This window comes from Carcharodon carcharias, chromosome 1, assembly GCF_017639515.1.
Source record: "Carcharodon carcharias isolate sCarCar2 chromosome 1, sCarCar2.pri, whole genome shotgun sequence".
In the NCBI taxonomy this organism is placed as follows: Eukaryota; Metazoa; Chordata; class Chondrichthyes; order Lamniformes; family Lamnidae; genus Carcharodon; species Carcharodon carcharias.
This window is the reverse complement of record NC_054467.1, coordinates 214,719,998-214,864,176: the sequence shown is the minus strand read 5'-3', so window position 1 is coordinate 214,864,176 and position 144,179 is coordinate 214,719,998. Positions and strand designations below refer to the sequence as shown.

General features: G+C 42.3%; 2 protein-coding genes across 2 annotated transcripts; both read right to left on the bottom strand.

The window, feature by feature from the left end:
* Positions 1-46,593: 46,593 nt before the first annotated feature.
* Positions 46,594-90,857, bottom strand: fech (ferrochelatase). Its single transcript, XM_041197292.1, has 11 exons — positions 90,646-90,857; positions 87,119-87,236; positions 78,408-78,527; positions 74,906-75,054; positions 71,938-72,072; positions 67,551-67,657; positions 65,484-65,582; positions 63,585-63,692; positions 60,602-60,766; positions 55,487-55,546; positions 46,594-52,400 (listed from the first exon to the last, which is right to left on the bottom strand). The coding sequence occupies exons 1-11, from the start codon at positions 90,680-90,682 to the stop codon at positions 52,266-52,268; spliced, it is 1,233 nt and encodes a 410-aa protein (XP_041053226.1). The 5' UTR covers positions 90,683-90,857; the 3' UTR covers positions 46,594-52,265.
* A 7,324-nt stretch (positions 90,858-98,181) lies between these two features.
* On the bottom strand, positions 98,182-134,186 carry nars1 (asparaginyl-tRNA synthetase 1). Its single transcript, XM_041198753.1, has 15 exons — positions 133,994-134,186; positions 126,610-126,692; positions 126,444-126,509; positions 123,427-123,519; positions 119,871-119,960; positions 118,965-119,043; positions 117,364-117,434; positions 116,976-117,062; positions 113,022-113,243; positions 112,119-112,318; positions 110,881-111,016; positions 110,512-110,625; positions 106,487-106,618; positions 104,188-104,319; positions 98,182-98,609 (listed from the first exon to the last, which is right to left on the bottom strand). The coding sequence occupies exons 1-15, from the start codon at positions 134,037-134,039 to the stop codon at positions 98,478-98,480; spliced, it is 1,683 nt and encodes a 560-aa protein (XP_041054687.1). The 5' UTR covers positions 134,040-134,186; the 3' UTR covers positions 98,182-98,477.
* Between the last annotated feature and the right edge of the window lie 9,993 nt (positions 134,187-144,179).

Sequence of the window (144,179 nt, the reverse complement as noted above, 5' to 3'; positions counted from 1 at the left end):
ATTAGAAATGTTACTGGCACTTAGATGGTGATAAGTGTTGTTCTGTGTTTGAACGCAAAGTAACACAGAGCAGCAAGTGAGGGGTGGTGGGATTTGGTGAGCATGTCTCTGTGCCATGTAATTGATAATATGATGGCAGCTGTCTGTTATCTTGATGCTTGGGGTTCATTCCTGAGAAAGTTGAAGGCAGATGGATACCTGAAATCTGCAAAGCACTGAGGTGCCCGGCCTTCCCCTTATGTAACCGACAAGAGCAGAGGTGACTGGGAGCCTGCACACACGCTGTGTTAGGCTCATAAGGCCCCCAATCTCTAGGTTAACTGAGCAGCTGCCCTGTTGCCATATGGAATGTTTATGTTTAGAATGGGTATTAAAAAGGATGTTAAACTTTTAAAATAAATAATTGGATAGTTCTGTCTTTTTTCCCTTTTGGCAATACTGGTTTTCAGGTACTAGTGCTTCCATGCTCCCTGTGCCCTCATACACCAGCGCACACTGATAGCTCTTCACTGGCTGACACCGATAATGTGGTCTTGAAGCTTCTTGGCATATTGTGAGAGATGCACCTAGAGTATGAGCTCTGAAGAAGGTTCATACATACCTTAACTCTATTTCTCTCTCCAGTGATGCTGTCAAACCTGCTGAGTTTTTCCAGCATTTTCTGTTTTTGTTTATGAGTAAACTATACCAATGGTCTAACCTAATGTTATCTGGTGAAGTTAGATCATTCCACACGTAGCTCAGTGCCCAGGCCACATTATCTGCCCCTATATTTAACAACTGCTTAAATGATTTGAAAGGAACTTAAGAATGCAATTGCAACTGGTGATCCAAAACAACCCTTCCCAAGTATCACTGAATTCTAATGCTGGTAATAGTATCAATCTGGTATCTGCACTACCAACAGAATATCATTATATCACTGTCACTGTGGCAGCCACCTCACGGACATCCTCAGTCCATGCTAACTTTGAGCTGTTCAGCTTTCAGTATTCAAATAGGTTTTAACTGAATTTCATGGTTTAATTTTATGTGAAAGTCATAGTGCACGGGATCACAAACAACATTTAAAGCATGTTTTTAAAGACTATGCAAGGGAAAAGGACTATAATTAAAAATTGTGCTAAATTCTACTGCATTACCCTTGTCAGTATTTGAAAAAAAGTGGATGGTCAGAGCAAATTTTGACAGTAACTTTTCTTTCCTCCAGTTGCCTGAATAGGGTTACAATTTTTTGCGTAAACTCACATACTCCTTTAATAGTATTCAAAAAACATACAATGTTCATTGTTGGTTAGATTCTTCTTCTCATGTTTTTATTATTTATTAAGCTTAATGTTTGCGCCTGACACCGTGCAATATCCGTAGCTGTGTAAAACGCGAGTTACAACCTGCTGTATCAGTGTTACGTGTTTCAACTATTGCATAGTTTAAGCTTTTATTGTCGTTGATGTTGACGTATCCGGGCACTTTAAAAACCTTTGCAAGGTTCCCAGTCCTTTCGAGTTTCAGTTGCTTGTTTGTACACTGTTTTCTTGCTGTTTAAACGTATGCCCTCCATCAGGCGCATAGATGTTCTGTCTGCATCATGCTGGAATATGTTTTTTTTTAAATTATGTTTTAAATTTCCGCTATCATCAAATGGTAGTGCTGTAAATTCTGCAATTAATGTCCAATAAACTGCTTTTATTCATTCCAGACTGAATTTGGAGTAGTTTGTTAATGACAGTTACTTTGCTGCCTTGTTCACTGTTCTGCCAGCAAGTATATTTGTATCTTCTCCAACTATCATCCTGTTTCTAATCTTCCTGCCCTCCTCAAGATCCTCAAATTCACTATTGCCCAGCCTCTATGCTTAACTCTACCAGAAGTTTTGAAATCCCTTTAATGTGGCTTTCATCCTGCTTAGGGCTCTGGGTCAATGTCATCATTGGTATTCTCTGTGACTGCAACCATGCCATGTTGTCTGCCCTTGATCTCGTCACAGGGTTTAACACAAGCCTCTCTATTCTTTTCTATTCCCTTGCCTTCATCCCTCTCATTTAATTTAGTTCTTACCTGTCCCATTGTATCCAAGGTATGGCTTAACATGGCGTTTTGTTCCACATGTCCAGTGACAACATTCAGCTCTGCCTCTCCACCTTAACTTCCTGGGCTTCCCCCATTACCTATGGCCCACTGAATATGCCTTCAGATGTAAAGGCCCAATGCCTTGGAATTCCCTCCTTAAACCTCTTCCTCCCCTGCTTTAAGACCATCTTTAAAACACGTTTAAAATAAAAACAGAAAATGCTGGAAATGGACAGCTGGAGCAGACATGATGGGTCAAATGGCCTCCTTCTGTACTGTGCCAATTCTATGATTCTGCTCGGCAGGTTGGGTCATCTGTGGAGAAAAACAGAGTTAATGTTTCAGGTCAATGGCCTTTCTGAACTTATTTCAGATATCCAACATTTGCAGTATTTTGCTTCTGTAAAGCTCACCTGCTCGACCAAGCTTTTAGCCTCCCCAACATTTTCATCTTTGGCTTGATGTCAGTTTTTATTGATCATTCTTCTGTGAAGCACCTTTGGATGTTTTTCTATGTTGAAGGTCCTATATACATGTGAGTTGTTTCTGTCATTGTCACCATTGCCTCATGGTCACCTCCAGAGTACCTCAAGGTTCCATCTCCTGTTGCTCTTTCTTTACAGAGACAATACTCTCACAACAGGCATCAGATTTTGTAAGCATGGCAAAAACAACTTAGCTTTAAGTCTGTGCTGATACCTTCAGTTCCACAACCATCTCAGTTTTGTCAGATTCCATTTGATATCAAATCATTGATTGGCCAGAAATTTCTTTAATTGAAAATGAGAAGAATGAATGCTATCTTACTTGGTTTCCACAAAAGTCTCTGTACTCTTTCCCCATCTCCAGCTGCTCACTCAGGCTGAACCAGATAAATTGCAACCTGATTGTCCTGCTTAATCCTAAACTGAGTTTCAAACACAAATCCAATCTTTTCAAAGACCAGCTGCTGCTACTGCTAATTGTAGATTAATTATGTTTAATCATATGCAGTTGTTGGGCAATCACTGGGGATTCACTTGTGCCCCCATAGATAGGCCTAGCCTAAAACTGTGCTTAGTGGGTTAGGAGGCACATGTTTGGAATGTTTAGAACATAACAACATGAGAAATAGGAGCAGGAGTAGTCCATTCTGCCTCTCAAGTCTACCCCACCATTCAATAAGATCATGGCTGATCTGCCCCAATCCTCAACTCCTCTTTCATGCCAGCTCCTCCTAGCTCTCAACTCCCTAGTATTTCAAAAATCTATCTACCTCCTCTTTAAATACTTTCAGTGATCTAGCCTTCACAACTCTCTGGGGTAGAGAATTCCAAACATTCATTACCCTCTGAGAGAAGAAATTCCTTTGCATCTCAGTTTTAAATGCCTCCTTATTCTGTAACTATGTTCCCTAGTTCGAGATTCCCCCACTACTGGAAACATCTTCTCAACCTCTACCCTGTCAAGCCCCTCAGAATCTTGTATGTTTCAATAAGATCATCCCTTATTTTTCTAAACTCTAATGAATAAAGGCCTAATCTGTTTAGCCGTTCTAGATAAGTCAACCCCTTCATCCCAGGAATCAGCCTAGTGAATCTCTTTTGAACTGCCTCCAATGCCAGTATATCCTTTCTTAAATACGGGGACCAAAATTGTACGAAGTACTTCAGATGCAGCCTCACCAACACCCTGTACAGTTGTAACAAGATTTCCCTATTTTTACACTCCAAACCCCAAGTAATACAGGCCAAAATTCCATTTGCCACCTTGCAAATTTGGTACTTGCTGCACCTGCATTCTAACTCTTCGTGTTTCATGCACAAGAACACCCAGATCCCTTGGTGCTGCTCTTTTTTGGAGTCTCTCACCATTTAAATAATAGTCTGTCTTTTGATTTTCCCTACCAAAGTGCAGCTCTTTTTTTAAATGTGTAAAGATTGGCTCCAGTTCTAACCTTCACCAACAAGCTTTCTGGCATACAACATGGCAAGATATAGGATGGTTGCCTAAATATGAAGGTTGGAAACTAAGAAAAAAAATCACGGTATCACAGAATCTTTACAATGCAGAAGGAGGCCATTCAGCCAATCAAGTCTGCACTGGCTCTCTGAAAGTGCATTCTACCCAATCCCACTCCCCTGCCTTATCCCCGTAACCTTGCACATTCTTTTCAGGTAGCAATCCAATTCCCTTTTGAATACTTTAATTGAACCTGCCTCCATCACCTTTTCAGGAACTTTGTTCCTGACTCAAACCACCTTCTGGGTGAAAAAGTATTTCCTCACCATCACATTTATTCCTTTTGCCAATTACTTTAAATCTGTACCCTCTATTTCTTGATGTTCTCTTGTGTGGGAACAGTTTCTCATTATTTACCCTGTCCATACTCCTCAGGATCTTGAATACCTCTATCAAATCTCCTCTCAGCCTTCTTTTCTCCAAGGAAAACAGACCCAACCTTTCCAATCTATCTTCATAGCTACAGTTCTTTATCCCTGGAATCATTCTTGTGAATGTCCTCTGCACTCTCTCCAATGCCTTCACATCCTTCCTCAAGTATGGCACTCAGAATTGGATGCAGTACTCCAGATAAAACTAAAATATTACTGGCCATTGTATAAAAGATTGAAAAAATTCAATTTTGGGATCCCTGGATCAGTGCTGGCATTTAAATTGCTGGATTGTGCTAAGGTGTCTCATGTGGACAGACTATTCTCACTGCTGTTCAGTTCTTGGAAAAGGAGACTCTATTGGATCAGATATCTGCTGCCTTGACAAAATTCCTGGGAAACAAGCCTATTTCAGCCTTCATGGAACAAATGGAACATTCCATATTTGAACAAAGAATAGTCAACTCAATGACTGCCAGATTTCAAAGTGACCCAGAAGCTTGTCTCAGGCTTCAATAAAAATGAAGGATTAAGGACAGGCATAAAAAGGGTGAAGGCACCTTTAGCAGATCTGACATCCACAGCAAAAGACAAAATTGGAAAAGAATAAGGTGAATGATTCCCAGAAATGCCCAAGGCACAGTTAATAGGTGCTTCAGGTGTAACTCGAATGATCATGATGAGGTGAACTGCCCAACGGGAAGATGCAGGGTCCTCAAACGGACACATGATGAAGAGAATCCTGAGGAACAAGTTGAATATAATGGTGAACCTGAGCAAAGTACACCGGCCACAAGAAGTTTTAGTCCTGTGATGAATGTATTCGTTGCTGACTTAAAAAAGGAGAAATGCATACTTAACTTCCCATCTTTATGTGGCCCAAAAAGCTTGAAACTAATCATTTTTTCTGATGCTGCACATGCTAAACTTCCCGATGGATATTCCAGTGCAGTGAGTTTCATATTTCATATGGGTAAAAATGCTGACTTTTAGCTTGGGATGTTAAGAAAGTAAAAAAAAAGTGCTTAAAAATACCTTGGCCACTGAAACCCTAGCTCTTGTGGTGACAGTGAATATGAGTTTCTATTTGTCACTTTTTAAAGTTAGATTCTATACAATGAGAGTGCTGAAGGTAGTATGCCCATCAAATTTTAAATAGGTAATTGTTCATTGAGGATAATGTACTGTATACTCAATGAAAAATGTAAGTGAATAAAGCTTACAGGCTGACCTCACTGGCTTGGAGGCTGGAGAGAAAGGAAATCTTTAAAATCAAATTGTTGGATGCAAGTCATCAGCTGTCTGACTGTTTTACAGAAAGAAATGGTCTAAGAAGAGGGGTGTCTCACAATGCTTTGTACAGAATATGGGGGTTATTGATTTAATTTGTTTTCCAAATTTGGTCGTACATGTAAACTTTATCATTTATTTAAAGAGAGAGAAGGGAATCCATTCATTGCATATTAATAATATGCTGGTGGTGGGTATAAACTGGGGATCATTTTATCTGCTCATAAATAGACAGAAAGTGAAACTGTGGTTGATGAGTTAGGAGGTTCAAACATGGACAAAAGAGCTGAACTCCTGAGGTGAGGTGAGAGTGACTGCCCTTGATTTCAAGACTGCATTTGACAGAATGTGGCATCAAGGAGCGCCGGCAAAACTGGGGTCAATGTGAATCAGGTGGAAAACTCTCCACTGGTTGAAGTCATATCTAGCACAAAGGAAAATGGTTGTGGTTGTTGGAGGTCAGTCATCTCACCTCCAGGACATTACTACATGAGTTCCTCAGGGTAGTGTCCTTGGCCCAACCATCTTCAGCTGCTTCATCAATGACCTTCCTTCCATCATATGATCAGAAGTGGAGATATTCGCTGATGATTGCACAATGTTCAGCACCATTCACAACTGCTCAGATACTGAAGCAGTCCATGTCCAAATGCAAAAAGATCCGGACAATATCCAGGCTTGGGCTGACAAATGGCAAGTAACATTCACTCCACATGAGTGTCAGCCAATGACCATCTCCAACAAGAGAGAAACTAACCATTGCCCCTTGATGTTCAAAGGCATGACCATTGCTGAGTCCCCCACTATCAACATCCTGGGGTTTCCATTGACCAAAAACTGAACTGGTCTAGCCATATAAATACTGTGGCTACAAGAGCAGGTCAAAGACAAGGAATCGTGCGACGAGTAACTCACACCCTAACTCCACAAAGCTTTCCCCCATCTACAACGCACAAGTCAGGATTGTGTTGGAATACTCCCCATTTTCCTGGATGACTGCATCTCCCACAATACTTAAGCTTGACACTGTCCAGGACAAAGCTGCCTGCTTGATTGGCACCCCATGCACAAACGTTCACTCCCTCAACTACCGATATGCAGTAGCAGCAGTGTACCATCTACAAGATGCACTGCGGGAATTCAGCAAGGCTTCTTAGAGAACACCTTCCAAACCCATGACCACTACCTCCTCAAAGGACAAGGGCAGCAGATAGATGGGAGCACAACCACCTGGAAGTTGACTTGAAAATATTTCGCTGTTCCTTCACTGTCGCTCGGTCAAAATCCTAGAACTCCCTTCCTAACAGCACTGTGGGTGTGCCTACACTACATGGACTGCAGCGGTTCAAGAAGGCAGCTCACCATCACCTTCTCAAGGGCAATTAATGCTGGCCTAGCCAGCGAAGCTCACATCCTGTGAATGAATTTTTAAATATGTTGTATGCTTGTAATGTGTAACTCCAAATAGAAGTTTGTAAAGATTGGCTCTAGTTCTACCCTTCACCAACTACTTTTCTGGTGTATAACACGATATCCACAATATTACTTATCTCCACCCCAACCTCAAACCCCCACCACTGATTCCCTTTTGTTACTTTAAGCCTTTACCAATGATCTTCACAATGATCTCCTGAGTTCTATCTTATCAAATGCGAACTCAACAATCCAGCCCTCAATCCAATTCCCTCTGCCCTCAGTGACCTTCATCTACTTTTTGGAACTGCCTCCCTAAACCTTTTTCTTCATTCATTCATGGGATGTGGGCATCACTGGCTAGACCAGCATTATTACCCATCCATAATTGCCCTTAAGAAGTTGGTTGTGTGCTGCCTTCTTGAACTGCTGCAGTCCATGTAGTAAGGTACACCCACGGTGCTGTTAGGTAGGGCATTCCTGGATTTTGAACCAGTGACAGTGAAGGAATGGCAATATATTTCCAAGTTCAAGATGGTGAGTGGCTTGGAGGGGAACTTCCAGGTGGTGGTATTCCCATGTATCTGCTGCCCTGTCCTTCTAGATATTGGTGGTCGAGGACTTGGAAGGTGCTGGCTAAGGAGCCTTGGTGAGCAGTGCATCTTGTAGATGGTACACACTGCTGCTACTGTTTATTGGTGGTGGATGGAGTGAATGTTTGTGAATGGGCTGCTACTTTGTCCTGGATGGTGTCAAGCTTCTTGATGATTGTTGGAACTGCACTCATGCAGGCAAGTGGGGAGTATTCCATCACACTCCTGACTTGTGCCTTGTAGATGTTGGACAGGCTTTGGGGAGTCAGGGTGTGAGTTACTCGCTGCAGGATTCCTAGCCTCTGACCTGCTTTTGTAGCCACAGCATTTGTATTGCTAGTCCAGTTCACTTTCTGGTCAATAGTAATCCCAAGATGTTGATAATGAGTGAATCAATGATAGTCATGCTTTTGAACATCAACGGGTGATGGTTAGATTCTATCTTGTTGGAGATGGTCATTGCCTGGCACTTATATAGTGCAAAAAATAAAAACAAAAAAACTGCGGATGCTGGAAATCCAAAACAAAAACAGAATTACCTGGAAAAACTCAGCAGGTCTGGCAGCATCGGCGGAGAAGAAAAGAGTTGACGTTTCGAGTCCTCATGACCCTTCGACAGAACTTGAGTTCGAGTCCAGGAAAGAGCTGAAATATAAGCTGGTTTAAGGTGTGTGTGTGGGGGGCGGAGAGATAGAGAGACAGAGAGGTGGAGGGGGTTGGTGTGGTTGTAGCGACAAACAAGCAGTGATAGAAGCAGATCATCAAAAGATGTCAACAACAATAGTACAATAGAACACATAGGTGTTAAAGTTAAAGTTGGTGAAAGCGGGTTTTAGTAAACACCTTGTCAAACACTAGGAGAGAAATGGAAAGCAATGAAGGTGAACAAGGCAACAGAGAAATCCGGAAATCTTGTCGCAGAGAGGAACAGAACTTACGTCAACTCTTTTCTTCTCCGCCGATGCTGCCAGACCTGCTGAGTTTTTCCAGGTAATTCTGTTTTTGTTTTGGATTTCCAGCATCCGCAGTTTTTTTGTTTTTATCTCTGTGTTTAATTGACTGCCACTGCTCTTCAAGAAATGCCTACCTCCTTGAAGAAGTTCTGTTCCTCTCTGCGACAAGATTTCCGGATTTCTCTGTTGCCTTGTTCACCTTCATTGCTTTCCATTTCTCTCCTAGTGTTTGACAAGGTGTTTACTAAAACCCGCTTTCACCAACTTTAACTTTAACACCTATGTGTTCTATTGTACTATTGTTGTTGACATCTTTTGATGATCTGCTTCTATCACTGCTTGTTTGTCGCTACAACCACACCAACCCCCTCCACCTCTCTGTCTCTCTATCTCTCCGCCCCCCACACACACACCTTAAACCAGCTTATATTTCAGCTCTTTCCTGGACTCGAACTCAAGTTCTGTCGAAGGGTCATGAGGACTCGAAACTTCAACTCTTTTCTTCTCCGCCGATGCTGCCAGACCTGCTGAGTTTTTCCAGGTAATTCTGTTTTTGTTTGGATTTCCAGCATCCGCAGTTTTTTTGTTTTTATCTCTGTGTTTAATTGACTGCCACTGCTCTTCAAGAAATGCCTACCTCCTTGAAGAAGTTCTGTTCCTCTCTGCGACAAGATTTCCGGATTTCTCTGTTGCCTTGTTCACCTTCATTGCTTTCCATTTCTCTCCTAGTGTTTGACAAGGTGTTTACTAAAACCCGCTTTCACCAACTTTAACTTTAACACCTATGTGTTCTATTGTACTATTGTTGTTGACATCTTTTGATGATCTGCTTCTATCACTGCTTGTTTGTCGCTACAACCACACCAACCCCCTCCACCTCTCTGTCTCTCTATCTCTCCGCCCCCCACACACACACCTTAAACCAGCTTATATTTCAGCTCTTTCCTGGACTCGAACTCAAGTTCTGTCGAAGGGTCATGAGGACTCGAAACATCAACTCTTTTCTTCTCCGCCGATGCTGCCAGACCTGCTGAGTTTTTCCAGGTAATTCTGTTTTTGTTTTTTTTTGACTTATATAGTGCAAATGTGACTTGCCATTTGTCAGCCCAAATCTGGATATTGTCCAGATCATGCTGCATTTGGACATTCAGTATCTGAGGAGTTGTAAATGGTGCTGAACATTGTGCAATCATTAGCGAACATCCCCACTTCTGACCTTATGATGGAAGGAAGGTCATTGGTGAAGTAGCTGAAGATGGTTGGGTCTTGGACACTACCCTGAGGAACTCCTGTTGTGATGTCCTGGAGCTGAGCTGATTGACCTCCAACAACCACAACCATCTTCCTTTGTGCTAGGTATGACTCCAACCAATGGAGCAATTTCCCTCTGATTCCTATTGACTCCAGTTTTGCTAGGGCTCCTTGATGCCACACTCTGTCAAATGCAGACTTGATGTCAAGGGCAGGCACTGTCACCTCACCTCTAGAGTTCAGCTCTTTTGTCCACGTTTGAACCAAAGCTATAATGATGTTAGGAGCTGAGTGGCCTTGGTGGAACCCAAGCTGGGCATCAGTGAGCAGGTTATTGCTAAGCAAGTGCTGCTTGATAGCACTGTTGATGGCCCCTTCCATTACTTTACTGATGATCAAGAGTAGACTAATGGGGCAGTAATTGAACAGGTTGAATTTGTCCTGCTTTTTGTGTACAGGGCATACTTGGGCAATTTTCCACATTGCCAGGTAGATGCCAGTGTTGGAGCTGTACTGGCATAGTTTTGATAGTGGCATGGCAAGTTCTGGAGCACAAGTCTTCAGTAATATTGCTGAAACATTGTCAGGATCCATAGCCTTTGCAGTATCCAGTGCCTTCAGCTGTTTCGTGATATTGTGTGGAGTGAATCGAATTGGCTGAAGATTGGCAACTGTGATGCTGGGGACCTCTGGAAGAAGCTGAGATGTATCATCCACTCAGCACTTCTGGCTGGAGATTGCTGCAAATGCTTCAGCCTTATCTTTTGCACTGATCTGCTGGGCCCCTCCATCATTGAGGATGCGGATGTTTGAGGAGTTGTTTCATTGTCCACCACCATTCACGATTGGATGTGGCAGTACTGCAGATCTTAGATTTAATTCATTGGTTGTGGAATCGCTTAGCTCTGTCAATCATTTGCTGCTTATGCTGTTTCGCATGCAAGTACTCCTGCATTATAGCTTCAACAAATTGACACCTCATTTTTAGGTATCCCAGGTGCTGCTCCTGGCATGCCCTCCTGCACTCTTCATTGAACCAGTATTGATCCCCTTGGTGGTAATGGTAGAGTGGGGGATATACCAGGCCATGAGGTTACAGATTGTGGTTGAGTACAATTCTGCTGCTGCTGATGGCCCACAGCGCTTCATGGATGCCCAGTCTTGAGCTGCTAGATCTGTTCAAAATCTATCCCATTTATCACAGTGGTAGTGCCACACAACACGATGGAGGGTATCCTCAATGTGAAGATGGGATTTTGTCTCCATAAGGACTGTGTGAGTGTCACTCCTACCAATACTGTCATGGGTGGATGCATCTGCAGATTGTAGCTTCCCTTTTGCCTTTACAACTTTCTCAGGGCAACATTGGATGGGAAATAAATGTGATCTTGCCAGTATTGCCAAAATCCTGTGAACACTTCATTATTAAGAAAACGTCTTCCTATTTTTTTAACAGTTTCTTGGTGAAACGTTATGAGCCTTCTCTTTCCTTTTGGAAAACAGAAAACAGCCGTGAAATGAATCCTTCAAGTGCAGGTGTTTGTCCAGTTGTTTATGTGAATGGATATCAATGGCTACATTTAAAATGCTGAACAGTGAAGGGTATTTTTTTTTCTCTGCTTGATTGTATTGAAGACAGTGACATCACGGTCATAGAAACAATACCATACATGTTTCTAACTGGAGAAATTTCTCTGGAATGTTAATAAGTTGGCATACACACATTACTAGGAACTATTTTTACACCTGCATATCACCTGCAGATTTCCGTGCACACCATCCAGTATTTACTTGTCCAACAGAATTTGCCATCAAACGTTGTTAAAAAAAAATCCAGGCACACAAAATCATTAGCTGTGACATGATATAATTTTTACGCCATAAAAAAGACTGGCATTTATACAGCATTTTCTAGAACCACTAAACATTTCAAAGCTCTTTCCATCCAATGATATACTTTTAAAGTGTAGTCACTGTTGTAGGAAATATGGCGGCAAATATTGCTCAGTAACCTCCCAAAAACAGCAATGTGATAATGACCAGGTCCATTTGTTTTTGTTGAAGACAATTTGCTACCTTCAAAAGAGTTAACTAATTATGAATTTTCAACGTGGGGAGGTTGGGTCCCTTTGAATCAGAAAAAAAAAGTTCTTTTTAAATAAGTAAACTAGGACAAACGCATTTGCAACATCCCTGACTTTACAGAGAAAACAGGAGAAAACAAATAATAGATTAACAACGCCATAGTGATGCGACTTTGTTTCAAAATTCTTTTTTATTTTCTAAGGATCTGAGGAACACTGGCAAGGCTGCATTTATTGCTCATTCTTGGTTGCCCTGAGAAGTATCCACCGCAGTCATTGTGGTGATGGTACACCCACAGTTGTGTTAGTGAAGAATTCCAGGACTCAGACCCGGAACAATGCAATATGTCCAAATGATCTATCAGGATAGGTTCTGACTTTGGAAGTGATGATGTTCCCTTGGATTTGCTGCTGTTATTCTGTGCAGTGGTACAAATTGCAGGGCTGAGAGGTGCTGTCAAAATAAGTTTGGTCAGTGATGAATGAATGTTGTGAATCCCTTTAGTCATATACACTGTAACCACTGTGTACTGGCTGTGAAGAACCTGCATTAAAACCGAATTACAAGTGATGCACAAAATCCCAGCGGGAAAAGATTGTAGTTTCTGGAATTAGTAATAGGACATGGGAAGGTTGATGCTCAAGCACAATTCCTTTCTAATTGGCTTGATTAAGAACTGGCAAATTTGTCAAATAAGCACTCTGGAATATAATGCTATTTTCATTAACAATGATTATGAAATCATCTGCTTCACTAATGACCTTCAGGGGAGGAAATCTGCCATCCTTACCCGTTCTAGTCTACATATGACACAGACCCACAACAATGTGGTTGACTCTTATCTGCCCTCTGAAATGGCCTAGCAAGCTATTCAGAAGTATAAAACCACTAGAGAAAAGCTGAACGAGAATAAAAAAGGATGACCACCTGACATCGACTTGGGCACTAGAAATGATAAAGACACATTCAGCCCAGTCAAACCCGTAAAGTCTTCCTCACTAAGATCTAAGGGGGCGTTCCAAAATGGGGGAAGCTGTTCCACAGACTAGTCAAGCAACAGCATGACATAGTCACACCCACTTAATTATACCTTACAGCCAGATTACAGCCAGACTCCTTCATCACTGTCCCTGGGATGTCCTGCTAATGGTGTGAGCACAGTAGTATATCATCGAGAGGGAGTGGTCATGGGAGTCCTCAACATTGACTCCCCACCTCATAAAGTATCATGGCATCAGGGCAAACATGGTCAAGGAAACATTTTGCTAACTGTCACCTACCAACCTCCCTCAATTAATTAATCAGTACTCCTCCTCGCTGAACACCACTTGTAAGAAGCACGTAGGGAACAAGGGCACAGAATGTACTATTGGTGGGGGACTTCAACATCTAACACCAATAGCTGCTCAGTGGCACCACGATGGACTAATCCAGCCTAGTCCTCTAGGGCATATCTGTCAGGCTGGGCTTGTGGCAGGTAGTGAGAGAACCAACAAGAGCAAACAATCAACTAACAATGAACCTACTTGATCTCACTGTCACTAATATACCTGTCACAATGCAACTGTCCATGACAGGATTGATAGGACTGACCACCACACAGTCCTTGTGAACATAAGAACTAGGAGCAGAAGTAGATCTTTCAAGCCTACTCCGCCATTCAATACAATCATGACTGTTCTTGGGCTTCAACTCCATTTTCCTACTCACTCCCCATTTCCCTTAATTTCCTAAGAGACCAAAAATCTGTCTATCCCAGTCTTAAATGTATTCAGCAATGGATTCCAAAGATTCACAACCCTTCGAGTGAAGTTTCTCCTCATCTCAGTCCTAAATGTTCGGCCCCTTATCCTGAGATTGTGCTCCCATATTTTAGATTCCCCAACCAGTGGAAACAATCTCTCTGAGTCCACCCTATCAAGACCCTTCAGAATTTTGTAGGTTTCAAAGAGATTGCCTCTCATTCTTCTAAACTCCAGAGAGTAGCAGCCCAGTTTACTCAGCCTCTCATCGCAGGAACCAATTTATTGAAACTTTGCTGTACTGCCTCCAATACAAGTATTTGCTGATTCCCCTTATCTGCCTGACCCACAATCACACCCTTTGTCCTTGAACACTGACCAACTCTAAAGTTCTGCCTAACCTAAGGGGTGTGACTGCCTCCTAGAACAAAGTATCCAGTTAAGTCGCCCCCTCCCTGATGCCCCACAATGTCCACAACTCAGACCACATCTCAGCGACTCGGAGTCAAAGTTGCCTAAGCTGCAGACACTTTCTGCAGATATAGTTGTATTGCAGTGTATTCCACAGATTCCCGCATGTTGCAGTCAGGGTACACCACCAGCCCTGCCATTTCTGTCCAACCTTCTTTATTTTATTTGTTAGTTAATAATTTACACAGATAAACTAATAGAAAGTTGCACTCACCTAGGTTGGAGAAAAAGGAAGAAAACTCAGCAACGACTGGAGGTTGAAAAAATAGTAGAAAAAGAAGCACCACTTTGATCCTCTGCACTGAATTCCCATCTGAAACAAATTCCTATCTACACAATCTGTCCATGTCTCACTCCAGCATAGTCTCCTCTCCATGTGCTCCCTTACGCCATGGAGACAAAGCCCCATCTTCACACTGGGGACAATCTCCATCTTGTGTGGTGCTACAACCGTGCCAAAAGGAATAGATCTAGAGGGCAGAATTTTGCCCTTGATGGGCGGGCAGGCTCCACTGGCTTGGCGGCAGGCGGGCAGCTGATCGCCGCCGCTGAAACAGGCCCCACTGCCATTTTAAGTGGCTGGGCCACCCCACAGGAAGCGCTATGCACTTCCTGTGCGGGCGGAGGGAGGGATTCCCCAACTGTCAGAGTGCACTCTTTCACACATGCGCGCAAAAGAGCGCACATCTCCCTGAGACTAAGTGTTGTCTCAGGGAGATCGCTGAAAGGCTGGCAAATATAAAAAATAGAGCAATAAAAAATTCATTAACATGTCCCCCTCATGTGAAAATGTCACACGAGATGGGACATGTTAATGAAATAAACAACAACTTTATTAAACTTTTTTAAAACCACTATCAAACCTCATCCCGCCACTGGATGAGGCTTGTAAAAAAAATCACCCACCCGCCTGCCCGTTGGGCCCGTGCGTCGAGCTGAAGTTCATGCGGGCCCCTCAACATCATTGACGATTGGCAAGTTAAGGGCCTTAATGAGGCCTTTAATTAATGGCGGGCGCACATCCCGCTGCATAGCGTGCCCGCCGACTGAAATATCGCGATGCTGCGCGCTGATGTTGGGATGCTCGCGCGACATTTTAAGCGCTGACGTGTGGGCTCCGCCACCCACACGCCAGCCAGAAGATTCTGCCCAGAAGCTCAAAACTGGGCATAAATGAGGTGCTGTGGACCATCAGCAGCAGCAAAATTGTGTTCAAAGCCAATGCCTCAGACATATCCCTCACTTTATCATCATCAAATTGGGGACCAACCCTGGTTCAATTAGAAGTGTAGGAGAACAGGTCACGGCCAGAATCAGGCACACCTTCATATGAGGTACCAACCCAATGAAGCTACAACACTGAACTGTTGCTAAACAGCATAAGCAACATGCGATAGACAGAGCTGAGCAATACCACAACCAGGGGAGAGGCGGTGGCATAGCAGTATTGTCACGGGACTAGTAATCCAGAGACTGAGAGTAATCTCACAACAGCAGAGAATAATTCTGGAATTAGAACTTTACTGACCATTAAACCATTGTCGATTGTTGGGAAAAAAAACCATTTGGTTCACTAATGTCTTTTAGGGAAGGAAATCTGCCACCTTTACCTGATCTGGCTTACATGTGACTCCAGATCCATAGCTCTTAACTGACCTCTGAAGTGGTCTAGTAAGTCACTCATTCTTTGAGCAGCCACTCAGCCACTGCTAAAAAGTCTAAAAAGAATGAAATTGGATGGACTACCCGGCATTGACCTAGGCACTGGAAACAATTACGGCAAACTAGGCCCTGTTGACCCTGCAAAGTCCTTCTTACTAACATCTGGAGGCTTGTGCCAAAATTGGGAGAGCTGTCTCGCAGAGTAGACAAGCAACAGCCTGACATAGACATACACACAGAATCATACTTATAGATAATGTCCCAGACACCACATCACCATCCCTAGGCATGTCCTGTCCCACCAGCAGGACAGACCCAGCAGAGGTGGTGGCATAGTGGTATACAGTCAGGAAGGATTTGCTCTGCGAATCCTCAACGTTGACTCCAGACCTCATGAAGTCTCATGGCATCAGGTCAAACATGGGCAAGGAAACCTCCTGCTGATTACCACATACTATCCCTCTCAGCTGATGAATCAGTGCTCTTCCATGTTGAACATCACTTGGAGGAAGCACTGAGGGGGGCAACAGCTCAGAATGTACTCTGGGTGCAGGACTTCAATGTCCATCACCAAGAGTGGCTTGGTAGCACCACTACTGAACGAGTTGGCCGAGCCCTAAAGGACATTACTGCTAGACTGTGTCTGCGGCAGATGGTGAGGGAACTAACACAAGGAAAAAACATACTTGACTTCACCCTTACCAATCTGTCTGCTGCAGGTGCATCTGTCCATGACAAAGCAGTAGGAGTGGCTACCACACAGTCTTTGTGAAGGTAAAGTCCCGACTTCACATCAAGGATACCCTCCATTGTATTGTGTGGCACTACCACCATGCTAAGTGGGATAGATTTTGAACAGATCTAACAACTCAAGACTGGGCATCTATGAGGCGCTGTGGGCCATCAGCAGCAGCAGAATTGTACTCAAAAAAAATCTGTAACATTATGGCCCAGCATATTTCCCTCCCTACCATTACCAGCAAGCCAGGGGATTAACCCTGGTTCAATGAAGAGTGCAGGAGGGCATGCCAGGAGCAGCACCAGACATTTCTAAAAATGAGGTGTCAACCTGGTGAAGCTATAACACAGGACTACTTGCATGCCAAACAGCATAAGCAGCAAGTGATAGGCAGAGCTAAAGGATCCCACAACCGACGGATCAGATCTAATCTCTGCGGTCCTGTCACATCCAGTTGCGAATGCTGGTGGACAATTAAACAACTCACTGGAGGAGGAGGCTTCTCAGATATCCCCATCCTCAATAATGGAGGAGCACAGCACATCAGTGCAAAAGATAAGGCTGAAGCATTTGCCACAATCATCAGTCAGATGTGCTGAGTGGATGATCCATCTCAGCCTCCTTCAGAGGTCCCCAGCATCACAGATGCCAGTCTTCAGCCAATTTGATTCACTCCACATGATATCAAGAAACAGCTGAAGGCTTTGGATACAGCAAAGGCTATGGGCCCTGACTGTATTCCGTCAATAGTACTAAAGCCTTATGCTCCAAAACTTGTTGCACCCCTAGCCAAGCTGTTCCAGCACAGCCACAACACTGCCATCTAGCCGGCTATGTGGAAAATTGCCCAGGTATATCCTGTGTAAAAAAAGCAGGGCAAATCCAACCTGGCCAATTACCACCCCATCAGTCTACTCTCAATCATCAGTAAAGTAATGGAAGGGGTCATCAACAGTGCTGTCAAGCGGCACTTGCTTAGTAATAACCTGCTCACTGATGCCGAGTTTGGGTTTCGCCAAGGTCACTCAGCTCCTGACCTCATTACAGCCTTTGTTCAAACATGGATAAAAAGCTGAACTCCTGAGGTGAGGTGAGAGTGACTACCCTTGACATCAAGGCAGCATTTGACTGAGTGTGGCATCAAGGAGCTCTCGCAAAACTGGAGTCAATGGGAATCGGGGGCAAACTCTCTGCTTGTTGGAGTCCAATGCAGCACAAAGTAAGATGGTTGTGGCTGTTGGAGGTGAGTCATCTCAGCTCCAGGACATCAATACAGGAGTTTCTCAGGGTAGTGTCCTAGGCCCAGCTGTCTTCAGCTGCTTCATCAAGACCTTCCTTCCACCATAAGGTTGGAAGTGGGGATGTTCGCTGATGATTGCACAATGTTCAGCACCCTTCGCAACTTCTCAGATACTGAAGCAGTCCATGTCCAAATGCAGCAAGACCTGGACAATAGCCAGGCTTGGGCTGACAAGTGGTAAGTAACATTTGCGCCACACGAGTGTCAAGTAATGACCATCTCCAACAAGAGAGAATCCAACCATCGCCCTTTGATGTTCAATGGCATCACCATCACTGAATCCCCACTATTGACATTCTGGGGGTTTACCATTGACCAGAAACTAAACTGGACTAGCCATATAAATACTGTGGCTACAAGAGCAAGTCAGAGACTAGGAATTGTGCGACAAGTAACTCACCTCCTGACTCCCCAAAGCCTGTTCACAACTGCAAGGCACAAGTCAGGAGTGTGATGGAATTCTCCCCACTTGCCTGGATGAGTGCAACTCCCACAACACTCAAGAAGCTTGTCAGCATCCAGGACAAAGCAGCCCGCTTAATTGGCACCCCAACCACAAATATTCACTCTCTCCACCACCAAAGCACAGTGACAGCAGTGTGTACCATCTACAAGATGCAATACAGGAATTCACCAAGGCTCCTTTGACAGCACCTTCCAAACCCATGACCACTACCAACTAGAAGGACAAGGGCAGCAGATACATGGGAACACCACTACTTGGAAGTTCCCCTCCAAGTCACTCACCATGCTGACTTGGAAATATATCACTGTTCCTTTACTGTTGCTCAGTCAAAATCCTGGAATTCCCTTCCTAACAGTATTGTGGGTGTACCTACACCACATGGACTGCAGCGGTTCAAGAAGGAAGCTCACAGCCACCTTCTCAAGGGCAATTAGGGATCGGCAATAAATGCTGGACCAGCTAGTGAAGCCCAAATCTTGTGAATCAATAAAAAAAATCCCCACTATCAAATGTGACGTGAGAAAAAACATTTTTGCACAATGAGTGGTTCAGGCCTGGAATGCACTATCTGGAAGTGTGATGGAGACAGGTTCAATTGAGGCATTCAAGAAGGGATTAGATGATTATTTGGATAGAAACAAAGTGTAAGGGTACAGGGAAAAGACAGGACAATGGCACGAGGTCATAATGCTCATTTGGAGAGCCAGTGTAGATGCGATGGGCCGAATAGTGATTCTGTGATGAACACCCTGGGGTTACCATTGACTAGAAACCAAACTGGACTAGCCATATAAATACTGTGGCCACAAGAGCTGGTCAGAGGCTCGGAATCCTGCGGCAAGTAACTCACCTCTTGACTCCCAAAAGCCTGTTCACAATTTACAAGGCACAAGTCAGGAGTGTGATGGAATACTCCCCACTTGCCTGGATGAGTGCAACTCCAACAACACTCAAGAAGCTTGACACCGTCCAGGACAAAGCACCGCTTGATTGGCAACCCATCCTCAAACATTCACTTCCTCCATCACTGATGCACAGTGGCAGCAGTGTGTACCATATACAAGATGCACTGTAGAAACTCACCAAGGCTCCTTAGACAGCACCTTCCAAATCTATAACCATTACCATCTAAAAGGAGAAAAGCAGCAGATACATGGGAACACCACCACCTCGAAGTTCACCTTCAAGCCACTCACCTTGGAACTATATTGCTGCTCCTTCACTGTCGCTGGGTCAAAATCCTGGAATTCCTTCCTAACAACACTGTGGGTGTACTTGCACTGGATGGACTGCAACACTTCAAGAAGATAACTCACCACCATCTTCTCAAGGGCAAGTAGGGATGGGCAATAAATGCTGGCCTAGCCAGTGAAGTCCACATGCCGAGAATGAATGATAAAAAACAAAGGACCCTGTCCTTCCATGAGAGAACATAAGAACATTAGAAATAGGAGGAGGAGTAGCCGTTCACCCCTCGAGCCTGCTTTGGCATTCAATAACATCATGACTGATCTAATTGTGACCGTAACACCACTTTCCTGCCTTGATTCCCTTGTCAGTCAAAAGTCTGTCCATTTCAGCCTCAAATATATTTAATAACCCAGCCGCTACAGCTTGCTGAGGAAGAGAACTTCAGAGACTAACAACCCTCAGAGAAGAAATTCCTCCTTATCTCAGCCTTAAATAGAAGACACCTTATTTTGAAACTATGTCCCCTCGTTTTAGTTTCCCCATGAGCAAAACATCTTCTAAGCCCTATCCTGTCAAGTCCCCTCAGAGTCTTCTAGGTTTCAAGATGATCACCTCATTCTTTTAATCTCCAATGAATACAAGCCCAACCTGCTCAATGTTTACTCACAAGACAAATCCCTATCCCAGGAATCAACCCAACCTCTCTGACCTGTTTCCAATGGAAGTAAGTCCCTCCTTAATTAAGGTGACCAAAACTGCATATAACACTCTAGGAATGGTCTCACCAATGCCCTGTACAGTTTTAGCAAGAATTCCCTACTTTCATACTCTATCCCCCTTGCAATAAAGGCCAACATTCCATTTGCCTTCCTAATTATATGCTGTACCTACATGCTAACTTTTTGTGATTCACTTACAAGGGCACCCAGGTCCCTCTGACTGCAACATTTTGCAGTCTGTTTCCACTTAAATAATATTCTGCCAGGAGTAGGAAAACTTAGCATATTTTGCATTTTAAAATTTATTTTGTTTTAAAAGTTATTTACAAGTATAGCATTTTAGCAATTTAGTGTTTAAGCTTACAGGCTATAATATTTATAGTGTTTCTTTCTGATGGGAAAGGTCCTACAGGCCTTTAAACTTTTACATTGGTTGTAATACAAAAATTGATTCGCTTAAAGTTGTTCCATTTAAAGTTGCACCTTTCAAGAACCCAACTACAACATTAAGTGAGGAATTATGTACTCTTTAATCGGTAATGTATGGCCAATTATTTGCGAAGGTACAAAAAATGTTCATAATTTCTAACATCACTAGGATACTCCTTTCCTGTCAGATCACACTGGCTCTGAGCATTTTGAGCAATACCTACCCTTTGTACAAAGTGATCTCCTCCCCAGTCAGTAACCAGCTCATTTGAAAGAAGTCAGCAAATCAGTATTCACTGCACGAGCACTGTTCCACAGGTTCACTTTTCTCTGGGAAAGGGACCACTTCCTAATAACTAACCTAGAACTAGCCTTGTTCAATTTAAAATTATAATCTCTGGTTCCCAGAATTAGAATAAATTCGAATACCCTTTATTCCCTTGATCATCTTGTAAACTTCAATCAACTCATTTAAAAAAATCTACACTTCTCTAGAATCCCAGATCTTTTAGCCTTTCTTGATGCCTGAGCTGCTTCAAAAGGAAAATTGATCTATTGGATCTCCCATCACCCTTTTCAAAGTCTCAATAACATTAACTATAATTAAATATGAGGAGACCAAAACTGGACAGTGTTCTGAGGCCTGGCCAAATTCTTGTATAAGGACAAAATACCATGATTTGTCTAATAGTCAATTGCCCTGTAATTGTGCTTTAAACCCTATTTGTTCGAGCTATCACTTCATAATATCACTCATGAATCTTCAAAGATCCATACACTAGAATGTGCTGGTCTTTCTTTCTTCATCATCTTCAATACTGTCCTCTGAAGGGTGTATATATATATATATATATATATATTCAGCACATTCAGGATAGGGTGGGGAGTGTACATACTATGATGCACAAGACATCACAATGGCATGTGATGCATTGGATTCACAAGCATGCAAGACTTGAAAAACATTTAGGTTTTTAAGTGGCATGTAACATTTGTACCACACAAGGTTCAGGCAATGATGGTCACCAACAAGAGACCCCAGCCACTAACCCATACCGTTCAATTATCACCGGTGAAACACTCATCAGCATCCTAGGATCACAATTGACCAAAAATTCAATTGAACCTGCCACAAATGCCTTGACTACTATAGCAGTTCAGAGGCTACATATTCTGCAGTCAGTGGTTCACCTTTGGAACCCCAAAATCTCTCTGCCAGCTACAAGGCAGGAGTGAAATGGAATACTTTTCACTTGGCTGGATGAGTGCAGCTGCAACAGTCAAGAGGTTCAACACCATCCAGGGCAAAGCAGCCCACTTAGTTGACGCCTCATCCACGAGGACAAACATCTACTTCCTTCACCTGTGGCATTGCCAACGATGGGCAAATCCGGAGGATGAACAAAAACAAATTTTTATGCTGATGGTAGCCCAGAGAGTGTGAGGAGCAGCATGGCCATTAACAGTGAGAGTACAAGAGTAGCAGTGAGGTCTTTAACAGTGAGAGAGTGTGAGAGGAGAAGCGTGGTCCTTAACAGTGAGAGAGTACAAGAGGAGCAGTGTAGTCTTTAACAGTGAGAGACTGCGAGAGGAGCAGTGTGGTCTTTAACACTGAGAGAGTTTGAGAGGAGCAGCGGGATTTTTAACAGTGAGAGGGTGTGAGAGGAGATGCATGGTCTTTAACATTGAGAGAATGTGAGAGATACAATGTGGTCTTTAACATTGAGAGAATGTGAGAGATACAGTGTGGTCTTTAACAGTGAGATTGCAAGAGGAGCAGCGTGGTCTATAACAGTGAGAGAGTGCGAGAGGAGCAGCGTGGAGTCTAATAATGAGACATTGCAAGAGGAGCACCCTGGACTTTGACAGCAAGAGAGTGCGAGAGGAACAGCGTGGTGTTTAATAGTAAGACAGTGTGAGAGGAGCAACGTAGTCTTTAACAGTGAGAGAGTGCGAGAGGATCATTGTGGCCTTTAACTTTGAAAGAGTGTGAGACGAGTAGCGTGGTCTTTAACAGTGAGAGAGTCCGAGAGCAGCTGCATGGTCAATAAAAGTGAGAGATTGCGAGAGGAGCAACGGGGTCTTTAACAGTGAGAGAGTGCGAGAGGAGCAGTGTTTTCATTAACTGTCAGAGAGTGTGAGAGGAGCAGCGTGGTCTATAACAGTGAGAGAGTGCAAGAGGAGCAGTGTGGTCATTAACTGTCAGAGAGTGTGAGAGGAGCAGTGTGGTCTTTAATAGTGAGAGAGTGCGAGAGCAGCTGCAGGGTCTTTAATAGTGAGAGCGCAAGAGGAATACCGTGGTCTATACCAGTGTGTGAGTGCAAGAGGAGCAGTGTTTTCATTAAAAGTGAAAGAGTGCGAGAGGAGCAACGAGGTCTTTAACAGTGAGAGAGTATGAGAGGATCATTGTGGTCTTTGACGTTGAAAGATCGTGAGAGTAGTAGTGTGGTCATTAACAGTGATAGGGTGCGGGAGGAGCTGCATTGTCTTTAACTGTGAGAGAATGCGAGAGGTACAGTGTTGTCTTTAACAATGAGAGAGTGCGAGAGGAGCAGCTTGGCTTTAACAGTGAAAGTGTGCGAGAGGAGCAGTGTGGTCATTAACAGTGAGAGAGAGCGAGAGGAGCAGCGGGGTCTTTATCAGTGAGAGAATGCGAGAGGAGCAGCGTGGCCAATAACAGTGAGAGAGTGCAAGAGGATCATTGTGTCCTTTAAGGTTGAAAGTGTGTGAGAGGAGCAGAGTGGTCATTAAAAGTGAGAGATTGCGAGAGGAGCAACGGGGTCCTTAACAGTGAGAGAGTGCAAGAGGAGCAATGTGGTTTGTAACAATGAAAGAGAGTGAGAGGTACAGTGTGGTCATTGACTGTGAGAGAATGCGAGAGGTACAGTGTCGTCTTTAACGTTGAAAGAGTGCAAGAGGAACAGCGTGGTCTTTAGTAGTGAGAGAGAGCGAGAGGAGCAGAGTGGCCTTTAACAGTGAGAGAGTGCGAGAGGAGCAATGTGGTCTTTAACAGTGAGAGAGAGTGAGTGGAGCAGTGTAGTCATTAACTGTGAGAGAATTCGAGAGGTACAGTGTGGTCTTTAACAATGAGAGAGCGTGAGAGGAGCAGCTTGGCTTTAACAGTGAAAGTGTGCGAGAGGAGCAGCCTGGTCTTTAACATTGAGACTGTAACAGGAACAGCATGGTCTTTAGCAGTGAGAGAGTGTGACAAGACCAGTGTGGTCTCTAACGGTGCGAGAGTGCGAGAGAAGCAGCGTGATCTTTAACAGTGAGAGAGTGCAAGAGGAACAGCGTGGTCTTTAACAGTGAGAGAGAGCGAGAGGAGCTGCGTGGTCTTTAGCAGTGAGAGAGTGCGAGAAGAGCAGCATGGTTTGTAACAGTGATAGAGTGCGAGAGGAGCAGTGTGGTTTTTAATAGTGATAGTGTGTGAGTGGAGCAGTATGCTCCTGAAAAGTGAGATGGTGCGAGAGTAGCAGCATGGTCTTCAACAGTCATAGAGTGCAAGAGTAGCAGCATGGTCTCTAACAGTGAGAGAGTGCGAGAGGAGCAATGTGGCCTTTAACAGTGAGAGAGTGCGCAAGGAGCAGCGTGGTCTTTAAGAGTGAGAGAGTGCGAGAGGAGCAGCGTGGTCATTAACAGTGAGAGAGTGTGAGAGGAGCTGCATGGTCTTTAACAGTGCGAGAGTGCGAGAACAGCAGCGTGGTCTTTAAGAGTGAGAGAGTGCGAGAGGAGCAGCGTGGTCATTAACAGTGAGAGAGTGCGAGAGCAGCAGCATTGTCTTTAACAGTGAGACATGCGAGAGGAGCAGCATGGTATTTAACAGTGAGAGAGTGCGAGAAGAGCAGCGTGGTCTTTAAGAGTGAGAGAGTGCGAGAGGAGTAGCGTGGTCATTAACAGTGAGAGAGTGCGAGAGCAGCAGCGTGGTCTTTAACAGTGAGAGAGTGCAAGAGGAGCAGCGTGGTCAATGAAAGTGACAGATTGCAAGAGGAGCAACAGGGTCTTTAACAGTGAGAGTGCGAGAGGAGCACTCTCCCACTGTTAAATACCACGCTTCTCCTCTCGAATGTCTCACAGTTAAAGACAACGCTGCTGCTCTCGCACTGTCTCACTGTTCATGACAACACTGCTCCTCTCGCACTCTCTCACTGTTAATGACCATGCAGCTCCTCTCACACTCTCTCACTATTAATGACCACGCTGCTCCTCTCGCACTCTCTCACTCTTAAAGAGCACGCTGCTCGTCTCGCACTCTCTCACTCTTAAAGTGTTTAACAATGAGTGAGTGCGAGAGGGGCAGCATGGTCTTTAACAGTGAGTGAGTGCAAGAGGAGCATAGTGGTCATTAACAGAGAGAGTGCGAGAGGAGCAGCATGGTCTTTAACAGTGAGAAAGAGTGAGAGGAGCAGTGTGGTCATTAACAGTGAGAGAGTGCGAGAGGAGCTGCATGGTCTTTAACATTGAAAGAGTGCGAGAGTAGTAGGGTGGTCATTAACAGTGAGAGCGTGCAACAGGAGCTGCATTGTCTTTAACTGTGAGAGAATGCGAGAGGTACAGCGTGGTCTTTAACAATGAGAAAGTGCGAGAGGAGCAGCGTGGTCTTTAACAGTGAAAGTGCGTGAGAGGAGCAGCCTGGTCTTTAATAGTGAGAGAGAGTGAGAGTAGCATCGTGGTCATTAACAGTGAGAGAGCGCGAGAGGATCATTATGGTCTTTAAGGTTGAAAGCGTGCGAGAGTAGTAGGTTGATCATTAACAGTCAGAGTGTGCGAGAGAAGCTGCATTGTCTTTAACTGTGACAGAATGAGAAGTACAGTGTGAGCTTTAACAATGAGAGAGTGCGAGATGAGCAGCTTGTCTTTAACAGTGAAAGTGTGCGAGAGGAGCAGCTTCCCTTTTAACATTGAGAGAGGGTGCGAAAGTAGCAGCGTGGTCTTCAACAGTGATAGAGAGCAAGAGTAGCAGCATGGTCTTTAACATTGAGAGAGTGCAAAAGAAGCAGTGTGGACTTTAACAGAGATAGAGTGCAAGAGGAGCAGTGTGGCCTTTAACAGTGAGAGTGTGCGAGAGGAGCTGCATGGTCTTCAACAGTGATAGAGTGCGAGAGGAGCAGTGTGGCCTTTAACAGTGATAGAGTGCAAGAGGAGCAGTGTGGCCTTCAACAGTGATAGAGTGCAAAAGGAGCAGTGTGGACTCTTACAGTGAAAGAGTGCGAGAGTATTGTCTTTAACTGTGGGAGAATGCGAGATGTACAGCGGGGTCTTTAACAGTGAGAGAGTGCGTGAGTAGCAGCGTGTTCTTTAACAGTGAGAGAGTGTGAGAGGAGCTGCATGGTCTTCAACAGTGATAGAGTGCAAAAGGAGCAGTGTGGGCTTTAAGAGTGAGAGAGTGCAAAAGGAGCAGTGTGGCCTTTAACAGTGAGAGAGTGCGAGAGGAGCAGCGTGTTCTTTAAGAGTGAGAGAATGCGAGAGGTATAGCGTGTTCTTTAATAGTGAGAGAGTACGAGAGGAGCTGCATGGTCTTTAACAGTGATAGAGTGCAAGAGGAGCAGTGTGGTCTTTAACAGTGATAGAGTGCAAAAGGAGCAGTGTGGACACTAACAGTGATAGAGTGCAAGACAAGCAGTGTGGCCTTTAACAGTGAGAGAGTGCGAGAGGAGCTGTATTGTCTTTAACTGTGAGAGAATGCGAGATGTACAGTGTGGTCTTTAACTGTGAGAGAGTGCGTGAGGAGCCGCATGGTGCTGAAAAGTGAGCGGGTGCGAAAGTAGCAGCGTGGTCTTCAACAGTGATAGAGTGCGAAAGTAGCAGCATGGTCTTTAACATTGAGAGAGTGCAAGATGAGCAGCAGGTTCTTTAACAGTGATAGAGTGCGAGAGAAGCAGTGTGGCCTTTAACAGTGATAGAGTGCAAAAGAAGCAGTGTGGACATTAACAGTGAAAGAGTGCAAGAGGAGCAGCGTGGTCATTAACATTGATAGAGTGCGAGAGGAGCTGCAAGTTCTTCAACAGTGATAGAGTGCGAGAGGAGCAGTGTGGCCTTTAACTGTGAGAGAGTGCGAGAGGAGCAGTGTGGCCTTTAACAGTGATAGAGTGCAAGAGGAGCAGTGTGGCCTTTAACAGTGAGACATTGCGAGAGGTGCAGTGTGGCTTTAACAGTGAGAGATTGCAAGAGGCACAGTGTGCCCTTTAACAGTGATAGAATGCAAGAGGAGCAGTGTGGCCTTTAAAAGTGATAGAGTGCAAAAGGAGCAGTGTTGACTTTAACAGTGATAGATTGCAAGAGGAGCAGTGTGGCCTTTAACAGTGAGAGAGTGCGAGAGGAGCAGCGTGGTCATTAACAGTGAAAGAGTGCAAGAGGAGCTGTATTGTCTTTAACTGTGGGAGAATGCGAGATGTACAGTGGGGTCTTTAACAGTGAGAGAGTGCATGAGGAGCAGCATGGTGCTTAAAAGTGAGAGGGTGCCAAAGTAGCAGCGTGGCCTTCAACAGTGATAGAGTGAGAGAGAAGCAGCATGGTCTTTAACAGTGAGAGATGTGAGAGGAGCAGCGTGGTCTTTAACAGTGAGAGAGTGCGGGAAGAGCAGTGTGATCTTGAGCATTGAGAGAGTGCGAGAGCAGCTGCAGGGTCTTTAATAGTGAGAGTGTGCGAGATGAACAGCGTGGTCTTTAACAGTGAGAGTGCAAGAGGAGCTGTGTGGTCTTTAAGAATGAAAGAAAGCGAGAGGGGCAGCAAGGACATTAAGTGTCAGAGAGTGCAAGCGGATCACTGTGGTCTTTAACATTGAAAGTGCGCAAGAGGAGCAGTATGGTCATTAACAGTGAGAGAGTGCGAGAAGAGCTACATGGTCTTTAACTGTGAGAGAATGCGAGAGGCACAGAGTGGTCTTTAACAGTGAGAGATGCGAGAAGAGCAGCTTGGTCTTTAACAGTGAGAGAGTGCAAGAGGAGCAGTGGGGTCTTTAACAATGAGAGAGAACAAGAGGGGCAGCAAGTTCTTTAACAGTGAGAGACTGCGAGAGGTGCAGTGTGGTCATTAAAAGTGAGAGATTTCGAGAGGAGCAACGGGGTCTTTAACAGTGAGAGAGTGAGAGATGAGCAATGAGGTCGTTAACGGTGAGAGAGAGTGAGAGGAGCATCGTGGTCATTAACAGTGAGAGAGTGAGCAAGGAGCAGTGTGGTCTTTAACTGTGTGAGAGTGCAAGAGGAGCAATGTGGTCATGAACAGTGAGAGGGTGCAAGAGAAGCTGTATTGTCTTTAACTGTGAGAGAATGCGAGAAGTACAGTGTGGTCTTTAACAATGAGAGAGTGGGTGAGTAGCAGCATGGAGCTTAAATGTGAAAGCAGGCGAGAGTAGTAGGTTGGTCATTAACAGTCAGAGTGTGCGAGAGGAGCTGCATTGTCTTTAACTGTGAGAGAATGTGAGAAGTACAGTGTGGTCTTTAACAATGAGAGAGTGCGAGATGAGCAGCTTGTCCTTAACAGTGAAAGTGGGCGAGAGGAGCAGCATGGCCTTTAACAATGAGAGAGAGCGAGAGGAGCAGCGTGGTTTTTAACAGTGAGAGAGTGAGCAAGGAGCAGTGTGGTCTTTAACTGTGTGAGAGTGCGAGAAGAGCAATGTGGCATGAACAGTGAGAGGGTGCAAGAGAAGCAGGATTGTCTTTAACTGTGAGAGAATGTAAGATGTACAGTGTGGTCTTTAACAATGAGAGAGTGCGTGAGTAGCAGCATGGAGCTTAAATGTGAAAGGGTGCGAGAGTATCAGCGTGGTCTTCAACAGTGATAGAGTGCGAGAGTAGCAGCATAGTCTTTAACATTGAGAGAGTGCGAGATGAGCAGCGTGTTGTTTAACAGTGATGGAGTACGAGAGGAGCTGCATGGTCTTCAACAGTGATAGAGTGCAAAAGGAGCAGTGTGGCCTTTAACAGTGAGAGAATGCGAGAGGAGCTGCATGGTCTTTAACTGTGAGAGAATGCGAGAGGTATAGCGTGTTCTTTAACAGTGAGAGAGTACGAGAGGAGCTGCATGGTCTTCAACAGTGATAAAGTGCGAGAGTAGCAGCATGGTCTTTAACATTGAGAGAGTGCGAGATGAGCAGCGTGTTCTTTAACAGTGAGAGATTACGCGAGGAGCTGCATAGTCTTCAACAGTGATAGAGTGTGAGAGGAGCTGCACGGTCTTCAACAGTGATAGAGTGCAAGAGGAGCAGTGTGGCCTTTAGCAGTTAGAGAGTTCATGAGGAGCAGTGCGGTCTTTAACAGTGATAGAGTGCAAAAGGAGCAGTGTGGCCTTTAACAGTGAGAGAATGCGAGATGTACAGTGTGGTCTTTAACAGTGAGAGAGTGCGAGAGGAGCAGTGTGGTCATTAACAGTGAGAGTGCGAGAGGAGCAGCGTTGTCATTAAAAGTGAGGGATTGTGAGTGGAGCAACGGGGTCTTGAACAGTGAGAGATTGAGAGATGAGCATTGTGGTCTTTAACAATGAGAGAGTACAAGAGGATCATTGTGATCTTTAACGTTGAAAGAGTGCAAGAGTAGTAGTGTGGTCATTGACAGTCAGAGGGTGCGAGAGGGGCTGCATTGCCTTTAACTGTGAGAGAATGTGAGAAGTACAGTGTTATCTTTAACAATGAGAGAGTGCGAGATGAGAAGCTTGTCTTTAACAGTGAAAGTGTGCGAGAGGAGCAGCCTGGCCTTTAACACTGAGAGAGAGCGAGAGGAGCAGCGTGGTTTTTAACAGTGAGAGAATGAGCAAGGAGCAGCGTGGCCGTTAAGAGTGCGAGAGTGTGAGAGGAGCAATGTGGTCATGAACATTGAGAGTGCAAAAGGAGCTGTATAGTCTTTAACTGTGAGAGAATGCGAGATGTACAGTGTGGTCTTTAACAATGAGAGAGTGCGTGAGGAGCAGCATGATGCTTAAAAGTGAAAGGGTGCGAGAGTAGCAGCGTGGTCTTCAACAGTGATAGAGTACAAAAGGAGCAGTGTGGCCTTTAACAGTGAGAGATGTGAGAGGAGCAGTGTGGCCTTTAACAGTGAGAGAGTGCAAGAGGAGCTGTGTTGTCTTTAACTGTGAGAGAGTGCAAGAGGAGCAGTGTGGCCTTTAACAGTGAGAGAGTGCAAGAGGAGCTGTGTTGTCTTTAATTGTGAGAGAATGCGAGATGTACAGTGTGGTCTTTAACAGTGAGAGAGTGCGTGAGGAGCTGCATGGTGCTTAAAAGTGAGAGGGTGCCAAAGTAGCAGCGTGGTCTTCAACAGTGATCGAGTGCGAGAGTAGCAGCATGGTATTTAACATTGAGATCATGCGAGAGGAGCAGTGTAGCCTTTAACAGTGATAGAGTGCGAGAGGAGCAGCGTGCGCATTAAGAGTGAGAGAGTGTGAGAGGAGCAGCGTGCACTTTAAGAGTGAGAGAGTGTGAGAGGAGCAGTGTGGTCATTAATACTAAGAGAGTGCGAGTGAAGCAGCATGGTCTTTAACTGTGAGAGAATGCTAGATGTACCGTGTGGTCTTTAACAGTGAGAGATGTGAAAGGAGCAGCGTTGTCTTTAACAGTGAGAGAGTGCAGGAGGAGCAGCATGGTCTTTAACAGTGAGAGAGTGCAAGAGGCGCAGTGTTGCCAATAACAGTGCGTGAGATGATCGGTGTGGTCTTTAACAGTGAGAGAGTGCGAGAGCAGCTGCAGGGTCTTTAATAGTGAGAGTGTGCGAGATGAACAGCGTGGTCTTTAACAGTGAGAGTGCAAGAGGATCTGTGTGGTCTTTAAGAATGAGAGAGAGCGAGAGGGGCAGCATGGACATTAAGTGTCAGAGAGTGCAAGCGGATCACTGTGGTCTTTAACATTGAAAGTGCGTGAGAGGAGCAGCATGGTCTTTAACAGTGAGTGAGTGCCAGAGGAGCTACATGGTCTTTAACTGTGAGAGAATGCGAGAGGCACAGAGTGGTCTTTAACAGTGAGAGATGCAAGAAGAGCAGCATTGTCTTTAACAGTGAGAGAGTGCGAGAGGAGCCGCGGGTCTTTAACCATGAGAGAGTGCAAGAGGAGCAGCGTGGTCTTTAATGTGAGAGTGCGAGAGGAGCAGCGTGGTCATTAACAGTGAGAGAGTACGAGAGGAGCTGCATGGTCTTCAACTGTGATAGAGTGCGAGAGGAGCAGCGTGGTCATTAACATTGAGAGAGTGCGAGATGAGCTGCATGGTCTTTAACAGTGAGAGAGTGCGAGAGGAGCAGCGTTGTCATTAAAAGTGAGAGATTGCGAGAGGAGCAACGGGGTCTTTAACAGTGAGAGAGTGAGAGATGAGCAATGTGGTCTTTAACAGTGAGAGAGAGTGAGAGGAGCATCGTGGTCATTAACAATGAGAGAGTGCGAGAGGATCATTGTGGTCTTTAATGTTGAAAGAGTGCAAGAATAGTAGTGTAGTCATTAACAGTCAGAGGGTACGAGAGGAGCTGCATTGTCTTTAACTGTGAGAGTATGTGAGAAGTACAGTGTGATCTTTAACAATGAGAGAGTGCGAGATGAGCAGCTTGTCTTTAACAGTGAAAGTGTGCGAGAGTAGCAGCATGGCCTTTAACATTGAGAGAGAGCGAGAGGAGCAGTGTGGTTTTTAACAGTGAAAGAGTGAGCAAGGAGCAGTGTGGCCTTTAAGAGTGCTAGAGTGCGAGAGGAGCAATGTGGTCATGAACAGTGAGAGGGTGCAAGAGGAGCTTTATAGTATTTAACTGTGAGAGAATGCGAGATGGACAGTCTGGTCTTTAACAATGAGAGAGTGCGTGAGGAGCAGCATGGTGCTTAAAAGTGAAAGGGTGCGAGAGTAGCAGCGTGGTCTTCAACAGTGATAGAGTGCGAGAGTAGCAGCATGGTCTTTAACATTGAGAGAGTGCGAGTGGAGCAGCGTGTTGTTTAACAGTGAGAGAGTATGAGAGGAGCTGCATGGTCTTCAACAGTGATAGAGTGTGAGAGTAGCAGTGTGGCCTTTAACAGTGATAGAGTGCGAGAGGAGCAGTGTTGCCTTTAACAGTGATAGAGTGCAAAAGGAGCAGTGTGTCCTTTAACAGTGATATAGTACAAAAGGAGCAGTGTGGCATTTAACAGTGATAGAGTGCAAGAGGAGCAGTGTGGCCTTTATCAGTGAGAGAGTGCGAGAGGAGCAGCGTGGTCATTAACAGTAAGAGAGTGCGAGAGGAGCTGCATGGTCTTTAACTGTGAGAGAATGCGAGATGTACAGTGTGGTCTTTAATAGTGAGAGAGTGCAAGAGGAGCAGCGTGGTCATTAACAGTAAGAGAGTTCGAGAGGAGCTGCATGGTCTTTAACTGTGAGAGAATGCGAGAGGTATAGCGTGTTCTTTAACAGTGAGAGAGTACGAGAGGAGCTGCATGGTATTCAACAGTGATAAAGTGCGAGAGTAGCAGCATGGTCTTTAACATTGAGAGAGTGCGAGATGAGCAGCGTGTTCTTTAACGGTGAGAGATTACGCGAGGAGCTGCATGGTCTTCAACAGTGATAGAGTGTGAGAGGAGTTGCACGGTCTTCAACAGTGATAGAGTGCGAGAGGAGCAGCATGGCCTTTAACAGTGATAGAGTGCAAGAGAAGCAGTGTGGCCTTTAGCAGTTAGAGAGTACATGAGGAGCAGTGCGGTCTTTAACAGTGATAGAATGCAAAAGGAGCAGTGTGGCCTTTAACAGTGAGAGAATACGAGAGGAGCTGTATTGACTTTAACTGTGAGAGAATGCGAGATGTACAGTGTGGTCTTTAACAGTGAGAGAGTGCGAGAGGAGCAGTGTGGTCATTAACAGTGAGAGTGCGAGAGGAGCAGCGTTGTCATTAAAAGTGAGGGATTGTGAGTGGAGCAACGGGGTCTTGAACAGTGAGAGATTGAGAGATGAGCATTGTGGTCTTTAACAATGAGAGAGTGCGAGAGGATCATTGTGATCTTTAACGTTGAAAGAGTGCAAGAGTAGTAGTGTGGTCATTAACAGTCAGAGGGTGCGAGAGGGGCTGCATTGTCTTTAACTGTGAGAGAATGTGAGAAGTACAGTGTTATCTTTAACAATGAGAGAGTGCGAGATGAGCAGCTTGTCTTTAACAGTGAAAGTGTGCGAGAGTAGCAGCATGGCCTTTAACATTGAGAGAGAGCGAGAGGAGCAGTGTGGTTTTTAACAGTGAAAGAGTGAGCAAGGAGCAGTGTGGCCTTTAAGAGTGCTAGAGTGCGAGAGGAGCAATGTGGTCATGAACAGTGAGAGGGTGCAAGAGGAGCTTTATAGTCTTTAACTGTGAGAGAATGCGAGATGGACAGTCTGGTCTTTAACAATGAGAGAGTGCGTGAGGAGCAGCATGGTGCTTAAAAGTGAAAGGGTGCGAGAGTAGCAGCGTGGTCTTCAACAGTGATAGAGTGCGAGAGTAGCAGCATGGTCTTTAACAGTGAGAGAGTGCGAGAGGAGCAGCGTTGTCATTAAAAGTGAGAGATTGCGAGAGGAGCAACGGGGTCTTTAACAGTGAGAGAGTGAGAGATGAGCAATGTGGTCTTTAACAGTGAGAGAGTGAGAGGAGCATCGTGGTCATTAACAATGAGAGAGTGCGAGAGGATCATTGTGGTCTTTAACGTTGAAAGAGTGCAAGAATAGTAGTGTAGTCATTAACAGTCAGAGGGTGCGAGAGGAGCTGCATTTTCTTTAACTGTGAGAGTATGTGAGAAGTACAGTGTGATCTTTAACAATGAAAGAGTGCGAGATGAGCAGCTTGTCTTTAACAGTGAAAGTGTGCGAGAGTAGCAGCATGGTCTTTAACTGTGAGACAATGCGAGATGTACAGTGTGGTCTTTAACAGTGAGAGAGTGCGAGAGTCGCAGTGTTGCCAGTAACAGTGCGTGAGATGATCAGTATGGTCTTTAACATTGAGAGAGTCTGAGAGGAGCAGTGTGGTCTTGAGCATTGAGAGAGTGCGAGACCAGCTGCAGGGTCTTTAATAGTGAGAGTGTGCGAGATGAACAGCGTGGTCTTTAACAGTGAGAGTGCAAGAGTAGCTGTGTGGTCTTTAAGAATGAGAGAGAGCGAGAGGGGCAGCATGGACATTAAGTGTCAGAGAGTGCAAGCGGATCACTGTGGTCTTTAACATTGAAAGTGCGCGAGAGGAGCAGTATGGTCATTAACAGTGGGAGAATGCGAGAGGAGCAGCATGGTCTTTAACAGTGAGAGAGTGCGACAGGAGCTACATGGTCTTTAACTGTAAGAGAATGCGAGAGGCACAGAGTGGTCTTTAACAGTGAGAGAGTGCAAGAGGAGCAGCGTGGTCAATAAAAGTGAGAGATTGCGAGAGGAGCACCGGGTCTTTATCAGTGAGAGAGTGCAAGAGGAGCAGCGGGGTCTTTAACAATGAAAGAAAACAAGAGGGGTAGCAAGTTCTTTAACAGTGAAAGACTGCAAGAGGAGCAGTGTGGTCATTAAAAGTGAGAGATTGCGAGAGGAGCAATGGGGTCTTTAACAGTGAGAGAGTGAGAGATGAGCAATGAGGTCTTTAACAGTGAGAGAGCGCGAGAGGATCATTGTGGACGGTAACGCTGAAAGAATGCGAGAGTAGTAGGTTGGTCATTAACAGTGAGAGAGTGCGAGAGGAGCTGCATGGCCTTTAACAGTGAAAGAATGCGAGATGTACAGTGTGGTCTTTAACAGTGAGAGAGTGCGAGAGGAGCAGCATGGTTTTTAATGTGAGAGTGCGAGAGGAGCAGCGTGGTCATTAACAGTGACAGAGTACGAGAGGAGCTGCATTGTCTTGAACAGTGATAGATTGCGAGAGGAGATGTGTGGCCTTTAATAGTGATAGAGTGCAAGAGGAGCAGTGTGTACTTTAACAGTGATAGACTGCAAGAGGAGCAGTGTGGCCTTTAACAGTGAGAGAATACGAGAGGAGCTGCATGGTCTTTAACAGTGAGAGAATGCGAGATGTACAGTGTGGTCTTTAAGAGTGAGACAGTGTGAGAGGAGCAGCGTGGTCTTTAACAGTGAGAGAGTGCGAGAGGAGCAGCGTGGTCATTAACAGTGAGAGAGTACGAGAGGAGCTGCATGGTCTTCAACAGTGATAGAGTGCGAGAGGAGATGTATGGCCTTTAATAGTGATAGAGTGCAAGAGGAGCGGTGTGGACTTTAACAGTGATAGAGTGCGAGAGGAGCTGTATTGTCTTTAACTGTGAGAGAATGCGATATGTACAGTGTGGTCTTTAACAATGAGAGAATGTGTGAGGAGCAGCATGGTGCTTAAAAGTGAGAGGGTGCGAATGTAGCTGGTGGTCTTCAACAGTGATAGAGTGCGAGAGTAGCAGCATGGTCTTTAACATTGAGAGAGTGTGAGAGGAGCAGCGTGTTCTTTAACAGTGAGAGAGTACGAGAGGAGTTGCATGGTCTTCAACAGTGATAGCGTGTGAGAGGAGCTGCATGGTCTTCAACAGTGATAGAGTGCGAGAGGAGTAGTGTGGCCTTTAACAGCGATAGATTGCAAAAGAAGCAGTGTGTATTTTAACAGTGATAGACTGCAAGAGGAGCAGTGTGGCCTTTAACAGTGAGAGAATATGAGAGGAGCTGCATGGTCTTTAACAGTGAGAGAATGCGAGATGTACAGTGTGGTCTTTAACAGTGAGAGAGTGAGAGAGGAGCAGCGTGGTCTTTAAGAGTGAGACAGTGTGAGAGGAGCAGCGTGGTCTTTAACAGTGAGAGAGTGCGAGTGGAGCTGCATGGTCTTCAACAGTGATAGAGTGCGAGAGGAGATGTGTGGCCTTAAACAGTGATAGATTGCAAAAGAAGCAGTGTGTACTTTAACAGTGATAGACTGCAAGAGGAGCAGTGTGGCCTTTAACAGTGAGAGAATACGAGAGGAGCTGCATGGTCTTTAACAGTGAGAGAATGCGAGATGTACAGTGTGGTCTTTAACAGTGAGAGAGTGTGAGAGGAGCAGCGTGGTCTTTAAGAGTGAGACAGTGTGAGAGGAGCAGCGTGGTCTTTAACAGTGAGAGAGTGCGAGTGGAGCTGCATGGTCTTTAACTGTGAGAGAATGCGAGAGGTACAGTGTGGTCTTTAACAGTGAGCGATGTGAGAGGAGAACCACGGTCTTTAACAGTGAGAGGGTTCCAGAGGAGCATCGTGATCTTTAATAGTGAGACATTGCGAGAGGTACAGTGTGGTATTTAACCAGTGAGAGATGTGACAGGAGCAGCGTGGTCTTTAACTGTGAGAGAGAGCGAGAGGAGCAGAATGGTCTTTAACAGTGAGAGAGTGCAAGAGGAGCTGTATGGTCTTGAGCATTGACAGAGTGCGAGAGCAGCTGCAGGGTCTTTAATAGTGAGAGAGTGCGAGATGAACAGCGTGGTCTTTAGCAGTGAGAGTGCGAGAGGAGCTGCGTGGTCTTTAACAATGAGAGAGCGCGAGAGGGGCAGCATGGACATTAAGAGTCAGAGAGTGCAAGCAGATCACTGTGGTCTTTAACATTGAAAGTGCGCGAGAGGAGCAGTATGGTCATTAACAGTGAGAGAATGCGAGAGGAGCAGCGTGGTCTTGAGCATTGAGAGAGTGTGAGAGCCGCTGCAGGGTATTTAATAGTGAGAGACTGCGAGAAGGGCAGCAAGAGGAGCAGTGTGGTCTATTACAGTGAGAGGGAGCAAGAGGATCATTGTGGCCTTTAGTGTTGAAAGAGGGTGAGAGGAGTAGTGTGGTCTTTAACAGTCAAAGTGCATGAGAGGAGCAGTGTGGTCATTAAAAGTGAGAGAGTGCGAGAGGATCATTGTGGCCTTTTGTGTTGAAAGAGCGCGGGAGGAGTAGTGTGGTTATTAACAGTGAGAGAGTGAGGAGCAGCGTGCACTTTAACAGTGAGAGAGTGTGAGAGGATCATCGTGGTCATTAACAGTGAGAGAGTGCAAGAGGATCATTGTGGTCTTTAACGTTGAAAGAGTGCGAGAGCAGCAGTGTGGTCATTAACAGTGAGAGGGTGCGAGAGGAGCTGCATTGTCTTTTACTGTGAAAGAATGCAATATGTACAGTGTGGTCTTTAACAATGAGAGAGTTCGAGAAGAGCAGCTTGGCTTTAACAGTGAAAGTGTGCGAGAGGAGCAGTGTGGTCATTAACAGTGAGAGAGAGCAAGAGGAGCAGCGGGATCTTTAAAAGTGAGAGAGTGTGAGAGGAGCAGCGTGGTCAATAACAGTGAGAGAATGAGAGAGGTACAGTGTGGTCTTTAACAATGAGAGAGTGCGAGAGGAGCAGCGTGGTCTTTCACAGTGAGAGTATGCGAGAGGTGCAGTGTGGTCATTAACAGTGAGAGAGAGCAAGAAGAGCAGCATGGTCATTAAGAGTGAGAGAGTGCAAGAGGAGCAGCATTGTCTTTTACAGCGAGAGGGTGCGAGAGGAGCAGGGTGGCCTTTAACAGTGAGAGAGTGCAAGAGAGCAGCGTGATTTGTAACAGTGTGAGAGTAGTAGTGTGGTCTTTAACAGTGAGAGAGAGCGAGAGGAGCAGTGTGGTATTTAACAGTGAAAGAGAGCGAGAGGAGCACGGTGGTCTTTGACGTTGAAAGAGTGCGAGAGGAGTAGCGTGGTCTTTAACAGTGAATGTACGCGAGAGGAGCAGTGTGGTCATTAACAGTGAGAGAGAGCGAGAGGAGCAGAGGGGTCTTTAAAAGTGAGAGAGTGCGAGAGGAGCAACAGGGTCTTTAACAGTGAGAGAGTGCAAGAGGAGCAGCATGGTCTTTAACAGTGAGAGAGAGCGAGAGGAGCAGCATGGTCTTTAACAGTGAGAGAGAGTGAGAGGAGCAGTGTGGTGCTTAACAGTGAGAGGGTGTGAGATGAGCAGTGTGGTCAGAATCAGTCAGAGAGTGCGAGAGGAGCAGTGTGGTCTTTAACAGTGAGAGAGCGAGAGGAGAACTGTGGTCTTTAGCGTTGAAAGAGTGTGAGAGGAGTAGTGTGGTCATTAACAGTGAGAGGGTGCGAGAGGAGCTGCATTGTCTTTAACTGTGAGAAAATGCGAGAGGTACAGTGCGGTCTTTAACAATGAGAGTGTGCAGGAGGAGCAGCTTGGCTTTAACAGTGAAAGTGTGCGAGAGGAGCAGTGTGGTCACTAAAAGTGAGAGATTGCAGGAGGAGCAACGGGGTCTTTAAAAGAGAGAGAGTGCGAGAGCAGCAGTGTGCTCATAAACAGTCAGAGAGCGCGAGAGGAGCAGCGTGGTCTTTAGCAGTGGGAGAGCACAAGAGGAGGAGTGTGGTCTTTAACAATGAAAGAGCAGGACAGGAACAGTGTGGTCTTAACTGTGAAAGAATGCGAGAGGTACAGTGTGGTCTTTAACATTGAGAGAGAGCCAGAGGAGCAGCATGGTTATTAAGAGTGAGAGCATGCAAGAGGAGCAGCATTGTCTTTTACCGTGAGAGGATGCGAGAAGAGCAGAGTGGCCTTTAACAGTGAGAGAGTGCAAGAGGATTATTGTGGTCTTTAACGTTGAAAGAATGCGAGAATAGTAGTGTGGTCATTAACAGTGAGAGGGTGCAAGAGGAGCTGCATTGTCTTTAACTGTGAGAGAATGTGAAACGTACACTGTGGACTTTGACAATGACAAAGTGCAAGAGGAGCAGCCTTGGCTTTAACAAGTGAAAGTGCACGAGAGCAGCAGTGTGGTCATTAACAGTGAGAGAGAGTGAGAGGAGCAGTGTCGTCATTAATGGTGAGAGGGAGCGAGAGGAGCAGCGGGGTCTTTAAAAGTGATAGAGTGCTAGAGGACCAGCATGGTCAAAGCAGTGAAAGAGTGCGAGAGGATCATTGTCTTTAACATTGAAAGAGAGCGAGAGGATTATTGTGGTCATCAAAAGTGAGAGATTGCGAGAGGAGCAACAGGGTCTTTAACAGTGAGGGAGGGCGCGAGGAGCAGCGTGGTCTTTCACAGTGAGAGGGTGTGAGATGAGCAGTGTGGTCAGAATCAGTGGGAGAGTGCGAGAGGAGCAGTGTGGTCTTTAACAGTGAGAGAGCACGAGAGGAGCAGTGTGGTCTTTAACAGTGAGAAAGAGCAAGAGGAGAACTGTGGTCTTTAATGTTGAAAGAGTGCGAGAGGAGTAGCGTGGTCTTTAACAGTGAATGTACGCGAGAGGAGTAGTGTGGTCAATAACAGTGAGGGGATGTGAGAGGAGCCGCATTGTCTTTAACAGTGAGAGAATATGAAAGGTACAGTGTTGTCTTTAACAATGAGAGAGTGCAGGAGGAGCAGCTTGGATTTAACAGTGAAAGTGTGCGAGAGGAGCAGTGTGGTCATTAAAAGTGAGAGATTGTGGGAGGAGCAACGGGGTCTTTAAAAGTGAAAAAGAGCGAGAGGAGCAGTGTGGTCTTTAACAGTGAGAGAGCACAAGAGGAGCAGTGTGGTCTTTAACAGTGAGAGAGCACGAGAGGAGCAGTGTGGTCTTTAACAATGAGAGAGAACGAGAGGAGCAGCGTGGTCTTTAACAGTGAGAGAGAGTGAGAGGAGCAGCGTGGTCTTTAACAGTGAGAGTGCGAGAGGAGCAGTGTGGTCTTTAACCGTGAGAAGGTACGAGAGGAGAAGCGTGGCCTTTAACAGTGAGAGAGTGCGAGAGGAGCAGCGTGGTCTTTAACAGTGAAGGAGTGTGAGAGAAGCAGCGTGGTCTTTAACAGTGAGAGAGGGCAAGAAGAGTGATAAACCACTAATTAGCATGGAGAGAGAGGTGAGAGACTATTAATGAACGTGGAGAGCAGCTGATTGATGTAGTAATAGTAATTTGAAATAGTAATAGTAACAGTAATTGAAAAATATTTGTGTGTATTTCTCGTCTTTAAGGTAAAATTAAGATCTTTAGTTTTTGAACAGGTTGCTAGTTTTTTTTTCTGTTTTGTTAACAATAGCTTGTTAAGTATAAGTTTGTTACTGGCGTGTAAAATCATTTCAATTAAGCATAAGAGCCAGGATCCTGAAGTAATTAATTAAAAACTTAAATAAAATACTGTAATAATGGCAGGACGATGATGTGTTGCTGCTGCAGCACGTGGGAGCTGCTGGACACCAAGGTGATCCAGAATCACCTGTAATAAGTGTTTGCAACTCAAGGAACTTTGGATCCGAGTGAAGGAGCTGAAGTCCGAGCTGCAGACATTACGCCACATCAAGGACGGGAAAAGTTACCTGGACATTTTGCTCCAGGAGGCAGTCACACACACTTCAGATGAGATAATTCAAAATAGGTCTGTGATCAGCGACAGGAGGATGTGACTGCAGGTGAAGCAGTTATGGGGACCCAGGAGGTAGCGTTTGAGGATCCTTGGCCCCTACAAATGTCCAACAGTTACAAGGTTCTTGCAAGTTGTGTGGATGAGAGCAGGGACTGCAGGGAGGATGAGCGAACTGAACACAGCACCGTGGTACAGGGACCCCTTCAAGTGGGAGGAGGAAATAGTGGTGGTAGGGGACAGTATAAGTAGGGGGATAGATACTGTTGTCTGCAGTCAGGAGCGTGAGTCCCGAAGGCTGTGTTGCCTGCCCGGTGCCAGGGCTAAGGACATCTCCTCAGGGCTGGAGGGGAACTTGGAGGGGGAGGGGAGGGATCCAGTTGTCATCATACACGTTGGTACCAAACAAAGTTGATAGGATTAGAAAGGAGGTTCTGCTGAAAGAAGTTGAACGGTTTGGAGCTAAATTGAAAAGCAGAATCTCCAAGGTAATAATCTTGGGATTACTACCTAAACCACGGGAAAACTGGCATAGAGCAAATAATCTTAAAGAGTTAAATGTGTGGCTCCGAGATTGGTGTGGGAGGAATGGGTTTCAGTTCATGGGGCACTGGCACCAGTACTGGTGTAGAAGGGAACTGTTCTGGTAGGACAGGCTTCACTTGAACTGTGCTGGGACCTGTGTCCTGGCGAATCAAATAACTAGGGCTGTAGAGAAGGCTTTGAACTAAATAGTGGGCAGGTGGGGGGTGGGTGGGGTGGGCGGCTGAGGGTTCTAGAGAGGAGATACATAGGCTTATAAAGCAAAAGGATGTGGCAGCATTTCAGGGCAGCTATTTAATATTGATGCCCAGAATGTGACAGGAAGGGACAGAATGTACAAATATAAAAAAACAGCAGCAAATAGGGTCAGAGGGGGAAAGGATGCTAAAAAGGCAAAATTAATGGCTCTTTACTTAAATGCACATAGTATTCAGAAGAAAATAAATGTATTAACGGCACAATTAGAGGTTAATGGGTATGATCTTATAGCCATTACGGAGATTTGGTCACAAGGAGATCAAAGCTGGGAACTAAACATTCAGGGGTATGTGACTTTTCGAAAGGACAGGCTTGAAGGAAAGGGTGGTGGAGTAGCTTTGTTAGTACGACACCAAGAAATGAGCTTGGGTCGGAAGATGTAGGATCTATATGGATGGAGGTAAGAAATAACAAGGGGAAGAAGGCGCTGGTGGGAGTAGTCTATAGACCCCCTAACAGAGAATAAATCAGGAGATGATGAGGGCATCTAAAAAAGGCAGCACATGGATTACTTTAATCTTCATGTAGATTGGGAAAATCAAACTTGTGGAGGTAGCCACGAGCAAGAATTCATAGAATGTATTCGGGACAGTTTCCCAGAACAAAATGTTGTGGATCCAAACAGGGGTCAGGCTATTTTGTATCTGGTAATGTGTAATGAGACAGGTTTAATAAAAGATCTCAGAGTAAAAGATCCCCTAGGAAACAGTGACCATAATATGGTAGAATTTACCATTCAGTTTGAGAGTGAGAAACTTGGGTCAGAAACAATTGTGTTCAACTTAAATAAGGATAATTACAAAGGAATGAGGGCAGAGTTGGCTGGAGTGAACTGGGAAAGGAGTTTAGCAGAAAAGATGGTTGATGAACAATGGCAGATGTTTAAGAAAATAGTTCATGACTCATAACAAAGATATATCCTAGTGAGAAAGAAGGATTCTAGGAAGGGGATAAACCAACCATGGCTAACCCAGGAAGCTAAGGATAGTATGAAATTGAAAGAAAAAACATAAAATGTGGCAAAGATTAGTGGTAAGCCAGAGGATTGTGCTTTCACACAAAAACAATAAAAAACAATAAAAGTTGACCAAAAAATAATAAAGAGGGAGAAAATAAACTTTGAGGGTAAACTAGCAAATAATATAAAAATGGACAGTGAGAGTTTCTTTAAATATATAAAAAGGAAGAGAGAGGCCAAAATGAACATAGGCCCTTTAGAGAATAAGGCTGAGAAAATACTATTGGGGAACCAGGAAATGGCAGAGGAATTGAATAAATACTTTGCATCAGTCTTCACAGTAGAAGACATTAATAGCATTCCAAAAATACTAAATAATCAAGGGGCAAAAGGGATGGAGGAAATAAATACAATAACTATCACTAGAGAAAAAGTACTAGGGAAACCAGTGGGGCTAAAGGCCGATATGTCTCCTGGACCTGATGGGCTGCATCCTTGGATAATAAAAGAAGGAGCTGCACAAATAGTGGATGTACTGGTAGCAATCTTCCAAGAATCCTTAGATCTGGAAAAGTCATTGAAGATTAGAAAACTGCTAAAGTAACACCCTTATTCAAAAAAGGAGGGAGACAAAAAACAGGGAACTATAGGCCAGTTAGCTTAACATCTGACATTGGGAAAATGTTAGAGTCTATTATAAAGGATGTAATAGCAGAGCATTTAGAAATACATAATATAATCAACCAGGGTAAGCATGGCTTTATGAAGGGGATATCATGCCTGATAAGTTGATTAGAACTCTTTGAGAATGTAACAAGTAGGATAGATAAAGGTGAACCAGTAGATGTAATATATTTGGATTTCCAGAGCTTGTATGATAAGGTCCCACATATAAATCTACTTAATAAGATAACAGCCCATGATGTTGAGGGTAGTATATTAGCATGGATGCAGGATTGGCTAACTAATAGAAGACAGAGGGTTGGGATAAGGGGGGCATTTTCAAGGTGGCAACCTGTAACTAGTGGAGTGTCATGGGGATCAGTGCTGGGGCCACAATTATTTACAAGATATATATTAATGACTTAGATGAGGGAAGTGAATGTACTATCGCCAAGTTTCTCAATAACACAAAAATAGCTGGGAAGGCAAGTGGTGAGGGAGACACAAATTGTCTACTGAGGGAGACTAGTTAAGTGAATGGACCAAAATTTGGCAGATGGAATATAATGTGGGAAAATGTGAGGTTATGCACTTTGGCAGGAAGAATTGAGGAGCTGAATATTATTTAAATGGAGAAAGACTGCAAAAAACTACAGCACAGAGGGATTTGGGAGTCCTTGTGCATGAATCCCAAAAAGCTAGCATACAAGTTCAGCAGATAATAGGGAAGGCAAATGGAATGTTGGCCTTCATTTCAAAGGGAATGGAGTATAAAAATAGGGAAGTCTTGCTAAAACTTCATAGCTCAGACCCTCCAGTCCAGGCAGCGTCCTGGTAAATCTCCTCTGCACTCCCTCCAGAGTAATCACATCTTTCCTATAATGTGGTGACCAGAACTGCATGCAGTACTCCAGTTCTAGCATAACCTCCCTGCTCTGGTATTCAATGCCCCAGCTTATAAAGGCAAGTATCCCATATGCCTTTTTACCCACCTTATCCACCTGCCCTCAGGGATCTGTGAATATGCACATCAATGCCCCTCTGATCTCTAGTACTTTCCAGGGTCCTACCATTCATCGTGTAATCCTTTGCCTTGTTAGCAAGTGCATTACCTCACACTTTTCCAGGTTGAATTCCATTTGCCACTGCCCAGCCCACCTAACCAGCCTGTTATTATCCTCTTGCAGTTTACAGCTGTCCTCATGGATAAAATTTAGTGTCATCTGTGAACTTCTTGATCATAGCCCATACATTTAACTCCAAATCATTTATGTACACTACAAACAGCAAGAGACCCAGTACTGACCCCTGTGGAACCCCACTAAAAACAGACTTCCAGTCTCAGAAACATCCCTTGACCATCACCCTCTGTTTTCTGCCTCTCAGCCAATTTTAGATCCAATGTGCCACTTTGCCTTGGATCCCATGGGCTCTTACTTTATTGTCCAGTCTCCCATGAAGGACCTTATCAAAAGTCTTGCTAAAGTCAATGTTGACCACATCAGATGCATTTCCCTCAGCAACACTCCTGGTTACCTCCTCAAAACATTTGATCAAAGTTGTCAAACACGACCTTCCCTTAATAAATCCATGCTGACTATCCCTGATTAAGCTGTGTCTCGCCAAGTGCAGATATATTCTGTCCCTCATAATTCTTTCTAGTAACTTCCCCACCACTCAGGTTAGACTGACTGGCTTGTAATTTCCTGGTCTAACCCTTTCTTCCTTTCTTAATAATGGGACAACACTAGCTTACTCTCAGGGATCTATGGATATGCACACCAAGGTCCCTCTGATCTTCAGTACTTTCCAGTACTTGCCATTCATGATGTAATTCCTTGCCTTGGTAGCCCTCCACAAGTGCATTACCTCACACTTTCCTGGGTTGAATTCCATTTGCCACTGCTCTTCCCACCTAATCAATTCATTGATACCCTCCTGCAGTTTACAGTTATCCTCCTCAGCATATACCACCCTACCAATTTTCATGTCATCCACGAGCTTTTTGATCCCCTACATTTAAGTCCAAATCCATGGCCAGAAAGAATTTGAAAATTACTGCCAGGGCCCCCGATATCTCTTCCCTTGTCTCCCTCAACAGCCTGGGATGCATTTCATCTGTTGCTGCAGATTTATCCACTTTTAAAGCCACTAAACCCGCTCGTGCCTCCTCTCTATCTTAATTTCCTCCAATATTTCACAGTCCTCCACCCTGATCTCTGTATCTGTGCATCCTCTTTCATTGTGAAGACTGGTGCAACGTATTCATTGAGGACTGTACCCATGTCTTCCGGGTCCACACACACATTACCTCTATGGTCTCTAATTGGCCCTACTCTTTCTCTAGTTATTCTCTTGCTCTTCATACATTTAAAAAACCTCTTTGAGTTTTCCTTTATTCTACCCACCAAAGTTTTCTCATGCACTCTCTTACCTTTCCTACTTTCCTTTTTAAGTTCCCCCCTGTACCTTTTTATATTCCTCTAGGGACCATGCAGTATTGAGCCCTTGGTATCTGCCATAAACTGCTCTTTTTCTCTTAATCCTAACCTTTATATCACTTGACATCCAGGGTTCTCTGGACTTGGTTGCGCACCCCCTCCCCTTTGTCTTTGCAGGAGCATATTTGCCCTGTACTTCCACTATTTCCTCCTTGAATGCCTCCCACTGCTCTGACATAGTTTTATTTGCAAGTAGCTTCTCCCAGTCCACTTGGGCCAAATCATATCTCATCTTAGTAAAATTAGCCTTTCCCCAGTTTAGAACTTTTATTCCCGGCCCAACCTTATCCTTTTCCATAACTATACTAAATCTAACTGAGTTATGGTCACTATTTTCAAAACTCACCCCTACTGATACACCTTCCACCTGCCTGGGCTCATTTCCAAAACTGCCCTCTCCTTTGTTGGACTTTCTACATACTTGCTAAAAAATTTTTCCTGGAGAATTTTGCTCCCTCCCTACCTTGCATACTAAAACTATCCCAGGTAATATTTGGTTAGTTAAAATCCCCATCTGCCCTATTATTCTTACATTTCTCTGAAATTTGATTCTCTATCTCTCCCTGACTGTTTGGGGGCCTATAAACACCCGTGTGTTTGCCCCTTTTGTGTTTTTTTAACTTCTATCCACATGGCCTCATTTGATGATCCTTCCAAGATATCATCCCTCCTCACAGCTATAATTGATTCATTGATCAATATTGCTATTCCCACTCCTCTTCTACCCCCTCTCTATCTGATTTGAATACCCTATAACCAGGAATGTTGAGCTGCCAATCTTTTAGCCAAGTCTCAGTCATGGTTATATCATACTCCCACATGCCTATCAACCCTCAGCTCGTCAGTCTTATTCCTTAGGATTCTTGCATTAAAATATATTCCATTTAGCCTTGCTAAACTCACTTCTTTCTTATCTAGCCTGTTTCCTCTGTCTTACAGACTCAGTTAATAGTGTTGTAACTTGTAATTCCATCTCAGCTTCTCTCCTCTCTGAACTACTTTTTAGGGTCCCGTCCCCTGCCCTGTAGAGACTGGGTCGTTAAGCACATTCAAGGCTGATATAGACAGATTTTTAATCAGTAAAGGAATCAAGGGCTATGGGGAAAAGACAGGAAAGTGGAGTTGAAGATTATCAGGTCAGCCATGATCTCATTGAATGGCAAAGCAGATTCAAAGCCTACTTCTGCTCCTATGTCTTATGGTCAGAATGGTAATAGGTAGAGAATCCCAGGAGCTTGGCCCAGTGACAATGAAGAAACCTTGCTAAATGTCTAAATGAAGATATGTGATCTAGAAACATTTGTGGTCCCACAACGTTGCTACTTTTGTACTTAGGTGCTGTTCAAGCAGCCTTGGTGATACACTGTAATGTGTCCTGGATAAATATCAGCCAGAAAACCCTTGAGAACTATCCTGCTCTTCTTCAAATACTGCCCTGGTATTTTTTTTTATATCCATTTAGGGTAGAAGCTTTAGTTTAATGCCAAATTTGAAAGGCATAACACCCCTTCATTAATGCACTTGTGTCAGCCTAAATTTTGTACTATTGTCCTGTAACATGACTTGAACTCTCAGCGCTGACTGAGAAGTAACAGTGCTACAAACATAAGCAAGCTCATAATTCAACCTCATTTTTAGGATTATTTGAACCTTTTCCATTAAGTACATAACTCCTAATTCATATGTACCTATGTATCACAAACATGCACTGGTGAACCACCAATAATGCTTCTCTGCATTGTTCTAGCAAAGTACAAGTATCTTTTATTTAGTAGATCGTTTACATTCTTTCCCCACAAGCTCTATCACACAAAATTCAAAAGAATGGTGATTACTTACAGCTTTACATAATTCAACGTATTTGTATGCTTTTGGTAAGCACGCCATTTTCATTAAAAACAAGGGCTTGATATAAAACATTTATTTATTTATTACAATGATTTGTTTTCATCTCTTCATGCTTAAACGATGGTTAACACCTTTTCTCCATTTTTTTCCCCTTCCAATTTTCAAACTTCACATAAGTGATCACTCTCAGCAAAAGAGATATAACAGAAATTTAAGGAAGTTAATAACAAATGTGTATGCTGAGGTCATGAATCATCTCTGGCAACACAGCACAAGAACTTTGATATCAGCCATTATTTCTATATAGCTATTTTAAAGAGTATACAGCACTTATGGTCCAATAACTGCCATATAAAGGATAATCATGGAAATATCTAAGTGAATACAAGGTATTTATTCAATATGAAGGGCTGAAAGGCAATAATAGCCTTGGAATACCATTTGATCACCCAGACCAACTTGATCATCATCTGGCAACTGATAAATTGCTAAGGTTTATAAGATTTTATTTTTTTTAATATACTGCTTCCCTTACCACTGTAAAGTCTGGCCTGGTGTTTCTTTTTCAGTGTTATCTGAGCATGTTAATTAGTGCTCAATGATACAAGACTAAGGGTATTCCTGATTTATAATGTATTCAATCTATAATGGCAAAGTGGATCAAATGTTACCTGTTATATTACTAAGTTACTTTTCACAATGGTTTGTTAATAAATAAAAGCAATGGTGAACATTTTTAAACTGTGCATTGCATAATTCAGAACTGGAACAATAGGCAAAATTAGCAGAGTGGAGGGAGCTGGGTTTTGAGGGGAGGAGTGCCAGTGAGGAAAAGTTCAATGTTCCACCAAAAAAATTATATAGAAGCACAAGAACTCAACTACAGAACAAGACTTTTTCTGCTCAAACAGCCTTCATGGGTTCCATAATTAACAGCTGTATCAGAACACAATATTAATTCATACAAAACAGGTTGCCATTTGGTAGTACAGAACTTGAGTATTGCTGAAGAAAAGGCATTTTGTCGAAGCTTTTCATCTTGTACTCATCAGGGCAATTCGCAAGAATGCAGTGTAAGGGAAAACAACAAATTTATATTGTATGAGAAGTGTGTGCTGATTGGTTGGTAAGTAGACTCTGGTAGAGGCATTGCCATGGAGAATGAACCAGTTGATGGTGACTGACAGTTAACTGCCAAGCATTGTTTGAAATTTAAACCAGGCAGCTTGACTCTGATTGGTCATGGCATTGCTCTGAGGAATGACCATTGAATGGCTGTCACATATTTTGTATACACATTATACCTGTTTCAGCTAAACATGTTCTTTCTGTCTGCAAAGAAAGTTGTTGCTTTCCTTTAAAATGTATTCTTGCAATTGTGCTGGTGAGTGCATGAGAAGCTTTGACAAAATATATTTTTTCCAGCATTAGAAAACAGGTTACTAAAAGAGTTACAATGCTTTTGCTTAAGTTCACTATTACATTTTTCCAGAGTTCAAGTCAGTTCATGTATTTTCTTTCCACATCTGAACTAGTGTTTTTTCTAAACGCTGAAATAAAGCCAAAGTGTTTTTCAGTCCACACCAGTAAGTGAAAATAACCTATAAATTGCACTTTGTAAATTATTTAAAATAATTTAGTTCAGATTCTGCAGAAGCAGAAAAGATCTTTTGAGTAGACCTGTTACATTACAGGAGCATCAATTAGCAGGAAATTGCATCAACATCATTCATTCAATGCAGAACATCAAACATCCCTCTTTTCAACTGAAATATAATTTATAACTTGAACAGATCCTCACCTCTTTTCAAAAAAATACAAACAATTAGGTGCCAAGAATGATTGTTATTACCTTTGACTAAAGAAAATGCATCAACACAAACTTTTGCTTAAGGAAACCCCTCTTCCCCCCAAAAAACTAAATGGAAGAATGATGGATGAACAAAAAACCCTGACATTTGCTTTAGAAAATTAGGATTAATTTTCTTTGCTCTATTTCTTTTGAAATCAGAAATTGCACTTAATGCTGCCATAGGATAATTTAATGGAACTGAATAAAATGAGCAAATTAAGAATTATTTGCAACATACTGAACTCTATGAAGTAATGGAGTGGTTTAATGAGGGCAATATGGTTGATGTTATGTATATGAACTTCCAAAAGTTGTTTGAATAGGTGCTACATAATAGATTCACAAACAAAAATGAAGCCCAAGGGATTAAAGTGGCAATGCAAATGTGAAACTGGCTAAGAAACAGAAAGTAGTGATGAATGGTTGCTGTTCAGGCTGAAGGGTCATGAAACCCCCAGAAGTCAGTATTGGGATGACTGCTCTTTTCGATATGTAGTATGACCTGAACTTGGGTATAGAAGGCATAAGTTCAAAGTTTGCAGATGATACAAAACTTGTAAATGTAGTAAACAATCATAAGGGTAGTAACAGACATCAAGAGGTCCTGGATAGATTGGTGAAATGCGAAAATAGCTGGGAGCAAAATTCACTGTAAGGAATGCAGCAACTCGGAATTCCCGCCCAGAATTAGTACAAGTCAGGCCTTTAAGCTACTGTGTGCACAAGGACACAAAGAAAAAAATTTAAAGGCCTTATGCTTGCACACTTATGAATTGACCGTGAACAACAAAAGAAAAATTAGAAGGAATGTTGCATGACAAATGAAATTTTTTGGAACTATGGAGTGATTCAATATTGGAAGAAAGATTAAAGGATAGACAATATAAACTAATGAATGTGGTTTGCGAGGTAGTCTAGGAATAGAGACCTGGAGAATTACATACATAAATCTTTAAAAGATGGCAGAACAATTTAATAAAGCTACTAAAGCACTCTAGTCTTTGTAAATAGAGATATAGAGCAAGGATGCTATGCTAAACTTTTATAAATCATTGGTTAGGCCTCAGCTGGAGTACTGTGTCCAGTTCTGGACACCATATTTTAGGTAGGCTGTCAAGGCTTTGGAGAGGGTGCATAAATTTCCTATAATGGTACCAGGAATACGAAACTCCATTCATGTGGAGAGACTAGAGGACTGGGATTGTTTTCCATGGAATGGAGAAGGTTAGGGGGAGATTCAATAGAGTTGTTCAAAATCAGGAAGGGTTTTGATAGAGTAAACATGAAGAAACCATTTCCCCGCAGGAGCTCCAGAGGAAATGGATTTAAGGCAGAAAAAGGGGCAGAGGAGAGTTTTTCAAAATTCACAGCGAGTTATGATCTGGAATTCAGACTAAAAAATGGGTGGAAGTAGATTGAACAGTAAGTTTTCAAAAGGGGACTGGAAAAGTGAAAGATTTTGTCAGAGGAGGCTTGGGGGGGGGGGGGGAGGAGAAAAATAGAGAGAGAGAGAGAGAGAGAGAGAGAGAGAGTGGGACTAATTGGATAGCTTTCAGAGAACCAGCACAGGCATGACAGGCAAAATGGCTTCTGCCTGTGCTTTAGAATTCCATGATTAACTTTGCTTAAAATTAAGGGAAAGAAATAATAGTCTTAAATGCCAAATCCAATAGTCACTTGCTCAATCTCAACACATACAACCATGGAATGGTAAATCAGGGACAACTTGACATTCCAGCTTACCTTTGTAGCTTCTCATTAGCCTTTAAGCAAAGCCAATAGGAGAGAAATGCTATCACAGGGTAACTTATTGCTACCAATCAATCCCATCTGCTAACTGATGGGCAAATAAAACTACTTCCCAGATCAGTGTAAGTTGATAGTTAGAAATAACGTAAAACACATGGGTTAGGAAAACAAGTTTAAAAGGAAGAGTTAAACTAGTCCAGCTTATTGTATATTTGAATTTAAACAGGAGACAATACACAAATTCTTTAACGTTTAATGATGCATTTCTTTTTCTACTGAGTTAGTCTAAGAGGTGAAACCTTAATGAAGTATGTCCACAACATGGAAGTATATTTCCTAATTTATCCTAATTCGTACCGCAGTCTCAGCTCTACCATCCATTTTATCGTACTATACAGCATTTTATTTCTTCCCTTTACGTTTCATAGCAACATGAGGCACTGTTTCATAAACATAAGGATCTATCCATAACATAAAAAAGGGATGAATTTCACAGGATATAGGCCAAGGTGCAAGGCCAATGAAGGCATCCATTTTGCTCCTCTCACCATTTCATATAACACACACATGGGATGTTTCTCATTTTGTTTCTGTGCAAGCAAAATGACATACAGCACACATTGTAGTGAGAACAGACTACCCACAATGGATGATCAATTACAGAAAAATAATCTGCATGTATAGACATTAAAACTTGCCATTTCCTGGAAAGGAATTTTCATGAAATCTATAAAAGGTAAAGGAAGAGAGAGATTGGATGAATTAGGTTGATCCCAACTGGACAAGCGGCAGGAAGCTCAAAACTGGCAGGCTGCAAGTACAGCTGGTAAATTCCTAGTAATACTCTGTTGTCTGTTGGAGGTCCCCAAGGCTTGGCTTTACCAACCCACAATTAATCTCTCTGAACCTTGTACCATAGGGAAAGTGTGTGCACACTATTAGGTAAACAGTCATTTTACAAGTAGGTTTCTCAGCAGCTTGATCCAGAGACTTAAACATGGTAAATAAGTTTCCATGTGTTTCATATATCTGGCTGCTTTTAAAATGATCTTAAGCTTTAAAATGTGTTTTGATCTCTCTCTCTCCTCCACTGTTGGCTGTTATGACTGTTAAGGTGCTCACCCAAGCTGGCACACCTAGCATCCACACCCCACTGACAGTCACAACTGAGCTGGGCTGGTCATGTAGCCAGAATGCCTGTCACTTGCTTACCAAACCGGATCTTCTAGAGTACTCGAGTCTGGCGTGTGCTGTCATGGTGGTTGAAGAAAATGCTACAAGGACACTCTGAAATATTCATTTAGGATTTTGATATCGACTTCAAGCTTTGAGAAAAGCTTGAAGTCGATATCAAAAGGATCGCTGGACCTGGGGCAACTAAATGCAAAATGCATGGCCTCCTTTGATAGTAAGTGCATTTCAAAGGCAGAGAGAAAACACAAGAAGCAATCCCAAGCCAGCAACTTGTCCAAAACTCAATCACCTGCCATATCTTGTCTTATCTGCAGCAGAACCTTATTGGCACAGATTAGCCTAAGCAGCCACATACATACCCACCAGAACCCTACAAAACACCTGAATGGTGAACGTGGTCATCTTTGCCTTGAAGAGCAAACAACACAAGATAACGTCTACCAAAGTATATATGAATCACATTCAAAGATTTAAGTCTTTAGCCCTCCTTAAAAAGTGAAGAGCCAAATAAGAAAAATATGCTAAGGAACTGGTGGAAATTAAACTTCTTTATCCATGCACAATGCTTTGAGAATGCAGGCCGTTTTATTCATAATCTCTTCAAAAATCTGTTATTACTGCAATGAAAGGTGCAGCTTCAGAAGTGAAGACAATCTTTAGATTGAGATTTAAATTCAACATAGACGCTATTTCACAGCAGAAAACAAACAACCAAGATGACCATTCGATCAACCATCTTCTGAAGGGCAGATTTCAGGACAAGTACCATTTCAGAGACTCTGTTTAGCAAAAAATGCCTTGGTTTCTCCACATATTGGATTAACACAAAGTGGACAACGTAAACTCAGTTGCTTGGAAGACGTTTCAGCTGATTTTAAATGAGTATTTACCAAATCTGCCAGAGCCTAGAAAATAAGAAATGGTAATTCATTAGGACAAACAAATACTTTTACTTAGACAGCCATCAGTATCAGTCAATAAGTACTACCAAGTAAGGTATGTGTCAGGTCATGAATGGTGGTGGTGGTACACAATTCTACTGATGATCCCAGTTTTAGGCTGCTAAATAGTCTGTCCCATTTAGCACGGCTATAGTGTCACACTTTGTTAGTTTGTGGGACATCTCTCCCAAACAGGACACCGGACCCCAAGGGAAAGGACCCAAGAGGGTCAACTGGGCTAATCCAACCCCACTATTGTCTTAATATGATGTCATAGATCCACACAATTTTTTTCTTCATTGCTGAATTTTGTTTACAACACTGATTTAAAATCCAGAGGACATTTGGAGGCGACCACAATGTCAGACCAGAGTTGCTTGTACTGTGGAAGTGGTAGGCTCCTTTATTAATGTGTATTAACAAATTGACTGGGCTTTCATGGCAATCTGGGAGCTTTCATTGTAATTTTTCTGCTACCATCTCACAAATTTCCAAATCTATTACATTCAATTTCACCAACCTGCCATGATGAAATTTGAACTTGTGATCTTTGAGTTGAGTGAGATAGAACTATAATGAGTTGCTAAGTAACTACATCTAAGCCTTTATACAAAAAGTGTAGCTGTGATACAGAGCCATATTGACCCAGAAGATCTCCAGCCTGATACTGCTCTTGGCTGGTTAAGTTAATCTTAGGCAATGCGGTAGCTGAGATGCTTCAACTGATCTCATGACTCCATGATCTCTGTTTAACACCACTGACGCACAGCAGCAGCAGATGCACTGCAGGAATTCACCAAGGCTCCTTAGACAGCACCTTCCAAACCCATGACCACTGCCATCTAGAAGGGCCAGGGCAGCAGATAGATGGGAAAATCACCATCTGGAAGTTCCCCTCCAAGTCACTCACCATCCTGACTTGGAAATATACCTCTATTCCTTCACTGTCGCTAGGTCAAAATCCTGGAACTCCCTTGCTAACAGCACTGTGGGTGTACCCGTGGACTGCAACGATTCAAGAAGGCAGCTCACCATTACCCTCTCAAGGGCAACTAGGGATGGGCAATAAATGCTGGCCCAGCCAGTGAATCCCACATCCCATGAATGAATTAAAAAAAAAATCCCTGAACCAACAAAAGGGAAAATGTTTTTCATTGACAGCCACGCCTCTGCTGGAAAGAACAAAACTGCTTGAATTTACAATATACTTTCACTACCTCAATGCTGCAAAGCACATTATAGCCAATGAAGTACTTTTGAAGAACAGTCGCTGTTGTATTGTAGGATGCCAAAAACTGCACTGAAAAACAATTGCCCAGTGAGATGACTGAGCACAGCTGTGGCACTGTATGAGTAAGTCACCTAATACTCGCTAATCAGCTTTATAAATGACAGATACCAATTTAGCTGATGATATTTGTGGAACAAACTCCTAATATGGCTTCAGCAGAGGCCATGAAATAAGAATAGTGCAAAGTCTGCATTGTCTAATTTCTTCAAAAGCTATTCTGCATATGGAAGACTAACAATTTCTATTGGATCTCTGATTGCTTAATTTCAATTATTTTTCTCACCTCGATCTTATTGTGACCCCCTCCACACTAACTAAAAGAAGCTCGAGATATAAGTAACATACAGCACATAATTTACCCATTTCAAAGCTACTGCAATATATTAATGATGTAGTTCCCTAGATTCCATACACTCTATTTCCATTTTACTTCTACATTTCAGTGGAGAATGAAAATGCTATTTTACATTACAGCTTTTGTACACAGTGTGAGATAACGTCCAACAAAATCTCAAATTCGTTAACATGTCAGCTGTGGTTCAGTTGGTAGCACTCTTGCTCCCAAGTCATAAGATTCTAGGTTCAAGTATCACTGTATGGCTTAGGCATACATCATGATGGACACTCCAGTGAAGTACTAAGGGAGTGCTGCACTGATGGAGGTGCCATCTTTTGATGAGATGTTAAACTCAGGTCCTATTTTCCTGCTCGGGTAGATATAAAAAATCCCCGGCACAATTTCAAAGAAGAGCAGTGGAATTATCCACAGTATCCTGGTCAATATTTATTCCTCAGTCAACATCACTATCATTATTACATTGCTGTTTGTGGGAGTTTGATGTGCACAAATTAGTTGCTACATTTCTAACATTACAACAGTGACTATATTGGCTGTAAAGTGCTTTGAGACGTCTGGTGATTGTGAACAAATGCAAGTCTTTCTTTTCTTTAATGCACTATCGTAGACAAGGTGTTATATGCGCACATGCACATACTACAAAGTTACTTGTGCTTATTTTGTAATTTAAGATTACAGATAATTAATTTCTTTAACAAAATATAGTTGTACATATATCAGGGAAACTGAACTGAATTGATTATAAATTGACACCAGTCTTTTATTAAAGCCAATTTATTGACTGTCAATTAGGCCTTTATTCAATAATGTGATGTGAAAATGCGCATGAAAACTGCATCAAAATCAAGATGGAATTTTAGAGGACCTCGCAATGAAGAACACAGTCCAGTAAAAGTGACTTGGGACTAACTATTATCCTTATGTTATCCAGCTTTCAAGAAAATACTGTCTCAGAAAAACCTTGCTAGTTTCAAACTAGTGATATCAATATCCAGTGATGCAATGTGGCTGATATCCAAAGATTTATTATTAGTAAACTGGTATTAGTCACTTTGTAGCTTAGGCAATTATCAAATTCTGTACTGCACTGGACTTGGCAAAATGATTAGTTGGTTTAAGGCACTAGGAAAAATCCTGGAACTCCCTCCCGAACAACACTGTGGGTGTACCTACACCACTTGGACTGCAGCAGTTCAAGAAAACAGTTCATCACCAACTCGTCAAGGGAAATTACAGATGGGTAATAAATGCCCACATCCCATTAACGAATAAAACAACTTTATTTTTCTCGTTAAACTAGCAATGGACCTGTAATCTGCCAAGTGTCCCTTTCACAAAAATAATCGCACCAGGATTAATATAAATTGCTTTAGAAAGTTATACAGAATAAAAATACATCACCTTTATAAAAAGTTGATTTCCATTTAGTGACTCTGCTCGCCTAATATTTTCAACACCACACTGTAACAGATACCATGGAAAGCAAAAAAGTTAGTTACTTTGAAACACATCTCACCAAGACATTCAGTTGCAATTTTACACACACCTCATTTTTAGCAATCTAAGGTGAGCAGTGGCTCAGCTCACAGCCTTTACACCATTCGGGTCAAATCCAGGTCAGACTGATAAAATGGAAATCTTTTTTTCTACTGGCTTCCAGATTTTCACATGACATGGATTTGTTCAGACTTAATCCAAAATCCCGCCGCATAAAAGCGTCCCTAATATAATATTCATCTCACTCACAGGCTTTAATGAAATTTATGAGTGTGTAGGAAGGTATATCTTTGAGCCTAGGGTCAGGGTAACAATGACAGGGCACAACAACAGGAGGTTTAACACTACAACTGAATTAAGTGACAGGAGATTGTCCAATGACACTAACAAGATGTTTTTTAAAAAAGTATTTAATTTCCTATATTCATCTCAATGAGCATAAGAACTATCCATCAAATTCTTAAACCAAAACAAGCACAAATGATGCTCTAGATCTCATTTGTTTTGTCAAAACCAACTGAGTAAAGACCAATCACTTGTCCAAGATGAACAGAGATAGGAAAGATGAACACAAGCCAAGTTATTACTTTGGACTAGTTTCATATCCATCCAAGTGACTGGGTACAACAAAGCAACAATGACAGACAATTTCATCTGCCTGCTTTATGTCAAGAAGGGTTCATTATATAGAAGTAAGTTGTTGGGGCAATAGAGAGGAGAAAAGGAGAATGAGTTAAACAGAAAGATACTTTCTGCAGTTTTACATCAAATGAAAGGAAATCTAACAGCTCACTTCTACTCTACACGGCAGCTTTGTTATACTTCACTTGGGGAACAGGTTAAGTTTATTAGCGCATGTTGCTACTTTTACTGAATTACTGTACTCATCCCTGACTGGGACCCATTCATTGTTCAGATACAGTATTAAATGGTACACTGGTAAGTTCTGTATTCAACTTGTATCCAGAGTTAAGAGGTATACAAATTCATAGGAAGGGAATAATTAAATAATAAGATATGAGCATACATACATACAAAATGGGAGCAGAAGTAGACCATTCGGCCCCTCGTGTCTGCTCCACCATTCAATAAGATCATGCTTGATCTGTTTGCATTTCGAATTCCACATTCTCATCCACCCCGATAACCTTTGATTCCTTTACCTAACAAGAATCTATCTACCTCCGTCTTAAAAATATTCAATGACCCTGCCTCCACTGCCTTCTGAAGCAGTGTTCCAAAGTCGCACAACCCTCAGAAAAAAATTATCTGTCCTAAAAGGGCAACACATAATTTTAAAACATTGCCCTTGTTCTGGACTCAACCACAGGTGGAAACATCCTTTCCACGTACACCTTGTCAAGACCGTTGAGACCATCAAGAATGTCTAACCTTATGAGGATAAGACAGCCTGCTCATTCCAGCTATTAATCTAGCAAACCGCCACCAATGCATTTACATCCTTCCTTAAATAGGGAGACCAAAACTGCACACAGTATTTGAGATGTGGTCTCACCAATACCCTGTATATCTGAAGCATAACACCCTTACTTTTATGTTCAATTCTTATCATAATAAAGGATAACATTCCATTATCTTCTTAATTATTTGCTGTACCTGCATACTAACTTTTTGTGTCGCATGCACTAGAACACCTGCATTTTGGAATTCTGCAGCTGCCCTCAGTTTAAGTAATACTCCACTCTTTTTATTCTTCCTGCCAAAGTAAACAATTTCACATTTTCCCGCATTATACTCCATCTGCCAGATTTTTGCCCATTCACTCATCTATATCCATTTGCAACTCCTTATGTCCTCTTCACAACCAATCTTTGTGTCATCTGCAAATTTAGCTACCATGCCTTCACTCCCCTCACTTAAGTCATTGATGTAAGTTGTAAAACGTTGAGGCCCCAGTACAGATTCTTGCAAAATTTCACTCATCACATCCTGCCAATCAGACAAGGATCCATTTATGCATACTGTTTTCTGTCAGCCAACTTCTATCCATACTAATATGTTACTCCCTACACCAAGAGCTTTTATTTTCCGCAATAGCCTTTGATGTGGCACCTTATCAAATGCCTTCTGGAAATCCAAGTACTGTACATCTCCCCTTTATTTACAATGCAAGCTACTCCTTCAAAGAACTCCAATAAATTAATTAAACATGATTTCCCTTTCACAAATCCATGCTGATTCTTCCCAATTACCTTGAGTTTTTCTGAGTGCCCAGCTATAACCTCCTTAATGATCGATTCTAACACTTTCCCTACGACAGACATCAAGCTAACTGGCCTTTGGTTTCTTGCCTGCCTCCCTTCTTGAAAAGAGGGGTTATATTTGCTACTTTTCAGTCTGATGGGACCTTTCCAAAATCTAGTGAATTTTGGAAAATTAACACCAATGCATCTACGACCTCATTCGCCACCTTTTTTTAAGGCCCTAGGATGAAGTCCATCAGGATCTGTCGACTTGTCAGCCCACAGCTCCAGCAGTTTGATCGGTACTGCTTCCCTAGTGATTTTAATTTCACCAAGTTCCTCTCTCCCTTCCACCTCTCGATTTACAGCTATTACTGGAATGTTTTTTGTATCCTCTATAGTGAAGACAGAAGGAAAACATTTGTTCATCTCATCTGCCATTTCCTTATTATCTACTATTAAGTCCCCATTCTCACTCTGTAGAGGACCAACACTCATTTTACTTACTCTTTTCCTTTTTAAAACACTTGTAGAAACTCTTGCTATCCATTTTTTACATTTCTAGCTAGCTTCCTCTCATATTCTAATATCTTTCTCCTGATTAGCCTTTTAGTTATTCTCTGTTCTCTGTTCTATAAATTCTGACCAATCATCTGACCTGCCACTCATCTTTGCTCAGTTATATTTTTCCTCAAGTTTGATGCTTGTCTTAACTTCTTTAGTTAACCATGGGTGATGGTCTTCCCCTTAGAATTTTTCTTTATAGTGGGAATATACTTATGAGTATTCTGAAATATATCTGCTTAAATGTCAGCCACTGCTTCTCTATTGATCTATCCCCTAACCTAGTTCATGAGAAATAGGAGTAGGCTATTTAGCCTATTGAGAATGCTCTACCATTTAATAAGGTCATGGCTGATCCGCATAAGCACTTATCTTCACTTTCCTCCCTGTCCCCCCATAACCCTTGACCCCCTTGTCAATCATAAATATGTCTAACTCAGCCTTGATTATATTCAATGACCCAGCCTTCACTGCTCACTGGGGTAGAGGATTCCAAAGACTAACAATCCTCAGAGAGAAGGAATTCCACCTCATCTGTCTCAAATGAGAGACTCCTTATTTTTAAACTGTGCCTCCTAGATCTAGAGGGTAAACATCTTTTCAGCACCTACCCTGTCAAGCGCCTTCAGAATCTTATATGTTTTATTCTTCTAAGCTTCAATGTATATAGGCCCAACTTTCTCAACCTTTCCTCATAAGACAACCCTTCATCACAGGAATCAGCTGAGTGAACCCTCTGTGAACTGCTTGCAATGCAAGTATATCCCCTCTTAAATTAAAGAGGCCAGCACTGTACACAGTCTCAACAATGCCCTGTACAGTTGAAGCAAGACTTTCCTACTTTAATAGTCCATCTCCCTTGCAATAAAAGGCCAGCATTCCATTTGCCTTGCTATTATTTGCTGTACTTGCATGTTAATGTTTTTTGATAATGTAAGAGGACATCCAGATCCCTCTGTACTGCAGCATTCTGCAGTCTCCCTCCTTTAAATAATATTCTGCTTTTCTATTCCCCCTCCCAAAGTGGACAAACTCACATTATACTCAATCTGCCAATTCTTTGCCTATTCACTTAACCTCTCTATATCCCTTTGAAAACTCTTTATATCCTCCTCACAACTTGCTTTCCTACCAATCTTAGAATGATCAACAAATTTGGCTGCAACTGTCAGTCCCTTTATCCAAGTCATTAATATAGATCATAAATAGTGGAGACCTCAGCATTGAACTCTGTGGCACTCCACTAGTTACAGTTTGTCAGCCTGAAAATGACCTATTTATTGCTACACACTATTTCCTGATACTTAGCCAATGCTTTATCCATGCTAATATATCACTTCCAACACCAAGAGCTCTTAACTTGTGCAGTAAGCCTTTATGTGGCGCTTTATCGAATGCCTTTTGGAAATCCAAATATACAACATATGCTGGTTCCTCTTTATCCACCTTACTTTTACATCCTCAAACAATTAATAAATTTGTCTAACACAATTCCCCTTTCACAAAACCATGTTGACTCTGCCCAATAGTATTATGATTTTCTAAATGTACTGCTACTATCTTCTTAATAATGGATTCTAGCATTTTCCCAATGACTGATGTTAGACTAATTGGCGTATAGTTTCCTGCTCTGGCTCCTTTTTTCTATCACCATCCTTTCTTGAATAGTGGCATTACATTTGTAGCTTTCCAATCTGCTGGAACCTTCCCAGAACCTAGGGAATTTTGGAGGATTACAATCAATGCATCCACTATCTCTACTGTCACTTCCTTTAGACCCTAGGATGCAAGCTCATAAGTACTAAGGGCTGCAAAATATCATTAGGTGGGTGGAGGAATGACTTAGCTTTGGTGCAGCCAATTGTTATAAAAAAATTCATTATTGAGAGCATGCAATGTACTTTTAAGATGAAAACAACTTCATTAGATAACTAAAAGGAGACAAAGAAAACTAATGCCATCCCCTTATCATACCTCAATTATGCACAAAATATAATTTGTAACAAGTCCATGCACTAGGGACTCAAGTAAGTGTTTTATAATGAAAGTAAGTTGCCATGATTGAGATTTACACTTGGATTTGTGGACCCATGCTTTTCACAGAAGTTCCATCTATAGCAGTACAGGGTTTGCTCAGTATATCGCCTCAACCCCTTCCACTGCAAACAAAAAATGTCTAACTTCCTCAACCGTTTTTATAAGGAAATCTCAGTCATAAAGATCATCCATCACAAACAGTCTGGCAACTTACCTCATTGGCTAAGATTTGTGCATATTCTATATCAAGTTCATGCAGTGTTTCAATATGATCACTGGTGAAAGCAATAGGAACCAGCAGTAAATTTTTGTTGCCTCTCTCACACAATCCTTTGATAGTATCATCCGTTGAAGGGCCAAGCCAGGGCATAGGACCAACCTGTATCAAAGAAAACATCACAGATAGCATTAATGAAAGTACGTTCTCATCATCTTCAATGCAATCCGTTCAGTTTATTTATACTTTCTGCTGCCACACTTATCAAAGAACAACAAAGAACAAAGAAAAGTACAGCACAGGAACAGGCCCTTCGGCCCTCCAAGCCTGCGCCGATCATATTGCCCGTCAACTAAAACATTTTTCACTTCCAGGGTCCGTATCCCTCTATTCCCATCCTATTCATGTATTTGTCAAGCTGCCTCTTAAACACCATTATCGTACCTGCTTTCACCACCTCCTCTGGCAGCGAATTCCAGACACTCACTACCCTCTGCGTAAAAAAACTTGCCCCGCACATCTCCTCTATAATTTTCGCCTCTCACCTTAAATCTATGTCCCCTAGTAATTGACTCCCTGGGAAAAAGCTTCTGACTATCTACTCTGTCCATGCCACTCATAATTTTGTAAACTTCTATCAAGTCACCCCTCAATCTCCATTGCTCTAGTGAGAACAATCCGAGTTTCTCCAACCTCTCCTCATAGCTAATTACCTCCAGACCATGCAGCATCCTGGTAAACCTCCTCTGCACCATCTCCAATGCCTCCATATCCTTCTGGTAATGTGGCAACCAGAATTGCACACAATATTCCAAGTGTGGCCTAACCAAGGTTCTATACAGCTGCAGCATGACTTCCCAGCTTTTATACTCAATACCTCTGCCAATGAAGGCAAGCATGCCATATGCCTTCCTGACTACCTTATCCACCTGCGTTGCCACTTTCAGTGAGCTGTGGACCTGTACACCCAGATCCCTCTGCCCGTCGATGCACTTAAGGATTCTGCCATTTACTGTATAATTCCTACCTGTATTAGACCTTCCAAAATGCATTACCTCGCATTTGTCTGGATTAAACACCATCTGCCATTTCTCCGCTCAAGTCTCCAATCGATCTATATCCTGTTGTATCCTTTGACAATCCTCTTCACTATCTGCAACTCCTCCAACCTTAGTGTCGTCTGCAAACTTACTAATTAGCCCAGTTACATTTTCCTCCAAATCATTTATGTATACTACAAATAGCAAAGGTCCCAGCACTGATCCCTGTGGAACTCCACTAGTCACAGCTCTCCATTCAGAAAAGCGGCCTTCCACTGCTACCCTCTGTCTTCTATGACCAAGCTAATTCTGCATCCACCTTGTCAGCTCACCTCTGATCCCATTCGACTTTACCTTCTGTACCAGACAGCAAACACGATGATGCCATCAGATGCAGAAACTGTCATTAAGCTATTAATGTATATATTTTGGAAAACATTTTTCTTTTAAAATAGAGGTTTAATCTGTGGGTGTGTCTTAATTGGATTAAAGCCAGCTAGTCTGGGTTCTTTGATGTGCACATGTAAGAGAGGTAGCGTGCATTTGCATTTTTTGAATACAGCATTCAGGAAGTGGGGTGAAAACTGACGCCTTTTCAAAAGCTAGCAAGAAATCTGTTTATATTACTAATAAAATTGGTGCTGTGAAAGGGATTTCATTGTTAAAAGGTGAAATTCAAAGAGGCTGGTGAGACAATGAGAATTTGAATTCAATCAGTGGTGGTAGGTATAACTTCAGCAGTTTTCAGGTATGCAGAGCAGAGGAAATGTAAGAGCAAAAGGCAGCTGTAAGCCTCCAACTGGCTCCACAGGATCCAAAGAACCTCATTTTGAATTTGTAAGGTGAAAATGGTTTGCCTGGTGTCTGGTTAAGTGTTTAGGTTGCCGTTGCCTTAATGGAGATTAGTTTGGGAATTTGTTAGAAGTTATGATAGTAGTAACTTGAAGCCATGTGTATTTATTTTAACCTGTGTAAATTAATAAAATGCTTCATTTAGTTTAATGTAAAGCCTTGAGAACTGGTGGTCTGATTCCTGAATTTGGAGTTGCATCTTAAACATAATACTTAAAATTATAGGTTATGACAGTTGTTTAAAGTTTCCCTCTGGGGTTTTTAAATAACTCCACTTTACCAACTGCATCGGTCATAAAAGATACACCTAACTGAACCAAATGAACTTGAACAGTTGCAGTGAATGTCAAATGCCAGTAGGTGTCACTTGATGTCAGCATTTCATGTCATGTCACCTCAAAATGAAATACCATTCTATTCTAACAATTTCCCATCACAAAATTTTAACAACTACTCTACAGTACCTTTATTTTATCAATTCTGTATTAAAGACCAATTCAAATACAACATGATCAACGAAAATATATTCAAAATTATTTCCAACTGGGAAAAGGCAAAATAAAAATAGCTGAAATTGGATAGGCACCAAAAATACACAGCAAGGGGGAACTAATGTATGAAACCTTATTTTTTCTGTATAGGATCCAGGGCTAACATTTTCTAAACTGAACTACAGAGTTACAAGCGATATGATAAGCATTCAGTTGGATTCCACCAAGGTCTATCGTCTACTATTTTAATTACGAGGTGATTTCCTCAAATGGCATTTTAAATGGTTTGCTTACAAAAAGGTTCAACCATCCAGGCTTATTCAACCTGGCTTTAAGAAAAGCAAGCTGCGTAGGCATGGGAAATAAACTGACCACAATAAACTGGCTGAATTGTTTTTGCGTAAGCAAACAGTAGTATCTGGTACAGTACAAAAATAATATCTATGGGGATATGAAACAAAGACAGGTAAAAAGAACTGAGGTACAGTTCAGTCACAATCTGTTTGAATACGAAACAAGTTTAAGGGGCTAAATAACCTACTTCAGTTATGTAACGTCCAGTAAAGAAAAATAATTGCACGCACTAGTGGAAGTTACCTTAGATTGCCACACCAGCCTGTATGGGTTACTGAAATTTAGTGTTTCCATGACTCGTTGGACAGTTGCTCCCACTTCCTGAGGATAGGGGTCACCTCGATTCACAACCTGAAGTACAAACAGTGCTAAATTTAAAAAGTGCACTAATGGATGCCATATAGGTTTTTAAAATGCAGGATAGACAATAAATGCTAGGCTTGTCAGTAACATCTACATCCAATGAATTAAATAAAAATATCCCTAATTAACACTATATTTGGTTAAAAAAAAAACTTCTAGTCAGTCCGTTATAAAGGACCTCACAAAGTTTTCATCCATTTTATTCCAGTTGTTCACAGTATAGGCAGTTTATTTCCAACCTTCCAAAATCGGATAAAAATATATAGAATACCGGATCCTCTTCACAGCACCTCTTTTTGCCTTCCAAAACAAGTATATTTATTTTCTACCTATGGCACAGAAACAATCTTTACAATAAGATTGCATACATGTCAACCAATACAAGCTTAGCATCTAAACACATTACCATGGATAAATTTGTGTAAAGGCCCATAAATCTCACACTGCCAAAGGATAAATTACAAAAGTATTTTCTCCACTGCCAATTCAATTATCGAAAAATCAATATTTGATCCCAGCCCAATCTGAAACTTGAGTCCATCCTCACAGTTACAAGACAAACATTATACACAATTATTTCCCTAGGTACAAAATTTCATGTCAATTCCAGCTAGAATATGAACGGGTTAGGGTTTTGTCATTGCAACAAAAATGTCTGCTTTTATTCAGAAGGCCAAACTTTTTCCCAACACCTTGAAAAACATTTTCTAAGGTAGACATTTTAAAAAGATTAAATCCATATCCAAACCTCTTTTAACACAGCAAAAGATTTTGAGGAGCTCATGCAGTTTCAGAAATGAGGATACTTGATCCCTGATATCCTGACCAACATTTATTCCTCACCCAACACAACTATAACAATTAAATACCCTTTTGATGTTTGTGGAGTCTTTATATGGAAAACTGGTTGTCACATTTACCTACATAACAAGTGACTTCAAAAGTAACTCACTGACTGAGAGATACTTAGGGATATCCTAATTTTGAGAAAGGCACCAGATAAATGCACGTTCTTCTTTCCCTTGCATGACAGTATTGCCACATCTGTACTCCAGATCTTGTCCCATTTTTCTCTCTCCGCCAGGCTCTGATCAATGTTATAAAGGGGTTCCCCAGACAATGCTAACCTGTTTTCAAGAAGGATCTCTATACAAAACATGAGCCTGTCATTTCTTCAAGTGCTAACATTTTCTGATTTTAAGATCAGATTTATCATCTTCTCAAGGGCAATTTAGGATGGGCAATAAATGCTGGCCTAGAGAGCGAAACCCACATCCCATGAATGAATAATTAAAAAATATATTGTCAGTGCTACTGATTTGTCAATCTAACATCAAACCTACTAAAGGTAACTGATTGCTTCCCACATCATAAATTGACATGATCAGGTAAACGATGACTGTCTCAAAATAGTTTCATTTCTGCAGGTGAAAAATAAGCACCTTGACAAATCTAGGTTTCCATTCTACATGGAATGAGAGGAGCCTTTGAAACACAGACTGTCTTTAACCTTTCAGTTGTTCTCCCAACTTAAAAAAAATTCAAAAAAGCTTTGATACAATGATGTAAATAGTTAATTAACACAATCAAGAGAAAGTAATAGAATGGCCTTTATTTGGGTAGACTAAGCAAAATAACGAACCTCAGGCACAGATTCCAAAGTGGACCTGGGGCAAATAATACTTGGTAGCAAGAGATGCATAAAAACTCAGGATCCATGAGGGCGTGCTTCTAGTACTTGTAAAGATAAAATTCACAAGGTTGCTCTAAGGCACTTACAGACATTGGCAGTGAATGGGCAGAGAACAAAATAACTACGTCATCCCTTTTCTCGGTTGGAAATCGATCAAGTTCCTGCCGTATATGATCTGCAAAACACTGCATGATAAATACAAACTGTTAACCTAGAATCCTCAAACATAAATGCAATTACTACATTTTTAAAAAATTCATTTTTTTATTCATTCATGGCATGTGAGCTTCGCTGGCTGGGCCAGCATTTATTACCCTTCCCTAGTTGCCCTCGAGGTGGTGGTGGTGAGCTGCATTCTTGAACTGCTGCTGTCCATGTGATGTAGGTACACCCACAGTGCTGTTAGGAAGGGAGTTCCAGGACAGTGAAGGAACGGCGATATAGTTCCAAGTCAGGATGCTGAGTGACTTGGAGGGGAACTTCCAGGTGGTGGTGTTCCCATGTTTCTGCTGCCCTTATCCTTCTAGTTGGTAGTGGTCATGGGTTTGGAAGCTACTGTCAAAGGATCCTTGGTGAATTCCTGCAGTGCATCATGTAGATGGCACGCACTGCTGTTACTGTGCATCGGTGATGGAGGGAGTGAATGTGGTGCCAAGAGGGCTGCTTTGTCCTGGATGGTGTTAAGCTTCTTCAGTGTTGTGGGAGCTGCACTCATCCAAGCAGGTGGGGAGTATTCCATCACACTCCTGACTTGTGCCTTGTAGATGATGGACAGGCTTTGGGGAGTCGGGGGCGAGTTACTTGTCACACGATTCCTAGCCTCTGACCTGCTCTTGTAGTCACGGTATTTATACAGCTAGTCCAGTTTAGTTTCTGGTCAATGGTAACCCCCAGGATGTTGACAATGGGGGATTCAGTAATGGTAATGCCATTGAATGTCAAGGGGTGGTAGCTAGATTCTCTCTTGTTGGAGGTGGTCATTACTTGCCACTTGTCAGCCCAAGCTTGGATATTGCCCAGATCTAGCTGCATTTGGACATGGGCTGATTCAGTATCTGAGGAGTCACGAATGGTGCTAAACATTGTGCAACCATCAGCAAATATCCCCACTTCTGACCTTATGATGAAAGGAAGGTCATTGATGAAGATGGTTGGGCCGAGGATACGAACCTGAGGAACTCCTGCAGTGATGTCCTGGAGTTAAGATGACTGACCTGCAACAACCACCTTCCTTTGTGCTAGGTATGACTCAAACCAGAGGAGAGTTTTCTCCCTGGTTCCTGTTGACTCCAGTTTTGCTAGGGCTCCTTAACGCCACACTCAAGGGCAGTCACTCTCGCCTCACCTCAGGTCCTCATTTCCTCTTTTGTCCATGTTTGAACCAAGGCTGTAATGAAGTCAGGAGCTGAGTGGTCCTGACGAGAGCCCAAACAAGGTGTCAGTGAGCAGGTTATTGCTAAGCAAGTGCTGCTTGATATCACTGTTGATGACCCCTTCCATTACTTTACTGATGATGAAGAGTAGAATGATGGGGCGATAATTGGCTGGGTTGGATTTGTCCTGCTTTTTGTGTAAAGGACATACCTGGGCAATTTTCCACATAGTCGGGTAGATGCCTCTGTTGTTGCTGTACTGGAACAGCTTACTTAGGGGCTAAGATTATTATAAAATAATCCTAGATTCTGAGATCATCTAAAGTATTTTATTTTCAAAGGCAAGCAACCCTAAAAATTACATGTAAATATTAGGCAGATTGTCGGTGACAGACCTTAACATTAGCAGCACTATTACGCAGGCTAAATTAAGGTACACCATTTCAAAAGCATAATACGATGTTAAGTCTCTGATGGAATTGTCCTGTAGACAAGGGGGCAGATCATCTCATGCTTCTAGCTTCCTCACGTAAACCAGGCTGATGTGCAGCACTAGAAAGAAGCACTTCACAAGGCTGGAAGGTAGCTTTTAATTTAAATACAGAGAAAAATAAAACTAAAACCCACAAAAAATTTACAAGTTTCCTAAATCTTCCGCCCCAACAAGCATACTACAATAACCAATTGCTGAGATCAGCAATCGTATGGGAACCATATATGATACAGAGTGCTCTACCAAAGTAAGAGATCTTACAACTTGTTGATCATAAACAACATTACCTGAATTAATAATGGATGCGTTGGCCACCTGTCAATGGTGCTCCATTTCATCTTTGGTGCTGCTCTCTTGCCATTGTAGTATCGATAAATTGCATTTAAACTACTTCCTACAAAAGAAAGTGAATAATCAAAGAAACTATTTGCTCAGGTAGCTTTCACTCCAGTTAATCAATTCTCACTATCACCTTCCACTGAAACTGTAAATGATATGTTGCACTAAGAGGGAAGATATGCATTTTATTTTGAGATGAAATGTACCTTCACAAACAAAGAGTAAGAAAAACCACAATGGGATAAAAGATGAAGTTATGATTAGATGACGTCATGTGCTCACTGTAAAAGCCTGATGACTATGACATATAACAGTTGAGGAAAGTGAAGAGTTCCACTGTTCTCTGCTCTCCAAATCCAAGGCTTGGAGTCTGTTCTTTGAGTCTTGATTTCAGTATAGCCGGAATGCAGGATGGTGAAAGACCATTTAAAACAGATATTCATTGCTTAACATGAGACAAGAGTTTAGAAGAAAAATGACCATAGTACAATCAATAAGTGGGGGAGAGAATATGGACACTAGAGATGGGAGAGTAGTTACCTATTTGCCCACAAACATCTTCTTGAATCCAGTGAGATAGAAATGTCTCCCAAAATGTAGGCAAGTTCAAACCAAGGGCACATTTGGCCTTTCTATAAAGATTTGAGTTATTCATGAGTAACTAGTCATATGTTTGGCACGAATAAGAAAAACAAGCTTTTTGAAGATAGATTTAACAACACTATTTCCATTTGAGTTCAGAAGAGTTAGCAAAACCAAAAACACTAACATGTGAACGACAAGAGTGCACCTGTAAAGGCAAGCAGTGGCAGCCATTGGTTAGGTTTCTAAGATAAATGAAGGAACTGTGGCTTTGCAAAACTGATAGAAACAAAGTTCTCAATCATCAAAATGGTACAAAGAAGATGATGCAATGGTTCATCTATTGCACTGGAAGCTGTGTGCATTTAGAGTACGTAAGGTGAAAGAAGTTGACAAGCTGAATATTGCTGAAAAGAGACATGCTGCCGAAGCTTTTCGGCGTGGATTCAGAAGGGCAAATACAAGAATGCCAAATTTCAAATGATCCCAACAATTTATGCTGTAGGAGAAGAGGTTGCAGTTTTGTTGGCAAGCAGATTGGCTGAGGTGCTACCATGGAGAAAGCAACAGGGAACTATAGGCTCCCCAAGCTCCCTGGTAATTCAAATAAAGGTGCAAGGCATGAATTCCTTATGTTTGCTGACAACGGGTCCCTACATGTGAATGTACATCGTTTTATGCAAGCATAAATGAGCTATGTTATGGATTCAAATGATTAGCTTAAATTGGTTGTTAGTGTAGCTTTTAGAACAGAAAGTGTTGTCCAGTCGTAGAAACACATCTAACACTACACATTTTGTTTTGGGTTTTGCAAGTGTAGACTTGCGAAACGTCTACTGTTAGATGTGATTCCGCGATTGGTGAACGTTGTTGGTAGCATCAGAAGAACAGTAGCTGGGTTTGCAAGACAATGGAGAGGAGGTCATTGATTATGAAGGAGAAACAGAAAGAGGGCCTCAAGGGCTTCTTGAGTTAATAGAGGGAAACATCAAAGTGAGTTCACAATGTAAAAACGTGATATCCATTAACGTAGCTTTAATGGGAGACTGTATTATGCATAATACAAACTTACTTAGAGGTGCACAGTGCTATATTCCACCAAAGGCTTTGGAAAATTCAATAACACAGTAACAAAGGATTTGGGGTATTTGAAATAGGAAATCTATAGCTGCAAACTACAGGCAACATTTGCAATTAATACATTTCTGAACTGGGTGAAGATTTCTTTTTAAATGGATGCCGAAGACAAGGCTGAAGCATTTGCAACCATCCTCAGCCAGAAATGTTGAACAGATGATCCTCCTCCTAAGGTCCTCAGCATTACAGATGGCAGTCTTCCGGAACTAGCTGCGTCCCAAGCCAAGCTGATCCGGCATAGCTACAAACATCTACTCAACAATGTAGAAAATTTCCCAGGTCCACAAAAAGCAGCGCAGATCTGGTCAACTACAGGCCCATCAGTCTACTCTCAATCATCAGCAAAGTGATAGAAGATGTTGCCGATTGTGCTATCAAGCGACAATCAATGATGCTCAGTTTGGGCTTTGCTGGCATTACTCAGCTCCAGAACTCATTACTGCTTTAGGCCAAACATGGACAAGAAAGGTGAATTCTAGAGGTGAAGTAAAAATGATCACCCTTGTCATCAAAACTGCATTTGACCAAGTGTGGTATCAAGCTGGCCTATCAAAATTGAAGCCACTGACAATCGGAAGGAAACTCTTTTGCTGATGAAGTCATACCTCGCACAAAAGGAAGATGGTTGTGGTTGTTGGAGGTGAACAACATTGCTGCAGGAGTTCCTCAGATGGGGTCCTAGGCCTAACTATCTTCAGCTGCTTCAATAACCTTCCATCCATAATAAGGTCAGAAGCAGGGATGTTCGCTGGTGATTGCACAATGTTCAGCATTGTTTGCGACTTCGGAAATATGGAAGCAGTCCGTGCATGTACGCAACAAGACCTGGACAAAATATGAATTAGAAGGAGTGGGCCATTCAGCCTCTTGAACCTGCTCAGCCATTTGATACGATCATGGCTCGTTTGATTGTGGCCTCAGCTCTACTTTCCTGTAACCTTCAACTACCTTTTCAGGCGTGATTCTATCTAACTCAGTCCTAAAAATATTCAATGACCCACATTCTCCGCTACTCTTTGGGGAAAAGAGTTCCATAGACTGAGAAAAAAAATTCTCCTCACTTCTGTCTTAAATGGAAGATCACTTATTTTTAAAAACGTGTCCCCTATTTCTCATCTCTCCCTTAAGGCAAAACATCCTCTCAGCATTCACCTCTTATTCTTCTTGTATCCATGTAACTCCAATGGATACAGGCCCAACCCATCCTCATAGATAACCCCATTATTCTAGGAATCAGTCGAGTGAGCCTTCTTGCAACTGCTTCTAATGCAATTATATATTTTGCTCAAAAGGCCAAAACTGTATACAATACTCCAGATGTGGTCTCACCAACACCCTGTACAACTGTAACACAACTTGCCTACTTTTATAATGGATTCCTTTTGCAATAAACAACAACATTCCTACCTACACCACATGGACTGCAGCAGTTCAAGAAACTAGTGGCTCACCACCACCTTCAAGGGCAATTTAGGGTAGGCAATAAATGCTGGCCTAGCCAGCAACACCCACATCCCGTGAACAAATAAATAAAAACAAAACGTAGTTGTAAGTCTTTGGAATTCTCTACTCCAGAGCAATGTGGATGCTGTCTTGTTGATGATATTAAAAGCAAAGATAGACAGGTTTTTGATCTCCCGTGGAATCGAGGGTAGACAGGAAAATGGAGCTGTGGCTGAAGATCAGCCATGATCGTAATGAATGATGGAGTAGGCTATACAGGCTGCATGGTCTTCTCCTGCTCCTATTTCTTATGTTCTCATGCTGCTTACAAGCACATCTTCCAGGTGTAGAATGTCATGTTTACCAAGGTCACCATCTCGCTGCTGAGGAGGTCAGTCTGAAAGAGACAATGCTCGGGTTTCCTGCTCCGGCTGAATTGCCACAGGATCAGGGAGTCAAAGAATAAGCACATTCAAAACATCAACCGGCAACATTCATTCGAAATGGATTCTATTCCAATAATGTTCAACTGGTATACAACCACCAAATTAACCTTATCAAGGCAAAGTTGGGTATTCACACAAGTGTAAGCATGCAGGTTGATAACTGTGCAATCGTACTTTACAAAGCAAACACTTATATTGACAAAACTAAACAAAGTCAAAAATCAAAGTAAACGCTCAAATGGATTCGGAGCACATCATCTGGCTTCCCAAACTCAATTCTTGTCCAACCATAGAAATTTTTGATTAAAGAATGGAATAAATTTCAGTTAGGAAGCTAGCTTCGAAGGGGGCCCTTTGAATACAGCCATGCCAGGCCAAAGAAAACTCAGCAATGCTAAATGGCGCTAATCACAGAACTAGGCAAGGTGATGTGCAAATACATTGTGGCCATTAAGCAAGGACAAGTTTATCTATGAGCACATCAGCAACTGAACAATCTGCTAACAGTCATATTCTTGGTTCAAATATTTGTGTGCTCTGTCCTTAGGGAAAGGAGGAAGTGGGAAAAGATATAAATGTATATAAAAGGTATGAACCAGTATAAATGATTCCTTTAATGAAGAATAAATCCTGAACTTAGTCTAACACTTAGAATAGAATCTCTACATTTTAACATGTAGATTTTGGTGAACAGTGTTATCCATTTATACACCCAACACTGCAGTACCTGTGGTAGAACAGCTGTATTGAGGATACTGCGTAAAAGCTACTGCTCGCTCAATCCCATCTCTCTCCATCTCTTCTACTGCTTCTTCTGTTAGTGGATGAACATATCGGAAACCAATGTAAAATTTGTGGGGTGCTGAAAAATAAGGTGTACAAACAACTTAAGGGTTATTTTCATTAATGGAATTGGAGATGGAACAAGATTCTCACAGCATACATTTTACTAATATGTTCCAGCCCTTGAAAAGAATTGGCAATGGGCCCCATAGCATCCTACCCTATGCAACCACCCACAGAAATGTATCTCCCAAGACTTCTTGTCACTGCTATGGCTGCCTGTGCAACCCCCTCCTCTTTACCTTTTTATCAGCAGCAGAGCCTTGACTTGACTCTGGATCTCCCTCTCTAATCACAAAATCACATTGCAGAAGAGGCCATTCTGCCTTTCCACTTTACAGTTCTCTTAAAAAAAATCTCAAAATCCACCATTTTGACCTATTTTTTCCCTGCAAATTACCTCGGGATCTCTTATTAAAAGCTGTTATATAAATGCAACAATCTTCAAAAGATTACTTAAAAAAATTATGTTTAAATGTTAAATCCTCACAGATTAAACAGAATCAATTGCTACACTTTTGGAGAGAAGTGTTGACCAACCGCCAAGAGTAGTTCAGCAATATACAGTATGTTCAGTTGCTGCCCATCTCCAGGTTATCGCCCTAACCACAGTGTGACATGAGCAAGGAGGGGTGGCGGGATAAGATAAGGGCGTGCTTCTTTATTCGATTCTCAGAATTTTAAGTCAAACGGTTTACAGTTTTAGTTTATCTAACATGCCAGGAAAATTACAAATTACAAAATGTAGAATGCATAGAAGCGATGGAAACCCAATGGAGTGAAAAGCATTTTACCAATGTGGACCTACACTCCTTTGCCCAAGGTTTGCTTTGATGTAGTGATCCAAAAATGCCATTTCAATGTCGATTAACATCTGTATACATTTTAAGCAATCACCTGAACTAGTTTTGATTGTCTGTGGGGGTCAGAGAGCAATTTCCCAATTTTTTTCTCTCTCTTACTGGCTATAGGCTTTTTTGTCACTCCCAGGAGACAAAATGTTAACCCAGGATCATCTGGCCATCTTGGTATTGCCAGGTTTGATAGGCCAGCTGTTCTTTACTCGCCTGCCAAATTTGAATGTTGGTGAAAAGCCATCTCCTTTCATGGCAAAGCCTAGTCTTTCTTCATAAGGCAATTCTATGATATTAGTGATCAGTTTTTTCATTCTTCGATTTTTTGCGCAAGTAAAATATTGCCTCAGTATGTTTGTAGCAGGAGCAGTATTGAAGAACAAGTGGTACCCCCTAAGAATGAGTGGAGCAACAGTATCACAGAACATTTTCTGCAATAAAATCTATGGAAATATTATTGTTATTGTCAAGGAGTTAATTCAAGCGGGAGAATCAGAAATGGCATGCAATAAGAAACTTGGCTTATGAAAGCACTAAAACTAGATGGAATTTTTCATGTTTGAAATAAATGGGAACCAGAGCTGTTGATGATACAAGGCTAGGTGGGAATTTAAGTTCTGAGGAGGACATGGAGGTTTCAAAAAGGTATAGACAGATTAAGTGAATGGGCACCAGGGTGGAGCATAATGTGGGCAGGTGTGAGGTTATTCACTTTGGTAGTAAGAATGGAAAAGCAGTATATATATATATATTTTTAAAAAGGTGTGAAATTTGTAAATGCTGATGTTCAGAGGGATTAGGGTGTACTTGTTCAAGGAACAAAGAAAGTTAGCATGCTGATACAGCAAGCAGTTAGGAAGGCAACTGTACATGTGCTTTTATTGCAAGGGTATTGGAGTACAAGAACAAAGAAGTCTAGTACAATTGTACTGGGTCTGACAGCATCTGTGGAGAGAGAAACAGAGTTGACATTTCGAGTCCACGTGACCCTTCTTCAGAGCTCTGAAGAAGGGTCATACAAACTTGAAACGTCAACTCTGTTTCTCTCTCCCCAGATGTTGTCAGACCTGCTGAGTTTTTCCAGCATTTTCTGTTTTTGTTTCAGATTTCCGGCATCTGCAGTACTTTGCTTTTATATTACAATTGTACTGGGTTTTGGTGAGACCACACCTGGAATACGGTGCACTGTTTGGTCTCCATATTTAAGGAAGGATATGCTTATCATGGAGGCAGTGCAGCAAATTGGTTCTTGGGATGAGAGGGTTGTCCAATGGGTTGAGTAAAATATGCCTATGCTCTCTGGAATTTTGAAAAATGAGGTGAATTCATTGAAACATATAAGATTCAGAAGGGGCTTGACAGGGCAGATGTTGAGAAGTGGTTTCCCCTGGCTGCAGAATCTAAAACATGGAGTTAGAGGCTCAGGATAAGGGGTTGATCATTTAGGACCAAGACGAGAAGAAAGTTCTTCACTCAGAGAATTGTGAACCACTAGAATCCGCCATCCAAGAGGGTTGTAGATGCTCCAGTGTTGAATATATGTAAGTTTGAAATAGACAGATTTTTGGTCTCTCTGGGAATCAAGAGATATGGAGAGCGGGCGCGAGAGTGGAGTTGAGGCAGAAGATCAGCCTCATACTGAATGGTGGAGCATGCTCAAGGGGGCCATAAGGTCTACTCCTGCTCTTATTTATGCTCTTATAGGATGTGGGGGGTTTCCAAATTGATGAAAATTTTACAGAGCTCTGAAGATAGAGACACCAAAAAAACAAATCTCACAGGTCCTTGATGACTTCTGCTTATTCAAGGAAGTCCATTTTCTTAGTGCAATTAAGAAGTCAAAAACTATATTTATGGCAGAAAACTGATGCTCTGATAAACAACTACAATACACATCTTGTTCATTAGATACATTAAAATTGATGACGCACTCATAACATTATGGTGTATTAAACTAATCACCATCTGCTAGTGAAACATTATAAACTGAAGCAATACCTGTCTCTGGAGATAATTCATCAAGCAGCTTCACCATGCCATCTCCTTGCTTGGCAGTCCACATTTTAATCGGAGACCCTCCACCAATTCTGTGGTACTGTTCCTGGATCTTTGGAGTACGGCGTTTTGCAATAAAAGGAGCAAGTTTGCTGGAAAAAGATCCCAGAAATTAATTTGCTGTTTTCCTTCCTCACTACTGCTTCTTGGAGGATCTCACTCTTACAACCCAAAAGGGAGTATGAGGCATGAGTCTCTACTGCTTATTCACCATCAACAAAGTTACATGATGATTGAAGTATGCAGATACAGCAAGTGATTAGGAAGGCAAATGGAATATAACAGTAGGGAAATCTTTGCTGCAGCTGTTCCTGGCCATGAGTTCACATCTGGAGTACTGTACACTATATAATCGTGTTTGAAGCAGTTCAAAGGTCCACGCAGCTTATTCCTGGAATGAAAGGCTTACCTTAGGAAAAAAGGTTGAATGTGTTGGGCCTTTACCCATTGAAGTTTAGAAGAATGAGAGGTGATCTTATTAAAACATACAAGATCCTAAGGAGACTTGACAGTGTGGATACTGTGAAGTTGTTTCCTCTTGTAGGGGAGACTAGAACTGGGGAAACAGTTTAAGAATAAGAGGTCTCATTTTTAAGACAGAGATCAGGAGAATTTTTTTCTCTTAGAGGGTCATTAGTCTGTGGAATTCTCTTTCCCACAAAGCGGGAGGTTGGGTCATTGAATTTACTCTAGGCTTAGATAGATTCTTGACTGACGAAGGAGTCAAGGGTTATATGGGCAGACAGGAAAGTGGAGTTGAGACCACAATCAGATCAATCATGGTCTCACTGAATGGTGGAGCAGGCTCAAAGGGTTGAATGGCCTATTCCTGCTCCTAAGTTCTATGTTCCTATATATGTAAAAGTACAAATATAAATATATAAATATATGCACATATGGTTTTATTTGTATGATATAAAAGCTACTCCAAGGACCTTGGGCCAATCTCAACTGAACTTGGTATGACACCTTGGGCCAAAGAGTAATGTCGTATGGGAGGTTGACATCTTACCTTCGCCACAGGGGACTTTGGCCTCCAAGCAGAGGATCCCACGGCCCTGCCTACACTGTGTCCCTGCTGACACCATAACTCAGGAATGGTTTAACCAACCATAACCATACATTCCAAGAAAGAACGTGACAAATTTATGTCATGAATCCCCAGCTTTCTTTCATATTCCGTTTGGTCTTTTTCTCATATTTTATTCTTTTCATGCAAGTTATGATCTGGGACACCACACATTATTACCTGGTAAGTGAACATAGGAGCAGTAGGCTATTCAGCCCTTTGAGCCTGCTCCACCATTCAACTAGATCATGGCTGATCGTTTACTTCAACGCCATTTTCCCACGCTATCCCCATATCTCTTGATGTCATAGTATCGAGAGATCTATCAATCCGTCCTGAACATAATGACTGAACTTCCACAGCCATCTGGGGTAGAGAATTCCAAAGATTCACTACCCTCCAAGTGAAGGAAAGCAAAAGGCGGCATGTAGAGTCAGGGAAGCCACAGCAAACTGTTAGAGAAAAGCATACTTAGAGAAAGTATTTGAATTATGATTAAAAGTTGAAATCAATGCCACTATACATGTATGTTAACATAACTGTAAGAATTAATCATCTTTTTAATAGGAATCAGATACTTTTATATCAACGAGAAACAGAAAATGCTGGAAAAACACAGGTCTGGAGAGAGAAACAGAGTTAACTTTGAGTCTGTATGACTCTTCTTCAGAGCTGAAGAGAAGCCTAGAAACATTAACTCTGTTTCTCGCTCCACAGATGCTGCATTTTTCCAGCATTTTGTGTTTTTGCTCATCCATAATTGCTCGAGAAGGTGGTGGTGAGCTGCGTTCTTGAGCCGCTGTAGTCCCTGTGTAGGTACACCCACAGTGCTGTTAGGGGGAGAGTTCCAGGATGTTGACCCACCCAGCAATAGTGAAGGCGATATATTTCCAAGTCAGGCTAATGAGTGGCTTGGAGGGGAATTTCCAGGTGGTGGCGTTCCCATACATCTGCTGCCCTTGGTGGTAGCGGTTGTGGGTTTGGAAGGTACTGCCTAAGAAGCCTTGGTTAAGTTCCTGCAGTGCATCTTGTAGATGGCACACACCGCTACCACTGTTCATCAGTTGTGGAGGGAGTGCATGTTTGTGGAAGAAGGTGCCAATCAAACGGGCTGCTTTGTCCTGGATGGTGTCAAAGCTTCTTGAGTGTTGTCGGGCCTGCACTCGTCCAGGCAAGTGGAGAGTGTTCCATCACAATCCTGACTTGTGCCTTGTAGATGGACAGGCTTTGAGGAGTCAGAAAGTGAGTTACTCGCCCCAGAATTCCTAGCCTCTGACCTACTCTTGTAGCCACAATATTTATATGGCTGGTCAATAGTAGCTCCCAGGATGTTGATAGCGTGGGATTCAGTAATGGTAACAATGCCACTGAACATCAAAGGGCGATGGTTAGATTCTCTCTTGTTGGAGATGGTCATTGCCTGGCACTTCTGTGGTGCAAGTGTTACTTGCTGGCACAAATCTGAATATTGTCTAGGTCTTACTACATTCGGACATAGACTGCTTCAGTATCTGAGGAGTCGCGAATGGTGCTGAACATTGTGCAATCATCAGCGAACATCTCCACTTCTGACCTTATGATGGAAGGAAGGTCATTGATGAAGCAGCTGAAGATGGTTGGGTCTAGACACTACCTCGAGGAGCTCCTGCAGTGATGTTCTGGAGCTGAGATGATTGACCTCCAACAACCACAACCATCTTCCTTTGTGCTGGCTATGACTCCAATCAGTGGACAATTTTGCTCCTTGATTCCCATTGGCTCCAGTTTTGCTTGGGCTCCTTGATGCCACACTTGTTTGAACCAAGGCTGTAGTGAGGTCAGAAGCTGAGTGGCCCTGGTGGAACCCAAACTGGGCGTCAGTGAGTAGGTTATTGGTAAGCAAGTGTTGCTTGATAGCACTGTTGATGACCTGTTCCATCACTTTACTGATGATCGAGAGTAGACTGATGAGGTGGTAATTGGTTAGGTCGGATTTGTCCTGTTTCTTGTCTACAAGGCATACTTGGGCAATTTTCCACATTGCTGGGTAGATGCCAGTGTTATTGCTGTACTCGAACAGCTTGGGTAGGGGTGCAGCCAGTTCTGGAGCACAAGTCTTCAGTACTATTGCCAGAATATTGTCAGGGTCCATAGCCTTTGCAATATCCAGTGCCTTCAGCTGCTTCTTGATACTGTGAGGAGTGAATCAAATAGGCTGAAGACTGGCATCTGTGATGCTGAGGACCTCCGCAGGAGGATTTCAGATTTCCAGCATCCACAGTATTTTGCTTTTTTACTTTTATGAGAAGCATGCTTTGTTTAAAAGCAGTTTCTACTGTTACAAATGCTAACTTTAAAGACCAATAAACAGAATTAAAGTACAACAATAGGTTTTACCTTTGAGCTGGAAGTGGAATAAGGTCTTTATCAGTGAAAAGCCGAAGTAGGAAATCATGAACATCATCTAAAGTTTCAGGTCCTCCCATGTTTAACATGAGGATGCCAGTCTTCGGTCTCCTGAAATAGGAGGACAAAGAATAAGTGTTTAGAACAGTAACACATATTGAACGATTTCTTCAACAGATAATTATAAAATTGCTACAGGACAGGAGAAGGACATTCAGCGTGTCAAGCCTCTGTCAGCTCTCTGCAAGAATAATGCAGCTAGTCCCACTTGTTAGGAACTAGATATAGTTTTGTTATATTTGTATTTGTGAGTGTTAGTAACAAGCTATAGCTTTAATTTATACTTTTTTAATTTGTGTGTTAAGAAAGGTGAAACCTAGGTTTGGTTTCAAGTTAGAGTTTTTGTAAGATGCAGCCAGCAAGTCTCGGGGTCTGTTTGTATACATGCATTTTTAATAAGGTTTTACAACTCTTGAAGTGAAGAGATGGTGGGTTACTAAGGGGCTAGTAGTTGAGTGCAGTTAAAACGAAAACATGAAGTAGAGAAAAAACTGCTGTTGCTTCACAACAGGGGTCCAGAAAGACATCCATAGAGACATGGAGAGAGACAGAAAGGCAGTTTAGTTGGTACGGGTACACCACAGAGTGAAGACTGAAAAAGGGTCTAAGACTCTCTCTGGCTGGAAATGATGCCAGACTGCTGAGGAAATAAAAACATAGAAACATTGAAAAGAGGAGCAGGAGTAGGTCATTTGGCCCTTTGAGCCTGCTCTGCCGTTCATTATGATCATGGCTGATCATGCAACTCAATAGCCTGCTCCCGCTTTCTCCCCATATCCTTTGATCCCTCTCGCCCCAAGAACTATATCTAACTCCTTCTTGAAAACATACAATGTTTTGGCCTCAACTACTTTCTGTGGTAGCGAATTCCACAGGCTCACCACTTTCTGGGTGAAGAAATTTCTCCTCATCTCAGTCCTAAATGGTCTACCCCATATCCTCAGACTGTGACCCCTGGTTCTGGGCTTCCCCCACCTTTGGGAACATCCTTCCTGCATCTACCATGTCTCGTTCTGTTAGAATTTTATAGGTTTCTATGAGATCCCCTCTCATTCTTCTGAACGCCAGTGAATATAATTCTAACTGATTCAACTCTCCTCATATGTCAGTCCCGCCATCCCAGGAATCAGTTGGGTAAACCTTTGTTGCACTCCCTCTGTAGCAAGAACATCCTTCCTCAGATAAGAAGACCGAAACGGCACACAATATTCCAAGTGTGGTCTCACCAAGGCCCTGTATAATTGCAGCAAGACATCCCTGCTCCTGTACTCAAATCCTCTCGCTATGAAAATGAGTTTAAGGAACTCATATGTATTGTTCTAAAGTTAAAGTAATAGTGAATTTAGCATGAGTTTACTATTTCAATGGAGATACCAATTGTGGAAGGACTTCTAGTGAATGTTCAGAAGTCTACTGGGAAAGAAACCTCTTCGCAACTGAAACAGCTCTAGCCTTATTGTGGAAATAAATGGTGGTAGCTCTTCACTGGAGTGTTGGGTCTGTAAGGGTATTGCTGGGATAAAAGTGATAACGCGTGTTTGAATATTTTTTTCCTTGGTGTCGGTGTTGAAATCTTTCTAACCTTTTGCTGTCTAGTGTAATGTAGTTACTATTTCTTGCTTAATAAATGTTTTATCTTGATGTTGAAAAGTCAACAGCAGGCTCCTGTGAATCTGTTCAGTAAGTACTCTTCATGGTTTAAAAAATAAGAATTATGATCTATCAAGCCAGGTTCCATTCTGGAATCTGATTTGTCCATTAATAACATCAGCTGGGATCATAACACTCCCCTGCCTTTTTCCTGTTGTCCTAAAAATTTTAACCCTCAAATTGCTTATTCAATTTCCTTTTGAAAGCCATAACTGAATCTGTGTCCGCCATCTTTACAGGCAGTGCATTCCAGAGCCTAACCACTCATTGTGTAAAAAAGTTATTCTTCGCATTTCCTTTGGTCACTTTGCCTTAAATCTATGTTCTCCGGTTCTCAATCCTTCTGCCAGTGGTAATAGTTTCTCCCTATTCACTCTGCCCTGATCCATCATGAGTTTGAGCAACACTATCAAATCTTTTCTCAACCTTCTCTTCTCTAAGGACAACCACCCCAGGTACTCCAATCTATCCATGTAACTGAAGTCCCTCATCCTGGAATTATTCTTGTAAATCTTTTCTACATCCTTTCTAATGCCTTCAGAAGCTTCCTAAAGTGCAGTGCCCAGAACTGGACACTATCGTTGATACTGAACCAGTACTTTACTAACTCTTCACACTTTCCTTCCTTTTGTACTCTATGCTTCTATTTATAAGGACAAAGATCCAATGTTCCTTTTTAACCACTTTCTTAACCTACCTTGCCACCTTCAATGATTTGTGCACTATAGGTTTCACCATTACCTGAATCAGCTTTAGAATTGTACCCTTTATTTTGTATTCCCTCGCCTTATTCTTCCTACCAAAGTGTATTGTTTCATACTTCTCTGCACTAAATTTCTTTTGCCATGTGCCCGCCCATTCTCCCAGCCTGTTGGTGTCATCTTCCTCACGGTTCACAATACTTCAAAGCTTTTGTCATCTGCAATTTCTGAAATTGTACCATCGACACACAAGTCTAATTCACTCATGTATATCAAGAGGAGCAATGGCTCTAGTACTAACTCCTGTATACTTTGCTCCAGTCTGAAAAACAACCGTTTACCATTACTCCTGATTTCCTGCCACTTGACTACATATGCATGCTACCAGTTTTCCTTTGATTGCATGAACTTCAACTTTGCTGGCAAGCCTATTTGCAAAAACGCAAATTACAAGAAATTGCAACCTTATCTAAGATAGAGCAGTTAAACAGTGAAAACCACAGGTTTTTACAAATTAAAAAAAAGGACGATTTGACAGAACATATACTGATGATCATATACTGATGATCACTATATAAATACTGCCTCATTAGTCTCAGCACAAATTACAGCCAAGAATTTATTTTCTTACTTATGCATAAGCATGCTGTGTATTGTCAGTGGAATTCAATGGACAGTGGGGTTATTAACACAGCTCATAAATTTTCCTCCCTTTCAACTGTAAGAGCAGCTTAGCCAATGCCCATCAACTCAGGCCAGAAGTGCAAGGCTCTATTGCCCTTTATTGCTTTGGCACTGCAACAGTATAAAAAAAATGACTCACTAGAGGTGCTCTGGCACAAGGCACACATATTTCATTAATTCTTTACCTGAGGACTATGAACACACTTTTGAACTCTGAACTTCTGGCAGGCTCAGACATCTGTAGGGCCACCATATTAATAGGCCATCACAGTTCACTTTTTAACATTTAACATACACAGCAGTATGTATCTAGTGTCTTTTACTTTGTAAAAGACTCCAAGATGCTTCGTGGAGCGCTATCAAACAAAATTTCACACTAAACCACTTAGGGAGATATTAGGGCAGATCACCAAAAACTTAGCAGGTTTTAAAGCAAGTCTTAAAAGGAAAAGGAGGTAGGTAGAAAGGTGAAGAGGTGCGAGGAGGAAATTCCAAAAATTAACAGCCTTGGCAGCTGAAGGCACAGCCATCAATGGTGGAACAATTAAAATTGGAGATGCTTAAGCAGCCAGAATTGGTGGAGGGCAGAGGTATCTTGGAGGGTTTGGAGGAGATTAAAGATTGGGAGGTGGAAACCAAGGAGGAGATTTGAAAACAAAGATGAGAATCATGAAGTTAAAGCAGTGTTTAATCAGAAGCCAATGTAGATCATTGAGTACTGGGGTGATGCTGAATGGGACTTGAGAATGAGCTAGGACATAGAACCATAGAAAAGTTATAGCACAGAAAGAGGCCATTCAGCCCATAATGTCTTTGGCGGCTGAAAAAGAAAAATAATTTAAAAATAGCCGCCCATTCTAATCCCACCTTCCAGCACCATAGCCTTGCAGGTGCAAATCCAGGTAGCTTTTAAATGAATTGAGGGTTTCTGCCTCAACCACCAAACCAAGCAGTGAATTCCTAACACCCACCTTCTTCTGAGTGAAGAAGCTTTTCCTCAAGTCCCCTCTAACTTTTTTACCAATCACCTTAAATCTGTGTTCCCTGGTAATTGACCTCTCCACTAGGGAAAACAGGGCACCCCTGTCTATTCTATCTAGGCCCCTCAATCTCAAATACCTCAATCAGGCCACCCTCAGTCCCAAGAAAAACAACCATAGCCTATCCAATCTTTCGTCATAGCTGAAATGTTCAAGCCCTGGCAACAATCTTGTAAACCCCCTCTGCACTTTTTCCAGAGCAATTATGTCCTTCCTGTAATTTGGTGACCAGAACTGTACACAAAATTCCAGCTGTGGCTTAACCAGCGTTTTATACAGTTGCATCATTACATCCCTACTTTTGTATTCAATGCCTCGTCCAATAAAGGAAAGCATTCCTTATGTTTTCTTTACCACCTTTTCCACATGTCTTGCCACCTTCAGGGACCTGTGCACATGCACTTCAAGATCTCTCACTTCCTCTATCCCTCCCAATATCCTCCCATTTATTATGTATTCCCTTGCTTTGTTTGCCCTCCCCAAATGCATTACCTCACACTTCTCTGGATTGAACTCCATCAGCCACTTTTCCGTCCACTCATCCAAACCAATTATAACATTCTGGAGACAACAGTTATCCTTTTCACTATCAACTACATGGCCAACTGTTGTATCATCTGCAAATTTCCCAATCATTCTACCCATATTTAAGTCCAAATCATTAATACATGCAATAAACAGCAAGGGACCCAACACAGAGCCCTGTGGAACACCACTGGACACCATTTTCCATTCGCAAAAACATCCAGCGACCATTACCCTTCATTTCCTGTCGCTGAGCCAATTTTGGATCCAACTCGCCACATTCCCCTGTATCCCATTGGCTTTTACTTTACTGCCCAGTTTGCCATGTGGGATCTTGTCAAATGCCTTACTAAAATCAATGTAGACAATATCCACTGCACTACCCTCATCAATCCTCCTTGTTACTTCCTCAAAAAATCCTATTAAATTAGTAAAACCCGACCTTTCCCCAAGAAAACCATGCTGACTCTCCCTAATTAATCTGTTCCTTTCTAAGTGACAGTTTGTCCTGTCTCTCAGAATTACTTCTAATAATTTGCCCACCATCAAAGTCAGACTGACCAGCCTATAATTATTTGGCAAATCCCTTGCACCCTTCTTAAATATTGGTAAAACGTTCGCAGGCCTCCAATCCTCTGGTAATTCACCTGTATCTAGTGAGGATTGGAAAATGATCCTCAGAGCATTTGCTATTTCCTCCTATGAGCAGCAAAGTTTTGGATGACCTTAGCTTAAAGGGTAGAAAGTGGAAGTCAGTAGCAGTCAAGCCTAGAAGTAACAGAGGCATGATGAGGATTTCAGCAGTAGGTAAGCTGAGACAGGGGTAGAGTCAAACAATGTTAGAGAGGTAGAGATTGGCATCTTAGTGATGGTGCAGATATGTGGATGGGAGCCCATCCCAAGATCAAATACTGCAAAAATTGTCAGTAGTTTGTTTCAGCCTCAATACAGTTACCTGGGAGAGCAATGGAGTAGGTGGCTAAGAAGCAGGGCTTGTGGCAAGGACCAAAAACAATGGCTTTGGCCTTCCCAATATTTAGTTCGAGGAATTTTTCCTCTTCAAACAAGAAATCGTGCAATTTCGAGACAGTCAAGAGAGTTGACTGTGAGCAATGTTTCCAGTCAGTTGCGCGGGCATCACACTCAGTGGCCCCTTTAAGTTACCCTGCAGGCACAGCCATGCAAAAAAAAATTAAAAAGGTTACAAAACAAAAACAGAATTACCTGGAAAAACTCAGCAGGTCTGGCAGCATTGGCGGCGAAGAAAAGAGTTGACGTTTCGAGTCCTCATGACTCGAGGTCATGAGGACTCGAAACGTCAACTCTTTTCTTCTCCGCCGATGCTGCCAGACCTGCTGAGTTTTTCCAGGTAATTCTGTTTTTGTTTTGGATTTCCAGCATCCGCAGTTTTTTTTGTTTTTAATTAAAAAGGTTACATGCACATAAAAAACAAATCACCCATGCACTTCAAAAATAAATTAGAATGAACATGAACTGTGTGTCATCAACATACGTGGAAACTGATGCAGTTTTCTTGAATGATGTTGCCACGTGGCAGCATATAGATGAGAAATAGGAGCGTGTCAAAGATAGGTTCTTAGGGGACAGGAGAAGCAATGGTGCAGGAGCAGGAAGAAAATCCACTGCAGCTGATTCTTGGATACAACTGGATAGTTAAGAATGGAACCAGGATAGTGAGTGAGTTTTTGCAGGGTCAGGCACAGAAGGAAGCGTGGTTGGGAGGGGGAAGGGAATATAGGTGGAGAGCTTTATAGGAAAATGATCAGAGATGTTATCGTAACAGACACGATGGGAGTACCAAGGCTGCATGAGATGGCAAGGTCAAAGCAGCAGCTGTGGAGGGAGATTAAGGGAGAATAGGAGGGCAGTGAACTTACATTACTCCTATACTTAAAAGCTAACAATACTGTTGCCCTACACCTGTGAAACAAGTAATTAACATTTAAGTTATAAGCTCGAAACAAAGAAGGTTTGTTTCCTCAAATTAGAGCTGGAACAGCACAGTACCCTCTACAAGACATCTGGGATCTAAGTTAATGGGGCAAGCAGCTATGTATCTCCCTAACCAATCAGATTGAAGAATTGTAACCTACCTTAGCAAAGGCTATAACAAGTTGACACTGAATTCACCATTCTAACTTAAAAACAGATACAGAAAGAGCAATCAAAAGGCAAAGATTCGATTGAGAGAGAGACACTACAAAAGAACAAGCAATTTTTTATCTTTAAAAACTCCTATAACAATTAAGATCTAAAGGAATGAGACAGGACAGTTATAATAGTTAATTTTCAGTGCCAGAGAGGCAATAATTAACACTGATCATACTGCTGTGCGGCATGGCTCTCTTGGTAGCACTCTCCCGAGTCAGAAGATTGTGGGTTTAAGTCTAATTACAGAACAAAGGCACAAACATCAAGGTTGACACCCCAGTGCACTACCACTTTCGGAGGTGCTACCTTTTTGATAAACTGTTAAACCGAGGCGACACCTGCTCTGGAGTGAATGGAAAAGACCCCATGGAACTATTTCAAAGAAAAACAGGGAATTATACCCAGTGTTCTGCCCAATATCTTCCCCTTGATCAACATCACAAAACAGAATACCTATTCATTATCACATTGCTGCTTTTGGGAGCTTGCTGCTGCATTTCCTGTATTCCAACAGTGACTACACTTCAAAGCACTTCACTGGCTGTAAAACATGTTGAGGTGTTCTTAGGTGGTGAAAGGCACCATATAAATGCAATCAAAGTCTTTCAAAAGGGTAGTTAGACATGAACTAGCTTGACTTAACTTTCTGGAGCAAGATTACTTTGTATCCACCCTGCAAATGTAGGAATTTACTGGCTGTACATGCATTTGAAAGAGGAACCATACAGTGAGTTGCTGTTTTTGTGAGGATAATGGCAGAGTTGCGCAACTGACAGCAACTTTTCAATTTCTGTATTTAATCGCCCATCTGCCTTTATCTGAGACTGCTGAGACATTTGTGCATAAATTACAGCAATCACTACACTGTAATATGGGTTAATATAGTTTAAACAGGTTTCATTTTTAATGCTGTTTGGTGCAAGTGTGAGCAAGTTTAGATTTTAGCGTTCTATGGAGGGGTCCTGGTTTTTGTTTTGTACACAAAAATTTTTCACCTTTTTTAAATGCAAAATTATTTTTAAAATCTCCAACAAGTAACTGAGAAATCCACAAAAATACAGTTTCTACGTGCCTGATAAGAGTGTACACACTTCTTAATTAACTCCAGAGCTTTAAAGTGCACAAATGCAAAAGTCAAGCATTCGGAGATCCCCAAGTATGGCTCAAGTTTAAATCTGCACATTTTAACAAGTACTTGTCCAGCCAGAATTAGCTTACCATCACATCAGAACATAGTACCAATTAAGCTACTAACTGACATGACTATTCTGGAGCTCAATGAGAAACATTGCAGCTTTCAGTGGCAAAGTTTAACCCTCAAGGTTCAAACTGCAAGCTAGACTCAATGGTTAATCATCAGGGTCCTGGAATACTTGCCCAAGAGAGGGCAGTCACTAGAATATAATTAAGTTAGCTGTTGGTCATCATAAAACACATTGCACTGCAACCTTCTTTTAACCACAGGACAAACACAAACTATATGCCACCAATTCGAAATGTGAACTTCAGCAACTCAGTCACATGCAGCAAACTCAGTTTATTAGCTCACGTTTCCACACCCAGCCTGCAGGCATTGCCACAAGTTTCAAAGATTCCTTATCCAATATCTCTCTCTATTCACCACAGACTAAACACTTTCAAAAGTCAACTTGTGCCATTTCAGGCAATGATACTTTTCAAGAGCTTTCAAAAAGTTAACTATCCCAATGAGGCTCATTTTCTTACCCAGGGTACCATCAGTTCTAATAAATACTCAAAACAATGGACATTTGGGATGTCCATTGAGAAATGAATGCAACAATTTCCCTCCCCTCCCACCTACAGCTTATCTGTGCCAACAGTTATACACACAGTTACAATTTCAGTTTACCTTTCATCTAGCTGAGGCTTTTCTTTCACATCAGCTCTTTGTCCAGTTGCTGCTGCAGAGGTTGAATGCCATTGCCTTGGGACACGAGGGCACAATTTATTCGAGTTGTTCTTTGTAACTGCATAGGAAACAGCATAAGTTTTCCACATCATTCACCAGTGTGTTCAGGTCACTGATAAACAATTCAAAGTCAATGGCAGAGGAGTTGAATGCTTTGCATCAGTCTTCACGGTAGAAGTCACTAATAGCATTCCAAAAATACCAAATAATCATGGGGCAAAGGGGGCGGGGGGAGAAGGAAATAATTACAATAACTATCACTAGAGAAAAAGTACTCGGGAAACTAATGGGGACTAAAGGCCTGCATCCTAGGATATTAAAGGAAGTAGCTGCAGAGTGTGTGGATGCACTGGTAGTAATCTTCCAAGAATCTGGATTTAAATTCTGGAAAAGTCCTGGAGAATTGGAAAACTGCCAATGTAACACCCTTATTCAAAAAGGGAGGTAGGCAAAAAACAGGTAACTATAGGCCAGTTAACATGTCATTGGGAAAATGTTAGTCTATTATAAAGGATGTAATAGCAGAATATTTAGAAATACATAATATAATCAAACAGAGTCAGCATAGCTTCATGAAGAGGAAATCGTGCCTGACAAATTGATTAGAATTCTTTGAGGAGGTAACAAGCAGGATAGATAAAGGCAACCAGTAGATGTAATATATTTGGATTTCCAAAAGGCGTTCGATAAGGTACTGCACATGAGGCTACTTAATAAGATGAGAGCAAATGGTGTCGAGGATAGTATATTGGATAGAGGATTGGCTAATTAATAAAAGAGTTGGGATAAGGGGGGCATTTTCAGGATAGCAACCTGTGGAGTGCCACAGGGATCAGTGCTGGGGCCTCAATTATTTACAATATATATTAATGACCTGGATGAGGGAAGTGAATATACTATCTCCAAGTTTGCGGGTTACACAAAAATAGGTGGGAAGGCAAATGGTGAGGATGACACAGAGTCTACAGAGGGATATAGATAGGTTGAGTGGGCAAAAACTTGGCAGATGGAATATAACGTGGGAAAATGTGAGGTTGTGCACTTGGCAGGAAGAATATAGGAGCTGAATATTATTTAAATGGAGAAAGACTGCAGAAAGCTGCAGCACAGAGGGGTTTGGGAGTCTTCATGCATGAATCACAAAAAGCTAACATACAAGCTCAGCAGGTAACAGAGAAGGCAAATGGAATGTTGGCCATTATTTCAAAAGCATTTGGAGCATAAAAATACAAAAATCTTTCTAAAACTATGCAAGGCACTAGTTAGACCACACCTAGAATACCGTGAATAGCTTTGGTCCCCTTATCTAAGAAAATATATACTAGCATTGGAGGCAGTCCAGAGAAGGTTTATTAGATTGATCCTGGGTATGGAGGGGTTTTCTTATGAGGAGAGATTGAGTAGGCTGGGCCTGTACTCATTGGAGTTTAGAAGAATGAGAGGTGACCTTTATTGAAACATATAAGATTCTTAGGGGGCTTGACAGGGTAGATGCTGAGAGGTTGTTTCCCCTTGTGGAAGAGTCTAGGACCAGAAGGCATAATCTCAGAGTATGGGGTTGTCCATTTAAGACAGAGATGAGGAGGAATTTATTCTCTGATGGTAGTGAATCTGTGGAATTCTTTAGCCTATAAAGGCCAGATTGTTAAGTATATTCAACGCTGTGACAGACAGATTTTTAATCAGTACGGGAATCAAGGGTTATGAGAAAAGGCAGGAAAGTGGAATTGAGGATTAACAGATCAGCCATGATCTCATTGCATGTTCCAAAACAGGCAAATCATTGCAGAGACACCAAATGTTGCATTAAGTGTCAGGCACAGAGAGTCAAAGAGGAAACAAAAAATACTATATCAGGAAGCAACTATGACTCAGGCTGGAAAGTACATTAAACAAAATTGAGGCGAAAACCATTTGAAAAGGTTATCAACCTGAAACACAAATTGCTTCTCCCGATACAGATTCATCCTGGATGTTTCCAGTATTTTCTGTTTAATTTCAGATTTCCAGCACCACAGTACTTTGTCTGAAAGCATACATTGCTCTATCAAAGCATAGACAGCTTCCGACAAGAATTTTACACAAAACTCAGCAGAGTTAGAAACTTTTAATAAATAATAAAAAATAATAAAGCTGGAAAGACCAAAATTAAACCTAGATAGGAAATGGGCAGAACTCAGCAGGTCTGACAGCATCTGCGGAGAGGAACACAGTTAACGTTTCAAGTCCGAAATTCTCCACAGATGCTGCCAGACCTGCTGAATTTTTCCAGTTATTTTTGTTTTTGTTTTGGATTTCCAGCATCCGCAGTTTTTTGCTTTTATCTTAGGAAATGAGCAGAAATGTTTTCACTCTGTTGCCAGGATCTGGAACGCACTGCCTGAAGAGGTGAATCCATAAATGCTTTTAAGAAGCGAGCTGGCAGGGAGTTGAGGATGAAGCACCTACAGGATTATGGGCAAAAAAAATCAAGGCTGTGAGACTAAGCATGATTGTTCTTTCAAAGACAATTCAGGGATAGGCAAAATGACCTCCTTTCGTGTGTTAAGTTTTCATGATTCTATGAAATCAAATTTCTTCTAGGTGTGCAGTGACGTGAAGGCCACTTCATCGGCTGAACATAAGAACCTGGGGACAGGAGTAGGCAATTCAGCCACTCGGGCTGTCTCACCATTCAGTTAGATTATGGCTGATCCGTACCTCAACAACATTTATCCACTTTGGTTCCATATCCTTCAATATCCATACCTAACAAAAATCTGCAAATCTCAATTCAGAAACTTTTAATTGACTTAGCCTCAGCCAATTTTGGAGGGAGGTGGGGGCCGGTGGAGAGACCCGAGGAAAGGTTCTCTAACCGAGCAAATCCTTCAATCATGTCGAATCTGTACTTTACTCCAAGGAACTCCTACTTCAGTTCGGGTCCAACTATAGCTCTGGACGACTGTGACACAACTTCCTTACGGCAGACCTTAAGAGAATGGCCAACATATCCTTGGCCTTCAATTATACGGTGTGGTTTTTGTTTTGTTGCATCTGTGCACAATATGGACTCCTAAATCTGCCCGTTAATGTGGGTTTCCCAGCTTGTGAAACGAACAGACGACGAGTCATGTCAATGCAGATCCGCTCCTGTCCAAAATAATGTAAACTCGGCCTGACGCCAACCCTGTGGTTATGCAACAGGGCAAAGGAGACTCGCTCGCAAAATACCTGCCATCCCTTACCCTTATAAAAAACATACAATGTCGGTTTTGTTTTCATGTATAAGCCCGACGTGCGGTTTTCCTGCCGGTAACAAGTTAAACAACAGCCGCCGAGAACGGGCTTCACATTCCCGACTGAAACCGCCGGCGGGACGGGGACAAGGAGACCTTTCCCAACCGGGCAATCGGAAGATCGCCACCGTCTAACCACGTTGCTCCGTGAAAAAAAAACTAAATAGATAAATTTAACAATAAACTCACCGACGCAGAAGCGACCACACAGCCTCATCAACGCCATGTTGTGCAACTTTAAATTCCGTCCCGACCGCAGCGCGGACTCCGCCGCTTCAGTTCCACCCCGGCTGTGAATGCGCAGCAACAGGTCGCCCACTCTCTCCCGCTGACTCACTCTGCAACATCACACAGGGCAGGGAACACCGCCTCCTGCCGTCTTCTCCTCACGTCTTTCCAGTAATACTGGCAAAGAAGTTTGAAGAGAATGACTTGCATTTATGGAGTGACGCTCACCCTTACTGGACGTCTCGAAGCGCTTTAAGTGCTTTTGAAGTGTAGTCGGTAAGGGAAAAGCAAGATACTGCGGATGCTGGAAATCTGAAACAAGAACAGAAAATGCTGGGAAAGCTCTGCAGGTTCAACTGTGGAAGAGAAAAACAGAGTTAATATTTCGAGTCCTAATGACTTTTTCAGAGCTAAAGAGAAGTAAAAATGTAATGAAATTTAGACTGTTTGGGGGGGGGGGGGGGGGGGGGATGGTGGTGGGGCAGGGTGGTGGAAGGTCCTTTTGTTCATGACATCCTTGTCAGTCTCTCCTTTGTCCCCACCTTCACTGACCTTCTGTCCAGCTTCACCTGCTCCACATCCTTGCCCCTGGAACCAGGGAGATAACATACCATCCTGGTGTCATGTCTGCGGCCACAGAAATGTCCATCTGTTCCCCTTATGATAGAATCCCCTATCACTATTGCTCTCCCACTCTTTTCTCCCCCACTCTGTGCAGCTGAGCCACTTGTGGTGCCTCGGACTTGGCTCTTGCTGCATTCCCCTGAGAAACCATCTACCCCAGCAGTATCCAAAACGGAAAATCTGTTGGAGAGGGAGATGGACACAGGGGACTCCTGCACTACCTGCCCAGAGCTTTTACTCTGGCGGTCACCCATTCCCTTTCTCTGCCTGTGCACTCTTTACCTGCAGCGTGATCAGCTCACTATACATGCTATCCACGAAGATCTCATCCTCGCGGATACACCACAGTGACTCCAAGCGCAGCTCCAGCTCCAAAGCATAGATTTCCAGTAGCTGCAGCTAGAGACACTTCTTGCATACATGGTCACCCTGGGCACTAGAAGTGTCCCTGACTTCCCACATCATATAGGAGGAGCATTCCACTTGGGCCGAGCTGCTACACCTCACATTCTAACATCCAGCCATGTTTACCTATTTAACATTTCAAACCTAGCTTCAAAGCCTTCAGACCAGTTGTCTCTAATTCAATTAACTCCCACACACAGGCACTATTTCTACTTTACAATAAATTCCATTAATATTATGAAAATTATATCTTCCTGGCATGTTGTTCAAATTTTTGCAATATTTTGCCTTTCCAGGGTAATTTGAGGCAGACTGGGCACTTTTCGGTGTTCAAAAGTGGTGGCTAAAGGTTGATGGACCACCCAGCATTGACCCAGGCATCAGATCTGGACATGACAAAAGCATTGTCCCACTCACCTCCTGACTCCCCAAAGCCTGTCTACCACTTATAAAGCATAGGTCAGGAGTGTGATAGAATATTCTCCAATTGCCTGGATTACTGCAACTCCAACACACAAAAAATTCAACATCATCCAGGACAACGCAGCCTGCTTCATCCGCACTCCCTCCACCACTGGTGCACTTTCTCAGCAATGTGTACCATCTACAAGATGCACTGCAGCAACTCACCAAGGCTCCTTCAATGGCAACTTCCAAACCCATGACCTCTACCACTTAGAAGAACAAGGGCACCAGGCGCATGGGAACACCACCACCTGCAAGTTCCCCTCCAAGTCGCACACCATCCTGACTTGGAACTATATCGCCGTTCCTCCACTATTACTGGATCAAAATTCTGGAACTCCCTCCCTAACAGCACTGTGGTTGTACCTACACCACAAGGACTGCAGCAGTTCCAGAAGACGGCTCACCACCATCTTCTCAAAGGCAAACAGGGATGGGCAATCAATACTGAACTTCCCAGTAATGCTCACATCCAAAGAATGAATTAAAAAAAACACCCAGCTGAGAAAACCCTGCAAAGTTTTCTTCATTAACATCTGGAGACGTAGGTCCAAATTGGGAGAGTTGTCCCACGGTCTACAACAGCAGCAATTTATATTTATGTAGCACCTTAAACATAATGAAACATTACAGAGCACTTCAATGGAGCATAACAATAAGTATGACACTGAGCCACACGAGATATTAAGTCAGATGACCAAAAACTTAGTCAATGAGGTAGGTTTTAAAAAGTGTGTTAAAGGAGAAATGGCAGGTAGAGAGGTTTAGGGAGGATACTCCAGAGTTTTGGGCCTAGGCAACTGATGGCATGGCCACCAATGATGGAGCAGTTATGATTGGGAATGCACAAGAGAGCAGAATAAGACAAGCACAGATATATTGGAGGGTTAGAATCATAGAGTTGTTACAGCTCAGAAGGCCATATGGCCCATCATGTCCGTGCTGGCTCTCCTAAGAAGCAATTCATGTACTGCCACTCCCCTGCTTCTCCTCACATCCCTCCCTTCCAGGGAAAATAGAAAATTTACAGCAGAAGGGGAGGCCACTCAGCCCAACCTGTCTGTGCCAGCTGAAAAATGAGCCACCCAGCTTAATCCCATTTTCCAGCACTTGGTCCACTGGACTAGTAGGTGATGCCCTGGGGACTAGGGTTCAAATCCAATTCAAATTCAATAAAAATCTGGAATTAAAAGTCTGATGACCACGAAACCATTGTCAACTGTTGTAAAAACCCATTTGGTTCACAACTGTCCTTTAGGGGAGGAAATCTGTGGTCCTTACCTGGCCTGCCAATGTGGGTGACTCTTAAATATGAGGAGAGAATGTGGAAACTGGGCCTGTATTCTCTAGAGTTTCAAAGAATGAGAGATGATTTCGTTAAAACTTACAAAATTCTACAGGGCATGACATGGTGGATGTAGATAGGATGTTCCCCCTGGCTGGCAAGTCTAGAACCAGGGCAAGGGGTAGGCCATTCAAGACTGAGATGAGGAGGAATTTCTTCACTGTGGGTGGTGAATCTTTGGAATTCTCCATCTCAGAGGGCTGTGGAAACTTAATCATTAAGCATGTTCAAGACAGAAATCGATAGATTTCTGCATACTAATGACATCAAGGGTTATAGGGATAGCGTAGGAAAGAGGCGTTGCGATAATAATCAGTTATGATGTAACTGAATGGCAGAGCAGGCTGGATGGGCTGAATGGCCGACTCCTGCTTCTATGTTCCTTCACAACTTACTCTTCTTGGCTGTTTTTGTGTCGTCGGCAAATTTAGTAACTATACACTTGAACCCTTCATCCAAGTCATTGATGTAGATTGCAAGTAGTTGAGGCCTTAGCATGATGTGACATCTTGTCAAATGCCTTCTTGAAATCTAAGCACATTGTATCTGCAACTTCCCTTTATCGACTTTGCTCGTTACTTCCTCAAAGAATGCTAATTAATCAGTATGACTTCCCTTTCACAAAAACCATATTAAGTTTGCCTGAGCACATTGAGATTTTCTAAGTGCACTGCTATAACCTCCTTAATAATAGATTCCAACATTTTCCCTATGACAGATGTTAGCCTAATTGGCCTCTCCCTCCTTTCTTGAATAGAGGAGTTACATTTTAAACTGTAGAATCTTGAGACTTCATCATTTCAGTAAATACTGGGATTTCAGATTTTTTTTTAATACAAAAGTCACTGGTCTCGACTGAGATCGTAAAAGCAGCGAGTTATCATGATCTGGAATGCACTGCCTTAAAGGGTGGTGGAAGCAGATTCAATAAGTTTTCAAAAGGAAGTTAGATAAATGCTTGAAGATAGAAGTCTGCCAATTTCATTGGAAGCTGGTCCCATTAAACTCCAGGCATTAAACAAATGAAAAATTCATTCAATTGTACATGTTCTTCGATGATTAGTTTCAAATGATTTGTTCTATGATTAGAGAATAAATGTTCCAGTGCATTAAGTATGTCAGAAAATGTCAATAATTTAACAGCGGTCATCTCAACTCCTAATTTAAAGGACATTTAGTGAGCCACATGGGTTTTTACAACAATCAGCAATGGTTTCAAGGTCATCATGAGACTTTTAATTCCAGATTTTGTAAAAAATTCAAATTTCACCATCTGCTGTGGTGGAATGTGAACCCAGGTCCACAAAGCATTGCCCCTGGGTCTCTGGAATACTAGTCCAGTGAAAATACCACGATGCCACAGCTTCCCCCAACGTATGGCAAGTCCCACACACTATGAGGTAAATAACAACATTGACTGAAGGGAGAAATATTGAATGATACAGAACTCCCCTGCTCTTTTTCAAATAATACTGTTATGGGTCTGCATAATCTCAATTGCAGGCATATTAGCTGTATGTTTTGTTTCATCAGCACTGTGCCCTTGTGCTACAAATACTGTCACTGTTATTTCACTACATGATAAAAAATATTTAAATTAAGAACTGAATTGTCTGACATTATAGTGTAGATGATTACTTCAAACCTTCCATGCCTAGGCAATTAGAAACTTTATATCCAAACATTCCAGGAAAACAACTTGCATTTTTATAACATCTTTAACGTAGAAAAACATTCCAAGCTACTTTACAGGAGTGTCATCAACACCACCACAAAGGAAGATGGTTGTGGCCATTGGAGATCAGCCATCTCAGTTCCAGGACATCATTGCAGGAGTTCCTCAGGGTAGTGTCTGAGGTCCAACCATTGCCAGCTGCTCCAGCAATGACTTTCCCTCCATCATAAGGTCAGAAGTGGGGATGTTTGCAGATGTTCAGCATCATTCATGACTCCTCAGATACTGAAGCAGGCTATGTCCATGTGCAGCAAGACCTGGACAACATTCAGGCTTGGGCTAAATAGCAAGTTAGATTCACTCCACTCAAGTGCCAGGCAATGACCATCTCTCCTTGACATTGAATGGCATTAGCATTGCTGAATCCCTCATTACCATATCACTGACCAGAAACTGAACTGGGCCAGCCATGTACTGTGGCTACAAGAGCAGGTCAGAGGCTTCAAATTGCGCAGCAAGCAGCTCACCTCCTGACTCCAAAGCCTTTGCACCATCTAAAAGAAAGTCAGGAGTGTGTTGGAATACTCTCCACTTGCCTGGATGAGCACAGCTCCAACAACACAAGAAACTCGACATCATCCAAGACAAAGCGGCTCGCTTAATTGCCACCCCATCAACCACCTTCAACATTCATTTTCACCACTGATGCACAGTAGCAGCAGTGTCTAACATCTACATGGTGCACTACAGCAACCACCAAGACTCCTTCAACAGCACCATCCAAACCCATGACTTCTACTACCACAAAGGGCAAAGGCAGCAGGTGCATGGGAATGCCACCACCTGCAGATTCGTTTCCAAACCACACACCATCCTGACTTGGAACTGTATTGTCTTTCCTTCACCGTTGCTGGGTCAAAATCCTGGAGCTCCCTTCCTAATGGCAGTCTGGGTGTACCTACATCACATGAACTACAGTGGTTCACCACCATCTTCTCAAAGTAAATTGCGGTGGGCAATAAATGCTGGCCTTGCCAGTAATGCCCACACCCCATGAAATAAGAAAAAATTGACACCAAGCCACTTAAGATGCTATTAGGACAGATGACCAGTGATTGGTTAGAAATGTTTTAAGGAAAAACCTCAAAAACTATCATACTGTATGGAATGCCAAGACAAATCATTTAAGCAGCCTTCATCCACTTTTGCTGAAGTGTGCTCCACTGACATCAGCAGTCTTCAATGCCTTGTCCTTATGTGTCAGCTGGTAGCGTGTTGGCAAGCTACTCAATCATTAAGCAAGTCGTAGGAAGCCCTGTCTTCAGGCAATGCCCACATATATGCATTTCTTTAACTCTAGAATGAGATTAGCTCAGCCTGATATGACCAGGAACACAACTCGAGACCATCTGGTCTGTATGATTTAACATTATACTGGCAGTGCCGTTACTTACCAGTTCATTTACCCTGGTAGCTAGCACCAGGTTCTTTCCGAATGACTTGAAAAAAAAACAAAAAAAGTATATATGATGCTGAAATGGGGGCACCTTTCACAATGCTGTAAATAAATCAGGTTTAGGGGGCTGAAGCAACAAACACATCACATCCTTTATTTGCTACAATCAGTCAATAATATTAACTGTGCATATTGTTATGATCCCAGCTGCTGTTACTACTGGACAAGCCAGATCCCAGGGTGGAAGCTAGCTTGATAGATCCTAAGTTTTATTTTTTTTTCAATATATGGAGAGTGCCCACTGAACAGAGTCACTGGAGTCAGCTGAACTTTTAGCAAAAGAATAAAACATTTATGAAACAGGAAAAGATGAACTATATTACAATCCTCATTCACCCACAACTATACCTTTACAGATATATTCAGATTTGTAAGGATAACACAAGATACAAAAGCTACTTATAATCTTAATGTTCACAGTAAGTATTCGGTCCATGTAAACCAATAGGCAACCTGCAGTCAGCCACACCACACTCTGAAACCGAGTGGCAGATGCCACCCCTAAACGTGAACTGCTATGGATCTCTCATCAACTCCCCCCAAACGCTTGTCACAAGTTGAACCGACCATTCCCACTGAACTCCGTCTTTTACACACGGGTTTCCAATCTCTACTCTCAAAGAACTTGCTTTGGAATCTTCTCCCAAACTGACATTCTCTCTCAGATGCCTTCCACAAGGGTCCATCTCCAGGGTTCCAAGTCTCCTGGATTGCCACATGCATTCAAGCTTCCTTCCACAAACTCTCCCTCACTGAGTTAGCTGTGCCAACAGAATTTCATGCTTTACATGCCCATAGTAAAAAGTTACAGGCCTTTGGCTGTATCCTTGGATCTTCTGGCTTCTTGCAAGCCTATTTTGCTTTAAGTCTGTGCCCTGCAGCTTTCTCCCTTTAAGCTTGGAGCCTTTCTCTGCTCCTCGCTCTTAACATGACCTTTTCCAGGTTCTCGTCCTTGTCCTTTGATTTAACTGTCCTCTTGGAACCTTTCCTGTTCTACACTGCTGGATTTGGGGACTTTTAGTTTTTGGAGCCTGCTCCTTGCAATTCTCTCTCCTGTGTCCTGTTTCTCCTGGCAGATGGCTTCAGCTTTAGTTTGGGACTTGCTATCTGTCCCTCTCCAATGCTGCTTCTGCTGGCAACTGCTTCCAACTGAACTCAAACTGCTTTTGGTTTCTTTGTCTGTGTGGGGCCTCTCTCTGAACCCCTTTCATACATTGTTTTAACTCCCCTTCAAGAGTCATAAAATCTCATTAAAATGCCGACATCTTTTAAAGTAAAATTAAAACTCAGGTTTTATCCTTTTAAACCAAAAATACAGAAATACAAATTAAACTTAAAAGATAGCCCTTATTCCTAACACACCCAAACAGACATAACTTACTTAAAACTTTCTCTATTCCCTTACAATACTTTGCAGGGATGAAATTAGGACAGGAGAATTCACAGAAAAATAAAACTAATGTTTAGTTTATTTTTATGAATGATTTATTGTTGCTGTAAATTATGAACACAAACATTCTGAAAATCATAATTACACAAGACTCACTGGAGGCAGAGGTATGTTGCATTACAGTACAGTATTTATGCAATTCTTAAAACATAAATAACCGAAATCAGTGGTACAGCTGAGAGTCTCCACCTGAAATAATGGCCTGTACTTTCAGATGCTGATGGGTCAGCTGATCACTTAGCAGTTTTTCTTTTTAATGCAAGCGATAAAGGACATGAAATTTGTTTTATTCCAGCGTTACACCAAGCAGATGTTATGGTTTACAACGTTGAACGAAGCGTGGATACAAACATACATCACGAATATGATGTCTGTTGAGAAGCCATGTTAAGAACCGTTCCAGACCCAGACCGTAACCACCATGAGGACAACTGCCATATTTACGCTAGAAGGAATAAGAATACACATAAGAGTGTAGATGGAAATTCAAAAATCAAAGTCAGCTAAACAAGATATTAATTCTTCAAGTAGCCACAAGGCTCTACTAGAAAGAATTTTGAAGTATGTACATTGAAGAACAGTACTCAAAGCCTTTTTAGCCTAGATTTCATTATCAATCAGTAAAATATTTTCATGAATATAGTTCACTAAATTTCTTAAGCTTCAGCTTGATCTACCCAAGTCAAGTGGTGGTGAGTTCATCCCTCACCATAAGGCTTAAGCCATTGATCCAGGCTAACATCTACTACAATGGTGCATGATCAGAGCTACCATCTTTCAGATGAGGCACGAAAGCAAGATCCAATCAATTTAGTCAAGGAGATGTGAAAGATTCCATGATACTTTTCATTGAACAGCAGTGAGTTCTCCCAGATACCGGGATAATATTTACATCTCATTTATCACAAGCAACAAAAATATAATTGGATTTCCAGCGCGAGAGGAGGGAGCAGATAAAACAGCTGGTGGTCAACGGACCGGGAGCGGTTCTGGGGAAGGTGGCACCAGTAGAAACAGGACAGGTTGCAACTGGGCAGGGCTGGGAACAATGTCCTCTGGGGGGTGGGGGGGGTGGTGGTGTGTTTGCTAGTGCAGTCGAGGAGGGTTTAAACTGGAATGGCAGGGGGATGGGAACCTGAGCAGGGAGACAAAGGAGGAGGAAACAAGGGTAGAAACAAATAATAGAAAAGAAAGAAGCAAAAGTGGAAGGCAGAAAAAAAAGGGCGAGAAATAAATGGAGTCATAGTGCAAAATAAAGCTAAGATGACTAACAAGGTTAAAAAGACAAGTCTAAAGGCATTGTATCTTAATGCACAGAGCATTCGCAATAAGGTAGATGAATTAACAACGCAAATAGATATAAATGGTTATCATATAGTTGCAATTACGGAAACATGGCTGCAGGGTGACCAAAGATGGGAACTGATCATCCAGGGGTATTCAATGTTTAGGAAGGACAGACAAATAGGGAAAGGAGGTCGGGTAACATTGTTAGCACAGGAGGAAAACAATGCAACAGTGAGGAAGGAAATTGGCTTGGAAAATCATTATGTGGAATCTGTTTAGGTGGAGATTAAAAAACACCAAGGGACAGAAAACATCGGTGGGGGTTGTCTATAAGCCCCCAAACAGTAACGGAGATATCAGGGAAGGCATTAAGCAGGAAATTAGAGACGCATACAATAACTGTAGTCATGGGTGACTTTAATCTACAAATAGATTGGACAAAACAAACTAGCAATAATACTGTGGAGGATTTCCTGGAGAGTGTATGTGATGGTTTTTTAGAACAATATGTTGAGGAACCAACTAAAGAGCAGGCTATCCTAGACTGGGTATTATGCAATGAGAAAGGATTAATTAACAATCTTGTTGTGGGGGGTCCCTCAGGGAAGAGCAACCATAAAATGATAGAATTGTTCATTAGGATGGAGAGTGAAGAAGTTGAATCCAAAACTAGGGTCCTGAATCTAAATCAAGGGAACTACAAGGGTATGAGGCACGAGTTGGCAATGATGGATTGGAGAACCTTACTAAAAGGGTTGAAAGTGGATAGGCAATGGCTAATATTTAAGGAACATATGCATGAATTGCAACAATTATTCATTCCAGTCTGGCACAAAAATAAAACAGGAAAGGTGGCTCAACCATGGCTTACAAAAGAAATTAGAGAGTATTATATCCAAAGAGGAGGCATAAAATTGCCAGAAAAAGCAGCAAGCCTGAGGATTGGGAGCTGTTCAGAATTCAGCAAATGTGGACAAAAAGGTTGATCAAGAAAGGGAAAATGGAGTATGAACTTGCAAGGAACATAAAAACTGACTGTAAAAGCTTCTATAAATATGTTAAGAGAAAAAGATTAGCAAAGACAAATGTAGGTCCCTTACATTCAGAAATGGGGAACAAAGAAATGGCAGAAGAATTTGACACACATTTTGGCTCTGTCTTCACTAAAGAGGACACAAATAATTTCCCAGAAATGTTAGGGAACCAAGGCTCTAGTGAGGGAGGCATTGAAGAAAATCAATATTAGTGAAAAAAAAGTTGTGCTAGAGAAATCAAAGGGGTCGAAGACTGAAAAATCTTCAAGGCCTGATAATCTACACCCCAGAGTACTAAAGGAAGTGGCCCTGGAAATATTGGATGCATTGGTGGTCATCTTCCAAAATTCTATAGACTCTGGAGCAGTTCCTACAAATTCGAGGGTGGCCAAATGTAATCCCACTATTTAAAAAAGGAGGGAGAGAAAAAAAACAGAATTACAGACCAGTTAACCTAACATCAGTTGCGGGGAAAATGCTAGAGCCTATTATAAAAGATGTGGTAACAGAACACTTGGAAAGCATTAATGGGATTAGACAAAGTCAGCATGGGTTTATGAAAGGGAAATCATGCTTAACTAATCTACTGGAGTTTTTTTGAGGATGTAACTAGTAGAATACATAAGGGAGAACTGGTGGATGTGGTGTATTTGGATTTCAAGGTGGCTTTTGATAAGGTCCCACATAAGAGGATAGTGAGCACAATCAAAGCGCGTAGGATGGGGGTAATATACTGGCAAGGATTAAGAATTGGTTGACAGACCGGAAACAGAGAGTGGGAATAAATGGGTCTTGTTCCAGATGGCAGGCGGTTCCTAGTGGTGTGCCGCAGGGATCAATGCTTGGGCCCAACCTATTCACGATATATATATATATATATATATATATATATATGAAAGATTTGGATGGGGGAAACAAATGCAATATTTCCAAGTTTGCAGATGACACAAAACTGGGCGAGGTTGTGAGTTATGAGGAGGATGCAAGGCGATTTAGACAAGTTGTGTGCTCAGGCAAACACATGGCAGATGCAGCATAACGTGGATAAATGTGAAGTTATACGCTTTGGTGTGAAAAACAGAAAGGCAGAGTATTATTTAAGTGGTGATATATTGGGAAATATGAATGTACAAAGGAGTCTGGGTGTCCTTGTGCACCAGTCAATAAAAGTAAACAGGCAGGTACAGCAAGCAATAAGGAAGGCAAATGACATGTTGGCCTTCATTGCAAGAGGATTTGAGTTCAGAAGTAGGGATGTCTTACTGTGGTTATACAGGGCCCTTGGTGAGCCAACACCTGGAGTGTTGCGTGCAGTTTTGGTTTCCCTACCTCAGAAAAGATGTACTTGCCATAGAGGGAGTGCAGCATAGGTTCCCTAGGCTGATACTAGGAATGGCAGGACTGTCGTATGAGGAGGGATTGGTTCAAATGGGCCTGTATTCACTAGAGTTTAGAAGAATGAGAGGGGATCTGATTGAAACATATAAAATTCTAACAGGGCTTAACAGACTGGATGCAGGGAGGATGTTTCTCCTGGTTGCAGAGTCTAGAACCAGGGGCCACAGTCTCAGGATATGGGGCAAACCATTTAGGACTAAGATGAGGAAAATTTCTTCACTCAGAGGGTGTTTAACCTGTGGAATTCTCTACCACAGAAAGCTGTGGAGGCCAGGTCACCGAGTATACTCAAGAAGGAAACTGATATATTTTTGGATAAAAGGGGCATCAAGAGAGAAAGCAGGAATATGACGTTGAGATAGAGGATCAGCCATGATCATATTGAATGGTGGAGCAGGCTCAAAGGGCCAAATGGCCTGCTCCTGGTTTCCCTGTTTCCTTGAAGCTTGTGGGAACTTGCCAGCTACAACAATAACTTGCATTTAAATAGCACCCATGGTTGCAATGATTGCCAATATAACAGCAAATACACTTCAACATTAATTCATGTGCTGGGAAATGTTTTGGGATGCTGCAAGATCCAATACAGAAATGTAAGTTAATTTTCCTATTAAGTCAAAAAGGCTAAGAAGGTGATAGGGAAAATAGGGTAGGGTGTGAATCTGAGTTCCAAGGGTTGCAGAAGGTGCACTATCTTTCACATTTAGTCTCAGTGCTCTTAGGTTGCAGGATTTGGAAAAAGGCCCAGGTGTTCGGCACTTAGCTGTTGTCCAGCGACCAGTTCTAAAAGTGCACCGGACTCGGTGCTGATTGATGACAGGACACGTCGGCTGTAGCGTCCCCATAGCTGCCAATGGGCATGGTGCAAACAAAAAAGATTTGCATACATGTATCACCTTATCACAATATCTTAAAGCGCTTAAATGAGTTACATTGAAGTGATTGTGGTATCTTGTGCGTGCAAATTGGCTGCTAAATTTTTCTTTCTAACAATAAACAGCAATGAGGCAAATAATTGATTTATTTTTGCTGGTGGAATGTTGCCCAGGACATTGAACTCATTGCTAAAAAGCACCACCCACTTACACTACAGGAACCAGAAATAGGCACTCATCAAACAGTGCAACACTACTTCAGTATTGCATTAGTGATTTAGGCTGAATTATAAGCTCAAATTCTTGTGTGCAGCTTCAACCTGCAACTTTCTGAGTAAAAGACAAGGCTGTGAAGTGAACCAAACTGACATTGTATACACATCACACACAATAGGCAGAATTTAATGCATGCTTCTGAAGTAGGTTTGGAGGCAGGGGGTCATTTAATTGGCAGAAGGGTGCCAGGTGGGAGTTCCACTGCCTTCATGCCTCTGTCCTGATCAAGTCCGGAGCAGCAAGGCTCAGGAATAGCTTTTCCGCCCGCTGCCAATTGAGGTCCTGAAGTGAGCAATTAATGCAAAGCAAATCCTGTCACGTTTTTGTTTACTTGCACATTTCCAGGCAGGTGGGGAAGGGTGTGGGTCTGATTGAAGTGCCTGATTGGCACTTAATATGGCGGGCCTTCCCAAAGGAGGCGACACATGGTTCTCGCTGGCTCACCAGCTGGCGGGCAAGAACCCTGTTGCCTGTATTAAATATGCCTGGAATAATGGCCACTTTTTTTTATAAAAGGTATCAAAAGGTAACCTACTCCCAAAAAGCTGGGTCTAAGAAAAGAACCCACATCAGGAGACAGGAAGGGATAATTGACAAGAAAAACAATTTGGGGAAAAAAATCTAAAAATCAGGGAGATCAAATTAACTTTTAGGGTGAAAATTCCATGTTACAAAAATGTCAGAAAAATCTAGAAACTAAAAATGAAGAATCTGAATAGACCACATTAAAAAATTCAGAATTAGTGTATCACTACAAGCGTTTATCAAAGTTAGGAATAAACAATTACAGTTACACCGACCAAATCTTTTATTCTCACAGCAAGCTTTGGTTTGGGGTGGGGAGAGGTGAGAGCAGGAGAATGGACTTTTATTTTTCCTATGCTGGCTGAGATTGCTAAATATACTTATTGGGTAATACAAACCTAAACAGGCTAAGGGGTTCTCAGGCTTTGCATCGAGAAATATAGACATTGGGAGGTTCCACAAGTACCACTTGCACATATGTGCAGAAAATGGATGCCTGCAGATACTCTCAGAAGAGTTAGGTATCTAACCAAAACAAGAAATGCAAAGGACAGTCCCTAAAATTTCCCTGTGAAACAGAAAGGCTACGAGCTTCTTTCGATAAATTAACAAACACTGTTCAACTTACCTGGTCAGTGTACCAGTAATATGGAGTCGGATCAATACCTTCACGTTTGTAACCATCCAACAGCTCCTCACTGTCCCAGATACGCATCGACCCGCCCACAATTTCACCAACATTTGGCATTAACACATCAACCTCACAAATTAAAGGAAAAATATTTGATATTAGTACAGCATCTTAAATCTGAAAAAAGACTTAGTTTGTTCAAGGTATGTGGATGTTACTGGCAATTTATTGTCCTTCCCTAATTTCCCTTGAGAAGGTAGTGGTGAGCCGCCTTCTTGAACTGCTGTAGGTACACCCACAGTGCTGTTACAAAGGGAGTTAGTTCCAGGATTTTGACCCAGTGACAGTGAAGGAAATGACGATATAGTTCCAAGTCAGGATAGTGAGAGACTTGGAGGGGAACTGGCAGATGGTAGTGTTACCACGCATCTGCTGCCCTTTCTTTCTAGGTGTAGAGGTCACTAGTTTGGAAGATGCTATCGAAGGAGCCGTGGCGTGTTTCTAGTGCATATTATGATGCAACTGCATCCACTATGTGCTGTGGTAGAGGGACTGAATGTTCAATGTGGTGGATGGGGTACCAATCAAGATGGCTACTTTTTATTAAATAGTGTCAAGCCTCGAGCTGTTGGAGTTGCTGGACTCATCCGGGCAAGTGGAGAGTATTCCATCACATTCCTGACTTGTGCTTGGTGTTGGACAAGCTTTAGGGAGTCAGAAGGTGAGGTACTCACCACTGAATTCACAACCTCTGATCTGCTCTTGTACTCACAGTAATTATGTGGCTGATCCAATTAAGTTTCTGGTCAATGGCAACCCCTCGGGTATTGATGGTGAGGGATTCAGCGATGGCAATATTGCTGAGCATCAAGAGGAGATGGTTAGATTCTCTCTTGTTGGAGATGGCCACTGCCTGGCACTTGTATATCACGTTGCTTTTCACTTGTTAGCCCAAGCCTGAATGTTGTCAGGTCTTGTTGCTTCAGTATCTGAGTCCCATATGGGACTCAACACTAATCACTGGTGAACATCCCCACTTCTGACCTTAGTGAACCAGGACATTAGTGAGCCAGATAGGTTTTCACAACAATCGATAATAACTGTCATCATGGTCACCATTACTGAGACTAGCTTTATACTCCAAATTTATTAACCGACTTCAAATTCCAGCTGATGTGGTGGGATTTGAACCTGTGTACCTAGAACATTTGCCTGAGCCTCTAGATTGCTGGTCCAGTAACATTACCACTACACCACCATCTCCCCCTTACTGATTCTTTTGGTAGACAGTGACACTTGCTGGAGTGTGTTCATGTATGGCAAGTGGGTAAGAACAAGATCAGTCTCAACGGCCATGTCCACACTGCCTAGTTCCAAATATGAAGAATTACCACTTAAAGTGAACAGAGGAAGCTGACATCACTTGAACAAATACCTTCAAGAAAGAAAATGGAAACGTGCAAATGAAAATCTTTCCAAAGAAATTAATTTGTACGCCTTATAAAAAAATGTCACTAATGCATTCAAACATTCACTTAACAATTCCCACATCTTCTCCACTTTTATAATATCATCAATATCTGCTTCTGAGTACATATGACACTGAAACCTCTCGTTGGTGCCTTTGTCTCCTCTAGACTCAGCTACACCAGTGCTCTCCTAGTAGGATTTAATTATCCATCTTCCATGAACTGACTCATTCAAAAATTTGCTTCCTGTATCCTAGTCCATACCCATTCATATTCACCTATCATAGACATCCTTGAATACCCATCGCTTCCCTGTTCCCCTATGCCTTAAATTTAAGATTTTCATCCTTGTTTTCCAATCTCTCCATGACCTTGCCTTGCGCATCACTGAAATCTCCTTCAGCCCTACAACCCTTCCTCAATTCTCCAACTTCTTTCCTCTGTGCATTCCACTTCCTCTTTGTCTCAGCATTGCAGGAATGGTGATCCTTTCATCCACCCTAGCCCGGTGGGCTGGAATTCCTGCTCCAAACTCCTCAGCCTCTCTACCTTCCTTAAAGCCCACCTCTCTGACCAAGTCTTTGGTTACCCCTCCCAAATTCTGCTTCTTGGGCTTCCTTTTGGACTTGTCATACAATCTTGTGAAGCACTCTTGAGCTATTTCTCCAGGCTGAATATTTTATTATTGGTGGACAAATGACAGCAATGATAACATGTCAAATATAATTCCTCGTTTAGATACACATGTAACCAAGCAATTTTAGGATTGGCTTCAAATACAGATCCACATTCACTTCATATCACTGCAAAATCTAAAGTGTTCTCACAGATTCAGTCAGCCGACGATCCTCTGGGCAGCGTTGCATGTAGAAGGATTTGATCTCAGCAGGAAAACGACACAGGAGTATAGGCTCATTGATTGCGTCAGTCATCAGCCTCTCTGGAGCCTCTGGGATATCCTGTGAAAAAAGCCAGATGGGGTTCAGCTCATCCAAAGGTGGCAGGGTAAAAACTCAAAACATTGAAAGTTAACTGCACTTCAGGAAGACCAAAGTGGGCTTTAGAATCTGCGATAAAAGCAAAAAACTGCAGATTCTGGAAGTCCAGAACAAAAACAAAAATACCTGGAAAAACTCTTAAAAGAACCTTTTAGCCTATTTCGATCCCTTCCCCCACTAGGGCTATCTGTACCTTTATCATCACATTCCTTAGATAATATCACCAGCTTCAACACCTCTTTGTCCTTTTGTCTATGACATATTTTGGTTATCTCCACCTACCGCTGGTCCTCTATCCAGCTCTACCTGTCCCACCCCCCATTAAACCAGCTTATATTTCACCTTTTTTATATTTTTCCTTAGTTCTGTTGAAGAGTCGTACGGACTCGAAACATTAACTGTGTTCCTCAATATTCAGTCCGGAATGCTGTAAAGTGCCTAGTCGGAAGATGAGGTGCTGTTCCTCCAGTTTGCATTGAGCTTCACTGGAACAATGCAGCAGGCCAAGGACGGACATGTGGGCATGAGAGCGGGGAGGAGTGTTGAAATGGCAAGCGAAAGGGAGGTCTGCGTCATTCTTGCGGACAGACCGAAGGTGTTCCGCAAAGCGGTCACTCAGTCTGCGTTTGGTATCTCCAATGTAGAGGAAACCGCATTGGGAGCAGCGAATGCAGCAGACTAAATTTTCTATTGAGTTCAACAATTTTAGATCATGAACTCTCTCCTCCATCCCCACCCTCTTTCTGATCCCCCTTTTTTCCAATAATTTATATAGATTTTTCTTTTCCCACCTATTTCCATTATTTATAAATGTATTTCCATCCATTGTTTTATCTCTGCCTTTTAGCCTATTTCGATCCCTTCCCCGCACCCCACCCCCAATAGGGCTATCTGTATCTTTATTATCACATTCCTTAGATAATATCACCAGCTTCAACACCTCTTTGTCCTTTTGTCTAAGACATATTTTGGTTATCTCCACTATCACTGGCCCTCTATCCAGCTCGACCTGTCCCACCCCTGCCCTTAAACCAGCTTATATTTCACCTCTTATCTATTTTTCTTTAGTTCTGTTGACTCTGGACTCGAAAGGTTAACTGTATTCCTCTCCGCAGCTGCTGTCAGACCTGCTAAGTTTCTTCAGGTATTTTTGTTTAGAATCTGCGAGATTGGTACAATTGCTGTGATCTACTCAACTGAAGCACAAATTTTGAAATAAAAAAAGGAGTTCCATCTGTCTCCAGACCGTGTACTTTTAAAAACAATTTCATATTAAGATGTGGGGCACACTGACTGGGAAGTATTTACTGCCTTTTGCCAGAGTCAATCACACAATGCAGAACAGTAACATAGGCTGAATGGAGGTGGCAGGTTCTCTTCTCTGAAGGACACTGGTGACCCAAGTGGGTTTTTAAACAACAATCCAGGTGCTTGCATGGTCATTTCCTTGTGTTAGCTCTCAAATTACCAAATTATATTTTTTTTATTCCTTCATGGGATGTGGGCTTCGCTGGCTAGGCCAGCATTTATTGCCCATTCCTAGTTGCCCTTGAGAAGGTGGTGGTGAGCTGCCTTCTTGAACCGCTGCAGTTCATGTGGTGCAGATACACCCACAGTGCTGTTAGGAAGGGAGTTCCAGGATTTTGACCCAGCGACAGTGAAAGAACGGCGATATATTTCCAAGTCACGATGGTGAATGACTTGGAGGGAAACTTCCAGGTGGTGGTGTTCCCATCAATCTGCTGCCCTTTTCCTTCCAGATGGTAATGGTCATGGGTTTAGAAGGTGCTGTCTAAGGAGCCTTGATGAACTCCAGCAGTGCATCTTGTAGTTGGTACACACTGCTGCTATTGTGCGTCAGTGGTGATGGAAGTGAATGTTTGTGGATGTGGTGCCAGTCAAGTGGGTTGTTTTGTCCTGGATGGTGTCAAGCTTCTTGAGTGTTGTGGGAACTGCACTTATCCAGGCAAGTGGAGAATATTCAATCACACTCCTGACTTGGGTCTTGTAGATGGTAGACAGGCCTTGGGGAGTCAGCAGGTGAATTACTCATCACGATTCCGAGCTTTTGACCTGGTCTAGTAGCCACAGTATTTATATGGCTAGTCCTGCTCACTTTCTGGTCAATGGTATTGAACATCAAGGGGCAATGGTTGGATTCTCTCTTGTTGGAGATGGTCATTGCCTGACACTTGGGGGTGCGAATGTTACTTGCCACTTGTCAGCCCAAGCCTGGATATTTTCCAGGTCTTGCTGCATTTGGACAAGGACTGCTTCAGTATCTAAGGAGTCAAGAATGGTGCTGAACAATGTGCAATCATCAGTGAACATTCCCACATCTGACCTTACGATGGAAGGAAGGTCATTGATGAAGCAGCTGAAGATGGTTCGGCCTAGGACACTACCCTGAGAAACTCCTGCAATAATATTCTGGAGCTGAGATGATTGACCTCCAACAACCATCTTCCTTTGTGCTTGGTATGCTTCCAACCAGTGGAGAGGTTCCCACCGCAATTCCAACTGACTCCAGTTTAGCTAGGGTTCCTTGATGCCACACTTGGTCACATGCTGCCTTGATGTCAAGGGCAGTCACACTCAGCTCACCTCAGGAGTTCAACTCTTCTGTCTATGTTTGAACCAAGGCTGTAATGAGGTCAGGAGCTGAGTGGCCCTGGCAGAACCCAAACTGGGCATCAGTAAGCAGGTTATTGCTAAGGAAGTGCTGCTTGATAGCACTGTTGACCCCTTCCGTTACTTTACTGATGATGGAGAGCAGACTGATGGGGCGGTAATTGGCCAGGTTGGATTTATCCTGCTTTTTATGTATAGGACATACCTGGACAATTTTCCACATAGCCAGGTAGATGCCAGTGTTGTAGCTGTACTGGAACAGCTTGGCTAGGGGTGTGGCAAGTTCTGGAGCACAAGCCTTCAGTACTATTGCTGGAATATTGTCAGGGCCCATAGCCTTTGAAGTATCCAGTGCCTTCAGCCGTTTCTTGATATCACGTGGGGTGAGTCGAATTGGTTGAAGACTGGCATCAGTGATGCTGGGGACCTCCGGAGGAGGCAGAGATGGATCATCCACTCGGCACCTCTGGCTGAAGATTGTTGGAACTGCTTCAGCCTGATCTTTGGCACTGGTGCGCTGGGTTCCTCCATCATTGAGGATGGGGATATTTGTGGTGCCTCCTCCTTCAGTGAGTTATTTAATTGCTCACCACCATTCACGACTGGATGTGGCAAGACTGCAGAGCTTAGATCTGATCCGTTGGTTGTGGAATTGCTTAGCCTTGTCTATCACTTGCTGCTTATGCTGTTTGGCCTGCAAGTAATCCTGGCATGCACTTTTCATTGCGTGGAATAAAATTGTAACAAAAACATTAGTTCAGGAGTGTAAAGGTTAATGGCCTCAAAAGACACCAAAATGCTGCATCCTGAATTCCTGTTTGTTCCATCTTTGGTTGATTATAATCTAATAAATTACAAACCTAAGTACTCAATTTGCAAAAGAAATGCTTACAGCAGCAATGTAGGGGAATGTATTGAATTCAGCACCTAGATGAAAAATCTTATTAGCAGGATGTAACGCTATTTGTGAGCCATTCAGTAAAGTCAAATTTTAAACATAAACTTTCTATATTAAAATGTGTCATTATGAAAAATTAAATAAAAATGCAATTTCAAGCAGAAGCTACCAAATTCATAACACAAGTTCAACAACAGTTCTTGAATAAGGATTCCAAAACATGCATAACAGCATTTCAATGAGTTATTGTCTAAACATCTCTACCCTGTGAAACATTTGCCCACTCGCAGTAGAAAAATGATCAAACTGCAGAAAAAAAAATTACTTCTCCAAATTCGTAGAAAGTGCCATCATCTTTCTTAATATCATGTTCTTTCAGCCAAATGATGGCATCTGTGTAGTTCATTCTTTTGAAAGGGCGTTGAGGAGGCTTGAAATCCTAATTTAAAAAAAAACACGAAGAAAAGGATTAAAAGAACAGAATTTCACAATGAACTGAATATCATTTCAGTTCATCTAAATTATTTTCTAAAGACATGAAGCTTTAAACATAATTTTTCAAAACTGACTGTTTTATGTTAATACGCACTTTTTTTTAAAGCTTGCAACTTCTATACAGATGTCAGTATAAAGCTCCCTGTAATACAGCTGAATAGGTTATTTGCAACATAAAATATAACAAATGTTTACATACTGGGTTCAATTCACGCACAAGATCCCCATAAGGTGACTTCAGGATGCGTTCAGCCACATCACAGACAAGGTCTTCCAAACGGTTGAGAAGTTCATTGAAAGTAATGAATGGACATTCTGCCTCAACATGAGAGTATCTAGAAATTTTAAAAGAACAAAATTGATTCAATTCTCCTATATTTCTAGTTCTCCCAACTGTTAAAGTGTCTATCCAGTGAATATATGTTTGGTTAACTGGGCAATGTTCTGGCTATTACGAACTGATCTGGGGAAGGATCTTTGCCTGAGATACCACAACAGAGAGATTGTTGGACTTTGGCGGTCTCTAGCCCTGAGAATTACCTGCAGCAATGTCCTAAGGCTGAGATGATTGGTCTCCACTGGAGGGTTTACCCTTCAACCGCCATTAACTTCAATTTTACTAGTGCTCCTTGCTGCCAGACTCGACCGAATTAAACCTCAAGCTCGTGGGCTGTTATATGACTCGTATCCATGTTTGGCCTAAGGCCAAAATGAGATATCACAAAATTGTGCTCACTTAGGTTAAGAAAAGCTGAACAAGCAAGTGAGATTTGGCATGTTTTAAGACTGCAGGCACTTCCCCAAAGACTCAGGCATTAATCTGGCTCTGCACTTGGGAAACCTCCAATTTTAATGTTGCATCTTCAAACACTAAGCAATGTGTTCGATGACATAGCCTGGAATCAAATAAATGAATGCTCGCTTTTTATAAGTATTATTGATGGATACCAATCATATTATTCTCATGACATTCTTATTTCTTCCCGCATGTTAACTTTACATGATTTTAAAAGCATGGTTTAGGCAAACAATTTAAAGTGACCCACTTACCACAACAGGCAACTACTTTGTGCAATAAATAGACTTGAAAAATGAATTAACATTGATAGTGACCTATGGTCTAATCATAAAGGATTCAAAGTCTTTAGGAGCAAATTGTTACATAGATAATGTTGATTCGTGGTGAAATAATTTTCACATTTAGGTAAGACAATATTCTAAGTGAGCAGAACAGTGGTAGAAAGATTTATAAAGTTTTTGTCATTCACCCATGTTACACACCAGTCAGAAATTCCACTAGTTTCAGTTCCTGGCTCCATCTTTACATAAATTATACTTGCACACTTTACTGGGTTTTACATCCCACCACCTCTAGATGAGAATCAGGGTTGGTCCCTGTTAGCTTGCTAATGTATATAGAGAAGAAACAGTACTAACTCTGCAAGGTGTCTGCGTGTCCGAGACTGTTCGGCACGGTAGGACTGAGCAACACAGAAAACATCTCCAAGTGCAGGGATACAAGTCTCCAAATACAGTTGAGAAGATTGCGTCAGGAAGGCCTCTTCACCAAAATAATTCAATTTAAATAGTGTAGAACCTCCCTCAACCTGTGTCTGCACCAAGGTAGGTGGTGTAACCTGCAATTATGAAGAAGTTCACAAAATCATTAGTACATGGGGTAAAATAAACATCACCGTCCCCCATATGTTAGCTCACTGTGACTGTTTATATTGGTCATAGGTAGCTAAAATTCTGATCACAAGTCAGAAAAGTGCATGTTACAAAGGGATGTGAAATGTGAGGAAATCCACAAACTGAGTTACTTGAAGAAAAACTTAACAGATGCAAGACAGTTCCCACTTATCAACTGATAATTTTCCTATCGAGTAGCATCTACCTATCTCAGTTAAGGGGGCAGTATACAGTAGAAAGAAGGGAAAGCAAAATGAAACAAAAAAAACCTTAGGCCAATATATAAATTTTCAAGCCTATCTATTTTCTCAAATTAACATTCAAGACAATTGGTATTAATTGAATTACCAGAATTAAATAATTTGTGATCACATAATAATCCTTTCTGCTTAATGATTGTATTAACGCAAACAAAAACCTCACAACTTACTCTAAAATATCATACTTGAGGAGTAAATCACACTATGACCTGCTTTCAATAGTCACTTTCCATGGAGTTTTTCCACAGTAAAGTTTTGAACCCCATTAAAGTGACACCAAAGGAGTGATGACAAGATATTTGTGTCTTAATTCAATATGATTACATTCAATTTTACACCCCTTTGGACTATTACAAACAAAGCATGGAAGAAACAAAAAAAAACATACTTCAAAGTAGTTATTGTCAAAGTAGTGGTCCCTGAAGCACTGCACCACAGCAGAGCGCACTTTGAAGATTTTGGACAAGTTCTCTCCTCTGAGCATCATGTGACGGTTGTTCAGTTGCACATCTACATCAGATTCTTCATTAAGCAAATTATCTGCACCCCCTGCTGGAGCCAAACCGATCAGTTCCCAGTAATCACAAATCAATTCATGCCCTCCAGGAGCCTGGAAAAGTGAAATCATGCACATCAAATGGGGTAAAAGTACTAAATACTGACTATCTAAAATTCTCCATTTCTCAGCCAAACAATTAGCTCCAATACGCCCAGTAGCAACAGAGTTGTATTCAACCACAATTCAAAATCCTATTGCCAGGCAATTCCTTCATTCTACTATTACCATTAAACCAGGCTGGTTCAATGAAGAGTGTAGCAGAGCATGCCACGAAAAGCACCAGGTGTACTGAAACATGAGGTGCCAACCAGTCAAGGCAACACAGGAATACGTGCATCCTCAAAAGCAAAAGTAGCATGGAACATACAGAGCCAGGCGATCCCACCACCAACCAAGAAGCTCACACCACTCAGGAAGAAGCAGACTGCTGATAAGCACCTCATTCACCTCAAATTTTCAATCCTCTGCATCATCGGCACAACGCAACTGCATTAAATAACAAGTACAATATACATTGCAAGGATCCAGCATGGCTTCTTTGACAACACTTCCCAAACCCACAATCCCTACCACCTGGATGGTCAAGGGCAGAAATATGGGAACACCACCAATTACAAATTCCCCTCCAAGTCGCAGACCATCTTGACTTGGAAATATTTTGCCATTCCTCACAGTTGTTGGCTCAAAATCTTGGAACTCCCCAACTAACAGATGTGATGGAGCCGCCAGACTAGTTCCAAGGAATTTATCAGTCTTTATAGCCATCATTTTGTCTAGGTTTTTTTTGCTCCCATTAACTTTAGTAATATCATAAGACATAGGAGCAGAAGTTAGGCCATTCGGCCCATCGAGTTTGCTCCGCTATTCAATCATGGCTGATAAGTTTCTCAATCCCATTCTCCCACCTTCTCCCCGTAACCTTTGATAACTTACCAATCAAGAACCTATCTATCTCTGTCTTAAATACACTCAATGACCTGGCCTCCACAGCCTTCTGTGGCAATGAATTCCATAGATTCACCACTCTCTGGCTAAAGAAGTTTCTCCTCATCTCTGTTCTAATAGGTCTTCCCTTTACTCTGAGGCTGTGCCCACGGGTCCTAGTCTCTCCTACTATTGGAAACATCTTCCCCACGTCCACTCTATCTTTCAGTATTCTGTAAGTTTCAATCAGATCCCCTCTCCATCGAGTATAGACCCAGAATCCTCAAACATTCCTTAGCCTTTCATTCCTGGGATCATTCTTGTGAACCTCCTCTGGACCCTCTCCAGGGCCAGCATATCCTTCCTGAGATACGGGGCCCAAAATTGCTCACGATATTCTAAATGTGGTCTGGCCAGAACCTTATAAAGCCTCAGCAGCACATCCCTGCTTTTATATTCTAGTCCTCTCGAAATAAATGCCAACATTGCATTTGCCTTCCTAACCACCCACTCAACCTGCAAGTTAACCTTAAGAGAATCATTGACTAGGGCTCCCAAGTCCCTCTGCACTCCAGAGTTCTGAATTCTCTCCCCATTTAGAAAATAGTCAATGGCTCTATTCTTCCTACCAAAGTGCATGACCTCACACTTGCCAATGTGTATTCCATCTGCCACTTCTTTGCCCATTCTCCTAACCTGTCCAAATCCTTATGCAACCTCCCCGCCTCCTCAATACTACCTGTCCCTCCACCTATCTTTGTATCATCTGCAAACTTAGCCAGGATAACCTCAGTTCCTTCATCTAGACCACTAATGTATAAAGTGAAAAGTTGTGGTCCCAACACTGACCCCTGCGGAACTCCACTAGTCACCGGCTGCCATCCTGAGAAGGACCCCTTAACCCCACTCTCTGCCTCCTGCCAGACTGCCAATCTTCTATCCATGCTAGTACCTTGCCTCTAACACTATGGGCTCTTATCTTACTGAGCAGCCTCCTGTGCGGCACCTTGTCAAAGGCCTTCTGGAAGTCCAAATAGATAACATCCATTGGCTCTCCTTTGTCCAACCTACTCATTACCTCCTCAAAGAATTCTAACAGATTTGTCAGGCGTGACCTCCCCTTGATGAAACCATGCTGACTTTGCCTGATTTTACCATGCACTTCCAAGTATTCTGAAATCTCATCCTTAATAATGGACTCTAAAATATTACCAATGACCGAGGTCAGGCTAATCAGCCTGTAATTTCCCGTCTTTTGCCTCACTCCCTTCTTAAACAGGGGGGTTACATTAGCGATTTTCCAGTCCTCTGAGACCCTCCCTGACTCCAGTGATTCCTGAAAGATCACCACTAATGCCTCCATTATCTCTTCAGCTATCTCCTTCAGAACTCTGGTGTGTAATCCATCTGGTCCAGGTAATTTATCCACCTTCAGACCTTTCAATTTTCCTAGCACCTTCTCCTTGGTAATGGCCACCATACTCACCTCTGCCCCCCCGACTCTCTTGAACTTTGGGGATGTCACTCATGTCTTCCACTGTGAAGACTGACCCAAAGTACCTATTCAGTTCTTCCGCCATTTCTTTGTTCCCCACTACTACTTGTCCAGCGTCATTTTCCAGTGGCCCAGTGTCCACTTTTGCCTCTCTCTTACTCTTTATATATCTAAAAAAAACTCTTGCAATCTTCTTTTATATTACTGGCTAGTTTACCCTCATATTTAATCTTCTCCCTCCTTATTTCTTTTTTAGTTGTCCTCTATTGGTCTTTGTAAGCTTCCCAATCCCCTGGTTTCCCACTGCTCTTCTCCGTTACCCTTGAATATCACTTATATTGTGCTCTTCTACTACTGCTTTCCGTTGGTCTACAAAATTAGTCAACAAGTCTGTCATTTCCTTATTTACATTTGAAATATTACCTGCATCCATTTTTAAAGGACCCACATTATCTTTGAGTATCCTGTCTCTTTTAATTGTAATAACTGTGCTAATCTTATTATCTCACAGAAGTTTATTTCCTTTAAGGGGAGCTGGTGGTGTAGTGGCAAGGTCACTGAGCTAGTAATCCAGATGCCTACACTAGTGCTCTGAGAACATGGGTTCAAATCCTACCTTAGCAGCAGGTGGAATTTACATTTAAGGTCGAACTGCACTATCAAGTGTATGGTGGAGGCAGGTTCAATTGAAGAATTTAAAAGGCAGTTAGACAGCTATCTAAAAAGGAAGAATGTGCAGAGCTATGGGGAGAAGGTGGCAGAATGACACTGAATGAATTGCTCATTTGGAGAACCAGCACAGACACAATGGGCCGAATGGCCTCCTTCTGCACTGTAACATTTCTGTGATTCTGATTTTTTTCCCTCTTTACAGCACTTGATATTCTTTGGCTTCCTTTGCTGTTCTTCAATCTCTCAGATCAAAACTATTTTTTGCGCTTTTGAATATTCTTTCCTTTGGTTCTGTTGTGTCACCCCTCTATTATGGGACACTGTAAAAAGTCCATACTGGTGAAACACTCATTATATAAAATGGAGCATATGTGTATTACGGTCCATTAAGTGCAATATTTATATAATTTGCAGCTAAGACAATGCACGCATAAATATTTTGAGGTCCATTTTTTCTATAACTCACTTTGTCACTTCATGTTGGAGCTTTCCTTTGCCATAATATGTCATTGATATTTGATGGTTACTAAATGTATTGAAGTTCACCCTTTGAATCAACAAAAATGAAGCAAGTCTTTGTACTACAGGAAACCTGAATCAAATGGACGTAGGCTCCAGTTGAGCAAGGTAGGCTAATTTGCCTTTCTACATTCCCACATTCTTACACTCCTATTTATCGAAAATGTCTTTACCATTTTGCCTTCTGGCACAACTTTCAAGGTTCCATAAACTGCAATGGAGCTCTCTGTCGATAGCACTATTCCATTGTAGCACTGACACTGAAGAGAAAGAGAAGATATTAGAATTGGGTATATATATTGAAACAGGAACTTAAGATTGTTCTAAGAACTTGAATGTGAACAGAGAAAGAGATGGGAATTGCTCAAGGTTTTAAGTGAATCTGTAATTCATTTCAACGCAACAAAATTCTGCATTATGCAAACAATGCTATCAGTGCCAAATACTCATAAGGCAGCAGTAGTAAAAACCTAGGCCACCAGTGGGGTTCCCACACTTTAAAAAACAATGATTGAACATTTAATAAATTGTACAAGAATGACTGAAAATAAAATTTGTTACCAGCTCATCACTGAAGACACATTGCAGAAATCCTGTGCCATCACGCAAAACAACAAACATCAAGTTCTTCCCTGTTAAGATAAATACATATTTATATTTTCAATGAAGAATTATTTTGTTTATTGTTCTGCTTAGTTTAAAGGAACAATAGAAATAAAATTGATTTTGTCTGACACTGACTAAAGGAAATAGATTGTTTTTGCACAGGACGCACACGTGTCAATGGCATAACCATAATTTCTGTTTTATAGGCCCAGCATACAGGTTAAGATGCAAGGCCACAGAAAAATGGAGTAAACACAGGATGAAGTATGCAAAAACAATAAGACTACTGATTTGACTTTCAAAAATGGGACTTTATATTTAATTGTACGTTTGCATAAAAAATGTTATTAAAAAAGCAGAAATGGGAAACATTTGGGTCTTCTTTGCCATCAAATTATAGCGTGCTTATAGTAACAAACTTCTAAACCCTTGAAAATACATATTGCACTGCCACACTACATTGGGAGGAATTCCAACATACAACATCATGGAGTATCTCCCCATGTCATAAGATACCTATCTTAGACATGTTACCATTGGGAACTGAGAAAAAGGCCTAAAACTTCTGATAATAAAGAGAAAATTATTTTTCCAGATCTCTCAACAATTAATTTCAAAGCAAAGACATAGACGTCTTGAATCTGGGCAATCACTTAATTGCAAGGGGGTGTGTAGTATAGGCAACCAATAAAGTGTAAAGGACACAGAATTCTTACCACAGGAAGAGAATAATCTTTTACTTTTGAAGCCTACTGTAAACTGGATTCACACAATTCTCCAATTGGTAAGCTCTGATCTAAACTATTCTCAGGGCAATGTGAAAAAGAAATGGGGATGTGGGTGACATTGGAAAGAAAATGTTTATTACCCAACACCTAATTACTTAAAAATGGTGATGGTGGGTCTTCTTCCTGAACCACTTCAGTCCTTGTGGTGATGGTGCTCTTGTGACACTGTTAATCAGGAATTCTGACTGACACAGCATTCAGCAAAAACTAGACTCATGCCCACCAAATGGGAGGAAAAAAATCAAGCAATCATGTCCTACTCAGCTTCTTAGATGGCAGATCAAAACCAGCAATACCAATTTGCCCAACCACCATTATAACATACAATAGGGCATATCGTAGAGAAAAAAAATTCTTCCTCAACCTTTAGCTGACAGAAAGAGGAGAACTAAGAAGTGTACAGCTTAAATTATGTTTTAGAAAAATAGTAAAAGTTAAATGGTACTTTTTTTGGAACTGAAATGTAGAAGCTCCCTGTACAATAGATAAGATTTCAACCCACTGCATACAAAATAAAAGGCACCAAGTTTCAATTCTACACTTTAACGAATAAAGCTTTAAAGCCAAATTGGAAATGATTGGAGCTCAATTACAAATATTCCAGATAAAAAAGTAAACAAAATCACTTGCTACTTGGCCCAAGACACCTTTTGGTGACAACATTTGTAGTTAACAGTGTACAGTGTGCTTACAAATGCAACAACTGTTATTCTGCTCAACCCTTTCCTTAACTAGTATGCAAATTATTCCAAAAGGTAGAACACAAACCTTGTCTACGTAACCTGTGGACCCAGCCAAAGAGCTTCACTCGTTGCCCTCTATGTGCTTCTGTGTCTCGGATTTTTATCTATGATCATGGCAAGGAAAAATAAATTAAACAAGTCAGTGCAAAAACATATCCAATTTTGACTTGAAACTCAGAACATCAATAAAAGTTGTTGGACTTACAGCATTAGTACAGCAGGCTCAAGTGGCCAAATGGTCTACTCTTGCTCCTAAGTTCTTAAATGACCATCCTTGCTCCCTCTTACCTCCCCCACATCAAGCACTGTGTGCCTTTCTTCTATCTTGACTAAGTGTTGTAAAAGATTTGGATCCACTTCTATTGTCACAACCATGAATGGCTTTTCTTAGTAGCACTGTGAAACCCACACCCATATGACACAGCCACCGAGATATTCTTCCCAGCGTTCCAATATCCAATATCCCTACCTTTTTTCAGTGCTTTTTCTAAAAATGCCATTATGAAAAATCCTTCATGATAAATTAATTCCTTTAAGTTAAATGGGTTATGTCGTACCTGTCTGGAGCGGCTCATGAATAAAGAGACAGTTTGATATTTTACATTGGTTTACTCAAGTACTATATTAGTTCCTAAAATGTTTGGCTGAATAGGCTTTAAATTCTCTAATTATAAACATTGATTTCCTTGAAACATGAAAAGCACTGGAAGTCACAATTTATTTATTACTTACTTTGTTGAGTTGAAATCGGGGGTGGGAGGGAACCCCTACCCTAAAAAAAGTTTATCCTATGACATATTAACATGCTAGCACACAGACTGTTACAAAATTACCTAGGGGTATTGCCTAGTTCAAATTATTGTATGCATAGTTAATTTATTACACATTATAGCTGATGCGTTGTCAATTTTTAATTTGTACTGCCAATTACCTGATGTGGTTCTCCAAGACTAATATCCAGTTTAATAGCTATCTTTTTAGCCTCTTCCAGATTCTTCTCCCGCCGCAATGCATCTTCCAGCTATTGAAAAGAAAACAGATTTTGAAATGAGATATTTCATTACAAAGTAAAATGTGTACAGTTCTCCTCCTTCTCTAAATGCTAGCAAATACTATTAATTCCACAAAATTCCCACCACATCCTAACCCAGCTTCTAGGGTTCTACATGTTACACAGGGCATACAAGGTAAAAAACCATCTGTTTAGCCCAACTTGTTTGTCTTGATCAAAAACAGAATTACCTGGAAAAACTCAGCAGGTCTGGCAGCATCGGCGGAGAAGAAAAGAGTTGACGTTTTGAGTCCTCATGACCCTTCAACAGTTTTGAAGGGTCACGAGGACTCAAAACGTCAACTCTTTTCTTCTCCGCCGATGCTGCCAGACCTGCTGAGTTTTTCCAGGTAATTCTGTTTTTGTTTTGGATTTCCAGCATCCGCAGTTTTTTTGTTTTTATCGTTTGTCCTGATGTTTGTATTTCACACATCTCCAATTCCATCTACCTCACCTCAGCCTTATATTTTTTTCTATTCCCTTTTCTCTCATTACTAGTTTCTTTTTGAAAGCATCCAAGCTATGTGCCTCAAACACTTCATTCAGTAGTGAGTTTCACATGTTAATCACTGAATAAAGAAATTTCTCCTGATTTCCGTATTTGACCCTAGCCTTCGATTCTCTCAAGTGGAAACACTCTCTCCAGAACTACCCAATCCAAACTATTCATAATTTTTAAGATCTCTATACGGTTTCCCCAATGTCTTCTCTATTCTAAAGAAAAGGGTCCCAGCCTTTTCAATCTTTTCCAATAGAGGTAATCTCTCAGTTGTGTTACCATCCTTATAAATCTTTTTATGCGCTCTATCCAGTGCATTTTATAGTATCGAGACCATAACTATGCATAGCCCTCTAACACAGTCTGGCCAGGGTCCTATATAGGCTTAACATAACTTTCGAATTCATAACCATAAGAAGCAATCTCAAAGCATTTTTAATTGCTTTGCGAATCTGCAGTGTTGCTGTTGATGAATTGTTCACCTGTATCCCTGAATCTCTTCGCTCTTCTACCCCATTCAGCTTCTTATTTTCTAAGGTGCAGGTGATGTTCCTACTTTTCCTACCAAAGAGAGACTTCAAGCCAAATGTACAGAGGATATATGACATGGAACATAGTCAATAATGTATATTCATCATAGCTGCTGCTCAACAGTTACTGTGACTTGAGATAGCAACTACCTCCAAAACTTCTTCACTGTGCATATTAGTTTACTTGTGGAAATTACTGAAAATGGGCAGATTGCAGATAATTTCCAACAATGTTACTGTAAAACTCTAATCTCCTCTTCACACCATCTTCATGAAAGACAAAAATTATGCTACAGAAATGAGGCAGTCTTGTTAAATTTTTCATAGAGTTAGAAACTAGTTGGGTAGGAACATTTAATGACCATCATGTTGGGATTTAAACTACAAAGAAAACACATCACTGATGCCATATATTCTGATCTAGCAGAAAGGAGATGGGCAAATGCAAAACCAGTGAGGCAAAAAAATGGCTACCTGCTTAGAGAGCAACCACAGTAGTTAAAGTTGTGAAGAAAGTCACAATTCTGATTGAGAGAAAAGGCCACAGGGTAGAGCATTAGACTGTTATCTTTAAGAAGCATGTACAGCAAAATTAAACCCACATTAACACAATCCAACACTAATGTTTAGGATAGTTCAAGATCTTTTCAGAGTCTTATTCTAGATTTTTTCTTTAAACACTAGTTAGTTGAGGCCTACTTTTTGTTCATGCAAAGTCTTGAGTCTTAACAGATTCAAGAAAATAATCTGCTCCTCATTTTTTAGTGTTGGAATTCTTTAACTTAAAACACAGATCTACAGACAACACAGCTGCAACTTTCACATTTTTCTATGGGTTTTCACAAAACAATGTTAGAACATAATTGTTCAACTTATCACAATGCAGAAAAGTGTTTTACTAAAACTAGACAAGTGAACTCATAGCATTGTGTTGCATTTCTGGCACCTGCATTTTTCCAATTTTTCTCACTCCAATCCCAGGAGTGCAATATAAATGTTGAGACTAACTTCAATTGTAGAAAGAAAAGCTCTAAGAGATCAAATTATTCATAGAGGTTTTATTGAGTGGTGGCTGCAGCAAAACTGACTTTTGGAAAACAAAAAGCATTTTTTTTGCACAGTTATCTGAAGTGCAGGGAAAACCAGCTTTAGAAGAAAACAATTAATGAATTTTTTTCCATATTATTCATCCTACTGGACAAAAGGCTGCCAATTAATACTTAATGAGTACGTGTCCACACTGCAAAATAATTAAGGCATCAGTTCAAATTATCTAAATTCACTATCTAAAATCCACACAGCTGTTAATGAAAGCAATAAATTTCATCCTATAGGCACAAGCTAAATTTAAACGAACACAACCACTGATTAAATATTTTTCCTTCAACAATATTCTGTCTAAATTAAAAGTATTGGCATTAAGCTTGGCTCAGTGGTAGACCACGCACTTCAATCAGAAAATCATGGGATGAAGTGCCACTCCAGAGACTCAAGGCCAATATCTGGATGGACACTCCAGAGCAGTGCTGCACTGTCGGAGCTGCATTCTTTTGGGGTGAGATGTTAAAATCAAGATCTGCCCTCTCTCCCAGGCAGACATCAAAGATTATGTGGCACCATTCCCTTAGTGCCCTGGACAATATTTTTCCTTCAAGTAATAATGGATTATCTGGTCATTCATATCATTGCTGAATGTGGAACATAGCTGTGTGTAAGTTGGTTATTACATTTACCTACGTTGCCACAGCAACCACTTCATTATCTGAAACATGAGTGTTGGTACTTAATTTATCATGAAACACTTTTGGATGTCCTGCAGTTATGAAAAGCGTTATGTAAATGCTAGAATTTTTTTAAAGGCTAAAGTCTGAACAAGCTACGGTGGCCACAAATTCCATCTTCAACCAATTATCTCCCCCTAAAAATAACCTTGTTTTGAATATTTTGGAGAACAGTATACAAGAAATTTGACACATGAGATGTGCCAAGTGTAGTCTGCTTGGGAGGAGCACACGACTTTGAACCTATGGTTGCCTAAGCTTTACATTGGGGCTTTTCCTCATCTCATATCTGGGTCTGTTGTAGACTAACTGATAAAAGATTTAATACTAGCACAACTCCACTATTGTATCATGCAACTGCCAGGATGAGAGAAAGTGAACTGGATGGACCTTGTCTAGCAATTCTCATGCCCTACCTCTGCAATATGTTCCTGTTATTTGCTGAATGCACAGAATGGCTGTTAGTTGCCTGTACAAAAATCACTGCACCTCAAAAGCACTTGGGAAATACCTTTACAAAGTAAGGTGTTACACAAAGGCAAGCATGAATCAATTGAAATTTTGGGCATCCAATGCAGGAAAGATGCTAATGAGAAGAGCACAAAATAAATAATGATTTTTCTTACCTCCCTTTTTTCTTTCGATTCATTCTTCATTTGATCCCGTTGCCAGAGCTTTTTAACGTTTTTCATTTGTGATTTTGATATAACTTCCCAGCGCTTAAAAAAAATTTAAAATGTTAAATGCAGTCATGTGATTACATACTATTGTAGTAATACAGTGATGTTACCACAGTAAAAGGACAAATTTCCAGCAGTGCAATCATTGCTTCTCGTCTGCTCAATCTGCAACTGCAGTGACTTAATTACTTCCAAGCAAACCAAAACAAATACCCCAAGGTACAAAGTTTTTCCAATCTCTAATCTTTATCCAAATGAAACAGCATAGTTGCTACACCCTGAAAAACGTTAACGATTTTAGACTACTATCATGCCTCCCGAGTGTTTCTCCTGTAAATATAAATTTAGGCCTTTGAGCCTCTCTTATAACTTGGTCACTTAAAGACCAGAATCATCTTGGTTAATGAATCCTTGTTAATTTTTACCTTTTTCAGAGGTGGATGACCAAAACTGCAAGCAATATACTGGAATTGAACTATAAATTGCCAGCATGACTTGCTCTGATTGGTAGTTCAATGGTTTGCTGATGTATGTAGCACCAGTTTGACTTATAATAGCTTCAAAATGGGCTGCATTTTACACTCCCCCACTGGCAGGTTTGAAGGGGCAAGTATAATTTAGCATTCCTGCCAATTATTCACCCACCCAGTCTGAAACTTTACGGAGGCAGGGGAGGCGTTGGGTGATTCGCCCACTCAAGTGCTTTCTGGGGCCCAAAAGTGGCCAATTAATGGCAACTTAAGAGCCTCATTCCACCTCTGCAGGTATTTTAGCCATGGCGAGGGAAGGAAAGTGCAGGGGGTGGCAGCCCACACTATGTGAGGTCAGCAGCTTTACCTGTACAGGCTACTGGGGAAAGGGTTGCGGGGGCAGGGGGGGGGGAGACTTTCTTTGCAGGCCCCCCTGAGCCTGTTGGAGGTTTCAATCATCACCTCCCCACCCCGCCACTCCTCCTTTACTCTCTGCCCCGGCTTCTCAAACTTGAACCCCCACCCCCCTCACCCGGGCCGCAGTCTGGATGTGCCAAATCTCAGACTTACCTCTGGGTCTGGGCTCCTCAGTGTCAGCTCTGGCTGTTGTCCCAACACCAGTGGCTCTCCTGACTGGTGCTGCTGGAACTATAGAACTGACGGACATCCAAATGGCCGGTAGCTCTCTAAGGCAGGGCTTCCTCCCGGGATAGGGATGGAAGTCCTGCCTTGAAGCAATTACGGCTGCTTCCTACTTCAAATTGCTGCAGGGCAGCTGGTGGGATTGCGGGTGGGCTCTCCATGTCCTTTTAACTGAGAAGGTTGGGGAGGGGATGGGAGAGGCCAAGGATGTCTCATTAAATCCAGCTCAATGACTAGCTGATTTCAGGAATATAACCAATTATCACTCTCGATCGTTTCGGATCTTTCACCACCAGTGGGAATGGCATGGAATTTCTGCTTTGATTCTGAACCTTTAAGTTTTACTTTAGTTAATTTTGTTGTAAAAATCATTTTGGCTAGGCCAATTTGTCTGTGTATATTTTAGTAGCGCCACCATTTTAAAGGAAGAGAACTGATTGCATCCAAGTGGAATGTCACAATAGAGGGGCCTCTCACTGAATCCTCTCCTTTGAGATTTTTTTTACCCTGAAAGGGTAAGCACTTGTCTGTATCCTGTGGTTTACCTAAATTAATCTAAATCAGAATGTTTTCAATAAGTTTTAGAGTTTTAAAGGTGTGGGTTAGAAGGCTCAAGATTTTTAAAAGTTCAAGAACTGAATTAGGTTGAAGAAAGGTTAAGCTATTTTATATCCAAGTAGAAGTGAAGATTGTACATGCCAAGTTATTTTAAGAGGCAAGTTTCTAAGCAGAGAAATATTGTGTAACAGTCAAAAGTAAAATAGACGTTATGTAAAAGATTAGATACAGTTGAGAAGATGCCAACTAAAAAAGCAACCAGTCACCACAAAGGTCAAAAGGTGAAACAAGAACATCACCGAGGAAAGCACAACACCCAAAGTCACATTCAGTCTACTATCCAAGCAAAGAGGTTATATAATTTTATACACACATTGTCCAAGGAGTAATTCAAAAATCGGAAGTTGACCAATGTATTGCAAATAGACAGTGAACTTAAGCTCACTGTAATTTTGCATACTGAATGTTAGCTTGTTGTAATTAATCTATTCACATATTAGTCATCACTAAATTAAAATCACCAATATGAAATGGAGCAATGGCTTAAATCATATTTTAGTGTTAGTCAAATAGCATCAGCAATGCATCTTTGGCTTAATCTTTAATGTCTCTGGAAAGAAATAATTAAGTCACATTTCACTCAGCATTGGGAATCATCTGGTGCCTCAAGAAGAATGGTTAAATCTCAATTTAATATACATAAGATGTATATCATTTCTGGGGGCCAGTTAGTTCAGTTGGCCAAACATCTAGTGTGTGGTTCAGAATAATGCCAATAGCGCGAGTTTGAATGCCATTCCAGCTGAGATAGATATGAGACCTGCCTTCACTGCTCCTGAGAATGGAAGGCAATGGCAAATCACCACTGAGAAAAGCTACCAAGGAAACGGCTCAGGGTGAAGCATCAGTGGACAATGAGTCAAGAACCCATCTTGGACAGAACACACATATTATGCATATGGAAATAGAATAGAAATTAGATGAAGCAGATATACAAGACATATAGGTTCAAAGATAAATACATATATATCCATTGATTCACTTCAACTCATGCATTACCTTGGACCTTCCCAATACACCATTTGCAAAATGCATTCAGGTTTTCTACAGGTCAATTGCAGCCTCCAACTCTTGCTCTAATCAAGATTACAGGCCAGAAATCAAACATGGAGCTTTATGCTGCTTGTTTCCAGGACAGAATGCTACTATTGATCTAACCTCAATACCTTGAATAATCAGATAGATCATTTTGAATGTAAATATTGATGAAAGCACCTTTAGACTTGGAATTACCTCATCTTCCTTTTGGGAATCCACATAGATAGTTGGGAATGGTTCCTTCCCTGCTGCTTGTAAGGCCTAAAAAAAATGTGCAGAAACAGAATCAATTCACAAGCTACAGACATTTTCAATAAAACAAAGAATTTCTTTTAATAGCTATCACTGACTGAAAATTTACCCGAAGGGCTGTCTTAAATGGTTTGTCCTTTGTTCCTGTTCCAGTTGCATCATCTCCTTCTTGACCAGAGACATACAATTCATCTGTAATATATTAAAGTTAAAAATCTTATTTTTGCAGATAGAAATGCCAGAGGCTTATACCCTTGTGAACATGCATCTGAAAAAAGGCCTGCATTTATACAGTATCCAATAACATCCTCAGTAACACCAAGTTTTTCATGTCCCATAAATTACTTCAAACTGCAGTGATTGTTTTTATGTAAGTTTTGCAACAACACCGTACCCAATAAGATCACAGAAACAGCAATAAGATGAATAATCAATGAAGCAATTTGTGCTGCTGTTGATTGAGGGAAAAATAATGGCCAGGACACTGGAGAAGTAGTAACTCCTCCTCCAATTGTGCATGAGATCCTTAACATCCACATAAAACACCAAAAACACCCGATTTAAAAACAAAGGGATATAACACTAATGTTGCAGATTCCCTTATTTCTGCACTAAAATCAGTCTAGATTATATGGTCAATGGATATGGTAACGTAGTAGCTATATTACTGGACTTAAAGCAATTCAAATGCTTGAACTAATGATCAAAGGACACGCTCAAATCCCAATTAATTAATTAATTAAGGAAAAAAGTTTGCTTCAGTAGTGGCTACTATGAATCTATAAGATTGTCATAAGAGCCCATCTGGTTCACCAATCTCCTATCGAGAAGGAAATCTGCTGTCCTAAGCCATCTGTTGTCCAGTCTGGTCTGCATGTGACTCCAGACCCACAGCAATATGGCTGACTCTGAACTGACCCCTGAAATGGCCTGGACCCAGGTACTGGACAGCACAGTCTGTATTATAAATGGGTTGCTCTTCTTACCACAGCTGTTAAGTTGTGGAAGAATCAAACATTTTACTGAAGAGATATAAATGATTGTTACTGTAACCCAAATATAAACCAACTAGGTTAATCAGTCAATGTACCAAAAAACCTCTATGCTTACTTTCTCAAAATACACATACATTACAAGAAATGGATGTTTCAGCAACAACTTGTATTTTATTTGTTTTCAGAACATGAGCATTGTTGGTTAGGCCAGCATCTATTGTACAAACCTAATTGCCCTGGAGAAGGTACTAATGAGCCACATTCTTGAACCACTGCAGTCCATGCGGTGTAGGTATGCTTACAGTGCTGTTTGGAAGGGAGTTCCAGAACTTTGACCCAGTGACAGTGAAGGAACAGCAATATAGCTCCAAGTCAGGATATTGTGTGGCTTGGCGGAGAGCCTGCAATGTTGGTGTTCCCATGCATCTACTGACCTTGTCCTTCTTCCAGGTAATAGAGGTCAGGGGTTTGAAGATGCTGTTGAAAGAACCTTGGGTGAGTTGCTGCAATGCACAAGAGTCAGATGGTCTAGAAGGAACCTACTTAGCCCGTTGAGTCCAGTTCAAGACTCCGTAGAGCAATTGAGTTAGGCCCTTTTCACCGCTCTATCCCCACAGCCATGCAAGTTTATTTCCCATAAGTGTCTATCGAATTCTCTTTGGAAATCATCGATCCTTTTCACTTCCAGAAGGTCTGCAGACCGAGAATTGTAAATGCAAGTCTGTGTCTAATTAATTGCTGTATTTCAGTACGTAACATTTTTGCTGATTTATAAAAGTTTCATCACATTATAATTATGATAGGAGTAGGGAAAGAGTATGAATCAGAGTTATGCTATTGTTCACCAGCAACTCAAAACTGAAAACAACATCTAATATGTTTATTATGTTCTAAAATTGCAGGTTTGATGGGTTAAAAGGATCTCCTCCTCTCACAGAGACATGCATTTTCACAGGTACTTGCAGTGCTTTGGTTCTTCGCTCAAGTGGCCTTTTCTCATATGCAAACCCAGACAACTGCAATGCTCTACTGCCAGTCATATTGAAACTAGCTAAACGAAACAGATTGAGGATTGAATCAGATTCCCTCTGTATGGTTCTGTTACTCACTATCCCTTTACTAACTGGTCCTTTGAGAGAACAATTAAATAACATACCTAAACCCCCGAGATACTACTTTGACTCTCCAAGATCAGAACTAAATCCGTTGTACCAATCTAACATATGTTCTAAATGATCATGCCACTGACTGGATGTATTGTACAGACAATATACCCAGTCTTAACAAGAGAAAACACGCTTCATTCCTGTCAACATTTCAGTTTCCAATCCAATGTTTAATCAGCTAGTCATTGAGTTCCTTCTCTTTTTTTTAAAGAATAGGGTAACCTTTCATATAACCATTCCAAATAGCTTCTGCCTTTTAATTCAATAAACAGTACTGTGGGTGTACCTACACCACATGGGTTGCAGCGCTTCAACAAGGCAGCTCACCATCACCTTCTTGAGGGCAATTATGCATGGGCAATAAATACTAATCTAGTCAGCAACGCCGTCAGATGAAAGAATAAAAAAGAAAACTGGCTATTTTCAGTTGAGGTAGTTTGTTAATTTAACACTGGTGTTCTCTACTTCTGTGATAACTTAATAAATAGTGTCAATAGATGTAGGCTATCTGTGCTTTTTGCCACGATAAATGCCTTGATCATGGTCATCTGGGAACATCATTATAATTACACTTTGCACATTATAACCCAGATTCATGCTGATTATGCTTTTCTTAATGTTTTCTGCAACATAACTATCCTCTGAAGGAATGCTTTCCAAATATGACAGCTTTATCAAGTTGTTTTAGAGCTTTAAAAAAAAGCCTGTACTATCTCATAATCAAACGCCCTCGAGATGTTTCCCAACACTTGGTTCGTTGAACAGCTAACAAAATCACATTAAATAATTGCAGTCGTTATTAATTTTAAAATGTAAAAGTTTTTTTTCACGGCATGTGGGCATCACTGCCAAGACCAGAGTTTGCTGCCCATCTCTAACAGCTCTCAAGAAGGTGGTGGTGAGATACCTTCTTGAACCACTGTGTCCATTTGGTGCAGAAACATGATATATTTCCAAGTCAGGATTGTGCATAGCTTGGAGGGGAACTCGCAAGTGCTGGTGCCCCCATGCATCTGCTGCCCTTGTCCTTCTAGGTGGTAGAGGTTGCATTTTGAAAAGTGCTGTCGAAGGAGCCTTGGTAAGTTGCTATAGTGCATCCTGTAGATGTTACACACTGCTGCCACTGTGTGTCAGTGGTGGAAGGAATGAACCTTTAAGGTGGTGGATGCGGTGCCAATCATGCAGGCTACTTTGTCTTAGATGGGGTGGAAATTCTTGAGTGCTGTTAGAGCTGCACTCATCCAGGCAAGTGGAGAGTTTTGTGCCACAGAATTTCCAGCCTCGGATCTTCTCTTGTAGTCACAGTATCTATATGGCTGGTCCAGTTCAGTTTCTAATCAATGGTAACCCCCAGGATGTTGATAGTGGGGATTCACTTTATACATTAATGATCTAGATGAAGGAACTGAGGGCATCCTGGCTAAGTTTGCAGATGATACAAAGATAGGTGGAGGGACAGGTAGTATTGAGGAGGCGGGGAGGTTGCAGAAGGATTTGGACAGGTTAGGAGAATGGGCAAAGAAGTGGCAGATGGAATACAACATGGGCAAGTGTGAGGTCATGCACTTTGGTAGGAAGAATAGAGCCATTGACTATTTTCTAAATGGGGAGAGAATTCAGAAATCTGGAGTACAAAGGGACTTGGGAGTCCTAGTCGAGGATTCTCTTAAGGTTAACTTACAGGTTGAGTCAGTAGTTAGGAAGGCAAATGCAATGTTGGCAATTATTTCAAGAGGACTAGAATATAAAAGCAGGGATGTGCTGCTGAGGCTTTATAAGGCTCTGGTCAGACCACATTTAGAATATTGTGAACAATCCTGGGCCCCGTATCTCAGGAAGGATGTGCTGGCCCTGGAGAGGGTCCAGAGGAGGTTCACGAGAATGATCCCAGGAATGAAAGGCTTAACACATGAGGACTCTGGGTCTATATTCGATGGTTTTAAAAGGATGAGGGGGGATCTGATTGAAACTTACAGAATACTGAAAGGCCTGGATAGAATGGACGTGGGGAAGATGTTTCCATTAGTAGGAGTGACTAGGACCTGAGGGCACAGCCTCAGAGTAAAGGGAAGACCTATCAGAACAGAGATGAGAAGAAACTTCTTTAGCCAGCGGGTGGTGAATCTATGGAATTCATTGCCACAGAAGGCTGTGGAGGTCAGGTCATTGAGACTGAGATAGATAGGTTCTTGACTGGTAAAGGGATCAAAGGTTATGGGGAGAAGGCAGGAGAATGGAATTGAGAAACTTATCAGCTATGATTGAATGGCGGAGCAGACTCAACGGGCCGAATGGCCTAATTTCTGCTCCAATGTCTTATGGTCTTATGATTCAGCGATGGTAATGCCAGTGAATTGGTTGGAGTCAGACCTAGCATAAAGAAAAATGGTTGTGAATGTTGGCGGTAAATCATCTCAGTTCCAGGGCATCACTGCAGGAGTTCCTCAGGGTAGTGTCCTAGGCCCAACCATCTCCAGCTGCTTCATGAATGACCTTCCTGCCATCATAAGGTCAGAAGTGGGGGTGTTCACTGATGATTGCTCCATTCGTGACTCATCAGATATTGAAACAGTCTATGTCCAAATGCAGCAAGACCTGGGCAATGTCCAGGTTGGGATGACAAGTGGCAAGTAACATTCGCGCCATGCAAGTGCTAGGCAATGGCCATCCCCAATGAGAGAATCTAACCATCATCTCTTGGCATTCACTGGCACTACCATCATTGAATCCCCGACTATCAATATCCTAGAGGTTACCTTTGGCCAGAAAGTGAACTGGACTAGCCAAGATTGTGATGAAATGCTCTCCATTTGCCTGGAAGAGTGCAGTTCCAACAACATTCAGGAAACTTGACACCATTCAGGACAAAGCAACTGTCTGATTGGCACCACATCCAGGAACATTCACTCCCTTCACCACCAATGCACACGGTAGCAGCAGTGTGTATCATCTACAAGATGCACTGCAGGAGTTCACCAAGGTTTCTCCAACAGCACCTTCCAAACCCACAAGCACTATCACCTAGTAGGACAAAGGCAGCAGATACATGGGAACACCACCACCTGGAAGTTCCCCTCCTAGACACTCACCACCCTGACTTGGAAAACTATCACCTTTCCTTCACAGTTGCTGGGTCAAAATATTGGAACTTCCTCCCCAACAGCAGTGGGTGTACCTACACCACAGACTGCAGTGGTTCAAGGAGGCAACTCACCTTCTCAAAGACAATTTTTTTATTTATGGGATGTGGGCGTCACTGGCTGGGTCAGCATTGATTGTCCATCCCTACTTACCCTTGAGAAGGTGGTGGTGAGCTGCCTTCTTGAACCACTGCAGCTCGCGTGGTGTAGATACACCCACAGTGCTGTTAGGGAGGGAGTCCAGGATTCTGACCCAGCGGCAGTGAAGGAACGGGGATATATTTCCAATTCAGGATGGTGAGTGGCTTGGAGGGGAACTTTCAGGTGGTAGTGTTCCCATGTACCTGCTGCCCTTGTCCTTCTAGATGGTGGTGGTCATGGATTTGGATGCTGTTGCCTAAGGAGCCTTGATGAGTTTCTGCAGTGGATCTTGTAGATTGCACACACTGCTACTACTGTGCGTCAGTGGGGGAGGGAGTGAATGTTTGTGGAAGGGGTGCCAATCAAACAGACAAAGGGGGCTGCTTTGTCCTGGATGGTTAGATTCTCTCTGTTGCAGATGGTCATTGCCTGGCACTTGTGTGGCGCAAATGTTACTTGCCACTTGTCAGCCCAAGCCTGGATATTACCAGGTCTTGCTGCATTTGGACATGGACTGCTTCAGTGTCTGAAGAGTTACAAATGTTACTGAATATTGTGTAATCATCAGCAAACATCCTGAGTTCTGACCTTACAATGGAAGGAAGGTCACTGATAAAGCAGCTGAAGATGGTTGGGCCTAGGAGACTACCATGAAGAACTCCTCCAGCCATGTGGCCACCTCCCTACACACTTGGTATGACTCCAAATAATGAACAGCTTTCTCCCAGCTCCCACTGACTTCAATTTTATTCGGCTCCTTCATGACACACTTCTCAAGCTTGATGTCTTGATATCAAGGGCAGTCACTCTCATCCACCTCTTGAATTCACCTGTCTGCATTTGTACCAAGGGTGTAATGAGGTCAGGAGTTGACCGGCCATGACTGAACCCAAATTCAGCATCAGTGGGCAGGTTAATTAAGATTATTTAATAAAATTAAGCAATTTTTCCATCTGCAACTTTGCAGGAAAAGGAAACACATTGAAACTAGTCAGTAAAGAGTGGGTTGTCTTATGAGGAAAAGTTAGACAGACTGGACTTGTTTCTACTGGAGTTGAGAAGAGCGAGGGGAGACTTGATTGTATGTAAGATCCTGAACAGTCTTGACAAGGTGGACGTGGAAAGAATGTTTCCTCTTCTGAATGAATCCAGAGCTAGGGTACACTGTTTTCAAATTAGAGGTGGTCCTTTTAGGACAGAGTTGAGGAGAATTTTTTTCTCTCAACGGGTGTGCGACTTTGGAACTCGCTGCCTCAGGTGGTGTTAGAGGTGGGGTCTTGAATATTTTTAAGGCGGAGGTAGATAGATTCTTGTTAGGCACACCACACCAACCGGGGTGAGGGGCACCCACACCACACCAATCAGGTGGTGGGGGGCATCCACACCACACCAACTGAGGGGAGAGGGCGCCCACCACTACCCTGACCGGGGTGGGGGGGCACCCACACCATACTAAGTGAGTGGGGTATCTGCACCACACCAACCAGCTTGAACTGGCTGGGTGGCACACCTAGTTTGTGCCAGCTAGGTGGGCACACCAGTTTGTGCCAGGTAAGTGGGTGCCAAATCCCTGGTTTGTATGGGGTGAGTGTGCCCCTCAACTCTATCTAGAACCCTCATAATTTTATGTACTTCACAATGTGTGTTTGTCATCCCATCTGGTGCTGAGGGTGACAGCCCGAGCTGCAGCCCTATCATCTGGTCTCACGTCCAGTTCGCCCTGTGGAACCGAAACCAAAACTCCAGGTGGTGCTTTCCACACTGACAGGGGTGGGGAGCATTTCAGCACTGTCTAGTCCTACAATATACCATCTGGGGCTCCCACACCACACCAACCGGGGAGGCGGGGGGGGGGACACCCACACCGCGCACCAACCGGGGAGGCGGGGGGGGGGGGGGGGCCCCCACACCGCACCAACCGGGGAGGCGGGGGGGGGCACCCACCCACACCGCACCAACCCGGGAGGGGCCCCCACGCCGCACTAACGGGGGTTGATTGGCGGGGCGGGAGTGAGGGGTCACCGAAGCTCCGCGGCGGATCTGCTCCTTACCCAGCGACAGGTTCGCTGACTCCTGAATGATGTCCCCGGATGACATTTTAAAGCTTCCAGTTCTTTTCACAACCTTCTGGGCTCCCCTGGGCTGCCAATTTACTCGCTCTCAGGAACACCGGCAATACGGTACCACCGCGGTTTCTGGCCGTCTCGCCGGCCGCTGACCAAAGAAGAGAATGGAGGGTGGGGCGAGACTTAGCCCCCGCCCCCCCGCCCCGGTCCCTACCCCATCTCCGAGTCTGATTGGATAGAATGGCCCCCTCGGCATGACGCAGAATGTCAGTCAGAGCCCGCGCCTGCGCAGCGCTGAGCTTGCCGCGGCTGATTGCATCAGAGTCAGGGAGGCGAGAACGGGGCGGGATTGCGTCAGACAGGGCAGAGCTTTAATAACCCTGGCTGCATGGGGAAAATCAGAGGGAGAACACGGTAGACAATACAACAGGCAAACTGGGCCCAGCCAGGTAGTGCTGGTGTTTATCCTCCACATGAGTGCCAGTGTCAAAGTCTCCTGCCCCACACCCACTATGTGTGGTCCACATGGTCCCTTACTGCAGCTACACTAACCCTTTACCAGCATCAGCCGTTGGCTGGGAGCATTCTCACCTTAAGCTGGGCCATCAGTACAACTCCAGAAACATGAGCACTGCAGTAACGAGATGTATTGTCCCTCCCTCCAGTCAATCACTCATCATGTGATACAGTTACAGTGGGGGGAGCTTCGACCGGGTAATCCTGTGGGGGTGAGGGGCTTCCGACGGGGAGATTACATCGAGCGTGCAAGCACCTCTACATGTCTCCTTAATAAAGCTAAGCCTTTTCTTCACCAAACCTGCTGCCCCATCAAGTCATTACATTTGGCGACATGGGTAAAAACAATTTTTGCCGTGCACTTCGCCCTGATTGCTGTGAGTAAAACAAAGTTAAGAAAAATACTTATCAGTCATGGAGTTGTTTGGAAGATTCGATCCATGCAAAGCTAACATTGAAGATGGGAGTCAATATATTGAGTGCCCCGCATTTTAGTTCGTCGTGAACAAAATGACCGCCGAAGAAAAACATAAAGCTATCCTAACATGTGGAAGCAAAACATATAACCTGATTCGAAACCTGACTGCTCCGAACGGGCCCAGTTCTAAGTCGTACAGTGAGTTTGTGGAAATTGCACTTTCAACACAAACCGTCTGTGATCATGCAGTGCTTCAAGTTTAATTTGAGAGTTTGTGCCCTGGGAGAGTCCATTACCACCTTCATGGTGAATCTAAAACAGATAGCTGAATACTGTGAGTTTGGGGATAACTCGAATGACATGCTGCGGGACAGACTTGTATACGGAGTCAAGGATGACGCCATACAGGGCTGCTTGCTAGCCAAATCTGACATTGATTTCAAGTGCACCCCGGAACTTTATCTCACCGTGGAAAGTGCCACGAAAGACTCGCAGGCTTTGCAGCATGTTGATAATGGCATCGTACATTATGTTGAGCGGGAACCTGCCACCGAGCATGATGTGAAAAACAGAACAGATTTTAAACGCGATTCTATGCCCAACTACACGAAGACTTAGGAAACCTGATGGTAACACGTCAGCTAATAAGATACGCATTTGCTACAGATGTGGAGGAAATCACAGACCAGACGTTTGTAGATTCAAAGAGGCAGAATGCAATAATTGCCACAGGAAAGGATACCTGGTTAGGCAGTGCAAAACAAAGGATAGGCAAACAGCAAAACAACAAACAAATCTATTTGAGTTAACTGATACAGCAAAGGCTGAGGCTGCTACCGCTGATGTATACTCTCTATACCTTGTGACCGCTGTTAAATCTGAGCTCATTACAGTGACAGTGCAAGTGAATGGCTAGCAATTGCAGATGGAGGTGGATACCGGTGCTTCAACTACTGTTGTTGGGGAGCACACGTTCAAGTACCTCAGTGAAGGGAGTCAGCCATTAACATTGGAGCAGACATTTGCCAAGCTGAGAACTTACACTGGAGAATCCATTCAGGTCAAAGGCATTGCTGCTGTCCCAGTTTGCTACAAACAGCAGACAGCCCAACCGCCTGTGATCATCGTAAAGGGGGAGGGGCCCAGTCTTTTGGGTTGAGATTGGCTGCAGAAAATAAAATTTGACTTGTCAGAAATATTCAATTTGAAGTCCGATAGAATTCCAGAACTCCAAAAAAATACAGAACTGTTTACAAGACAAATTGGGAAAACTGAAGGACATGCAAACTAAAATGCACGTCAATTCCCAGGCAAGACCACGTTTGTTCAAGGCCAGACCAGTGCCTTACTCACTAAAAGAAAAAGTGGAAGCAGACTTGTGCAGGTTGGAAAACCTGTGAATAATTTAGCCTGTCCAGTTTTCAGAGTGGGCCGTACCCATAGTCCCAGTTGTCGAGCCAGATCAGACTATACATATATGCGGTGACTACAAACAGTTAACAAAGTAGCAAAGTTAGACAAATACCCCATTCCTAGAATCGATCATTTGTATGCAAATTAGTCATATACAAAATTAGATGTGAGTCATGCTTAGCAGCAGTTGGAACTAGATAGCATGTCAAGAGAATACATGGCAATTAATACCCATAAAGGCCTCTACCAGTACACCCAATTACCTTTTGGAGTTTCATCAGCATGCACTATCTTTCAGCGAGCCATGGAGAGTCTCCTGAAGGGACTTCCACGTGTGGGCGTGTATTTGGATGACTTATCACTGGATTGACCGAAGCTGAACATTTAGCCAACCTTGAGGAAGGGCTGAGAAGATTTATGGAATCTGGTGTGCGTTTGAAGTGAGAAAAATGCACATTTCAAGCATCGGAGGTAACTTACCCTGGTCACAGAGTGGATGCCATGGGGTTGCATCCTGTTGAAGACAAGACCTAAGCAATTAAAGATGCACCATCACCCTTTAATGTGACAGAACCTAAACCTTTCCTAGGTATGATTAATTACTATGGACATTTCTTACCTAATCTACCCACTGTACTGGCACCACTACATTTGTTGCTGAGGAAGAACCACCACTGGTCATTGGGCTCACAGCAAGAAGAAGCCTTTGCAACAACGAAGAAACTGCTTCATTCATCATGCTTGCTGGCCATTCTATCACATCAAATGGAGGTTGGATCAGAAAGGCCCAGTAACTACATTTCAAGAACAGTTTCCCAAGCTGGAAAGGACTACTCTCAGTTGGAAAAAGAAGGATTATCGGTTGTATTTGGTGTCAAGAAGTTTCACGGGTGACATTTTACAATTGTGTCTGACCATAAGCCGCTGGCAGGTTTGTTCAGTGAAGACAAAGCTATTCCGCCTATAGCTTCATCAAGAATCCAATGTTGAGCTTGGATGCTATCAGCTTATGAGTACACATTTTTGTACTGCCCTGGCTCACATATCGCCAATTCAGAAGCACTTAGTCATCTTCTGTTACTGGGTAGCCTTGCCAATACAACCATTCCACAAGAGTTAGTGTTATTGTTAAATTTCTTAGATTCATTGCCTGTATGTGCCAAGCAGATCAGGAATTGAATGAACAGAGAACCAGTACTGTCAAAAGTCAAAGACTTTGTATACAAGGATGGCCAAAACACTTGTGTCTGATGACTTAGGACCATTTTATTCCCGAAACACTGAACTAAGTTGTCAAGGCAGAATTTTGCTGTGGGGTTCAAGAAGCGTGGTCCCATCACAGGGTAGAGAGTCACCCTTGGCAAAGCCCCTCAATGCACACTCAGGTATATTGAAGATGAAGGTGCTGGCACGTAACTACGTCTGGTGGCTAGGAATAGACAGTGACATTGAGAACATGGTTAAACACTGTTTCCTTTGCCAGCAACACTGGAAGCTCCCTATTTCAGCTTGTTTTCACCCATAGGAATGGCCTGGTCAACCTTGGGTTAGAGTGTACATTGACTATGTAGGACCATTTCTAGGCACCATGCACTCGATGCACATTCAAAATGGCTTGATGTCTATGAAGTAAAAACACCAACTTCAGGTGCAACTATTGAAAAGCTGTGTCATTCCTTCAGTATACATGGTTTACCTGAGATTATTGTTTCTGACAATGGAACACCTTGCTCCAGCATGAAATTTCAGAGATTCACAGACCTGAATGGTATCTGGCACATCAAGACTGCTCCCTGACATCCTTCATCCAATGATCTCACCGCAAGAGCTGTCCAGATATTAATGCTGATATGAAGAAGTTATCTGAAGGTACTCTGGATTCTTGCCTTTTCAGATTTCTCCTAATTTACCATACAAGATGACATACCACTACGGGCTCGACATCTTCAGAGTTATTGATGAAACGCTGTTATACTTGGTGTTTCCAGATCTAGAGGGGAAAGAGACACAGAGCAGAATAATCAAAAATTGAACCATGATCTACACAGCAAGGGTCATACGTTCCATGTAGGCGACCCTGTGCACGTGCGTAATTTTGGAAGTGGACCCTCTTGTTCTCCAAGAGCCATCATTTCAGAGACTGGCCCCTTATCTTTTCAGGTGCAAGTCGAAGATAGAATTGTATGGAAACATGTAGATCATATTAGAGTTAGAGAAACATCCCAAAGAATGCAAGATTAACCTGTGATTGATGTTTAGTTGCTGACTTCTGAGGTGTGTGATTGTCCGACAGCTCATATTCCAGACATATCTAACGAGTTGCTGAATTCAGAACCGCCCAGTTCCAACTATGTATCTCATGGTGGAGCTCCAGATCCCTTTAATCCTGTTCAGGAATCTCCTTCAGTAGAACTACGGTGGGCTTCAACTTTGCTGACAAGTGTACTATATGGTACTTCATCAAATGTCCATTTATACCACATTGAACGCATAACCCCCATCAACCCTTTCTGTTATCTCAATCAAGTTTGTTAAACTCAGTTCCACCACCTCCAGCATGATGCCACCATCAGGCACATCTTTCCTTTCCCTTTCAGCATTTTGAAAGGACGGTTCCCTCTGTGACACCCTGGGTCACTCCTCAATGGCCCCCAACACTCTATCTCTTCTCATGGCAACTTTCCTTGCAAACACAGGAGATGTAACACCCACCTTTTTATCTCCTTGCCCCTCGCTGTCCAAAGTCCCAAACACCCCTTCCAGGTGAAACAGTGATTTATGTGCACTTCTTTCAATTTAGTCTCCTGTATTCACTGCTCACAGTGCAGGTCTGCTCTACATAGGGAAGACCAAACTCAGATTGGGTCTTCATTCAGTTTCCTTTGCATGTTTTGATTTTAATCTTGTTTCTGCTTTTGGATGGCAGTTGTTCCTTATTCTACAAATCACTATTCCTCTAGACACATATTTTGTTTCTTTCCAATACCACTCTCTTTGGTTCTGTCCCATCAACTATTATAATTTAATTTTTCCCAGCTTCTGCCCTATCACAGTCCTCCCCTTTTGTTCTTTTCCACCCTCCGCGATTTGACCCACTTAAAGTCTATGACATTTCTAACTTTTCCCAGTTTTGATGAAAGGTCATCAGCCTAAAATGTTAATCCTGTTTCCCTCTTCACAGTCGCTGCCAGAGCCTAGTATGTCCAGCATTTTCTGTTCTTATTTCAGAACGTAAGTTGTGAGAAGGATGAAAAGAGGCTCAAGGGGATTTAGACAGGCTAAGTGAGTGGGCAAGAGCATGGCAGGTGGAATATAAGGTGGGAAAATGTGAAATTATGCACCTTGGTAGGAAAAACAGAAATGCAGAGTATTTCTTAAATGGTGAGAGATTGGGAAGTTTAGATGTTCAAAGGGACCTGGGTGTCCTTATTCATAAGCCACTGAAAGCTAACATGCAGATACAACAAGCAATTAGGAAGGCAAATGATATGTTGGCCTTTATTGCAACAGGATTTGAGCACAGGAGTAAAGGAGTCTTGCTGCAATTGTATAGAGCTTTGATGAGATCGCACCTGGAGTATTGTGTACAGTTTTGGTCTCTTTTGCTAAGGAATGATATACTTGCCATAGAGGGAGTGCAACAAAGGTTCACCAGACTGATCCCTGGGATGACAGGCATATCCTATGAGGAAAGATTGAGGAGACTGGGCCTGTATTCTCTAGAGTTTGGAAGAATGAGAGATGATCTAATTGAAGAATTACAAGGCTCGACGGGTGAAAGGGCAAGAAGGATGTTTCCCCCCGCTGGGGAAACCAGGGTACACAATCTCAGAATAAGAGGAAGGCTATTTAGGACTGAGATGTGGAGGAATTTCTTCACTTAGAGAATGGCGAATCTTTGGAATTTTCTATCCCAGAAGGCTGCAGAGACTCAGCTATTAGGTATGTTCAAGACAGAGATTGATAGTTTTCCAGATATAAAAGATATCATGGGATATGGGGATTGTGCGGGAAAATGACATTCAGGTAGAAGATCAACCATTATCTAACTGAATGGCAGAGCAGTCTCAAAGGGGCCAAGTGGCCTACTCCTGCTCTTATGTTCATATGTTCCTAATTCAAAATTTATGTGTTTCCTGTGCTGTCCATCCCATTTAAGAGTGTAGATTTTGAGGAGATAAAATGTTTTAATTGAAGAAAAGAGCTGCTTCTGCCAAACAAGAACCCACTCAGTCACATAAACCCATTGTGGATTTGTGGTCTGAATTTTTTCTCCTTCTCCCACCATGTTTACTATTAGTTGTTAATACAGTTCATGCTTCTTGCAATTTCCAGTAAATATTTGCGGCATATATTTACTTATTGGCAGAGCAGTACAAATAGTTCTTGGGCGATTTACTGTCATCCAAACAACTTGAGGAGTGTAGGTACGTGGAAAAGTAGGAACGTGCTGTTTGATGTGATTTGCCAGTTGTTGGGACGTACGGCCTATGAACAGGGATTACACCAGCACTGAAATTCATATTCCACATTACTCATTCATGTGATAGGCAGAATGTCAATTTGGCTTGATGGTAGCATCGTGTTAGTGGAGAATATCACTCGTGTTTCTACTGAATAGTAACAGTGTGAAATGGCTAGCTTCACTTGTTGCTCAAATTTTGAGACACATTACCTTTCCAAGGTACTCTGAGGTAGACTAGGCACTTTTCTGGACTGAAATTGACGTTCTTAGGCTCATTCATGAGTTTTTGTGATATATGATTAGGGTAGCCATTAGCCCACAGGATGGCTTTGATGCGCCGTACTTCAGCATCAAGCTTTCATGGTGAGCATATGCTCAAGAGATATCACCGCTCACTCTCACACACACCATCACATCTCCATCTGGCCTCATCTCCTCGGGAGACGGCCTCCTCATCCTTCATCATCTTCAAGCCACTTGCACAGATTAACAGGTACCCTCACACACACCCTGGGATACCCTCATTCCCCAGTACAGGCCTCACTCTGCAGTTTCTTCCCTTGCCTAAGGCCACTTCTTCCCCCTACCCAAGCAAGCCCTAGACCTGCAGACATTGAAAACCCACCCCCGCCTTACAGCTGGTCTGGTAGGTAGTGACCTGCCTGTGAGCCTCTCTAAAAGTGATGTGGTGCTGCCTGCAATGCCCGGCGTTGATGACTGCAAGTGCTGCCTGAGGCAAGGTGGGCAAACAAACCTCAAAAGTCACAAGCGAAGTGCAGCTCACCGTTGCTTATGTACCGTTGTGAAACACATGGCCATGCAGTCACACCGACGTGCCTGGGTGATCCAGTGTGGGGGGGGTGGGGGGGGGCGGCCAGATGATGATTCCAGCAAGCAAGGTTAGTAATAAGATGCTAAAGTATTGAAATTAGTTTTCCAACATGTGGCGGCAGGAAACACAGTCCTCTATTGATGGGTGGAGCGGACGATCGCAAACTGTGAGCTGTGATCGCGAAGATGGCATAAACCCAATTTTTGGCCTTCTCACCATATTGTCCGCTCAGGCCGACCATGATGCCCGCCACCAATTGGACCGGATGATTCCATGCACCATTTTTTAAACTGCAATACTCCTGCAGTGCATTGGTAGCAACTGCTCTGATATTTGCCACTACTTCATTATGCCTACCAGTCATTACCAGGTTGACTACCAAATTTGTGGAGTCGTCCAACTGCAGAGCAAAATACTGGTTTCTAATGGCACGGTTCACATCATTGGTCATGCCATTAATTTGGCACAGCAATGTGTTCTTTGATAATGACACTAACTGACTTCTTTGGTGGCCCTTCCCTCCAAACACAGTTCTTTCAATTTCTGCAGTTGCAGGTTTTATTAGTTTATCTGCTATGGTGAGATTTTCTTGGCTTTGTAACTCATCAAGTGAGCCAATCCATGGTGTTACAGATTGTAGTGGAACATGATTCTGCTGCTTCTGATGGCCCAATGTGTCTCATGGATGCCCAGGTCTGAGCTACTAGATCGATTCTGATTGTCCTTATTTAAGTTAAAAAACATAGGGCAGAATTTTGCCGTCGGTGAGCAGGGGGCGGGGCCCACTCGCTGATGCGTAAACTGACGCGGGATGATGTTGGGCGGAACCCTCGATGTCATCCCAGTCCATTTAACTTTTCAGGAAGGCGGGGGCACAGCAAAATGAGCTGTGCGCCCACCGACCTGTCAATGGCCAATTGAGGCCATTGACAGGATCATTTAAAGAATTAAAGGACTTGCCTGTCCAACCTTAACGATGGCGGGCAGGCCAGGAGCCCCGGCGGCAATTAGAAAAAAACATGAAACCTCATCCACCGGCAGGATGAGGTTTCATGCAGGGTTCTAAAAAGTTTAATAAAGTTTTACTGTAATTCAAGAACATGTCCCATCTCATGTGACATTGTCACATGAGGGGGACATGTTCGGGATTTTTTTTTTCTATTTTTAATCTTTTTAAAAGTGTCAGCGCTCTCCCTGAGGCAGCACTTAGCCTCAAGGAGATGTGCGCTCTTTCGTGCGCATGTGCAAAAGACCGCACTCTTGCTTTTGGGAAATCCCCTGGCCAGCACAAGAAGCCCAGAGCGCTTCCCTCCGGATGTCACGCTGGGCGGTCCTTAATTGGCCTGCCCACGTAAAATGGCAGCGGGGCTCACTTCTCCGGCAGGGATCATCTCCCCACCTGGCGGAGATTGGGTCAGGCCCACCCGCCCGGCAGGCAGAAAATTCTGCCCATAGTATCAGAGCCATTCCTCTCTCCCTCAAACTGAATGTAAAATTTAATCATATTATGGTCATTGCTACTTAGGGGTGCGTTCACTGTGCGATCATTAATTATTCCCATCTCATTGCACAGTACCAGGTCTAGTATAACGTGCCCTCTGGTTGGCTCTAGAACATGGTGTTCTAAGAAATTACCCCAAAAACATTCAATGTACTCCACATGTAGATAAGCTTTGCCCATCTGACTTTTCCAGTCTTCATGTAAATTAAAATCTCCCATGATTATCGCTGTGCCTTTCTGGTAACCTGCCATTATTTCTTCCTTTTTGCCCCACCCTACCATGTGGTTACTATTAGGGTGCCTGTACACAATTCCCACAACTGACTTCTTGTCTTTACCATTTCTCAGCCCTACCCAAACCTCAAACCTGTTGGTCAATTGTAAAGGTTGAGGTTCCTGCACTTGTGCCCTCTGAGTCCCCTTACTTGCCTCACTCGCAATCACACTGTCCTGTCCCTGACCAAATCTGAAGACCCTATACTGAGAGGTGTGACTGTCTCATGGTACAAAGAATCCAGGTAACTCTCCCCCTCCCTGATGTGTTGCAGTGTCTGTAGTTCAGCCTCCAGCTCAAACTCTGAGCCAAAGATGCTCAAACTTCAAACACTTAAGAACATAAGAAATAGGAACAGGAATAGACCATTCGGCCCCTCAAGCCTGCTCCGGCATTCAATAAGATCATGGCTGATCTTCTTGTGTTTTGATTTCCACATTCCCATCTAACCCCAATAACTTTTGATTCCCTTGCCTAACAAGAATCTTTCTACCACTGCCTTAAAAATATTCAATGACCCCACTTCCGCCACCTTCTGAGGCAGAGAGCTCCAAAGTTGCACAACCCTCTAAGAGAAAAAAAATTCTTCTCATCTCCATCCTAAAAGGGTGACTCCTAATTTTAAAATAGTGGCTCCTTGTTCTGGACTCACCCATAACAGGAAACATCCCTTCAACATCCACCTTGTCAAGACCATTCATTATCTTGTATACTTCAATCAAATCACCCCTCACTGTTCTAAACTCCAGTGG

Coding starts and splice junctions, on each gene's coding strand:
- fech (XM_041197292.1), bottom strand. CDS start 90,682: ATGGCGTTGATGAGGCTGTGTGGTCGCTTCTGCGTCG. Junction 60,767..63,584: donor GGCTGGTGTGGCAATCTAAG/GTAACTTCCACT, acceptor TCTTTGATACAG/GTTGGTCCTATGCCCTGGCT. Junction 55,547..60,601: donor CACAAATCTTAGCCAATGAG/GTAAGTTGCCAG, acceptor TATCTGTTACAG/TGTGGTGTTGAAAATATTAG.
- nars1 (XM_041198753.1), bottom strand. CDS start 134,039: ATGTCATCCGGGGACATCATTCAGGAGTCAGCGAACCTGTCGCTGG. Junction 117,063..117,363: donor GTGTCTTCAGTGATGAGCTG/GTAACAAATTTT, acceptor CTTTCTCTTCAG/TGTCAGTGCTACAATGGAAT. Junction 104,320..106,486: donor ATCGTCGGCTGACTGAATCT/GTGAGAACACTT, acceptor TTAATTTGTGAG/GTTGATGTGTTAATGCCAAA.